This window comes from Solanum lycopersicum, chromosome 11, assembly GCF_036512215.1.
Source record: "Solanum lycopersicum chromosome 11, SLM_r2.1".
Taxonomy (NCBI): domain Eukaryota; kingdom Viridiplantae; phylum Streptophyta; class Magnoliopsida; order Solanales; family Solanaceae; genus Solanum; species Solanum lycopersicum.
This window is the reverse complement of record NC_090810.1, coordinates 1,911,586-2,027,879: the sequence shown is the minus strand read 5'-3', so window position 1 is coordinate 2,027,879 and position 116,294 is coordinate 1,911,586. Positions and strand designations below refer to the sequence as shown.

The following is a 116,294-nucleotide window of genomic DNA, read 5'->3' as shown; positions in this document are numbered from 1 at the left end:
AACAAAAATCATTAAGTAAATATTCGTATAGTGAAAAGGTCTTGGTACAAATCATGATAATGAAAATACAACTAATATAAATTCGGGAAAAAAAAGAGAAGAAAACAAAAGGAAATAAATATTGCAATCACTGAAGAACCTATGCTTTCTCATCTGAAAGAGTTCAACCTATTCTTTAATATAATCTTCCCACATTTTATGAACAATCTCTTCTCGATGAGCTTGCATTTCCGAATCAGATGATCGGGAAGATGAAGCGATGTTGTTACCCTGAGCCAATAGTTCGTCACTTTCATCAACAACCATATCATCATTTTCATATTCATTGAATATTCCATCACTACTTTGGTGTTCACGTAAAAAATTATTGATTGGTGTCAATAAATATATTATTTTTGTAAAATAAAAAGTTAAGGGTAAAAATTGAATTTCTAAAACTTTCCAAATAATGAAAGTTGGCCCAAATACTAGTTTTTTCTTGTATTTGGGAAGTTGGAAAATTTGCCAAATAATAAAAAAATGTATAGACAAACAAAATTTGCCAAGTTTCTTTTTAATAGTTACTTTTTATTAAACATGCATACATGTTACTCTATGAGGTAAAAGAATACAATATTTATTTAAAATGTGTTTTTAATAGAATATTCCACACAATTTTTATATTAAATTTGAGATATATTTGTCCACTTATAATAACTAACACATAAAATTAGGTCTAGGATTATAAGTTAATTTATAATAAATAAATATTTATTAAAACTGCAGAGTTAAAATGGAAAATCAAATTTTGGGCAAAACTCTTCCCACTTATAATTATATATGTAATATGATGAACTAACAGAAGTGTGAGTTCGATTTTCATTGTTCTACTTTCACCTTTCCATGGCAAAGAAAATCTTATTCTTTACAACAGCTGATGTACATAAGATTTGGGCAAAAAAGAGAAAAAATAACAAAACCTTCTATTTCTGACTGTTAACATCGTTGATTTGTTACTACAGATCGACTATATAATATATACTCACACTTCTAAGTGTATATATAACGACTAACGTACATAATATGAGTATATAATAAGCTATCAGCTAGATTTGCCGCGCAACTTAGCAGCTTCAGAGCTAGTTGTTGTCATGAAAGATTCTCCACAACCACATTGTCCAGTTGCATTTGGATTGACAAATATGAACTCAGATCTGTTCATGAAATCAAGTATTTCAGTTTTGATGCTTATGAGACAAATATAACGATAAACCAGGTTAATGAATAGATTGCTATTTGAGTGCAAATGGGTGATGCAAGTTAGTGCTACTATAATTCACGCAGTAAGTATGGTGGATCAGTTTCACAACGACAAAGATGACAAAACTATATAGTTTTTTGACTCAATCTCGCTAATCAGTATATGAAGTTCATATTCCTCTCATTTTAAAAAGGAGAGACATGAATAATGGGTGAAGATTTGAAAGAATATATTCTTATACTCACCCATAGGAACCACAGACAATGAGACGAGAGAAAGTAAAGAGAGTCGAAAGACTGCACTATAGCTAGACATGACAAGCAAACGAGAATCAGTAATGTAATTGCTTTTCTCTTACACCTTATTTTTCCTTAAGGTGGAGTCCTGAAAGTACATGATAGGCTAATCTAGAGAAAATTACAACACAAGTCGCAAAGGTTATCTGGGCAAAATCCTACTTCTCAAGTTAATTTAAAAGCAACTGAAAGATTCAGCCTACTAAATATCAAAGTTATGTCATATTCATACTGAGAAACTAAAGAATTAACTTGCTTTGCAATTAGTTCATAGAGATACTTGATGTCACGACATGAGACGGTACTGGAAAAACTAGAAAGTTAAACTTGGTTTAATCTTAGCTTATACTTATAGTGGTACTGACACCTGTGATTTGGAAGCTCTAAGAATAAGATTATAAGAGTGACCATAAGAAAAAGATTACAAATGCAACAGTAGCACCATGAATAAATGACATATGGACTATAAGACTATAATTATACTAGTACAGTATAAAGCAGAAATACCATCTCATACCTGAGTTTATCATCAACAAAATCCATCTCGGTACCTATAACATGCATAAGTGCCTTTGGATCGATCAATATCTTCACTCCCTTGTCCTCAATCAACTCGTCAAATTTTCCTTTATCGTCTGTACAAGCAAGGTAAATCAATGGCAAGTGACAGAAGAAATTTCATGTATGATTTACTTTTCTTTGATAAATCTCACATATGGTTTACTTTTACTTTTAAGAAATTTCAAGATGGTTAACTTTTCTTTAAGACATTTCACAGAGGGTAGACCAGTTATAAAGCTAAATATAGGCAAGTTCTCAAAAGGTAATTAATTATGATAAATCGGCAGAATAATCTGTAGGGACATGCTTGTACAAATCAGTTGAACTAGCTCTATGCAGATGTTGATAGTAAGGTCTAGAACTTAGAGCACGAAGTAAATGTAGACTATTATTATGAACTCCATCATTACACCTTTGACGGGCCTGAACGCACACATTTGATGAGCGGTGTGAATAAAGATTAAATCATCAGTAGACCAATTATACAGTAAGTGCAGCTCAAATTATGCCAGAAACAGATGAAAGATATTTCTTTTTTGATAACCGAGGAATCCCCTAGGGCCAACGGCTCAAGGTTCGAAATTCAATGGCTAGTGTTCCCACTCCTCCCTTCTCTGCTCAAGTACCTAGCCTTTGTCTACAATATGGTTCACATCCGTAACATGCACCTAACTCACACATTATGAGGTAAACCCTTATCACTAGACCATAGCCCTGGGCTGCGGATACAAGTCATTTCTTATTTAGCAGATGCAGATAATTAACCGTTTGCACAGTCAAAAAGAAAATCTGGAAGAATGGCAAAAGAGTGGAATATGGTATTCATTTTCCAAACCATTCTTTTTGGATCAATCTTCAATTTTCAAAGTCATCAGTCCATTATGTTAGGCAAAATTGGTGGCAGAGGTCTTAGATTAGGCAAATGAGCAAGCTGAGAGAAAGTATATTTCATCATTTTTGTTGACTCTGTATTGTTTAATCTGTCAAGGAAAATACTCCCTCCTTCCCATTTGTTTTTGACATTAATAACCAGACGGCATTTACAACGTTAGTGTGTATTTATATATAGTAGGTATGGTTGATTTTAATGTGGAAAATATCACATCAAAGTTAGAAAAAAATAAATACATGGTAATATGAACTTTCTTGAAAATTAGTGAACGTTGTGTAAATAATATGTATATTATTTATATGGTTCAAGCATTTGGACCTCGCAAATGGAGAGAGCCCTATATAACTTGCGGCAGAGGGGTAGATTTTATGCAATCTATTTGCTACCGACGTATTAATTTCTGATAGATGTTAAAGAAATCATGATTACGGCTGTTGTAAAGCAATATATATTTGTGCTAAAATGACTATCGTTTTTTGTATTTGCAAGCAACTTCATAAATCACCTTAAAACCAAAATATAAGAAAAGTACTTCAAACTCTCTCGTAACACCACTTCTCCCCCCCCTCCATCTAGCATTCAACGGGGTACATGTCACCTCCCACTAGCAACAAGTTTTAAAGTAAATGTATCACTATGTCATGCTATCTATAACCAACTTTCCTTTTCTCAAAAAGAAATTTCCCAAAGAGGGTACGAAATACCAACAACACAAAGAGCAAAACCATACACCCAAAATTGGTAACAGTATAGCAAAAAAATTTCATCATACAAAACATTCTATAAATCATTCCTAAACAAATTCATCATTGCCAACCTTCTTCTACAGTCCCTACCCTACCTACCATGGCGCCGCAAGGGCGGAGCTACAATCTTATCTACAAGTTCAGCAGAACCCAATAACTTTGCCCATATGAGTATTTCCATTTAAAAATCTACTTAACATGTATCAATCCAGTAAACTATCATTTCCAAAAGTTCACAATCCATAAACTCAAAATCCTAACTCCATCTCAGCATATACCAATCATGAATCATTAAATTAAACCTATATTTACAAATTACAATTCGCGTTTAGGATCAATTTTAGAATCTCAAATAAACACAAAAATAATGAAAAATTCATAAAAACATAATGTAAAAAAAAGGAAAACCTGCATAATTGAGTGTATAAGACAACCCGTTACAGCCGCGAGATTTGACACCAAGCTTAAGGAAAGAACGCTGACGCTGTTCCAACAGCTGCCGTACTCTGGAAGCCGCAGCTTCCGTCAACGTTAATACTTGCTTTCTCATTTCTGAAAATTTCTCAATTTACAGTAATCTGATGAAGAAGAAGAAGAAGGTGACCTAATTGGCTGTATACTGTAAATGGATTTTGGGCTTGACCCGATTGGGAGTTTATGGGTTTGTTATGAAATGGATAGATGGGCCTTCATTTATGGATAATATTAACAAAATAGCCACTTTCAAGATAGTTACTTTTTTGGGGGGCGGACAAACAAACATGTATTAGTTAATTAGTTAACATGACTATAGTTTTAGGTTTCAATTGTATAAACATGTCGGTCGACTTTTAGCTGCTTAAGCGTGTAAATTTCGAAATTTGCATATACGTATACAAGTTTAAGTTTATATCCTTGTGTGTTTAAAATTAAAGAGTCGAGTTAAATAATATGTTTATGTGTAAATGTCATTATAATATGAGATAGAATTAGTTTTTGAATATGTAATTTGGTATTATAATTTGATATGAAGAGATTGTTATAGGCATTAAACATAAATGTGTCCTCTTCTATATATAAGATATGATACATTAACGTGCCCTTCAACTTGACTGCAGCTAACATCTATGTCCTTCGGTTTTGGATGTTCACAAACATATACATATATATATATATATATACATACATATACATACATATATATATATATATAAGAGACATAATACATGTGTCATTTAACTTAGCTTCAGTTGATATTTATGCCCTTCAATTTTGGATATATATTTTTTTTGTATCATTTTACTTCTATTAGTCATAAAGTTGATGAAAGTTAATTTTTTCTAGAAATTCTATCTTTTTTCAAAGTAAAATTAATTGAAGGTATAATATGTAAAAAAAGTTTATCTTTTTTTTTAATTTATTAAAATAAATAAATAATTAGATATACAACTTAAGAAAATAACAAGTAATTAGAAATATGAAATATAAAAGACACAACTCAACAGTTATCTTCGTATTGAAATTAAATTTATTTCATACTTGATCAAAAATATTAATTTAAAAAGATATTATTTGTAAATCAAAACTTTTGTATAATTTATCTCATCTAAAATAAAGAGCAACTATCAAATTTTAATAATAATAATTCAGGATAATAATTTTAGATACTCCTATTTTGAAAATTAAATTTATTCTACATTTTATGTACAATAGAATAAACTATGAATTTAAAAGTCCATAAACTAATGTATCTTTCCACAACATTTCATTTCTTTGTCTCCATTCAATGAATTTACTTACCAACTTGGCTGATTCCACCTCTTATAATTATTTTATTATATAAAAATAGTATATTATATTCCCACAATTTTATATAGTATATAGTTTTACGTCCCATCTGCACCAAATAATTTCTGCCTCATTATGTCTACTAATGGTATATATGTCATTCCCCATCACAACAGAATTAATTATTTTTTTAATAAAACTTACTTTCAAGTGCTTGTAAAAGTTAATATACACTACAAATTTAAAAGGATGAATTAGTAGTATCGTTTAGTTAGTAAAAGCTGTCAATATGAGCTAGGTCTATTAGGTTGATCTGTCCTAATATGGAATTTAATAGGGTTGGATTACGATTTTTGAAGTTCATTTTTAAAAAAAAATTTTTAGTCCGGCCTGAATAAATCTGCTGATTTGTGGGGCTTGATAAATATCGATAGGGCCCGCATGTGAGCCAATAAAAATTAATTAAAAAATATAATATAATATTAAAGGTTAAAATTAAATAGAGTCCAAACTCAAAACAATTACATTAATATTTCTATTTAGATATTTATGTTTTTACTTGAAAAAAACTTTAATAAATATTATAAAGATAATTTTATTTGTGAATTTCATTAAAAATAGTAACATTAATAATATTATTTTGTCGATATTTATGATAATATTTATAAATTATAATTTATAATTTAATTTAATAATTCTAAAAATAATATATTTTTTTAAAAAAGTGAGCTGGCCCGGCAAGCCTGTAGCCCACGTACTTGTGGGTTGGGCCGGTCGTTCTCTGGCCCACTCAAAAAATGGGCTAGCCCAGCCTGACCCGTGAAATGTCGAAGTCTGTATGAGTTAGCCCGAATGCGATGAGCTAGCCCATATTGACAACTCTAGTAAAAAGTCACTTATTCATATATAAATTTAAGAAAAAATAGTTTGAAAATATTTTAATTTTGAGGATCATTTACTCTGCACTATTTAATTGTATATTTTAAAAGAATATATATGCTTACGTGGATGTATTACCATTTATAATTGTGCAATAACTTTTACGTTCACATGGGCACATATATACCTTTAGAATATACTATTAAATAGTATGGGGTAAACAATTATTTTCAAAGTTCGATATTGTTACAATATTTCGATCAAAAATTCAAATATATTTCAAAAAAATTGTACATCATGCGATCATTTGAAGTATAATTTTTTAAAATTTGCAAAAATAAATAAATACTTAGTACTAATTTATATTAATGATGATGTTCTATTATCACATTATAAAAAAAAACAATTGTCAAAAACTTAATTTGTCCTAATAGAGAACCTAAATATGTCCTTATAGAGGGTTGAAAGGACAAGAAAATAGAGTCAAGTGCATGTATCCTAATTGTTTTTCTCCTCTGCTTAATTTATTTTTTCTATATAAAGCACCACATTATGACAAATATATTTTGTGAGCACACTGTGTAGCACTATTTATTTGGTCTTTTATTAATTAAAATTCTGCAATTTTTTTCAAGTTCAAAATTCAGATCTTCTAATTCAGTAAGTTAATTATATCCTTCTTTCTCAATATACATAGAGTACTGTTTTCTTTTGATTAATTACTTGGAGTTATTTGTTTCTCAAAAAATAAATTATTAGTTTGTTGAATGTTTAGATTAATCAAATTAGGATTATTCTTGGTAAAAGAAAACTCAATTTGAAAACTGGATCATTTATTTTTATTTGGTGTGATGATAACTTGAGTAGCTTAAAGGGAACGAGGAGTATTCATTTAGTCGATTTCAACTTGTTTCGAACTTAGACGTAGTTAACATTTTTGATTTTCTATTTGGTGTTCGAAATACATATTGAAGTTCCGATTAAATTTAAATCGCGCTGTAAGATCCATTCAGGGTGGTGCTCCTAAAACGATTAATTTTTTTCGTATTTGGAATTGAATTCAAGACTTCTGATTAAGCTTGAAACACGTTTAGCGATGTGTAGTTACTGTTATTGTTAATTGAAAGTAGAATAGTTAGAGTTGAAATTCGAGTTAAGATTTTTTTTTATCGTGTATATCACTGCAACTAATTGAATTTAGTCGTGGCTCCATGTCACTACATAAGGCCAAATCATGATTTCGTTTTGCTTTTCCTGATCACCACGTAAAATATAGTTTAAAGGATTGTGTTGTCTTTTTTTCCCTTCTTTGAACTTGCGTTACCTTATTCTTTCTTTGTTGTCCTTTGCTTGTTGATTGTCAATACACAAGTGTTTGTAGTGAATTGTGGCATAAGTAGTATGATTTTTCGAATGCAAAGAACATTCATTCTTGAATCGAAACTTATGTTGCTCGTACTCTTAGAAATATCTATCATATCCTCCAAAAAGTAGTATTACTTTTTCGAAAAATTGTTATAATGTAACAATATTTTTGAAGAATCTGAACTCCTTTTGAATTCGAGGTCGAAGAAACAAAAATTTGAAATATCAATCTTATGACTCTGTTTGTTAGGATGTATCCAACATATGTCATGTGTTTTTAGCGCGAATTAGCTTAATTTTGATCTCGTTACGATATCTCGCAGGTATAACATGTCGAGTATAGCCCTTCCTTCGTCTTCCTTGCTCAAGGTTACACCATCAATGATCTTTACCAAACCACTCTGTTCTTCTATTTCCAAAACATTTGGATTGAAATCTCCGCCTTCGTTCAAATTCATTACAATGGCAACACACAGAGTCAAAATCATAAGTCCTGATGGCAATGAAAAGGAAATTGAAGTCTCGGATGATGAGTACATCCTCGATGCAGCAGAGGAAGCTGGTTTAGAGCTGCCTTACTCGTGCAGGGCCGGCTCGTGCTGCACTTGTGCAGCACAGTTAGCTTCGGGTTCAGTTGATCAATCCGAAGGTGCATTCCTCGACGATGAACAGATTGAGAAAGGTTATTTACTGACCTGCATTTCGTATCCGAAATCAGACTGTGTGATTCACACGCACAAAGAAGAAGAAGTTCATTGAGTGCTTGTTTGATCAGTGAACTCTCATTTCGTGTCTTTTATGGTATTTTAGAAAGAAGAAAATACTTGCTTCAGGAATAGGCAAAAATAAGAAACAGAGTGTATTGGCTTTCTTCAAAATGCATTTAAATTCATTGAAATAATATATTGGTTTAAATTGATATTAACTGTAATTGAGTTAATTATTTAAGTCCAGTAAATCCAGATTTACAAAATAATTCAATTTTATTATATATATATATTTGATACTAGATATAAAAAAAAAAATTGATTTTGTGAAATACAATACAAAGAAATAGATGGACGAGGGAGGAAGAGAAGTGAGCGCAAAAAGGAAAAATTAATATTATCGGTTTATTGTAATTGAGTTAATTATTTAAGTCCAGTAAATACAGATTTGACAAAATAATTCAATTTCATTATATATATATATTTGATACTAGATATACAAAAATATGATTTCGTGAAATACAAATACAAAGAAAAGACGGACGAGGAAGGAAGAGAAGTGAGTGTAACAAGAAAAGAAGATGTATTTGCTAGATATATTGTATTTTAAGACAAATACACTACCTTTAGAGGGAAATATTAATATACATTGGATATATTAATGTCCTTTTAGAATCAATAGTGAATACAATGTATAGATATACCAGATATATCAATATACTTTTATATTTGGATACATGAATTTAACATTGATACATTGAAATTTTTTTACATATATAGACACATTAGTATATATTTGATACTAGGTACACAAACATATGGTTTTGTGATACACAAATACAAAGAAAAAGACGGACGAGGGAGGAAGAGAAATGAGCGCAAAAAGATGACAAAATATATTCGTTAGATATATTATATTTTAAGGCAAGTACACTATTATTAAAGCCAAATATAATATATCTAAAATTAACTCAAATAAAATATATAATTATTAAAATTATCGATGCATTAAGTGATTAGCACCTAGTGTGCTATATGAAAGTTGCTCTTTTTTCATTATGAGTTCAAAATCAAAGAAATTTTAGGCTCTATGTGGCCCACCATTTTTTTCCATATCAAAAGCAAGCTGGAAAAAAAATTTGATGAGTTACGTAGAAATTTAATTTTTCAATGATAATTTATAGAATAGCTACATAAATTTTTGATTTTTTCCTTCTTCGAAAAAAATTATAATGATATTTAAATATATTTATAAATCTCAATTATCTTATCTGAATCAATAAAAATTATAATTAAATGAATTTAAAAAAATTCACTCTTCAAATACGAAAATGGTTAATGAGTTAGAAGCACTACTTTTATTCTTATAGAATCATTTCTATTTTCTGAAGCTTTTCACGTTTATTTTTACAATCATTTCTATATCCACGTTTAGTTTTACGATCATAATAATTTAATTATAGTCAAATCTAAAGTCATTATTATTTCTCATAATTCAACATTGGCTACTTTTGCACTAACAACCTATACATATATAATGTTATTTTTTAATATTAAATGGGCAGAAAGTGGAAAGCCATTATCAAACAATTCGTATAAACAAGTGGATTATTACCCTATATCTTAAATCAATCGGTATTAAATTCTAAATTCAAAATTCAAAACAAAAGTTGAATATATAATTCACAAATTGTGAAAATGAAATAAAAAGAAGGTTTAAAATATATGTTTTTGTTTACCTATCGTATCATAAGAGGCTTTTTTATCATCTTTCATCTAAAATATTTTCCAGCTAAGATGTGGATGACAAAAATAATAATAATATTATACTTAGTGAATTTTATAAGCAAAAATTGAATCGATGAAAAGATAGATATGTTATTTCGAACCTCAGCTAAATAATGACATATATCAAAAAAACAATTTGAAAAGGACATACAATAATAAAATTTAAAGTCATGTAATAGCAAATAATATGATAAAATAAATAAATAAAACAACATGTAACAAAACATAAATAAATAAGATAGACCCATGCCACCAACAATTGTCCACTATTATCAAATATTTGAAAATGGATAAATATACCTTTGAATTATCGTAAATGATACGCAAATACCTTTTGTCATACTTTTAGAACATTGATGCCCCTGTCATTCAAAAACTAGATCATATATGTCCTTCATTTTAACGGAAGACTAAATAAGGCACATGACACAGTCTTATCCGTTGATCCGATATTTAATAAGTATCGGATCGGTAAATAAAATTATGACGTGTGTATGTCTATTAATATAAAGGGCATATGTGCTCTAGTTTTTCAACGACAGAGACATCAATATTTCAGAAGTATGATTAAAAATATTTGCATACCATATATGATAGTTCAGAACGTATGTTTGTTCTATTTCCCAAAAATGTACGAGATATATTTGAACCTTTCCGCGAACTCTCTACATACATAATAGAGTACTATTTTTAATATTAAATTTGAAGAAAGTAGAAAAGTCATACATCAAATCATTAGTATAAACAAGTGGATTATCCTTTTTTCTCAAAATAATGAGTACTAATTCAAAATGCAAAGCAACTCGAAATTGAATATATTTTTTATATATATATTTCACAAAATTTAAAGAATTTAGAAAATTTCAAAATGGTGGGACCCATACATCTATTTATAGTCCTTGTAATGGGCCTATTGGGCCTCAAATCACGGCCTAACCAGACAAACAAGTGGGCCCATTAAGCTTACGTGTAAAGCCCAATAAGCTGCCGCTCTATGACTTTGACCGGTCAATTGTCTACGACCGGTTCACGCCAACAGAACCGGCCGGTTCAACATTTACATTAGCCACACTTTTTGCTCTGGACCGGATCTTAAAAATAGTTCTTAACTTTTTCCAAAACCCGGTTCTTACACCTCTGTCTTTCTTTGACCTAACTCTTCCAGTACAAGAAACTTTAGGTGAACCCGGTTCACTTACATTAGTTGAACCCTTCCTACCCGGTTCAGACCGGCTTCGGAATAAACGTCTCGGTTGCTTGCCTTGCCGGAGACTTAAGTCGGTCGAGCTAGTTTTATGAGACTTTGGAAGAGCAAATAGAGATGAAGATTTTGGATTTTGATGATGATGATTCAAAGAACGATGAGAGAATGATTTCGAATGATGATCATTTGACTTTCCGAAAAACCCTAATTTCATCGATGTCTTACGTTGTATCGTTGCATTTTCATCGAACCAATCTTGTTCCGAGTCTTTTGGGATCCAAAAAGACTCCGGAGGTAGATCTAACAAGGTCTCCGGAGATTTTATAACATTTTCATTATCTTGAACTAGGGTTTGATGATCAATATCTGCACAGACCTGATTCTCATCTAGATGAGACTGCAAAGACATAGTTTACTTTAAATTTCAATATGAATTTTTGATGAATATAATGAGAGAAGAAGAAAGAAAAAAATGGGAATATGTTAAAAAGAGAAGAAGATTCAAGGGCATATGGGTCATGTTTTCTCACATGATATATAGTGACAATAATTGAAAAATATTGTTTTGTAAATGACAAACGAATCATGTTACAGGACCAAATTGAATTTTGTCAGCACTTGTAAATATTTTTTTCTCTAATATTTAATCTTTTCATAATAATACTAATATATTAAATGGAAAATGACATATTTGTTATCATGCATTAGTAGTTATACATGTACGTGAATAATATGGCTGCTTAAGGTAGAAATAGACTTTATATTTGTTATATTCATCGAATTTAGTAACTTTAGTCTATATTTTATATATATATATATACATATTACATTTATAACTTATTACTAATATAGAACTCTATATATCTTAAATCAAAATAATCAATATTCTAAAATTAAAAGCTTTCAAATTTTAATATGCGATAGTTTCATCAAATCATATTAATACATTATAGTAGTTTAAATAAAAATAGAGAGGGGTGGGACGGGGTGGGGTTGAGGTTGGGGATGGGGTAGAATTAAATGATAAAAACTTACACGTTAATAGATATTACTTTCTCTATTTCATTTTATGTCTTAATTAACCAGTTAAGAAAATCTTTTAAGCGTATATGTTGTATGTTTTCACTAAGTACTAGAAACAAAATCTTTTTCTACATTGAATCAATAATGACTATATATTATTATTATTATTATTTTATATTTATTTTTTTAAAAAAAATTGACATGTATATATAATATATTTTTTTTTAAAAAAAATCTAATAAATTCCCATCAACAACTCCAACACAAAAAGGAACCATTGATGTGTTCAACTTTTATCGAAAGTGATTAACTTTAGATTACTTAGGTTTGGCTAAAATGAAACAAAGAAACCCAATCTAAAAAGAAAAAGAGGAATTATAGTTAAGATTTGGCCCACATGACCTATATTATATGGATAATTATGGGTCTAAATTATTCGATCATTTAATTTATAAAATAAATTCAGTTATAAAATATGTGTCGGATATAATAAAATATATCCACACACAAAATATATCTGTACATTTCACCTTTTGATAAATTAGTTGGCCGAGTGATATACATACATACTTATAAGTGCTTTAATTATTATATTATACTAATACATGATTAATTAGCTAAATTTATATTAGCCTAACAATTTATATCCATAAACCGATAGTCTTCTATCTCCTTTTTTCAAAAAAGGTTCTTCAATCTTCATCTATGTTATCCTAAAAAAAAATAGTATCGAGTAATTATTATTAACTGAGAGATTATCTGTGAAATTAAATTAATAAGAAGATATACTATTCTTCTGAAATAGACTTAAATATATATAACACATAAATTAAAATAGAAAAAGTACAAAATAAATATATATATGTGCTAAGACGTAAAAAGAATATACAAAATATTTTATATTAGCGAATTTGTATTATATAAATAATCTACCTTACATAATGTCTAAATTAACAGGACGCATATTACTCGATTACGCATTATAGATTTAGGCAATTTAATAATTTTGGAGACAAGAAAGCGTGTCCTAAGATTCGTATCACTTATATTCAGCCCCCACTTATCGATTTATCTTTTTACTATAACTTGATAAGATCACATAAATAAAGAAAATAAATTATTGTCTTTTCTAACTTTAATAAAGTTTTTCTTTCTTTTCTTTTTTAAGTGAAAAAATCAAATCAAGAGCAACAAACAAAGGCTATAAATACTGGGAAATATTTAGAATAAGATCAAATTAAAATTCTTTTCATGGGAGTTTTTGAATTTATTCAACAAAAATGGTAACCAAGAAAATAATATTACTATTATTTTTGGCCTTCTACTTTTCATGTGGATTTTATCAAGCCAATGGTAATTTTTATTTATTTTTTCATTTATACACTTTCTCAATTCCTCTTATGTTTTTCTTTTTTTTAAAAAAAAAAATCTTTCAATTTAAATCAAGGTGTTCATATGTTGCTATTTGTAGTTTGATTTAAAGGAAAACTTTGTATTTTACCTTATTTCAACAAACTGAGATTTTTTTTTTGTTTAACTTTTTACATATGAATCATGGAGTAGGAAAACATGGGAAGATTTATTTTTTTTTAAAAAAAATCCAATTATTTCTTGGTGCATCTATATGCGAACCTAAAGAGAGAGAGTTCAGTTTACGAAAGGTTCGAGTTACTTTTTGTATCATTTAGAAAATTAGCAAGTTTCACATTATTTTAGCGAGAATCTGTTTCCCACCATGTATTTTTCATAGTGAGTTTTGTTTCATGAAAAACGATTAAAAAAATCATGTTCTGTCAGATTTAAACTCTGTATCTGACTCGATTGAAAGTTATATGCTCATCAATATACATAAATCTTGTATTGTAGTATTTGAACAACTTAACAACAATCATAATATTGATGGAGATACAATCATAACAAGTAACAAGAACAAATATGGCCATGGTGCAGAGTCTCATGTTGTTGGTGCTAGAGGAAGTGGAGGCGAAGTAAATGGCGATGGCTATCGATCTCCGGGATCGTCGAATTTCATACCAATTTATGCTGCAAATGCTCATAACAATCACCATCGTGGTGGTGCAAGCAACCACAAGAGCCACAATGTATATCTAGCCTTATTCACTATAATGTTCTTCGTGTACCTTTGTATTTAAACAGTACCAGTGTTTTAAAAGGCAGGGGCGTGAGATGCTATGATGCTCATATTGTGCCTATGTCTTGATCTACTTAGGTTAAAATTGTGTTTTGGTTGTTGTAAATGAAAAAAAGTTGAAAAACATGTTGACATATATATGTGTAGTGTTTGTTGTTGTTTTTGGTTAGATTTTGAATAATTAGGGTAGAGATGCATTATTAGGATGTGTATTATGTCTTTCCTCTTTTTTTCTACTAAACTTTTCTTTGTATAAGATGTTTGATTTGATTTGATATTCATAAGTTTATTATCTCATCTTTTATCTATTATTTTTATTTTTGGCCCCAATCTTTTCACATACATAGACATAAATGACAAAATCATACTAATCAAAAAAGGAAAAATAGAATAACTTAGTATTTTTGGTCATAATTTTCACTAAAGACATTCAAAAAAAAAAAAAATTCGCCTACAATTTTCTCTAAAGAGATACCTTGTTTGGATGGTTGTTACCCGCTGTACTATATTGTATTGTTAATTTAAATATAATGTTTGTTTTTATTGTTGCTTCAGTTCTTTTGTATCATATAAATCAATTGTTAGGTAACAAAGAAAAGATTCATTTATGTAAACGGTCGATTTGGTGTAATCGTATTGTTACCTTAGTAAGAAAAGTATTGTTCTTTTTTACCTATTTTGATAGTTGAAGAATATTTTTAAGCCAAAAACATAGTGGCAAAGATACTTTTAAACAAAAATGTAATGAAATATAAAATTACTTATTTTGAATAATTCACGACTATATTTGGCTTATTTTCATATGTTGTAATTGACGAAACTTAAACAGATACTTGCATTAAGGTGCGATTCTTTTTCAAATCCTATATACATGATACATAAAATACATTTTACGTCAAATAATTTTTTATATACCATATATTTTTTATAAATAAATAAACTCTTTGCCCCCCTAGCTCTCCACCTCTTAACATCAGCCAAGGGACTCTACAATGCCCCCCCACAAAGTAAAAAAAAGAAACAAAATCTATGGGATATCATGAATTTTACAAAGATATTCCAAGTACTTTATATCCTAGGAATCTTTAAATTTAAAGTCAAGTGGACAATCTCATCAAGCAATTGCTAAATTTTAGAATATAATGACAACACATACCATATATTAAAATCATGAAACCTTAGTTGTATCCCTTTTCACCAAACTATTACATAAATTTTATTCTTTTAAGACTTCAACATATATAGTACACTGCTTTCATAAATTGTTTATAAGAAAATACACATCATATTATACCTTTTACCAAACTTTCTTTTATCCTGTAATTGTATTCTATGGGCATTATCTATGTAAACTAACCTTTCCCTTTAAAGTATTAAACCTAACTCATAGTTAAGTGAATGTATTTTCCTACATAGAATAGTATATATATGTGTGTCAACCTCTACAAAAAAAGTTATTGAATTCTTGATTAATTATTCCTTTTCCTTTAAAGTATTAAAATCTAACTCATATTCAATTATTCCTTTTCCCTCTAAAGTATTAAAACCTAACTCATAGTTAAGTGCTTGTATTTTCCTACTTAGATTAGTATATATATATATATATATATAGAAGTGCCACCTGACCACCTCAAAAAAATAAGTTATTGAATTCGAGATTAATTATTTATATTTATTATGAACTAAAATTTTAATATAAATATGGGGATTTGTGCTAAATCTATTGGATTTTGCCGAACTAGATGTGATCAATATACTAGCTTCGCCCTCAAATGTATGCTACAATAGGTTGAGCTAGGGTACCACAAAGAGTTATGATTTTAATAAAAAATTACATTGTATATACATAATATTAGATTTAAATTATTTTTTTACGTGTATATAATAAAAATTGAATTTCTTTGATCTTTTATATTTTAAATCTCCTTAGTGAAAACATTAATTTCGTAGATGTTAGTTTTTGTTTTAAAAGCAACTATCACATCCCTTTTTCCTTTTATTATAAGTAATGATCTTTTAATTTGATGGATTATTATAATAAGGGGGGAAAGGAATAACTAATAAATGGTATCTGAGTTTCCAAGCCACAGATTTGTGTGTGAAATAATGAGAAGCTTAAAGATGTTTACTTAATTATTCTAATTCATCAAGAAAATGCAATGTAAATATTCTTTTCTTCTAGTGTTTGGATATGTCTTTTCTAGCTAAGTAGTCAAAGGTAATGTCCTTTTTTTTTTTAATAAAATTAATTAAAGCTAATGGTTAATAATTGAAGTACAATTAATTATAGATAATGATAGATAGCAAAAGTAAAAATTATGATAATATGATTGGTATAACGATAAAAACATACCACAAGCTTAAACCCTTAAAAACAAAATAATCCCCCACTAACTAATAACCGTCTACTCTAGCTAGTACGTGTCCTTCACATCGTGTGTTGACATTCAATTTTGACCTAACAATTTTAAAAATTTGTAATTTTGAGCCACAATAATAAGTCCGTCATTTGAGCCATTTAGAGTTTTTATTTAATTTACTAACTAGGTCAAAATTTGGGGATTAATTTTCAGAAAAAAAAAAGGGAAACCCTTCCCCTCCCTCTCTCCACAGCGCCGCCCCACTCTCACTCTTCTCCGTTTTTGCTCCAGAAAGAGGAGCTACCAGACTGCTGCTCCGTCTCCTTCACCTCCCCTACCTCTATCTTCTCCGTCTCCTTTTTCTCCTCGTTCGGACCAGCAAAGCGTAGCTGGCAGCTGCAATCTCCGGCAACAGCTACAAACAGCTCCATCCGGCAAACAGCCGCCTCTCATCTTCTTCCCTTCTCCCTCTCCCGTCGCCTCCTTCTCTCCTTTCTCCCTTCTTCTCCTTGCCCCTTTCGATTTTCATTTTTCTTTGCAGGTACTCCGGCGAGCAACAGCAGCAGCGATGCCAGCGAGAACCAGCCGCAACAGCTTCCAACAACTCCGGACAGCAGCCACTAGCGACAACGGCTCTGGCAAAGGTGACCACTGAAGGCCAACGACAGCAACATCAGCAACCGGCTGAAGCAGCAGCAACAAACGACGGTACATTACACACCACCGCCTCAATCCCATAACTCCCAGCGTTGTCCAAAGAAGCTTACAAACTCCGACAAATCTCCCTTCCAGATCTGGTTGAGAAAAGGTAACACTCAGGTCCCTTTTTAATTTTAAGCTTTTCTCATCTATTGCTTATGAATGTTAGCTTTAATTTTGTTAATTTGTTTATTTATCAACAAATATTGGAATCATGATCAATTAATAGTGGTTTGTTTTCCTTCAATTCCTATAAAATGACACATAGTGTAGCTTTAATAATTAACGAAGGAATATTGGTGTTTTAATTTCTATTACATTGTCATTGATACCTGTCCTCAAATTCCCATTTCATATTGTTACTATCCTTTATTAGACTTTAGGATTAAAGTTAAGTTAATTTGGTTGTGTATCTATTTTAACTTTGTTTGGTTATATTTAACATAATTTAGATAGTTTAATTTCAATTTGTTTCTTATCTTTGTTTTGACTAGTATTAAATAAGTTATTCAATGTTTAATTTTCTCATTAGTTGTTAGGATGTTATCTACTATTTATTATTGTTTTGGATAGTTATTAATTTTATTACTTTTATTTTATGTTTGAAAACTTGTTACTACAGTTTTACAATTTCCTCTACTTTTTATTTATGAATTTTGAAATATATTTAAATGTTATCCTAGTTTGCATTTTATACTTGTCAATTTTATATATAAATTGTTTATTAAAATTGTTGAAAGGGGCCGATGAAAAATCTATCCGTCGGGTTTAGAGGCCTCCCCATTTTAAAAGACAGAATTTTAATTCAAGTTTATATATTTTACATGTTGAAAGGGACCGATGAAAAATCTTTTCGTCGGGTTTAGAGGCCTCCCCATTTTAAGAAGACGGAATTTTAATTCAAGTTTATATATTTTACATGTTGAAAGTGGCCAATGAAAAATCTATTCGTCGGGTTTAGATTGAAAATCGAATAAAGTGTTATCCTCATGAATCAAAATATAAATTTCCCATCTAATAATCTCTCCTACAACCAATATTAGTTGTGCCACACATATAATTAAAAAAACGCATAAAGTATAGGTTCCATAAATCAGAATATAATTATCTCTCATACAACAAATACTAATTGTACCTCGAACATAATTAAAAAAATTCGATTTATGGTTAACATGACATTACCCAATCCGGGCCCACCGATTGAGCCGGGTTGGCTCAATGATAGTTTAACTTGATTTGGTTTGATTTGGGATGGATCAGACCCGTTTAACAGGCTTGGTACCATTGTTCAACAGAGACTTTGCTTGAGGGCTCAACCAAGTCGTCAATTTGAGTGTTGAGAGAAAAGAAACTGCGGAGAAGATGAATCAGAGGTCAGCCGTAAGAGGGAGGCCGTCGGGAACTGATGGCTCTGATTTCTCCTACCGCATGGTCGTTGATTCAAGTACTGTTTCTCCATTTCCATTTCACATATCTCTCATTTCCATTTTCCCTTCGATTGCTTTAATGTTCAATTTTTGTTTTGGCAGGATACACGAAAGTTGCAAAAGCAAAGTCTCGTTTGGCCAAATTGATCATCGTTCAGGTTTGTAGATTGAATTTTTGTTTTATAAAAGTAAAATTGGGGTAGATGAAGCAAAATGGATGGGATTACAAAGTGAAAGTTAATGTAGTCTATTGAATTTGTTTATTGTTACATAATCTCTGGTTAATCAGAATTTTGATCATTTTAGGGCTATTTTCTAGATTTTGAAATAGGATTTAAACAAATTATGAAGTTAATTGTTTCTCGGTCTAACTCATTGCACGAGGTTTGCCTAGTGTGGTAATTAACCTCTGTTGGTTATTACACTGGATTCGGGTTTATAGTGTGCAAGGTAGTGGCTGTGGATTCGCTTGACATAAAAAAGTCATGAAGTTAGTTGTTTTTAATACACCATTACTCATTAGTTAATGTAGGCATCTGAACTTGAATTGTACTGCCATTAACTCGCTCATTGACATTTTTGTTTAGGATCCAATAGGTTAGTATACTCTCGATTCCCTTATTTTAGATTTGTTGGTTAACTGCATCATTTTCTTAAAATTAGAATATTGATAGTCAAAACTAGTGGAAAGAGAGATGAATGGAGGCTTAACTAAACTAGTTATCTCGTTTCCAGTATTTTAAGTGACATGTTTTGGGATTTTGTATTGATAATTTTATATCGTGCGGTTCAGGTTGTCACTCAATTGATGATAGCAGCTAATGTATTTGTTTCATTATCAAAGAACGAGTCTCCCGACAGAGTCTCGGTTGTTTCCCTTGGGATTGGTTTCGTGTCTGTTGTGGCAGGAGAACTAGGTTTGCTACTTTATCTCATTTGTGACCTAATCTACTTAAATTTCATCTTTTAATTGGACATTCTCTCTTGTTTTAATCAGGTCGAAAGAAAAGCCGATCCAACTTTCTGAAGTTTTATGTCTTTGGGTCGTCAATGGCAATCCTGCTGTCAGTGGCATATCTTGCTATGAGCAAGTTCCAATTGGAGGTATGATTATGTGGTTGTTCATTCTAAGGATAAAAATGATGCTTAGCTATTGTATTAGACAGAAATGTATCTACGGCAGAAATATGCTAAATAGTGCTTTATATTTTAGTTCATTGTTGTTACTGCTCTTTTTTGTGTATTATCTACTGCTTTCCAGCTTTGTTTTGTCATTGTTACTGCTTACATTTCTGTGTTCTCTTTTTCAAACTGCTTTGAGATGCTTTACTTGAGCTGAGTGTCTATTGGAAACAACCTCTCTATCTCTACAAGGTAGGGGTAAGGTTGCGTACACTCTACCCTCCCTAGACCCACTTTTGGAGTTGATAGGGGTATGTTGTTGTTGTTGAATAGGGACCTCTTAGTTCTTTTGGCATGATCGTGTTAAGAGAACCTTTATTTACTTGGATGATGTTGAATTCCTTAACTTTACTTAGAATTTCTTTTATAGTTAGTATTTGAGTTTTTGATGAAAAACTTGGGGAAAACAATCTTCAAGTTCAAGATTTTAAATTGTACTTTCAAGGTGTATTTGAAGGGAAGTTTTTCAAATCTTGAACTTGCACTCACAAATTCTCAAGTTCCACTAACTTTTTTCCGATCTTGACTTCAAATAGTTTTTCAGAATCGAAAGAGGCACTACTTAACTTTGTAAGTAATATTCTGATCGATAGAACTATTTCTTCCATTTACAGCATGGATAATTTTGTTGCTCTAGTATGATTTTCTGGTAGTTGTTCATTAGTATGCAGTCCAAAATAGATAAGTTGATATCACAAGTCCTTCCTTGACAACCCTTATCTTATGAAGGTTAAAAAGAGAGTATAACCCAACTCAATGATGCACGGAGAGGCCGAATCTTCCAATGTCCATATATCCTGGTTGTTGACAATTTTTGTTTTTGAAGGAAGGTGGCTTGTTATGGTTAAACTTTTCTCCGTTTATGCCCTTAAAAGGAAAGAAGAAAAGGTTCCACTTGTCTCTTTTTCTCGCATGTATCACTCCATTTGCCCCTTCTTGCTATCAGCCTCACCACCTGGTATTCCCCGCTTTGACAAAGATCCCCTGCTTTGTGTTGACCTGTCTCTTTGATCCTCTTTTAAGCATCAGACTGTGAACATTTGATAGTTCTAACTATTGTCCATGAGGTTGGAAAAATGTCTTTGACAGTTCCAGATAGGGTGCATAAGGCTTGATAGATTGATTAAGATGGAAATAAAAGAACAGAACTAAGCAGTAAGTATGATATACTTAATTGGAGTACACAAAGCACTATCATTACTGTGTATCCACTTTTCCCTTCCTTCAGAACCAGTCAACTTGGGGTATTTCTTCCTCAATTGCAAGAAGTCTGTTGTTATTTTGATTCTATGTGAATTTTCTTCTTCCTTTGAAGTCTTTGATTTCTCGTTATCATTTTGGCTTGACTAAAAATAATCTAATGATGTTATTGCGTAGGCTTTCCAAAATTTCACGAGTTTGGAGACTCTAAAGATTGCAGCTGTCCTACTAGGTAAGCTTCCTGATGCAAAGCCGATTCTCATCATATGTTGTATACAGTTGATGTATTGACAAACGCTTTTTCTGCAGGATTTTTGGTACAATTGTTTGTAATTGGTACAACCATTTCTCTCATTAAAAATATGGCACCTCCTAAGAGGGCTTCTTGATTATAGTCACTCTGGTGCAACTTCAAATGCCTTTTGACTGACTAAAGAGGATACTTATATACATATGGCGTTTTTGATTTAAGATAACGTGAGCTGAGTATCAGATCCTACTGGTGTACTTTGGATATCAGTGTTTCTTCTCTTCACACAATTCCGCGTCGAGACATGATTGTTGGATTTAGAAGGACTCGTACTGGATTGAACTCACTTCCTATCTTTTACATTATGTTTCATCAGATGCTACGGTTGCTGATCGCGTACATTCTCTTGGGACTTAAAATACACATTTTGGCTAAATACTCAAATCAGAATTTTGAGAACATGGATTTTGTTTGATGATCTTTACTTGGCTCTTGTTTGTTGAATTCTTTAACTTCACTTGGAAACAAATTTTTTAAGTCTGTGTTTTGAATTTTTGACTAACAGTTTATAAGACTTGAGTAAACATGTTAAAATGAATTTTTGTGGATAGCTTTAATGAGGGGGTCTATGATTTAAGCCTTGTTAGTCTTGCAAGGTTCAAAAATTGTTCTAATGGGCCTATATTTTTAGTATAAATTTAAGAAATCCCATAGGGTAATAAAATAATTACATTCTGTCCCGACAAATTTAGTATTTACGAATAATCCCTTAAAATTGTTGTGACATGATACATTAGTATGTTGTGATACATGGTAAATGATACACAGTAACTTAAAACTGTTAAGAATAAAAGGGGGAAAAAACTTGACATTTAAATTTGTTATCTAAATTAGCTTAAATTACGGTAACAGTTCATTAATAAGCATTAATTCAGTACGTAATTTGATAATAATTTCAAATTTTGAAAATTCAAGATTATATCATCTAGTTTGAAGACATTTTTATGAACATCCAGTTATTAAACTTATTGACCGATACATGATAACAATTTTTAAAAACTCGTAATACATAGAAAATCATATGATACACATCAAATTCATGTATCAATGCATCGTCTAAACACTATAATACACTGAGTCGATATGTATCAGCAAACACACTTGATGGCGTAGTTATTAAACTTATTGTCTGATACATGATAACAATTTTCAAAAACTCTTGATACATAGAAAATCATATGATAAACATCTAATTCATGTATCAATGCATCAACTAACACACTATAACACACTGAGTACTTATGTATTAAACTTATTGTCTGATACATGATAACAATTTTCAAAAATTCATGATACATATGGGATTCCTTTACTAAAATTTTTATTAATTTCAACAACAATGGTTGCAGCTTCTTTTCTCACCTTGCTCTTTGCTTCTTCCGATTTTGCCCCTCTGAAATTCCTAAATTCCGCCATGACTGCTTCACTTACAACCGTATCCTTCTCATCCTCTCCAAATCTTCTCTTCCAAACCGGCTCTGGAACGCACTGGTATTTGGTGACAGCCAAGGGAATGGTGTTAATGAGCTAACTAGGTGTTTTATTTAAAATTAATTAAATTTAATAATTCAAAATCAAAAAGCTGATTAAAAGGTTGAGTGTTTAAATGGATAAAATTTAAAATTCAAAAACTGATTTAAGAGGTTGAGTGTTTTAATGGAGAAAAAATAGGCATTAAAATGGGTAAATGTGTATTATAGGAGAGAGAATGTAATGTATCTAAAAACTTACACTAAAATAAAAAAAAAAGAATTTATGTAATATTTAAAAAAGGTAGGGAAAATTAGAGAATATAAAAATTATAGTTGTGTATTTAAGTTATTTTTTCATATTTTTATCATGCTAATGATTACTCACTCCGTTTCAAAAAGAATGATCTCTTTTTCTTTTTAGTTTGTTTAAAAAACGATCTCTTTCTTTTTTTGATAAAATTTTAGTTTCAACTTTTCAAGTGGCATGTTTTAAGCCATTAGATCAAAAGACAATTTTGTACATTTGACCTAATTTTAATTCAGTATCACAAGATTCAAAAGTCTTTTTTTATATTCTTAAACTTCGCATTCTTTATGAAAAGGAGGGAATTGTACTTTTTTAAATAAAGCCTCCGTTTCAAAATAATAATAATAATTAATTTTTGTTTATAAGACAACATTTATAATGTTCAAGATTATGAACTTGTTGAATTGATCAGAAATCGTCTTATAACCAAAAGTAAAAACTTAGGTGATATTCAAAAATATTTCCGAATCTTCAATTGATTATAAATTCCGTCTTATAGTTAAAAGTTAAAACTTAGGGGGCAGGCGTTAAAAAGATAAAAATTAAAAATAAGGTTATTTAAAAATAAATAAATTATTACGGACAAATATTCAAGAGCAAATTGACCCCAATTAAAAAAGAGAACCAAAATCACAAATTGAGGGGAAAAAGATGATCGGAGAAGTGGAGAAGATGATAACAGTAGGCCTTGTTTGGGGAGCAACAAATGCCCTAATGCGAAAAGGGGCAATCAAATGGGATGAAACCATCAAATCTTTACCCCAACCAAACACACCCCAACACCCAGTTCTCACCACTATACAAAATTGGCTCAAACTTCTGTTGATTTGGCAATATTCACTGCCATTTCTTCTAAATCTTACAGCATCTGCTACTTTCTTTGCAATTTTAAGTGATACACCAATTTCTTTAGCTGTTCCTGTTACAAATGCCACCACTTTCGCTGCTACTGCTGTATTTGGATTGATTCTTGGTGAAGAAACTCATGTTGCTCTTGCTCTTTTTGGTACTTCTCTTATTGTTCTTGGTGTTTACATTTGTATCATGTAATCTTTTCAAATAAATCTGGATCTGATAGACAGGGAAGGAAGGATCTACAACTTTGGGTACGTGTTTTCGAGAATTCAATAACTTTTGTTTAGATTCAGTAGATGTATGTCGGATATCGTAATAACAAAGCAATAGATGTTGAATCTCTTTTCGATGTAGATATTTAAATGCATAACATAAAACTGAATTCTTCAATCAGGTGAAACTATCTCTTTGCATCCGAGGAGTTATAAATCTAGAGGTAATGTAGGAAGATACATCAGATACTAATGATTATTGATACACATAATTTCAGTGACTACATGATGGATAATCCTTAAAAGATGTTATCATACAAATCGCGTTACGATCACCATCTTGTTCTAGTTAATGGCAGATGAATTTGGTGTTGAAGCAACATTTCACATTCTATCAGTAAATGAGAATTTGTGTACTTCAGAACTGTGAGAGGAGCTCAAGTTTACGAGCTTGGAAGAATTTGCAACGGCCTTTCCCATTTGACTCGATATCTTCACTTTTCCGTTTTACACCTGTGAAACCAATACTAGTTAGCTTCACTTGTCGCTTACTAGCTCTTCCGTTGGGTTCATCTTCGTCATTGGCATCAGATTCCCTATATGGGAATGACATAAAAAAGATCCAGATTAAACATTGATAGCAATACGATTTGATGTTTTGAACTTGCTTCTGTTGCAGTTTGGGAAAACAACGTTTTAAGTTCTCACTCATTTCCATGCTCCAACTCTCTATTAAAACACGCGCCACACAAAAGGATTTGAGGTGAAAGTAAGGTAAAGAGATTTTGAATACAACGATCCCAGCAGAATTTAGTATGGAGGTTAGTAATGGACTCACCATACTACTTCGACATTGTCCGTGGAGTATGCGTTACATGTTCCCCAGCTGAAACGGACCAAGGTTGGGAACCCAAAAACTGCGTGTTTGTGATTATCTAGCCAAGCTTTTGTCTCAGGATCTACAGGCAAAAATGGATGTCAAATTGCCCCTTCCATTTTGAGTATGATGTTAAGAATCTAGCAACATATAATCCCAATTTTAACTGAATGAAAGTTAGACACTACCTCCAGGATATCCAGATCCGAAGTTCCTTTGCATGTTCTCAGCAGTTTCATCAAGCACCCAATCCCGCAAGGCTCGGTCCCTAGTAACCTGAAAGATGGTTATAAACGACATTAAGAATTATGAATATTCAGATTCTAATTTTACAAAGGGAGAGGTAAATAGAGCGAGACAAAGTGACAGATGCCAAGTCACCTTTGCAACAATACTGGCTCCACTTACGACGGGGTAAAGACTGTCAGCTTTTTTTGCAACAACAAATTTGATTGCTGGAAAAATTTCAGATAGCTTCACTCTATACTTTTCAGGATCACCAACAGTATCCACATAAACCTGAAAGGAATTCATTAGTGCATCGCTTCTGACAATGTCTAAAATAACTTGTGGAATAAAATATATAATTGATCTGTACTCCCTTCGTCCCAATTTAAGTGTTTTACTTTCCTATTTGTTTTGTCCAAAAAAGAGTGGCTTCTTTCTATACTTAATACGTTTTCCAATTCCAACAATCTACATGAAAAGTTTAAGACTACAAGATTTAAAGAACTACACACATCTTTAATTTAAGATCACAAGGTTTAAAAGTCTCATTTCATTTCTTAAACTACATGCCAAATCAAACTAAGACGCTTGAATTGGGACAGAGGGAGTGAACATTATCAGTTTCAGTATTAGAGCCATCAAGTCTATTCAATTCCTATTTGTTTTTTAGTGAAGTACACAGCCATCCAGGAAAATGGGCAACTTATACCATATAGTATACTAACAGGACTAAAGGTATGAAATGTGATAACCAAAATCAAAGTAGTGGTCTGTGGCAGAGAACACGACAAGCACATACCTATAGAGGACAATGTTCGGTTCTGAATAGTGTATTCTGATAAGTATACGTGGACAAAAGATATAGGACTCTAGGTTAAGCTTGGTGCTGCTGAGAGGTTCGTAAGCTGCAAAAGCTTTGGTCTGGTCTTAAATTTGACCCAAAAGAGTTCCATTGCAGCGGTATGCTATGTACATCAGAGCCTCATCAATCAGGTACAGCAAACTGACTAAATGTTGAATCCCAGAAGTTGGCATGTTCGTTTGTCAGTTAAGAAAAAGATGGCCAGTAGACATCTGGAGTTGAAGGAGGCAGATTTATGTAATACATAGTCTAGTCAGAATAACTGCACCAATGTGAGCTATGCATAGTATAGTCGGTCTCAAATCCAGATAATGAACAAAACAAAAATAGTCCAATTATGACGAATCCTCAAAATGGGTTATGCAGGATTCCCATAGCTGAACTCAACTAGTTTGGGGTTGTTCATCTAGCTGTTTGATTGATATTTTGTTAAAATAGCAAGGATAATTGAAGTATAGTTCCTGTAGCTGATTTATTTCAGTGATTCTTCTCTTAATAGTCACAGAAAGGGGTCTATCCTGTGAGACAAGAGAGCCCGATATACGCCAGCTAGAGCAAAAGGAACAGGAACCAAAAATCAGATTTACTCATTCTTCTCTTCTTCCTTATTTTGTTCCCCTACTGGGTGGGGTAGGGAGTGGTGTTAGATGCATACACATTTTCGGTAAAACTAGCACATATTCCACGAAAATGGATCTGATATTAACTTTCCCCTTCTGCTAAAAGAAAACATAAGCCAGTGCAACACACCCATCTTGAAGGGTAGCAAGTCTATAGAACTCAAAATAAGATAGTCTTACCTCAGTTAAAAGAACACCAAGCTCCAGTGTCTTCCTCACAAGGCCGATTGCAGAATTATGAGATATTTCATTAAGATTTATTTTATTTCTGTCAAAAAGAAGAAAAGAGTACTCATGTGAGGAATCGATAAACTTGGAGTATGGTAAACCAAAGAGAGTTTTGTACAAACTTCTTTAACATTTTGGCTGAGAGATCTCTAGGATCTATCACATCAACAGCCCATCCGATGGATTCATTTGTCTTTAATTCCTCGAATAGTTCTTCCCTCTTCTCTTCTTTCAAAGTCTTCGAGTCTGTATTATATTTCATCAAAAAAAACTGAGTAAGCATGAACATGAAAAGAAATTTGCAGGTAAAATAGTTATTTGTTATATGTAGAGAAAACAACATGATAGCTTATGCCAGTCATACAATAATTTTTTCTTACATGTTTTAATCAGGATATATAGCTTCTTCTTTTTTTTTTTTGGTTAAATTCACCCAGCTGAGGATTTTATGCAAAAACTAAAATAATAAACTTTACACTTCAAGGAAAGGCAGTCGCATAATTCTTCATGCAACACCTCTATGAGTCAATTTCTCACTTCTCCAAAATCGAGAGAAAGTTAAACAACCCCAGAATCGAGAAAAAGTTAAACAAACCCCAGAAGTCTCAAGAAGCAATGAGAAAGGTTCAGGCGCTTATGTATAACAGGAATAAACTATGGGAATGAAATTTAGCTTGCTGATTAATATTCAGGAATAATTTTCATTCGTCATCCAAATAAAACAATGAATCTAGTTGGCTGACTACTATGCACTTTCATTCTTTAACATTTCTACTTTATTTCTGAAAAAGCGAATCCCCAAGAAGATCATAAGCTTACTACTTTCTATATACTCCATAGAAAAGATCAGAAAATCAGACCCTCCATCACCAAGAACGATAATAATTAGCAGGCAACTCCAACACGCCAAAAAACAAATATAAACAACCAAAACATTGATGCATCCTTAGAGAAGATACTCGAATCAAAATCCTACAAAAATCAAAGAGTGAAAGCGGAATAAACCCAACAAGAACAACAATTACACCTCAATCCAAAAGTAATTGACGTAGACTATATGAAAATCTTAAATATCCATTCTGCTCTATTTGGACTTGAACCCTTTCCTATCTAACATCAAATCCCGGCACTAATGATAGAGCATGCCTAGGAGAGTGCATCTTATTTTGACTGATAAGTTTACCTAGGAGAGTACATCTTGACACAACATATTCAATATGTGGGGATTCATCATACATAGACTAATTTTACCCTGCTTCCAATCTAGCACAATTATCTATCCTCCTTTAGTTGGGTATTCAGACAGATAGTATGAGCTAAGATAACAAAATAAAACTAAAATAATTCAAAAGAAGTACACGTCTTTAATAAGTTACCTGCAAACTGTAAAGTGGAAAGAGTCTTCTGGTATGAGCGTGCACAATACAGGCATCCATACACCATTGGCCCTATAAATCATATGAAAACATGCACACAGAGTTAAAACAGATACAAAGTGAATGCAGATGAACTACTTATCTTTTGTTTTGATAATCAAGGTGTCCGAATAGTTCAGGCACACCTGAACTAATAAAGCAGGATATCCATTACCCTCACTAGCAACAAATATCAAGTAACTCCATCCAACAACACCGAGACATTTGAAAGAAATCACCTTGTTTTTGTCTTAGCTGGGATTTGAACATGTACCCACTACTTCCCATGCGGAACACTCCCTCCGCCTTACTTTACATTTTGGTTTGTCCCATAAAGACGATATCTTTCTATATTTAGTACGTTTTCCAATTACAACATCCAACAAGACAAGCTTAATACCACAAGATTTAAAGGACTACACAAATTTTCAATTTTAAATCACAACAATCAAAAGTCTCCTTTTATTTCTTAAATTTCGCATACACTCGGTTGAGGAACTGAATAATTTTACAGCAATCCCTGAAGTTCCATGTTACACTTCAGCCCACACAATTTGCATTAGTTAAGCAGTTAGTTGATTAGAATGAGCTTACTCTAAGCTCATTACCTCTATATAATCAGTACCTTGCACAGTTTTAAGAAAAACTTTCACAAATATCTTCTCTACTTTGTAGCTTTCTTCTCCAATTAATCACATTTTAACACAATCAAACTTAAATTGGGACGGAAAGAGTATACAACAATGTGTAAAAATCCACAAAAATTACAACAAATAGTAGATATGAACTCGTAAAAATAAGGGGGAAAAGTACCTAAAACAGGACCGCGACCAGCTTCGTCAATACCCATGATACAAGGCTTCGATGCCCAAATTGGAAGCTGCCCCAAACTACCCATCTCCGATCTCCGATGTAGCCGGCCGCCGCTTCTGTCTACCGACGATTTGCTCCCTTCCCGCCACAAAGTGCTAAATACTGAACACTACACTAATCAAAATAGTATTTTTATTCCCCTTTACAACATATGATTAAGAAAACGTTCAAAATAGTCCTTATTTTTGGATTAAAATTCAAAGTCGTACTTGAGCTTTTATATTAAACAATAATAATCCCTTGTATTTATAATATTAATAATTTTTGGTCCTTCCTTAATTTTTTTGTCTGTTTTAAAAAGTTGGTTTTATTCATAATTTTATGTATGGAATATTTAATCGTTTTATATATATATATATATATATTTAATAGAAATAATAATTCTACTAAAGAAGATAGAATAAGAATTATTTTGTTCGATAGAAATATTATTGCAGCTAAACTAAAGATACATTAACGTATGACGTTGTAAGAAAAGAAAATCTTGTGTTATTGCACATGAAATTGAGGTGATTTAACCTCTCGATTTTAGCTGTAACTAAATAAATCTTAACGGACGTCCACGAAAAGTTTTAGCAAAAAAGAAGTCGCAATTCTAGATCACCAACAAAGATGGTGAACTACAACACATGAAAATTGACAAAATGAGGAATTTGCTTGTTCCGGGTCTCGTTTGACCTTGAAAATGGATCGTTTTGATCGTCAGGGCCAATTGACTCTATAGTAAAGTCTTAACGGGTGTTCACAAAATTTTTCATAAAAATAACGTTGAAATTCTGGATCACTAAAAATTCTTGAACTATAACACACGAAAATCGACAAAAATGAATAGTTTGCCTGCTTCAAGACTTATTTGAACTTAAGAAGGAACCGTATTGCGTCAGGACAACTGGCTCTATAATTTAGGTATTAAATGATACTTAGAATTGATCCCGAGGGCCAGAAAGAAGCGACAAAAATAAAGATACAAAATAAATTTTCTTGAAATTACTTTATACATCATTTTTATTTTCTTGAAATTACTTTATACATCAATTATATGTAAGGTGGTTGTATTGTTCTTTGAAATTACTTTCTATATGTTAATAAAAAAAAAATATGCAAATAAAATTAAGGGAAGAAACACAACAATTAAGATACAAAATAAATTTGATCTCAAAATTCTGAGTAGAGAAAAAAAAAGTATTTTTTTTTATATTTGTCCAAATTTTGTTTAATAAAGTAACTCAATATCTAGCTAAGTTGGATGTTATAGGTACTACTAATAATATATATAGATATTAATTATCCAAAAAATAAAAAACATAAATACTTATGTTATATGTACAAACTCAATTATATTTCATACCAACAATCATTATGTTGGTCTCCATATGAATTCCTACCTTGAATTTCAAATTTAATTTATCAAAATATATAAAATAATTGGGATAATGCACAAGTACCCCCTCAACCTATGTCCGAAATCTCAGAAACACACTTATACCATACTATGGTCCTATTACCCTCCTGAACTTATTTTACAAGTAATTTCCTACCCCTTTTTAGCCTACGTGGCACTAGTTTGAAAAAAAAAGTCAACCATCGTTGGACCCACAAGATAGTGCCACATAGGTCAAAAAGGGGTAGGAAATTACTTGTAAAATAAGTTCAGGAGGGTAATAGGACCTTAGTATAGTATAAGTGTGTCTCTGAAATTTTAGGCATAAGTTGAGGGGGTACTTGGGCATTATCCCAAAATAATACATTAAGTATGTACATATTTTGTTTATTAAATATGTTTTCATTATATATTTTGCCCATAATTATTTGTTAAATTAAAAATATATTGATTTCTCGTGTATATCTTTTCTTTCTCATTCCTCTAGTACCAAATTTTTTAAAGAAAAATAATACTATGATTTATTTTATAATCTGACTCATTCCATTATCGAAATTTCAAAGTTGAATTCTCACATTCTTGTTGGTGAAATTTATATGATAATTTATGTCAAATTAATATACGTATATCATGTATTTGAACACGCACAACAATTATCACTTAGCCATGACTAATTAATATAATCACAAATCACTTTATCACTAAATAGAATTCATCATGATGTATGATTAACTAATTAATCATGATGTTATTACTTATAAAAGGAAATAATTGAAAACCTTCCTTTTAGTACAAAAAAAAAGTTAAAAATTCAGGGCTGTATATATATATATATATATATATATATATATTTTTTTTTTTTTTGCTTTAAGTTTTACTTAGAAGTTCCTATATACTATCAATATTATTTTATCTATAATAGAAGATATATTTATTTTTTGACCTACAATAGAAGATTTATTTCCATTTTTCTAATGTTTAATTTGCGCAATACATTAGCTACAGCAGGATATTTTGATCTACTATAGAAGATTCTTAATTTTTAGTAATATTTATTATTTATATTAGTATGTATATTTTTTGATCTATATATGTTTTCCACTTTTAAAAAAAGTAATCCATTAATGATTGCAAGATTAATTAATTGCATTTACCTTTTAAGTGACACAATAAGAAATTATAAATTCTAAATCTCTTTTTTTTTATTATTATTTGCAATTTCACTTTGAGAAATATAATAATTCCCAAATAAGAATTGAGAATGAAGAATACAAGTCCTAATCAAAGCCTTTTCATGGTTTATATGATTTTCTTGCTTGTTTCATTCTATGGTAAAGTATATAATATCCCTTTTCTCATATTTCTTATTTTGCATTTATTATTTTAGAATATTTTTAGAATTTTGATATTTCAATTAAAATATTATCATGTGTATACATGAGCGGAGTTTCATGTACCTACTTTTTTATATTTCGGATGTTCTTAGTAAAAATCTTGATTTCGCTATTAATAAAGGAGTAAGGAGAATTTTTTGTCAGCATTATTATTTTAAAACGAAAAAATAAAAAAAATCTAACACTGTTAAAAAAAAAAAGTAAATGTACAAATAAAACATGTAAGTTCATTTACCCTACTATACCTTTTCTAAAATAAAATAATGTATTTTTTTCCATGATTTTTTTTTTGTTTGAAATATATTTAAAAATAACTTTATTAAAAAATAATACTAATACAAAGTATTATTTAGGAGACTTGGTGACATCCACTAATAATACAAAAAAAATAAAATTCATAGGAATATTGATTCAAATTACTTATTAACCAGTTTTTGGTGTAGTTTCTTTAACTTTCATGAAGGTTGATCAAAAAATAATTTATGGGTTAATAAACCTACTTTAATTTCTTCTTTCTTGTTTATTTTTTTTTATATTTTGAACTTTCTAAATATCATCTTACGAATCGACTTCAATTGCTTTATAACAAGTGTTTCTTTTTTTTTTAAAGTACTTTACCTATTTTGAATATACTACATGCAGCGATACGAACTAATCATGCATCGAGGTAAAGGAAGATGATAATATTCAAGAATTTCAAGATGATCGTAAGACGAACCGCGTTAAACCTGGCTTAATGTGTAAAGAAGGCAGTATACATATAAATCAAGGTCCAGGAGGTACACTTCCTAGTGGCATTCCATTGTATGTTGTTATAATACAAAATATGTGTGTGGCAAAAAGTTGTGGTAATATTCACATGACATGTGGTTGGTTTAGCTCAGCAAGATTGATAAACCCTAAGATTTTTAGGAGACTTAGTGAGAATGATTGTCTTGTCAATGATGGGAAGCCTCTAGGACCTGGATCATCAATCACTTTTGCATATGCTAATACCTTCCCATATCATATTGCTGTTAAGTCTGTTACATGTAATTAAAATAAACTTATGTATCGATTTGCGATTCGATTATAGTCTTTCTTAATAAGAGGAGATGGAGAGAAGTTTGATTTATATAGTCGAATTGACGTGTCTGATGATTGATTTATTGTACTAGGTATGGTTTTATATGATTAAATGAAGGTTTTTCTTGTGTACTTATGTTGATGGCTTTTTTTTTTTGGGTATTTTTGGGGTATGGTATTAAAGTATATTTTATTCGCTTTTACTTGATATGTTTCGCTTTTAAAGCTACCTTTCTTTGAGAGACAGAATTATGACTCACGGAAGCGGTATATAAGTGCCTTATGCGGGAAATCCAGCCAAATGACTACAGGATCATCGATCTACTCTACTTCAATTATTAATTTAATATTAAATAGTCATAAAAAAATTATACGAAAAGTATTACAAAATGTGATTAAAAATATGATTAGTCCAATATTATTTTTAAAATGTTGATTAAAATTTAAATAATTTTGCTCTCGAGAAAACAAAATATGACAATAAGCTATATAGAAAGAAGTTTGTCAAAGAGGCAACCTAAATGTTTACTATTGTCGCATGTTAAAGATTGTTATTGGTTTAGGGCGTTTAAATTGACTCATTTCAAAGTGTTTTAAGTTTTTAAAATAATTTTTAAATACTTTTGAAGTGCTTGAATAAATCAAATATAAATTCTAAGTTTTAAGTTGAAGTAATAAAAAATATGACTTATACGTTAAGAACTACCATTCAATTCAAATAGTCTCTTATTATTTTCTTATGTTGTATAATATCAGACCGAAAAGAAAAACTTTCAATAAAATTATATCTTTATCATTTTTAGACATGATTATAATAATTTGGACTCTTCTTTATGCGCTATAAAGTTTACCATTATTTATTTATCAAAAGTAACAAATCCACTTACCTCGTGAAATTTAATAACAAAATTATATTTTTACCATTTTTAAACATATGATTATAATGACTCCTTTTTGTGCTATAATGTTTATCATTATTTATTCATATAAAAAAAAATCTCACTTGCCTCATGAAATTTAGTAACAAAATTATACTTTTACTATTTCTAAATATATGATTAAAATTTGGACTCCATTTTGAGCTATAATTAATACTTACCATTATTTATTTCAAAAAAAAATAAAAAGGAATCTCACTTACCTCATGAAATTTAATTAAAAAATTATACTTTTACTATTTCTAAACAATATGATTAATAATAATATGGACTCTTTTTTTATATGGTATAATGTTTGCCATTGTTTATTTACCAAAAAAAACTGGCTTACCTTAAGAAATTTGGTAACAAAATTTATTATTTTTTTCCATTTTGTAACATATGATTATAATAATGTTGACTTCTACATTTGGTAAGAACCAAGTTTACCACTATTTAAAGGGGGGTTTTCATCTTGTAAATAAAATCAAGTGATATAGCAAACTAAAATAAATCAAATTTCTTTTATTCTTATTTTACTGCAAATTTTCATATGATGGCTTCACCTGATCGTGACATTGAAAAGTGAGTTTCTTTTTTTGTTTTTTCCTCCAATTATAAAGTAATAGAAATTACTAACAAAATGCATCGATCTATTTTTAAAAAATTTGTACTTAGCTATTTTTTTTTATTTTTTTTACAATCAATTTATTATTAAATAGAATTATCAAACTTGTGTGTAATATATTATTAGATATAATCTTATGAATCTTTTATGCATGATGCTCAGATCTTATATGAAGGCCACGGAAGAGTTCTTTAAACTTAAGCTTGAAAGTGAAAAATTGGAAAATCATAAATTGAAGAAAGAAATTTGCTCTTCTTGCTTTAACAAGAAGATGCGTGAGCTTGATGTTCAGTTGGAAATAATGGTCAGTATTATAATATCGATATATATTATTTAAATTTTTTAAAATATTAATTTTTTTTATTTTTTTTTTGTAGAAAGAGAAGTTGTCTCACCTTTCTCTTCAAATTTGGTGGAGTGCACTACAAAAGAGGGACTTGGGAAAATAAAGTATTTGAAGATGTCTCTATAAGAACAATTTTACTTTGATAATTAAGTTGAATAAATTCTAGTGGTACTTTGGTTATCATTTTCTGATTATATAATGTATTGTCATTTTATCTTATCTCAATGAAATCTATTTAATGTTTTCTTGAAATTATTGTGTATCTTTAATTAAAAAATATAAAAATGAAAATGATATAAAATGCATTATATAATAGAATGTTAGAACAAAACAATAGATGCTTGTTTGAGCACATATAACTATCAAAATAAATAAATAAATATAAAATTAGTAAACACAATTTTTTAATAGTTTCTTTTTGATATAAATATTTATGTCAAAACAATTTTTTTAACAGTTTCTTTTTTATTTATAATATTCTAATATATTCGCAAAAAAATAATCGACTAACGTAATACACGAGTAGTAATAAACAAGTTAAAATTCAAGCCTCTATATATTTTGGGACAAGTATACGTTAAATTGGTTTTCTTTCTATTTATTAATAATAACAAAAGTCACATTGATATGTTCATTATATTATTTCTATGTTCTTCTTTTTTATTTAGTTTTTATGTTTCACTTGATGCCTTCTAAATTTAATTAAATTTATATTATTAAATAAAATTCTCGAATTACATTGTTAGATGATTGATTTATTGCATTAGGTATGTTTTATAGGATTAATTAAAGGTTTTGATTAATCAGGCTTCTTTTTTACTACTCTTTGTGTATGATATTTAGTATTCCCTCATAATTTTTTACTTGACATATTTAGTTTTTTTATTAAGAGTTGATTTAAATAAGATAAATTTTAACATTTTAAAATTAATGTTTAGACACTCAAAAAATTGTACGGAAAATTGTACGAAATGTGATTAAAAAATATAATTATTCTCATATTATTTTCAAAATATTGATTAAAATTTATAATTTAACTCTCGAAAAATAAAATATGACAAATTAAAATAACGATGGAAATGCTATATAGAAAGAAGTTTGTCAAAGAGGCAACCTAAATGTTAACTATTGTTGTTTAGGATCGGTTTTGAATTGAGTTATTTCAAGTGTTTTTAGTTAAAATAATTTTTAAATACATTTAAAGTGTTTAAAATATTAAAAATATATGTATTTATTAGCACTTAATTTTAAATTAAAGTGTTAAAAGTTAATCAAAATTATAATTTGTACGTCAAAAACTAAAATTTTAAAATTTATATTTATTAGCACTTAATTTTAAATTAAAGTGTTAAAAATTAATCAAAATTATAATTTGTACGTCAAAAATAAAATTTAACCCAAATAGTTTCTTATCCTTTTCTATGTGCTTAATATTTACCACTGTTTATTTACCAATAAAAAAATTACTTTACCTCATGAAATTCAACAACAAAATTATATTTTTACCATTTATAGACATGTGATTATTGATAATATGGGCTCCTTTTTTATGTGATATAATATTTATCATTGTTTATTTACCAAAATTAAAAATCTCATCTACCACTATAGTAACAAAATTATATCTTTACCATTTATAACATATGATTATAAAATGGACTTCTTCTTTCTCTATAATGTTTACCATTATTTTTTTATTTAAAAAAAAAAAACAAAATCTCACTTACTTCATGAAATTTAGTAACAAAATTATATATTTACCATTTTTAAATATATGATTATAATATGGACTTTTTTTTTTCTATAATGTTTACCATTAATTTTTTTATCAAAAAATAATAATAAAATCTCATTTATTCATGAAATTTAGTAACAAAATTATACTTATACTATTTCTGAACAATATATTGTAATAATATGGACTTAATTTTTTATGTGCTATAATATTTATCAAAAATAATCTAGCTTACCTCATGAAATTTAGTAACAAAATTATTTTTTTACCATTTTATAACATATGATTATAATAATATATTGACTTCTACACTTGGTAAGTTGGTAAGAACCAAGTTCACCACTATTTAAAGGGCTTTTTCCATCTTGTGAATAGCATAATTACAATAAAATAAACTTTTTAAATCTTATTTTAATTCAAATTTCTACCCAATGGCTTCAACTGATCATGATTTTGAAAAGTGAGTTTGGTATTTTTGTTATTCTTATTTATATGTCGTTAAATATTATTTTGTATGTTAATATATTGGATAACTATTTATTCTATAATCTTATGAGATTTTTATGGTGCTTAAATCTCGTAGGGAGATTCAAGAGGAATTTCAAAAGATTACGCTTAAAATTGATATACTGAATAATAATATGATGAATGGAATACTTTGCTCTTCTTGCTATGTCAAGTATATGCGCAAGGAATGCCAAGTTGAGAATACTGGTTAGTATTATATTATCGATGTATATAATTTAAATTCTTTAAACTATTGACTTTATGTCTTTCTTTTTTTTTGCAGCATGAAAAATGGAGTGTAATTTTGATCGAAAAAGCGATAAATACATGAAGAGTATTTGGGCCTTAAAAAAAAAAAACTTTGAAGATCTCTCAATAAGGACAATTTTAGTTTTGATAATTAAGATTAAGAAATTTTAGTTGTACTTTAGTGCTCATTTTCTGATTTATGATGTGTTATCATTTTATCTTTATCAATGAAATTTATTACTTTAAAATCGTTATTTTATTCTTAATAAAATGATTTGTAGTCCGACAATTGATCAAGAGGTTTTAGACCACTAATTTCAATAAAAAAGAAAAGAATTTCTTAAAATTTATGTCAATAGTTAAATGGTATCACATAAATTAAGAAAGAGAGTAATTCTTTTTCCAGTCCCCTAAGATTATACGATCTATGAACATGTCTGAACTTAAACTTATAGCTTATACGCCAAAAATCATAAACTAAGATATCTAACTTACGTTTTTAACTTCTTTTGCTATATTTTGACTTTAAAATGAGAGTTTAAAACTCTTTTTTAATTGTATTCAAACACTACCAAATCGTTTAAAAGTTATTTTGCGTTAAAAGCACTTAAAACAAGCGAATCCAAACAAGCTCTAAATGGAAAAGATGCAACTTAACTTTGAAGTGAAGAATAACAAAGGAAAAAGAAGGCAAAAAAGTACAATACAAAAGAAGAAGCAATATGCTTATCCACAATACAATATTCTCTTTTTCTCTCCCAAAGCTAAAGACATTAAAGTTATGATATACAAGTAACTTTTGATGAACATGGACAAAAGCATACATGACATCAAAATCTTTCTTTTTTTTAAACATAAAAGCAACAACATTCCACATGGATTACCTCCAAATTATTTACATTAACAAAGTAGTAAATTCAAAGTAACATCCATCAAAGCTTGTCTCTTTGATGTTTTCACTATGTACATATCATATTGTATTATAACTAGCTAAAGTGTACTAAAGTAAAAGAAAGAAAAATATAGCAAAAACTAAAAGTGGAAAGAACATAAGGCAACCAATCCTCCCTTTTGCTTTGAGTATCTGCCTTGTGAAAGAAACAACAAAAAGGTAACAATGGTTCTTAAAGAACATAAAAGAAGAGCAAAGCAATTACAAGTGATGATAGCATCAAGTGCTCTACTTTAAGCGCGAAGCTGGACTAGACTCAACGATTAGTTTCTTGATCATTTGAGTGATTGTTGTATGGATTATACAGCCTTATCAGTGATTAATCGGAGCATTGTAGACACTCGGTTTTGGTCACTGCACCTAGAAAGCATGTCTAAGTAATGCATGGCATCTGGAGGGAGGAGGCCTTCCATAAAGAAACGGAACAGATGCGAGTGTGTCCCGTGCATGACATCCAAACACTGGTCTAGGACTTTATCCTGTTGTGCTTTACTCAATTCAGCTGCCTCCATCAGTGGCAGTAGATTCTTCTCCTCTTCTTCAAAGTGTTTCTTGCTATGCTCCTGGATTAGATAGCCACATTTCAGAAGGATTTGGTGGACTAACATCTATCGGAATCCTCACAAGTGATGTTATAATGAATGCAGAATGTACGTTACCTTTAAGGTTTTGAGTCGAGTAGAAAGGTTACAGAGGGCATCTTGGTAGGCAGGATGCCCTGAATCAAGAACTCCTATAGATTTGATATCTTCTTTAATACCATTCATCATAGGAAGGTCCCTTGCATGCTCCTCATTTGCAGCTTTAGACAGTCCTGAATTATAGCCCACTAAAGGTCAATATATCGCGGCAAAACAACAGATTACCAGATCAGCATGCATTCGGAGAATCAACTAACGTCAGACACACTAAGTACTAAAGCAAGAACATAGCCCCCTATAAGTAAATTAATAAGCTAAACGTTCTTGTTGATCAGTCGCTGACTATCCTCGAAAATCTGATTTTGTTCAAACATACATTAGAGCAACAGTTCCACCATGAAGATAAATCAATCTAATAAAATGATTTTGTTCTGCATTTCACCTTTCTGAATCCATTGAGGATCAATCGATCTTGTAAGTTAGTACCAACTAAATTTATTGCAAAAGCTGCTATATTTGACTCTGTCGTTGTAACCCCGTTTCCATTTCCATATATCTTTCATAAAACAGGCACATCATATATAGAATTAATCATAATTCATAACAAAGAGACATTTTTCAAGCATAAGGTCACTAGCTCGAATAACGGAGAAGACTTGTGGTTGCTTTATGAGCTAAAACTAGTCTACTTAAAATAGCTAATCCTCTTAGTATTGAGCCAAAAATTCAATAAGTCCCAAACAAGCCCCAGACACAGGAAGAAACACCAATACAATCCAACAACCAGCAGTACATAACTCAATATTTCTGCGCGTCCAACTACACAACAACATACACAATGAAATCGCACAAGTAGGATCTGGGGAGGGTAGAGTAGAGTTTACACAGACCTCACTCCTACCTTGGTAGGTAGCTTCATTGTTTCCAATAGATCCTCGACTCAAGAAAAAGCATATCAAAGCAGATTAGAAAAAGAAATAACCGAAAGGAAGAAGTCATGGCAAAGCATTCTAAGGTAGGCAGTTGCTGTAATCGAACAACAAAAACTACAACAGAATTAACACTAGCACTACTAATATGGAAGGATAGGAAACGCAACGCACTGCTACGTACAGGCATAGTTAGTTGATTGATAAAAAGCTTTACTTGATTCACAGTTAATCAATGGAGCTAAGCTAACAAACAAATTATCTTCACTATATGCTCAGCAATCTGATAAAACAAAATTTACCTCTATCAGCTTTTTCCAAGATTTGAAAGACAACTCTTTCTTCCATTTGAGCATGTTCAAGCATTAGCTCCAGCAACTGTGAATAGCCTCTAGCAAACTTCCTCACCTCCATTCGTGGAGTCCCCATTGCCGGATCACCTCGTGCTTTACCTCCACGAGCCGCCAAGTCCTCCGCCCACCTCCCCATTCTCTCCAAATGCCACATTATACTCCTATGCTGCAAAATAACCAACCACACAACAAACGGTGTCGTTTCATCATACCACCCACCAATACTCCCCGTCAACAGCTTCGGCTCCGGAAACTTCATATCCAAGTAACGCAGCACGGAATCAACAGACCCAGTAACGGAATCCGATTTATACTCCACCGCCGGCGATTGGTGGGTATCAGAGGGGACGAAATTGACTGTCACCGGCTTGTAAAGCAGAGCACATCGAATGTAATAAGTCGTAACACTATTCGGATTTCCATACAGCTTCACTGCCGGATATTTCTTCAGCACATCGGCCGGCGCAATCTCCGATGCCGACTTCCTCGATACCCCCAAACAATTCCCCATTTACCCAAATCGTATAAAAATCAAAATACAACTATCTTAATACAAAAAAACAACAACTGGGTTTTCGATTCTTCTCTTGAAATGATGAAAAAAGAACATGGGTTTTTCTGGGTTTTTGAAATTAAGCAATATTATATTCCCCGTTTACACAAAACGAAGAAATACAGAGATTCCTTATCCACTTGAGAACGAAAAAGAAAAAGAAGAAGAGTTAAATGGAAGAAATTCACAAGGGACACAATGAAAACAGAGGAAGTTTACGACTATACGGTACACCCATTAACCCCCCCAAAAAAAAACAAGTGAAAGGGAAAAATCTAGATCAAGCTTAAATGTGCATAGTAATGGAGGAAATACAGAGTATTATGTATTGATTATTGAATTTTCTTTGAGTTTTTAGGGTATGGGGATGTGTGCAGAGTGAGAAAAATTGAGTATTATTATACTGTGTGATTCAACAATGGCAGTTTGATGAAGAAGATAAAGAGTTATCGAACGAGAAATTAGGTGCCAATTGGAGAGACGCTCCTTTGGGACCGGACGGCTCTGTTTTGTTTGGTGATTCAGCTTAACGTCTTTTATTTTGACTTAAACCGAATTTCCTTCGATTAGTAATGGGTTCGGTTAAAATGGAATTTCGGTTGAGTTGGATAGGATTTAGAGGATAACGAGCGGGGATTCAATTGAATATTCGTTTTATTAGGTGACGTGTTATGGGTTTACGCCTCAAGAGAGGAAAAAATTTAATTTCGTTTAATTAGTAAGGGGGTTGATTAAAAAGGGATTTCAGTTGAGTTGAGTTGGATTAATATGATTCTCGGCGAATTTAGAAGGTAGCCATCGAGTAGTTCGTCCGAACCTTCTTGAGGAAAAAATTATATGATATATACGTAAAGTATTTTTAAATATTTATTTATATATATTTTGGATTTTATTAGTATAAAATTAGAGAATGGGTTATAAATTAACTAGCATGGGGGTTTAATTTGATGGCACAATAGACTAATATTAGTTATTTTATCACTAGAGATTTCTTTGGAATTTTATAAATTTATTTACACTTTTTTTTAATAACTAATTATTTAATTACTTATTTTTGTAAATTGACAATAATATGAAATAGCTATTTTTAATAATATAGACGTGTAATACGAAATCACGTAATATAAAAAAGAGGAATAACATACTATTGAGTTTTCCCTCACGTAAAATCATATCAAATGAAACAATAAAAATTGTGATTGAGTGGTATAAGTATCCATTTATCATTAATCAAGAGGTGTCAAATTTGAGTCCCCTTGATACAGAGTCAGAGAACGCTCTACCCTTAACGTAAAAGTTTTCAACACTATCCAAAGTTAGTCGAGCTCCTATATAATTACCGAATATCAAAGAAAAAATGTATTCAAACAAATAGGTTGGTAAACATAAATAAATGAAGACCTAAAAAGTAAATGAGCATATTAAATGCATAATTATGGAGAGTAGGAGACAGCAGCAAAATTTTACTCAACAAGCTTCTTCTTCAAAGTTTTTTTGGTAGCAATAATATCTATGCATTTATGACAATAAATTTGTAGATGTCTTTTTATTAATTAATAAAGATAAATATAAACTTAGCAAATTAAGTATTTTAGGTTATTGGTGTAAAAAATTATTATAACTAGAATTATACGAGTCCAAATAGGACATAAAATATATATATGTTTGGTAACATACTAACATTTAGTTTATACATTTTGTGATATAAACTATATTTGGATTAAGGTGGAATTAATTGTTGTTTTTGTTGTTGTTTTCTCTAGTTTTTTATGTATTAATCCAAGTTATAATATATAGTAATATATGATTTATTATTGTCTTTGAGTTTGTAATATATGATGGGACATGTGGTTAGTGACTAAACATGATGTAACGTTTGAGATCTATATTCACAAGATAGACTAATAAAATTTAGCGGGTAATTAGTTTACAAATTTTAAAATTAAATCATGTTAAAAAGGGTTGAAAATGATATACTACAATATATTTATTATTATTATATAATAAGTACTTAAATGGTTTGAAATCATTGATGGGACATTGTACTTTGTCTTCATGGTTTGAATTATTTAGATACTTAAATATATGATACGTATATAATTTATGTTTATGTTAATATACAATCGAGTGTAAGAATTAGATATACATAACGTAAAAGAATATCTTAAACGAGACATTATTACTAGGACATGAAGTTAATACATGTATTATTTTATTACTCTCTATCAAACGATTATATATATATATATATACACGTCCGTCATGACAAAAATAATAAGAAAAGAAAAATGATTATTACATAGTTTTCAAATGAATAATGCATGAGAGTGACGATTCCAATACTTTATTTTGGTGGGTTTGTTAAGAAATGATTATTATGTGTGATGAAAGTATGTTGATTACGCATTCCAAATAATCATGGCAATGTGGCTTATGGCTTATATAAAAATTGATGGAATATATATCAAATAAAAATTCAAACCCCACTCGTTTTTTACATCAAATCATATTAGGTAATTATGAAAATTAAAATATAGTCACCAATAGGATTATGAATTAAGATATGCTATGCATCAGTTTAATATAAATATCAAATTTAGAGTAAATATTTATTATCGGTATCGTACATTTCATATCTTATTTTATTTGAAGTATATATGAATTCATGAATGTCTGAACTTCAATAAATATTCTTACAATTTGAGTCGATAAATATTTAAACACCATGAATCATAATTCATGGAGTTTCCACTGAAGTTTTAAATACCTACACAAAGTTTCAAACTCGATCTATACTGTGTGTTAATTATCTTATTTTATTTGTCCACAAATTATGTTCGTGTTACATAATATATATCTATTTCTTTATCATATTTTAATCGATGACTAAATATTAACGAGCGATTTGAAAATAGTCGATCCGAAATAATTTTTACAACTAACCGTTTGAAGGAGCGCCCTCTAATGCAATAATGGAACGACAATAATATGGTGCAAATTATCAAGATGATGGGTGGAAGAAAAATGTCGGATTTAGTAATAACTAGAATTTTTATTTTGAATCAATAATAAAGAACAACTTTTAAAGATTTGAAAGATAAAAAAATTGGTGGATAATACAGACAAGATATAAATTAATATACTATCAATAAAGAAATTATTTTTATTAATTTAATTGTGGATTGTCAAAGCGTATGCAACACTTATAATGAAATTTGAACATGCAACTAGATCTTATAAATGGATCTTAGACTTACCTAAATGATTTATATCGAGACAGAGTTAGAATTTGAATTTGCTGAAATCAAATACTCATCTTAATTAATTATCTTACGCAAATTAAAAGAGATAAGAATTTTGACTAAAATAGTAAATAAGGACCAAGTAATGTATGACAAAATCAATCAGTTCAAAAGAATAATAAGTCGAGCTTTACTACGTGTATCAAACATTGGATGAAAACAATTAATATATGAATCGAGATGTCGATCAATCGAGAAATGGTTCCATTTCATGAACCTTCGCCAATTAAATCCAGCAAGTGAAGGCCCATTAAAAGCCCATTTCCAGTCTCGGTCCAGTAAGGAATGTTGGGTAAGTTTTAAAATGTAACCTATGATAATTTTGAAAAATAGCCACTTTAGGCCTTAAGGGGGTAATGGAATATCAGTCCCTATTTTATAATAAATTGATACTTGCCACATTTTAAATAGTAAAAGATATTTCGATAATAATATCTCAACTTTATACGGTTATTTTTTTTGATAAATGACAGAAATCTCACATTGAAATTCTCTTATTACCATTATACCCTATTTGTTTTATAAATTCCCTAAATCCCTCATTTCCACACTTTATATTAACGTATCATCGCATCAGATTAATGTATTTCGCGCATCAGATTAATATATCTCGACCATCAGATTAGTGTATCATGTATAAAATGTAATGTATCTTACTTAACGATTAATGTATCTCGCGCATCAGATTATGTATCAGTGCTTATATTATTGTATCAGTTTGCGAGACTTTTGTAACTTAAAATTTATAAGGGACAAATGGTAATTTTACATCAAAAGTATGTGATTTCTATCTTTTGCCCCCTTTTTTTTACAAATAAAAGTTTCTTTTTCTTCTCAAATTCCATGACACTTAAAAGAAATTTCTCTCATAAAAATTGAATATCAAGAAAAACAACTTAAAAATGCATAGCAAATATGTCAATATTATAACAAAATGACATCAATATTGACCAATAACCTTTTTTTTTTAGTTTCTAACTCGATATTTATATTGAAAATTTAACTGAATTTGAATTCGAGCTGAAAAATTCCATCTTAGAAAATATAAAATATCCTAAAAAAGCAACTCGATATCCTAGGCAGCTCGAACCCGAGACTTTTCGATAAATTTAAAATTACCAACCTAACCCTCAGTTGGTTTTGGCCACAAATAAAAAGCGGACTGAAGTTAAAACATTTTGAGTCCCGACTGCGCAGCAAAGGTACAAAACTTCTTCCATTTTTCATCTTCATCTTCATCTTCTCCGGCAAGTGAGCAAAAGGTAAAACTCTCAAGGATGAGCAGGACGGGTCAACCTCCGGATCTCAAAAAGTATGTTGTACCTCTAATCGAGCTTAGCTTCTGAGTTTCATATTTTTTTTTTCCTTTTTTTTCGATGTGTATATGCAGATTTCTCATTCGTTTTCGATTTTTGGTTTTGTTTTGTATAGGTATATGGACAAGCAGCTTCAAAGTAAGTTAACGATGCTTTATGTTTCTATGTTTTTTTTAATTGCTTTCTGTGGTTGGTTAATTTGTTTTTGCTGCAATTTTCTTAGGGTTTAAGGCTTATTAGTTAGTAAAACTGTATGCTTGTATGTTTTTGTGCTTTATGTGGAGGGTTGATTTGGTTTTGCTGCAATTTGTTTAGGGTTTAAGTGTTTTTTGTAAGGAATTTAGGGTTTCTCAGTTAGTAATGCTTTACACCTCAGGGTGTGAGGTGTGGCCTAGTGATTAATGATGTGGTTGAGAGTCATGAGGTCTATTGTTTAAATTCCAGCAGAGACAAAAAACACTAGTTAATCTCAGTCATCTGTTTGAGCTTTGATGGATAGAGTTGCCGATTACTTGTTGCAGATGGGAGGTGGTAGGTGTGCCGTGGAATTAGTCGAGGTGCACGACCCGTACACTACCGTCATAAAAAATAAATAAATCAGCTAGTGCTTAGTTTGTTTTTGCTGCAATAATTTAGGGTTTAAGAATTTATTTTTGTGTGCTTTCTGTATTCTTCCACTGCTTACATTTCTCCGTGCAAAATTGCTAGTTATCAGAGTCTGTTAGTGATTTTTATCTAGGTTCAAAGGTAAAGGAAGTTGTGTTTGCTGGCAAGTGATATATTCTCGTCCACTTCCTCATTATCAACAGAGAAAATTAAGTTCGCTAAGTAATGCATAACCAGCCACAATCAAAAGTCATTATTGTTAGACTATTAAGAGCTGAATATTTTTTGACCTTATACTCTTGCTCTGACGTTATCGTATCATTTACCACGCTCTCTGTATTTCCCATCTGTCAATCACATCCCTGTTTTATATTTCCTTTTAATGCAAGGCTCAAGTCTGAGCGGCTTAAACTGCAATTTACAGTACCTCGTGGTCATCATGCAACTCAAAACCTTTTCATGAATGTTTCCTTTGTCGTTGCATGCTTTTGCTGCAGCAATTTCTTTTGCAATGTGTGGGGTTAAAAAAAAATCGTGTGTGTGTGTGTGCAACTTTTTTCCAAGCATAGACGCCCCTAGACTTGAACAACTCCTTTTTGTTTTTTTTGGTAAATAAGCAGTTTTACTACAAAAGTGAACATTGGATATCAAAAAAATCCAGAGCTAGGCATCCCCAGCCTGGTAAAGCATCTAATACTATGGAAACATCCTACTATCCTTCAAAATCGAGGAATGTTCAGTATAGCAGCCTAAGGATAATAATATTTCAACTGAGCCAGTATTCTAGATAGCCTTGCTTTCGTTACTCCTCTACTGTAAATATCCTGGACTATCATTCTAGAGAGGGCTTCAGGACTTCTGCCTTTTGATTGGATGATTCACAGGTTTCCTTTCTTGCCATATGTAATATACTCCTGCTGCTAGTGTCATCAGCATAAACTTCAGCTTGTGCACCCTTACCTTTGCAGTTAGTACTTGCCCATCTTGCCATCCCTTGCCAGCCAACTTCCTCAAAGTCTTAATAAGCTTTAATGATTTTATGGACCACCTAAAAAGCTTTCTTTGGTTGCACACCCCATTATGTACCTTGCTTCCCATAATAAATATGTACCCACTGTATCCATAATCTGTCTTGTTTATGGCATAAGTTCCAGAACATTTTGCTAATGTCAGCCATGTTACATGCTAGCAGATCAAGTATATTCAGCCTTTCAGCTGATTTTAGACAGCATAATTTGTCCCAGGAAATCAGCGCTTTCCTTGATGTCTCTATCCCTCCTATCCATAAGAGAACCTCCTACAACACCTTCAGTACATAACTAAAACAAAGGGGGAAGACATTTTATGAAGCTGTAAGTGCATCTCTTGCATTAACCTTCCGTGCTGGACTGCATAGAATTTCTTTTTAGTGCAGTCTGAATGAAGGGTGTTTTCTTTTAAAAAAATGCCTATAGATAGTGTTTTATAATTTTACATTCCTCTGTTAATTGCCGTTTGATGTTGCTACCAAACTTTGAGTAATAATGCTGTTTATTTTTCGCAGTCAAGTTGAATGCAAACCGCTTAGTCACTGGAACTCTTCGTGGGTTTGATCAGTTCATGAATTTGGTCATTGACAACACAGTGGAAGTTAATGGCAATGATAAGAATGAAATTGGCATGGTGGTGAGTTTCTTATTCTCTCCTCCTCTCTCCCTTTACCTTGTTCCTTCACTCTGGTTCTTTGGATCTTACAGCTCTGAATATGATAGCTAATATCGCGGCAAAATTTCTCTTTCAGGTGATTCGCGGGAACAGCGTGGTGACAATTGAAGCATTGGAGCCTGTCGCTAGACCACAGCAGTAGCTCTTAACGAATCGTTGTTTATGCCCCAGATGCTGCTGCCGCTTGTTTAAAGGAACCTTAGGGAACATAAGTTTGTACCGTCAGGATTCAGTATTCGACTAGATAACAGTTAAACTTGTCAATGGATTTCTGTTTTAAGTTTGATCATCAATTCTCTCTATTCAATTAGTGCACTATGTACTAAATGCAGTTTGAACGTGTTCCTGTTTCATTTTCCTATTAAAAGGTGCACGATGTGATGTTTACTTTATATACTCTTTAGGTAAAAACACATCCTCATTCCGTCATTTGAGATTGTCACACTACGCTTACTTTACATCTCCTTGCGAGTTATTGCATATGAGCAAGTTTGCTCAGTACACACACTAACCAAATGGTAACGTCTGCGAGTTTCTGGGTTCAAATAAATATCATCTCTATGGAATGATGCTACTAGAGAGATCATTGGGTAGAAGTTCATCTTTTTATGTTATCATTAACACCTAATTAGATTAGGATTAAACAACATAAAGATAGGGTCTTGGGATGTTTTGTACCTGGAAATTTGATATAATTACAATTTTTTTAATAATTATCTTGTTAAAATAAATTTCAGATAAATAGAAACTATTTTAAAAACAATGTATATTATAAGAGTGAGTAGTGTTAGTGACAGTGGAGTGGTGGAAAGATAGAAAAGAGGAACAAATTAAACAAATAATTAAAACTCATCATTAGGGGTAAGGGTTAAATTTGCCATTGAATTATGCAAAAGGTTCAAGTATTCTAAAGTTTAAAATAATTATTTTTTAATTATTTCACTTTTAACATTATAAGATATTACGCTTCTATTGTTCATTCTGAAATAAGGATAAATTTATTTTATTTCACATAGTTTAAGAATAAATTTAACACTTACTAGTAACATTGACGGCATATTTGACCCTAACCGTTACCAACAAACGAAAAGATATATTCCCTTCCATATAATTAAGGAGCAAATTTAATTCTTTTTCCTAATTTCTATAATATTCAAACAATGCATGATTATTAAATTAGTTAATCTTAGTCAACACCACTAGATTGTGTAATGGTGACTTAATTAGTCAAAGGTCAATGTTAAGAAAATTACTGATTAGGTCATATGTTCTTTTTATGAAAATTATACACTTAACAAAAATGGAATTATTTTTTTTTCCTTTTCAATATTATATTTATAAATTCTCCTTGTAACCCACACACTATAAATTGTATAACATTGTCACTAAAAAAATTGATTTATTGTCCCCACAAGTGAGTCAAAATTAAAGCATGAATGATCCAAAAGAGTTTACTTTTAGAGTTTCCATAGAAGAGTTGAATGCTCAAGAACAAGAGTTCCTTAAGAAACAAAGGTTTATGCAACTTGTTAATGACATTGATCCCTCTTTGCAAAATCCTCCTCCTAGTGTTAATCGCAGGGTGAAAATGATAATCGACGAGACACCTGATAGGTAATCACTCAATTTTATTTCGAGTTTATACATTTTTATTGACATGTTTTTAGTCATTAAAATATAATTGTATATATACGCTTAAGACCATACGTTGCATGAATCTTTTTATATGTTTTTTTTTTGTATTTGTTACACGTCGTCATATAAAATGAAATAGAGAGTGGATTAGTTTATTTCTTCTATAATTTATCTATTGTTTCCAAATGTTGTTTTTTCTATTGATGCAGGAAAAGGAAGGACAATCACTTTGGTATGGAAGGTTCATCAAAATCTCCAAAAATAGGAAGTTGAGGCATTGATAGGATTATATTTCAAAGTATTTAGGTTTCAAAATTTTTATGACAATTTTTATTAATCTTTGTATTAATAGGATTTGTCCATGAACTACTATGTATGCATTTACAGTTTCATTTTAAATATTTATAAATATTTAGTCTCTTATCACCTTTGTTCTTTTTATAATTATTTATGCATCTCTCTGATCAAATTCGCCTACATTAAATTTACTCGTTAATAGTTGAACAAATTTGATAAATTCATCGTCGAAAATAGCTTACTATGATTTTGAGTTTGATCTTCAAAAAGATGCATGTCACTACAAAAAAAAAGGGCATGTATATATTTGCTTCATTTTTAATGGTTGGTTAGTCGATAATTTGATAGTAAATTAAATAATTATATTTATATCATTTGAGATATAAAATTCTTGACTTAAAGTTCAGTTTCATACTTTCTTTTCTGGTTGTCTCAACCTCTCGGTTATTCTACGTGACAGTTGTTTGCTTTTGAGCAAAAAAATGTCAACTCATTTGCATAGTTCATTTGATTTGTCACTTTGTTTCTAAATATTTTTTAATATTTCTTTTCTTAATCAAATCTTAACGATTAAACCGATAACCAAACTAATAACAATTATTCTCTTAATGATTCTATAACAATTTAGCATATTTACACACCAATAACCGATAAGTCAATCAATAATCAGACAGCCCAAGGATTATATCTCATGGGCAACCTAAGTATTATTTTTTTCGCTATGAACAGGCAGCCATAGGATTATAGAACTTCAAGTCAAACATATATTATTTCTTAATGTTTTTTAAATTCAAGTACAACAAACATTTTTGAATTAAAAAATAAGTATTAGAAAATAAATGTGTTCTAAAAGACAAAAATAATATATTTATCTAGAACATGGTATATTTGTGCTATTAGGTAACAATAACGATATATTTGAATCAAATTATTAAAGACAAAGACGTTTTACGATTTAGAATCAAACTATTAATTAAGGATATTTTATTCATTTCGCATAATTTTTAAGGACATTTTAAAATACTTTTTACGTAACACGTGGTACGAAGATCTTAACTATTAATGAAGGGTAGAAATATTCCATTTGTCATAGTTTATAAAAACACATATGACTAATTTCTATAATTTTTAAACAACATAGGAATATTAGGATTTTTAAAATTCGTTAAAATAGTCAATCTAGTCAATTTTTTTTATAATTTTAAACAACACATAATGAATATTATTTATTAAAATTCCTTTAAATAGTGAATCTAGTCAATACCACTAGATTATGGTGATTCTATTAGTCAAAGTCAATTAAGGAAAATTACTAATTGGTGTGTAATACTTTTTTTTTCTTTCTTTTGATATTAAATAATTAAGAAAACGAAAATCATACTATAGAGCAAGTTATATTATATTATATGATATGTTCCATCTAGTTTTCAAATGATTTTTCTAGTCCCTAAGTAGTCAATACTTAACCAAATTATAATTTTGCTAATTACATTTAATTTAATTTGCTTCAAAAACCACTTTTTACACTCTACAAATACAAACAAAAAACCAAAAAATTCAAAAGCAAATTCCCCTTGACCCCCACCCCCCCTCATTCCCCCCTATATATACAACACACTACAATTTGTAAAATCATCATCAAATTACTTTATTTTCACAATTTAGGGTCAAAATTAAGCCATGGATGAACCAAAAACATTTACTTTTAGAGAGTTCATTGCTAAGTTGAATGCTCAAGAACAAGATTTCTTTAGCAAATTAAGGGCTAAGCAATCTCTTAATGAAAATCCTCCTAATGATGATCCTAAGGTGAAAAGGGTGATTGATGAGAAACCTAACAGGTAATCACTAATCTTTGTTTTCGTTTTTTTGATATACGTAACAAATAGAATAACGCTTTTCTATGTTTGAAAATTCTGTAACATGTTTAAGATCGCAAGATATAAGGATATTCTTGAGTATGATCTGTCAAACATCGTCATATATAATCAAATTACAAATGTTGATTTTCTGTTGATGTAGGAAAAAGGAAGGTCATTAAACTTGAGGTGGAAGATTCATCAAAGGTACTTGGCAATGATAAGTGAAGTGGAAGCATTGATGTGATTGAATTTGGCAAAGTGTTTAGGTTTCAAATTAAAATTTTAGTTTGTGATAATTTTTATTAATCTTGTATTAATAGGATTTGTCCATGAACTAAATGTATGTTTTTGTAATTTCCTATAATAAAGATATATAAATGGTTCAGTTTCTTATGTATCACCTTTGTTCCTTTATTGAATTATTTTTGTATTTTACTGATTAAATCGGTCTACATTAGATTTACTGGTTAATATTTGATTGAATTCGATAGATTCGTCCTCAAAAATAATTTATAATGATTTTGAGTGAATTATTGAGATGATGTATATTGCTGCATTTAAAAAGTAACATATATTGAAATTATTTATCCCTAAAATTTTAAATTTGGGAAAATGGGAATTAAGTTGTATGTTATTGTTTAATTATAATGAATTACTTTGTTTGATATTTTCTTTTTCTATTCAAATTTAAATTAAACCATTAATACCGATCATATAATAGAAAGTCAATTATATTTATGAAACAAGTTTAATTTGATCTTTACTTAAAGAATATTAGTTATCCGTTTAATTACCTTTTACTAATCAAATATTATTTTCGGAGAAAAACAAAAACAAAAACAAAATACATGTATTCTAACTAAAGGTAGAATATTTGATTCATTAGGTATAAGAGTTAAGGGGTGTCGTGGTACGATTTGATCGATTATTTCAAAAATATTATATTCATTCACTTATTTTATTAAACATATTCAAACTTAACTTTTATCTTGAGTGTCCTTGTATAATTTTTTTTCATAAATTTCTTTAGCTCCATCTTAGAGGCACATTTTTATTCAAAAGTTCGATTTGTAAAAAAAAAAATGAAGTGCTCGATTTGTAATATAAAGTAATTTTTTTAATGTTTAATTACTATTTTTGAATTTAACCTATAAAATAATACAGAATTTGATACACTAATTAGGTTATAAATATATATATATATATTGAAACCTATAGTTTATTTAGAAAAAACCTAATAATAGACTTTGATTATTTAAGAGAAGTTTTGATACACCTAGAAAAGTTTGGCCAAGACCTAGTTATATTGGAAAAGTAAGTAGGTCTCTGAGTATACGATTTTATCTCATGATTTTAAATTACGAGATGAAATTTTAAAATTTTTTAAAAACTTAATTTGATACTATCATATCACGATTTTACATTTTTTCAATATAAAATTGACCCACAAATATATTTATATTATATTTTAGAGACTGTATAAAGAATTGGGATAACTTTAATAGTTTTCACGACTTACGGAGATTTTTATGCTTACAATAAAAATACAACTCAAAAATTCAAATGTTAAAAGTTATTTATATATTTTCATATCATAATTACTTTTTATTTAATTCAAAAAGAAGTTTGGACTATGTTAGTCAATACCACAATATTATGGTGATTTAATTAGTCAAAGGGTATGTTTAGTAAGTTATTATTTGGTGTGTAACATTACATGCAATTCATTTGGACACTTTTTCTTAAAAAAAAATAATTTATTTATTTTCTACAAAAAAATTTAGACGTAAAAATATGGAAGAATTCGCTCTTTTTTATTTTTTTATTTCTATATTATATTTATAAATTGTAAATATAAAAAAATGAGATACATATTATAAAAACAATTTAAAGAAAGAAAACATAAAATCACCTGTTATGGACACCACTATGTAGGTTTGTGAATTTTTATTTTACAAAAAACACTTAATCCATTAAATTGAATCTAATAGTATCGAATCAATTTTAGATTTTTTTTTCTTCTAAGTAAAAGTTTTTATGTAGATTTATAATCATATATAAATCTATATATCTTTGCGTAGCGAGAATATTTAGAAGCTTTTGTATATGGTGAGAGTTAGATTTTTTAGTTTTGGTTATTTACGTATTAATGTGTGGGATCCATAAATTTGATATTGAAATATATTTATTATTTATGTAAAGGATCTAGAAATATTTATTTTCATATATATATTTTTTATTAAATGGTAAATATTCATGTATCTAATTTAAAAATAGAATAGGTACATGCACGATCCCGTAATTTTAGTGACAATCACAATATTCACAGCCTTAGCAAATTAAAATTTTGTCAACTTAATTCATTAGTATACATCTCTTCAATAATTAACTCACCTTATAGTAAATCCTCCAAATACATACCAAAAAAAATTAATTTATTAGTACTCATCCCACTAAACCCCCCCCCCTATATATATACTCTACAAATTGTAATATCATCATCATCAAAATTGATTTATTGAGAGCCAAAATTGAAGTATGGCTGATGAAAAAGTGTGCACTTTTGAACAATTTGTGTCAGAGTTGAATCCCGAAGAAAAAATTGTCCTTGTTACACAATGGTATTTACAAACTCTTACTGATGAAGGTGATTCATATTTCCAAACTCCTCCTCCTAGCATTGATCCTAAGGGAAATGATGAGGTGAAAAAGGTGAATGATGAGAAAACTGATAGGTAATCACTTTCACTTTAGGTTAAATTTATGTTTAAATTATCACGTTTTCATAGTCATAAAAATGTTCTGATATATGTGTTTTCGTTTGAGATTACAAGTTCTAAGGATACTTTCGATAAGTACTAAAAATATTCTCGTTTTCTGATTTTATGTTTATCGTCAAACATTATCATATAAAATGAAACAGAAAGATACGTAACTTCATTTATATTGATGCAGGAAAGGGAAGGGCATTGCATTTGAAAAGTGAAGTGGGATGCATTGATGCTGGGATTGAATTTCAAAAGTGTTTTTAGGTTTCATTGTTTAGTTTATGACAACTTTTATTAATTCTTGTATTAATAGGATTTGTCCATGAACTAAATGTATGCTTTTATTGTTTTATTTTAAAGTTTTATGAGACATTTAGTCTCTTATCATGTTCCTTTTTAATAAAAAAACATTTCTCTTATGATCAAATCCACTTATATTAGGTTTATTATTTAATGAGATCAAATTAGATAGATTTACCTTTGGAAACAATTTACAATTATTTTTGAGTTAATGTTTAGAAGATGTATCACCACATTTAGAAAAAAAATTATATATTGAAACTATATATCTAAGTTTTAAGAAATTCATTAAGTATCTTTACTCAATTATGAACTTTTCTTTTAGAACATCACTTAATTTTAATTTTTAACTTAATACTTATTCAATTATGAGCTTTTCTCTTAAAAAATCACTCAACTATAAAAAATATATATATAAAGTCACTCTATTTATTTGATTGATTTTATCATTAAAATTTGTTGATAGTCAATTTTTATTTGAAACTAGATTTTAAAAATTAAAAAATATCTATTTAAGTATCATTTGGCCTTAGATTTGTGGATGATTAAGCAGCAGCAGTGTATCTTTTGAAATTTAGATACTGATTCTTAACACCCCCCACCCCCCCCACCCCCCACCCCAAAAAAAAACACATTACATTAATTGAAATTGTGGGTGTTTATGCATTTTAATATTGAAATTAAAATATTAAGTGAATATGTTAGTGGGTACAAGTTGACGAAAATGTGATGATTTATCACGAATTTCACCCGTTATTCTATCTCATTATATATGATAACCCATGTAATCTATATGTTTTCACTTATCTAATTTACTATCCCATTATCTTACTATTCATTGCGAGGAAAAATTTCTCACTTATAAATAGTGATATTTCTTTGTGTTATAAAAAATAAGAGATATACAAGAAAGTATGAGGTGAAAATGATGAGTAGTATTGTATTCTATTTATATTGAGATTAATGTAGTGAAAGAGAGAGTTGAGACATAAAAAAATATTCTAAATCTACAACTATATTCACTATACAAACAAGTATATTTATATATTGAAGGAAGGTGTTCTTTTTTGGAACTTTGCACTCTTAAACTAATCCAGAGTTTGAGTCGTATGACGTTGTTGGGCCGTTATATCCTGGAGGGGACAAACCAAGAGTAATACTACTGAATCGTGTAGATTATGCCATAGCGAGCTTGAGTCTCCTTAAAGAGAGTGAGATATCCGCGCCTAAAAATTTGTTTATTATTTTTGTCATTTTATTTTTAACTGTAATATTTTGTATTTGTGATATGTTATACCAACATGAATTGATTTGAAATGATAGGAAAAAAAGGGTATGCAGAGAGATTTAATTTCATTAAACATATTTTTATTTTCTTACAATTTTTTGATTGTAAATAAAAATTACATATCAACAAATTTTACAGAAAAATAATTAAATAGAAGAGTGATTTTGTAAGTAAAATTTTTATAGATTTGAGCGACTTTATGCGAAAAAAGTCCCCTAGTTGAGTGAGTTTTGGATTAAGTACCAAAGTTAAGTGATTTTGTTTAAAAACAAAAGTTGAGTGACTTTTAAAATAAAAATTAAAGTTAAGTGACCATTTGTAATATTATTTCCTATATTATATGTTCCTTAGCTTCTAATTTCCAAATGATTACTTGTCCCTAAGTATTAATTAACCACTTTACCAAATTATATTTTTGCTAATTTAATTTAATGTAATTTGCTTCATCAATTTATTAGTACTGATCCCTTAAAAAAACACTTTCAATACTCTCCAAATACAAACCAAAAACCAAAAATTCAAATGCAAATTCCCTTTGACCCCCCACCCCACCCTCCTCATTCTCCCCTATATATACATAACACTACAAATGGTAACATCATCATCAAATTGCTTTATTTTCACAAGTTAGGGTTAAAATTAAGGCATGGATGAACCAAGAAAGATTAAAGAGTTCTTGGCTGAGTTGGAGGCTCATGAACAAGATTTCTTTAGGAATTTAAGTGCTAACCATGCTACTAATGAAACCCCTCCCACCCTATATGTTTATCCTAAGGGGAATAGGGTGATTGATGTGAAACGGGCTAATAGGTAATCGCTAATCTTTGTTTTACACGTTACTCTTTTTATTTGTTCTACGTAACAAATAAAATAACGCTTTTCTATGTTTGAAAAAATTCTGTAACATGTTCAAATTATATATAGTTATAAAATGTCCTGGTACAATACATATTTAAAATCGCAAGATCTAGGTTGTTTTCTCTCTTTTTAATATTGTATCTTTCAAACATAGTCATATCTAATGAACTAGAGGGTATGTGATTTTATTTCTAAAATGATTTATATTTATTATTTACAAATATTAAATTTTCTATTGATGTAGGAAAAGGAAGTTTAGTGAATTAGATTGAGGTGGAAGATTCATCTAAGGTATTTGGCAATGGAAAGTGAAAGTGGAGGCATAGATGTGATTGAATCTCCCAAAGTGTTTAGTTTTCAAAGTTTAGTTTATGATAATTTTTATTAATCTTGTATTAATAGGATTTGTCCATGAACTAAATGTATGCTTTTATAGTTTCATTATAAAGATATAAAAATTATTCAGTTTTTCATAATTATTTTTGTATTTTTTTTTAGTTCCACCTACATTCGATTTGCTTGTTAGTCGTTGATCAGATTTGATATATTCGTCCTCTCAAATAGTTTATAATGATTTTGAGTGAATTCTTGAGATGATATATTTCCATATTTATAAAAACATATATTGAAATTGTTTATACCTAAATTTCAAAATTGGGAAAAGGAATGAAGTTGTATATTATTGTTTAATTATAATTAATTGCTTCTTAAAAGGAAATTACTAAAATCCCTAGATAAAGTAGTCATTTGACTCATCTTAAATCTCTCAATTGTGTATTTTGTTTTATATTTTCTTTTTCTATTCAAAATTAAACCGTCAGGTAGATTATTTGACCTATAGGCTATAAGATAGAAGAATTTTAGGAGTGTCGATGATACAATTTGGTCGATTATTTAGAAAGTACTATATGTTTTTCCACTTTTTTATTAAATATAATTAAATTTAAATTTTTTCAAACCGTCCTAATCATCTCGAGTTTTCTTCAGAATAAAATTTTCATAAATTTTCCGTAATTTGGGTGATATTCAAGATATTCACGACTATAGCAAATTATAATTTTATTAGCATATTTAGTCAAATTAATTCGTATATATACATCCATTCAATAATTAATTCACCTTATAGTAAATTCTCCAAATACAAACAAAAAATTAATTAATACCCCCCCCCCCCCCCCACAACCAACCAAATACACTCTACAAATTGTAATATCATCATCAAAAAGGGTCAAAATTGAAATATGGCTGATAAAGAAGTGTATATTTTTGAACAATTTGTATCAAAATTAAATTTTGAAGAAAAAAAAAAAATCTTGTCACACTATGGTATTCACAAACTCTTATTGATGAACGTTATTCATCTCCTCCTAGTTTTGAACCTAAGGATAATAGTGAGGTGTAAAACGTGAATGATAAGAAACTTGATAGGTAATCGTTCGAATTTTATGTTAAATTTATTTTTAATATTAACACGTTCTTATAGTCATAAAAATGTCATGATATATATATGTTATATTTAATATCATAAGTTTTGAGAGTGGTATTTACTAAAAATATTCTCTCTTCTTTTTTTTTTTTAATTTTATATTCGCTGTTAAAAAATTGTCATATAAAATGAAATAGAGCGTTTTTGCATTTTTATCCTGATGAAATCCACTTATATTAGGTTTATTCGTTAATGATTGATCGAATTAGATGGATAGCCTTTGGAAACAATTTACAATGATTTTGAGTTAATGTTCAAGAGGATGTATCACTCCATTTACAAAGAAATATACATTGGATTGTTTACCTAAATTTTAAAGTTGAAAAGAAAAATGAAACAAGAAAGAAAATTATAGGTCTAACCTTTCAATACTATAATGAACTGATTCTCAAAAAGGAAATTACTGACATCTATAAATTTCAAAGTAAATCGATGAATCTTTTTTATATCTAGATACACGTTTTTTGCTATTTAGATACATATTTTTTGCTATCGGACATATTAAAATAGGGAGAGAGGCAAGTACGATGCTTTGAAATTTATCAATGTATTTCAGATTTATGTAAATCACACTAGATACATGTATATGTATGTATCCGATGTGATTCATAGGAGAGTGGCTAGCGAGAGGGAGGGAGGTGAAGGTGATTTGTTTATGTATCCCAAATACATGCGAATCCACTTGGATATGGTGTCTCTAAAACACATTCCACCTAATTTTAACCTTATGTATTCCAAGATACATACATCTGGACGTAACTAGACACACTAAAATTTGATCTGATACATAATATTATCAACCTATGTGTATCTAAGTAATTAGCTTCTAAACTCTAGTGAAATTTCGATAAGTTACCCTTCTTTGATTACTACTTAGTTAATATATAATTAGAGCCGTCTTATCTAAATACTTTAAAATTATGAATAAAGAGTAAAGCGTAAAAAATGAAAATACGATGTAATTGATTTACTTTTTATCATTCAATTTTAACTTACATATGTGAGGTGAAATTTATTTCTTGAGATCGTTTTTGTGTTTGGTGAAATGAATATTTATGTATTAGAAATAGAATCAAAATTTAAAATTTATAAATTCTTAATTTGTTATCAAATCAAAGCTCACTTTAACCTAAAAGGGACACCCAACCTATCCTCTTCAACATCCATAATTGAGTTATATTGGGATCAAATACTGAATTTTCTAGGGTAATTATATAATTTATTAAGTAAAAGTTATTGAATTTATTTGAATTTCTACCTAGTTTTATCATTTAACCTCTAAATGTTATTTTTTTAAATTTTTAATCAGAATTTTGAAATTTAAGTGTTGAAATAGTAAATCTTTTAATAGTAGGCACTTTTTGTATAATACGAAATCAATTTAGTTAAATCTCAATAAAGATTGAGTTATTTATGCATAAAAAACACATGTTTTTTTTCTTAGTCTACGTTGATATGATATCATGATAACTGGTGAAATTAGCTATTTATTCTTGAGTCATATATACATTGAAAAATTATGAAACTTAACAAATTGAGCTTAATTTTAAAAAGAATTTTTAAAAGTTATTTTAAATCTCTACCCTAAATTTTAATTAAGATTAAGCTCGATATTGAAGTACTAGTCACTATAACATATAAGTTTTCTTTTGAACCAATTCAATATCATGGTAAGATTATACCATTTTTATAATAACATTTTGTTATAATACTAAAACAAAAGGACTTAAATAATTAATGCTGTTATAAATAAATTTGACTATACGACTCACCCAATTTACACGTACTTTGAACCAAAATAATAATACAAACTTTATCTTATGTCTTGTTAACATCAAAGTTGCTCATTAGCGTGTCACCGTTAAACTCTATAGGAGGTACATTTTGTATTTTTATGTTTATTTCTCTTAAGGATAAAAATAATAATAATAATATTAAAAAAAAGAGTTAAAGCTCATTTGTCTTTTTACACAATAATTGCTTTCGGTTACAAAAATATTAAAAAGTAATTATTGACTATCAAGGTCGTATTTGGCATTTAGCAACAAATTCTTATGTTCACACTTAATATTTTTGTGAATTTTAAAAATACATTTTATGTATTTTTTTTTATTTTTTATTTTATCTATTTTAATTTAATTAGTATATAACTTTTTTGAAATAATAGGATCTAGAACATTTTGAATGTTAGTAAAACATTAAAAATTGATGAGGTGAATAATATTTTAATTATGAACATATAAAATAAGTTTAGGAGGGTAATAGGACCTTAGTATAGTATAAATGTGTCTCTGGGATTTCGGGCATAGATTGAGGGGGTACTTGGGTATTTTCCCTAAAATTTATAATCATTTCATCAACATCACTTAAAATTTATAAATATTAATAATTATTAATAATCAAGTATTTATTTTATTAATGAGATGATTTCATATTTTTTAATTGACATCATTTAAAAATAGATTTGTGAACATATATTGAGTGCACATGAGCTTTTGTAATTAGTGTATATATGAGATACGCAGAAAAATTATCAAATTCATGTGAATTTATATGTTACATCGTTAATTCGCCTCTATTTAGTAGTAAAAAAGGTTTAATTATTCCGAGTCTCTCTTAAACTAAAATGGAAATTTATAATGGAGTTTAAGAAATAGATTTAACTTATATAAAATGGATTAAGTTAAAGAATCTTTATATCAATAAATGTATTTTAACATATTAGGACAAATTATGTGTCTCAATTATCCTCAAGCTAGGATATATGCTAATTCTGATTAGACATTTACTTGTAAATATCTTCTAGGTAGCTTAATTGTCTAAACATTCTTGGACAATCAATTTATAAAAGTTAAATAACTCTTGTGGGGTAGACATTCAAATTATGATCGATAAATCTTCAGCTTTTTCAAACAAATTTAAAAGAAATGCAAGAAAAGAAAATCTTTATTGAAAATATTGAAAAAATAAAAATATCGACAATGAAAATAGTAAAGATAATCAAAGTAGAAGAAACAACGGTTATACTAACGAAATTGAAGAATATAACAATTACTTTTTTGGTTTTTCATGGGTGTCCTTGGAGTGGCGCTTCCAACGAATTTTCTCCATATCTGAGGCTCAAATTCAAGACCTCTAATTAAAGATAAAACAATTCCACTGCTGCACCACATCTCATATTATACTGTTATTATTAAAAAATTCAGATCATTCAACACAAAGTACAATTATGTTGCCAAAATTATTGGATGAAAATTACCAAAAATGACATAAACACCACTTTTCAAATTATGAGGATATAATTATGATGTTCTAAATTGATATATATGTAAATAATAGAGGGTGCAGGCACCACATGCATAATGCTTCATATTTCTATTTTGTATTTTATATAATAAAGTTTTTGCCAGCTGAGGCCAACTTTAAGTCATAGTTCGTACACATTTGATTCCTCTCTTAATTTACCTTCACAAATTAACATGCATGTTGACATGAAAAAATAATAATCACATTTTAAAGTTGAAATAAAAAAAAAAAAACAGTACAAATATTACAGCAAATTATAAACATTCACACACAAAAAAAGAAAAAAAAATCAGCTACACGAAATTGATGTGGATCTTATCGCTAAATAGCTCGTAATTAATATAATTATTTAACGTCGTTAAGCTGTAATTACTAAATTAAACTAGCTACAAAATTTTGTTGTTTATATACTGACATAAGTTGTTCATCGCCAATTCATGATTCTTTTCATGTAATAAACACAATACAAGCTTTTTTTAAGTTATGAATTGAATCATTAAAATTTAGGGATAAGACCTCCCTTCAGGTTTCGTTCTATAATACTGATCTCCCCTGTGATTTATGATATTACGACTACTTTCCTTATTTCCATTTACTTGTAACCATTCTTTAATAACATAAACGATCCCAACCTTATTTCTTTATTCATTTATAATGTTAGATTTATAATCTTAAAAATAAACTAAGTTACTTAATTAGTGGGAGAATTAGGGTTTTTATCATAAAGTTGAATAAAAACGTGAAGAAATAGTAACCATATTTTAAAGTGCCATTCAAAAGCACAGTACAATTATTACAGCAAATAATAAACAACCCCCCACACACACAAAAAAAAATTATATTGAATTTTTCTTATGGCTAAAATAGCTCGTAGTTAACATGATTATTTAACGTTGTTACACTATTGTTTAATAAGACAAGCAACAATTTTTTCTTAATTTATACATTGGAATTGTTTTCTTTGACCATCAGTTACTTTTATCCTTATGTACTCGTTTAAAATGTGAGGTTTAAAAATCTTGAAAATAAAATACGTTATTTATTCAGTAACGGAACTAAAACTTTCATTGAAGTAAAATATGACTAAGTAAATATATGAAGAAATCAATAAGATTCAATAACTAAACCCCCTTTTGTTATACCCTAGCTCCGCCTCTGTACTTGCAACAACGTGGCGTAAATATGATCTGATGATATAGATATAAAAATTTCATACTGACGACGTGTATAACTTAAACCGTTACCTAACTAGGGATGATATCATCCATGATCACTTGGAACTCTTTTTCTCCTCAACTAAAAAAGTAAATGAGATAATTCCATACTCCATTTATTTATCCTATATATAGCACTATAAAATCAACTCATTTTTCTCCACAACTATACACCTCTCACATTTCCTTTTTTTTTTTTTTTGGTTACAAAAAAAAATGAAAAATCAATTTCAAGAATTAAACTTTAGGGAATTTATGGATGTGTTAACAAAGCAAGAACAATATTTTTTTCAGAAAAAAGCAGCTGAGAATAAAAATGAGAAATCATATGTTAATGAAATTTTTGGTGAGCTTTATTTTGAAGAAAATAATGGTGAGTCATCCATAGAACACATTTTTCCTCCAATGCCAAAAAAAAATTCTAGTGAAAATAATGCTAATAAAGGTATTATTTCCTCTCTTTTTTATTTCTTGTATGTTTGATACGATTAAAGTCATTTTTTAAGAAAAATCTTTTTTAGGAATTTTTTTGAATTTTCAAACTTTTTGAAAAACTCTTTTTGATGGAAACGATCTAGCTCTACTGTATCCCGAAAAGATAGAAGTAATATATGTGTATATTTTCTCTAGAATATCAGATCTCATGATATCTCACTTATAGGATTACATCAAATATATTGATGTTTTTTTTTGTTGTTGTTTTTTCGATAGAAAGTAAGATATGATGTTTTTCTATTTTTGTTGTTTTTTTGATGGGAAGTAAGATATGCATATATCCTACTCTCTCCAGATCTCATTCGTAAGATTACATTGAATATGTTATTGTTGTTAGTATCGTCTTTTCAATAGAAAGTATTAATTTTCCTGGAAAATATATTTGCTAATTGGACCACTACTAAAAACACATGATATTTCTGATGGAAAGCTCATCAAAAACATTATTTCTTACAATTTTTTTCTAAACATGTCTTTAAACAAAAATATGTACATAATGTCAACAAGTTCTATAGAAAAAAAATAGCAGAAAATGACTTTTTCATGTTTTCTTGTAAAAAGGATTTATATGTCATATCAAATATACTGTTAATTAATTACATATGTCTACAATAAAATAATGTATTTTTTTTAATCTTATTTTTATTTGCCTTTTTTTATTTCCCCTCTTATAAATTGTGATGCAGGTAAAGGAGGAAAAAAATCAAATGATGCTAAGAAGGAAGATGTTAGCTAATGTTATTAGTGTGATGCATGTTTGTATCTTGTCTTCATTATTAAGTTAAATAAACATCATCGATATATCTTGTTGACAAGTCGTTTAATTATTTTTGTCTAATTTAAAGATCTATATTTAGTTATTTTTGTCTGATTTAAAGTGGGATAAGATACATTTCGAATTACTTTCTATATCTAATTAAGTTACAATTTTGCTTGCATATATAGATCATTTAAAGTTTATGAGTTCTTATAACAAATTTAAGTTATACAAAAGTAATAAAAATTTACAATCAAACATAAATAGATATTAATTTTGAGATTATAAATGAGTATATGATTCATTTATTTTCTACAAGTATGTATATAAGATCTAAATAAAAATTATACTGATAATTATCGTAACTAACTATATATATTTTGATCTAGATCTATTCGCCTATGCAATTTATCTCAAATTCATGATTTTTTTAATATATTAAATTAATCAAACTCTAAAACAAATGTTAAATACGAAGTTACTAACCCCAAAGAAGATTTTGCAGTTGAGAAACATTATAAAAGCTGACTATGATTAGTTTGACTGACTGAGATCCAATGTGTAAAGTTTCGAAATAAGACAAAGTTTGTTACTTTTTTGTCAAGTAGGTAAATTATACGTATCAAAATTAGGGTGGGGTGGAGGTGGGGTAGAGGTGGATCGAATTATCATATATATTATTATTATTATCTCAATTATTATATAATCATTATTATCTACATTTGTAAATATCATGCATTTTACTATTAATTAAGAGTTTGCTATTATATATTGAAAAATATATACTTAGATACATATATTTTTGCTATTAGATACACAAAAATAGAAAAAGAGACTAGCGAAATGGTGAGGAAAGTGAACGAAGTTTGTTATGTATCTCATGTATATGTAAATTACATTAGATACATGTATATATATGTATTTACTCGGATTAGAATATATATGAAATGTCAGATACATAGGAGAGCGATGAGCGAAATGTGTGAGAGGCGCAAATACGGCCTAAAAATTGATGTCTCATCCAATTGGCCCAATTATCTATGAACTGGACATAAAAATAATCAGAGACTTGACCGTAACCTAATATTCCGACTCAATAATTTTTGTCTAAAGTTCAAGTAACATTAATAAACAGAGTCGAAGAAAATGACTAATTCAGTGAAAAAAATTAAATAAAAATTATATAAACTTCAGTCATATGTACTTGAACTCCTGTTAAGCTAGTAATCCAACTATGAGTTAGACCAAACCCATAAGTGTTTCCCTGAATAATTTATATTAATAAATTCATTCAAAAATCTAAATGAGGATATTATATTTTCTAGCGTAACTTGTTTTTGTTCATCCTCTTATATAATTTGAAAATAGTATTGAAATGTCAATTTTAATGAGAATGACTAATTACTCCTTGCATAAAGTAATCTTCTTATTTGGTCAAAGAAACAATTAACGATCTAATTATTATTAAATATAAATCTAGTCCAACTCATTATACTAATCTGTATGTAGTTTGCAATTAATTACAATCACTCAATGCACATTTCTCATTTCAAAAATATTATTTATAGGATAATTAATATGCTTTAAGTTATAGATACAGTCCTAGTAATTTAAAATTACATACTTACCTCTTTATACAATAGAAACTTTAAATAAATATAGCTTGAATTATAATAATTGTGTATTACAAGAGCATTAAGTGTTTAATTTTTTTTAAAAAAACATGAATTATACCACCAAACTAAACCATCATTAAATTGGTCACAATTAATTAACGTTAAATTTCCATTAAAGAAGCTATTAAGAAGGACAAAGATAGTAAAAATATAGCAAACGTCTAAATATTTTAGAATATAAGAGAACTACAATATAATGTTTTTTTTTATATAAAATGATTAAACTCTAAATTGAAGTTTAGGAATAATTATGGAATAAAATATGGTGCATCATGTGTATCTAATTTGGCTTCACATGTTACTTAATAAACATTCTTTATGATAATTTATTTTGTTGATTTTCTTGAATACATGTTGGAAGAAAACTCGTAGGTCATCGACGATATGAATCTAAATAAGAAGATATCAGAATTTAAAATTAGAGTAGAAAGTTAATTATTAGTAGGTAGTTTTGCATTGTCTAATTTTCTTTATTAGTAACATTATTATTCTCCTAATATCTTATTCTTTTATATTAACATGTTGTCTCCTATGTTTGTTCCAATTTTCGTATTATTTATTGTTGATATTATTCTTTACTTCATTATTTTGGATACAACGAAATTCGTTATTGCATTTTCTTTATTTTTATATTTTCTTTTCAAATCTACTTTAATATGTTTTACCTGATGGTCATATATGTCCAAGTAAAAAAAAATAAAACAATTGATATTTAGTTTAATCACATTCAATGTGTATTATAATATATAAAATGACAATAATTTAGATAGGAAAAACACAAGAAATAATTGATGGGTAAAATTCACCAGAAAAGTGAAAATTTTAATGTGTTTTTGACCATTAATTAAGCATATATAATATGTCTTTAAAATATCTTTAATTCTTAGGACAGACTTATTTTGAATATACTTTGATTTAACATTTAATTAATCTTTAACATACTTACCATTAATACATTAATATCACATGGATAGTAAAAGCAGTCACACAATCTTTTTTCATAATTCAATCATATTACAAAAATCTATTTAAATTTTATTTTGGCTATATATATCATCCTTAAATCATTTTTTTAATAAACAAACATATCATTTTTCATTTTTTTTTCTTTCTCCAAAGAAAATCATGAGTAGAGAATATAAGTATGTTAGCCTTAGTGACCTTTTGAAAACAAATCCAGTCCAATTAACAAAATTCACAAATGCAGCACCAACTTTTTGTATGCCTTCCCCAGAGCATAAAATTGAAGAAACTAGTGGTGATTACTCACTTTCTATTTGAATTTATGAACAAACAAGTTTAAGTTTCATTATACATTGTTTTTACTATTCAGGGTACAGTCAAATGGTTAAGATTTTGTCACTCTTAATCAGATGTCTCGAAATATGAACCCTAAGATGAAGTGCTCTTTTATGATGAGTGTTCTAAGCCCCCCTCTCGCCCCCCCCCCCCTCCCCCACCCTTAACCAAATGGTTAAGATTTTGTCAGTCTTAATCAAATGTCTCGAAATTTAAACCCTAAAATAAAGTACTCTTTTTTTTATGAGTGTTCGAAACTCCCCCCACCCACAATCTCCTTAATTTTCCTTAAATATTATTTTTACCACTTTAAGGGTATGATCAAATGGTTAAGATTTTGTCACTCTTAATCATATGTCTTGAAATTTGAACCCTGAAATGAAGTGCTATTTCATTATTAGTGTTTGAACCTCCCCCTCCCCCCTTAATTTTCATTAAATATATATTATTTTACCACCCCAAGGATATGGTCAAATGGTTAAGATTTTATCATTCTTAATCAGATGTCTCGAAATTCGAATCCTGAAATGAAGTGTTCTTTTATGATGAGCATTCGAAACTCCCCCATCCTCCCAAGCAATTTTCATCACATATTGTTTATACCACTCTAGGGTATGGTCAAATGATTAAGATTTTGTTACTCTTAATGGTCTCGAAATCTGAACCTTGAAATGAAGTATTCTTTTATATAGACAACTAGAACCCCCTCCTCCCCTTCGTTTATTTTTATGCAAATCTAAATTAGTCAAACTGGTGGAATTCAGATTGTTTTGCTTTTCTTCTTTCTTAATATTAAATTCATTTTTTTTCTTTTTGTGATTTTCTCTCTCTAGAGGATGTGAAACTGGACGAAGAAGAGGTGGAGACAGAAAATGAAGCGGAAGAGAAACCAAATAACAAGGGGAAAAGAATTATCAAAGGGAGAAGAGGAAAACTCAAGATTATGTACCTGATGAAGAAGGAAAAGAGGCAGCTCATGAAGTAGAAAAATCATGAATTAAGAATCTATGTTTTTGTCATTTTCATCAAATTATTGATGTTGTTTAATTATGTCATGTTTTTTTTTAAAATTTTCAAGTTAGTTTTGTTGCAAGGGGTATTAGAAATAGCCAAGACTCAAGAGTGGCACTTGATATATTGCTTTTTTATATCTATGAAATTGTTATCATTTTGGTTTTGTGTTTGCTTGAATTTACTTGTTAATTTCATTCCCAACACTATAATATAAGGATTATATTCTACTAGTATATGAATGTAAATAATACCAAGAAAATAAAATAAAATGAACTATTAATTAGGTATCAGATCTAGAAAATAAGAAAAATTTAAACTGATGACTTTGATATTTTTTATGTTGTTTCTTGATAGAGAAGGACTTGCGGCGCTTATTTATTTATTTTCATGTTTTGATCCCTCTTTAAAGTAAATGTTTCACTATGCTTATTAAAATTGTCTAATAATGAGTGAAATCTCATATGATTAATGAGAATCATGTATACATTATGTACCTAATAAGATCAATGTTGTCAAACTAAAGAACACAAAAATTACCAATGGCTAGATTTTCAACGCAAAGTGTAATTAAAAAAGTGGATTTAATATAAAAAAAAAACGAAAAGTAAAAAATAAGAAATATAAATGTAGACGTGAAAGAAGAACAATTATATATAACAACCAAGAATTTTGTTGATAAAGGAATTGAAAATCAAAACACAACAAAATTCATTTAAATTAAAATCCATTCGAATTTATAATTCTTATTTCAAAGAGGTTATTTTTTAAGTTTCTGATTTAATGAATATTTTTTAAAATAAATTTCTCAAATGCCTCTTAAGATTGATAATAATATTTGAATTAATTAATAAGAAGAATAACCTTGAGATCCAGTTGGAGCAATTATGCTTTAATTTGGTCAAAATTCAGGAAATATGATTTATTAATTAATTAATTAATTAATTAGTTTTTTTCCCATTTTGCATCATGTATCTTTTTTTTTTTTTTTTTGGGTAATTTGCATTTTTGTCTGTTTACTTCCTTTCAAACTAGTTCATTCGTTCATTTTTATTTGACGTACTAAAAATAAATAATTAGTTTTACTTGTTTATTTTATACCTATTTTACCTTTATATTATTAAGAGAATTTCATTGAGAGACTAATCATATTGATGGGTTCGCTTAGAGAATTCCTTAATGTTGTCTTATTTCGAAGTTTTACATAAAAAATTATTATTAGCAATAATGAAAAATTAATTTCCGCTAAATATTTAATTTTAACGGCAATTAGAACTTTTTGTATGTCTCCAAACCTTTAGCGATATTGGTTCTAATGACACTTAACTAAAAATTTATCACTCTTTATTAACAAACATAAGATGATTTCTGAATTTGGTTAACAAATCACAACAGTTGATTTTATCGATAATAGGTTATTCATTTAATATTATCAATTATTAACGGTTTGATGTTTTTTTAATGAGTTAATCGAGTACTCAATAGTAAATTGATAAATTATGTTTATACCATTGGACATATAAAGTTCTTGACTTAAAATTTGATTTCATACTTTTATTTCTAGTTTTCTTGAACTCTCGATTATTCTACAATGTTTCTATATTTACTTTTGAGAAAGATACAATTTGTCAACTCATTTGCCACCTTTTTAAAAATGATTTTTAATAATTTTTTTTGCATCAAATCTTATCAGTTAAGCCGATAACCAGAATTGTTAATAATCAATAACTGGTAAACAAAACACACAATGGTCTATATCTACTACATGTGGAGTGACACACCATATTCCCTATTCTTAAGCATCAAAATCAATACAATCACTCTAATGATGTCTTTACAAATAAACATCAAGTTTTCATCTATGCTTTGTCTAATGTCACACTAGTTTTATAAATAATGAAACATCATGCACAAATAATATTAGCACTATCAATTTGTCAGGTATGAAACATAGTCACAGTTTCTTGAACAGCATTAAGCAATAAAAAAGCTGAAAAACAGATATTACACAAATCTTCACACATACTTTCAGATTTTAAGTAGTTGTTATTGCTGTTCCTGTACGCGTTGTGGTATGTACGTCTAGCCACTCTTTACAATCGTATGATGAATCATTACGCTAAATTACACACGAAAGCTAACCATACGTATACTAATAGGTACCATACCATAGTATTAAGTCACCAAAACAAAGCATCCGCAGCATTGTCTCACATTTACAAGAAAGGTTTTGTACACTACAGAAATGAGAGATAAAAGTGTACTATTACCAAATGATTACGTTGAAATCTCTTTTCAACAACTGAAACCTCCACAAGCGAAAAGCCAAACGATGATAATGAAAATTACAATAGCACCACCAACCATCAGTTTCATTTGAAGGTTCTGAAACCACATCTTGCGACGAAGCTGCCTTCCTTGCCTCTGGAAGCTGTCAGCCTGAACGCTTTCACAGTTGTAAATCAGCACAATCACTAAGGTTATTTTAAGTGCAAATACTCTGTAAAATAGCACTTACCTGGAACTGAAGGTTCTCGGTTTTATCCACTAGCAGTTCAATCTTCTCACCCCGATCCAAAACCTGCAACACAAAATGTCTTTAATATGTAATTTCAACCAGAAGAAGCAAAGAATATAACTAAGAAACACACTGAAGCAAAAGCAATGATGAGTTTTCTAACAGTCGCTAATTTTCCAGTTTTACCTTTCTCAAAACTTGATTTACATAATCATATCTTGATATATTTTTTCATTATATAAAATGTTAACCAAAAACAAGAAAAACAGCCACTTTGTATGGAGGGTCAGGAAACGAATCAAGCAAAATAGCACTTAACTGAGATCCAGCTTATTAGGATGAACTACTCTCTGTTTCTCAATTATCCCCAAAAGAGGCAACCTCTTATTTTCATGTAAGATTTATTCACTCACCCTCTGTCATGTGACTTTAATGGCATTCCTTAGTCACTAAAAGCCTAAAACCCATGATTATGAGGATATCTATCTATTAATTCCATTATGATAAATGTAGTGAACCTAATAATAGTACCTCTTGATCTGATTTTCTGTTTGAATAAAACTTGTCCAAAAAAATAATTAAGAATTTACGCAGAAAAGACTGCAGTTTGCAGCAACAGTTTTACCGAGGCAGGTCAAACTCATCAAAGCACATCCGACTTGGAAGCGAGATGATTCTAGAAAATCCCCAACCTCACTTAAGCGAGAACAGTCATCGCAGTTTGAGTTCTTGCACATGCATGCAATCCTCAATTCTTAAGTAAATCTCCACACTATCAACTAGATGTAGCATTACACCTTTAGAAATGCAATACAAAAATGCTACTCCCTCTGTCCCTATTTACTTGTCCATTTTAACAAATCCAGAAAGGACAACAATTCTTTTCCTAATATGCCTTTATTTAATTCTAGAAAAATTCTAGTACTACTAAGTTGTGTGCATGCTTTTTGGAACAAGAAAATACATTTATTATACTTGGGGAGTTACATAATCTTTTAAGTTGAGGATAAAATTGTAACTTACCTATGATAATCGCTGGTGCCTTAGTATGTGTGCCACTTCTAAAGTGGACAACTAAATAGGGACAGAGGGAGTAACAAATTCTGTGATGTGAATAAAGTGGTGTCAATAAATTTCAGTTTCAGAACTAAATACTAGTCGTTCTGATAATTTTACAAAATGCGATACCTGTTATATCCTAGAGTTCTAGCAATGAGAAATTTTTCACCCAACTGTTCTATAGCATTATCAGCCAAAGAAGTACCAATATTAAAAATTAAGATTACTCTTGAAAAAACTAAACTCTAATCCAGAAACTTTAATATTCTCTGGTTGCTGCAAGTTTATGCTTTGTATATTTCAATCAACTATGCCTCGGTCCTACACTAGTTGGGTTGGTTGTATAGAGCCCTCATTGCATTCCAAGACTCGATCATTTGTGCTTAAAATGATTACAAGCTCTCTAACACTGGAGGGTTCTCTTATTTTAGTCTATGCATATAAATCTATTTGTAATATGCTACTATAAGTATGACAACAATAACTAACTGAACCCAATAGTGATACAATTTAGGGCCTTAAGTGGTGGTGATGGTGGTTATCTGTATCAGGAGCATTCCGATAATCCCTTTTTTATTTTGGAACAGGAGCATTCCAATAATCTTTTCATCAACCAATCCTTCACCACAATAAACATGATAACCACCATCACTACCACCCACAAACCAAAGACACTGGCGATCAAATGTTTTCAGTACTTGAGTAGTTAGCAGACAGAATACTTGCAAAACATATTCTACAATCCCCAGGACCAAAGTTCGGGAGCATAACTCCAGAAACATGTTTAAAACATCATAAGAAGTTTAACAAAAACAATAGAAGATAATGTGTGGTGTAGCAAGTGTTGGATTACTCTATCAATTCTCTCCTAGTGTCACACCTCAGTAATAGTATCGAAGTCGATAAGCATACCCACTGTGATCTCACAAGTTGGCTCTGGGGAGGGTGGGTGTATGCATTCCTTACCCCTAACTTGTGAGAGGTAGAAATGGTATTTCCAATAGACCCTTGGCTCAAGAAAATCCTTTTCAAAAACAGGTTACACAGATACAAGAAAAAAACTAAGGTGAAAAGTATCAACGAAAAGAAGTACTGACCACAAAAAAGCAACACAATTAATAGCAAAAAAAAGGTATCAATTAAGCCATGAATCTATAAATGATGGAAAGAGGGGGGCAATCACATCTGGCTGAATAGTGGATAACTCAACCATAATCATTTTCTTGGTGACAAGTTAATACATATACAATACAGAACACATGCTAGTTTAAAATCAAAATTTTGAGAAGGCATGGGAAGCATATTATTAAGATGAACTCTGTTGTATTACACTGAGCCTATTGATACTGAGCCTTATTATACTTATATCTACACAGTACTTAATACACCTGTTCCTATGTGGGACACTAAGTCTAATATATACATTAACAATCTAATAAATGTAACATTAAAGTAAAATGATGTACAAAGTGGGCAACATTCTTAATACTTTGTACTCTTTATCAAAATATGTTTAGAGTCTCCAGTTATGGAGAGTTTGCAAAGTCAAAAATCAATACTAGACCTCACTACAATCGTCATCATAGCCATGTCGTCAACTCCTAGTGCGAAACAGACTTGGTGGCTACCTCTTCCATTCTTACTAGCAGAGGCTTTATCAACATTTAAAGCGTCATTGTACAAGTTCACAAGGCTTAAAATTTCCCGCAGTTAGACAACAATAAGCTGACAATATTACTACCCTTATACAAAATGGTCAACTATCAGATGGCGTGTAGCTACTCCTGACAATAACTTGGAGTAATAATACCCAGTCATCTTCCCTATTTGATGCAAGAGCCTGATCATCACCAGCATAATTTTGGTGTTGTATTCGCTAAGCACATATTCATTGCGAGAGACGATAGGTCTTCTTACATAACTTACTCCACAGATGCACCCTTCCCGTAAAAAATAAGAGATAGAACATCAACACTTTACCTTCTCAATGTTGTCCATCATTATTCCTTTGACTTCTGTGATTTGAGCCTTCAATTTAGACAGCTTGCTCATTTCATCAGGATGGTTCATACAGTATTCCATGTGCTCTTTAAGTTTTGGCCTAGTAATTCCAGAATAAATAAATCCAAATTAATTGGCTGATTTTGGACTCTATACTAAGTCTAGCTGCTACAAATATATTATAAATTGTAGGTGAAAAAAATTACATATACACACCCAAATTCTCTGTCAAGATTGTACGCAATGCTAAAACGATCCCCGAATAGATCATCATCTTCTTCATCACCATCAGCAAGAGGATGTGGATCGCCATCATTTTTGATACTTGAACCATAACGTTTCTTGAAATCATCCTTAACCCTTTCAAGAAACACAAACGGTACACTTCTTCCTGTTGGTTCATCAGCAACAACTAGGAAGACTACAAAATTGTGTTGGTAGCAAACTAGTCAGAATCCAGTTAACCAGAAATATATTATATACAACATAGAAAATGTAAGAAGAATGAATACCAAAGCCACTATCTAAAAGGAAGTTGAAGGTGTGACCGTCGCATGAGTATGTATACTTGCTACTATTTGAAGGGAGCTTCTGCAAGCACTGGACAGCAATGGTACTAAAGTTCCCTGAATAAGGTGTATGCTCAGCTAGAACAACAGTCCCCCTCGCAACAAAGCTATAAATCAAACCTTTTGGATTCATTTTCAATCACAACTTCAATTTGACCTGTAATTCAAAAAGAGCATTCTTAAATCCCTACCTAAGATATGCAAATATCTAACACAAAAAAAAAAATCAGTTTTTCCATGAGATTAGAGACTAGACTACCACATTCACCTTCACTGAATTTATAATGCTTCAAAATTGGAAAGGAAACGATTAACTCTATGAGGTGGCTCAAGGGGTTGTTGGGGACGAAGAAAGACACACAAAACGTAGACAACATATGAACCTCATCCGAAAAGAGAGACAAGAAAAGGTGGAGTTTTGGAAAGTCGTATAAGATTCAATCAATACAGGTGAGAATCCAATGAACTTTCTGGTGGTGTGTGCCTGCGGTGGGTACTAATTCACTTAAGTCTTACATTTCTGAGACCAAAAAGGAGCAGAGTAAGCACACAATTGTCATGGCTGCAGCTGTGGTGAGATTGACCAGCCAAACCAGAGTTGCATGCAAATATCCAACAAAAAAATGAACACACACACCAAAAGAAAAACTTTTTTTCAAGAGATTAGGGACTACAACATTCGCCTTTAACTAAATTGATTATGCTTCAAACTTGAACAAAAAAAAGTTCTTCAAGCATAATTTTTTTTGCATCTATCAACAAAAAAAAAAGGAACTCGCTTGTACTTACACCAAAGTCCTCAATTTCTAGAGTCTAAATGTGAGGGAAAATTAGGAAAAACATAATATAATACACAAAAACTCAAATATATAAAACGAACAGAGAGTCAAATCAAAAATATGAAACTACAATTTTCAAATCCGGATAACGAAGATCAAATTATCTACAATTAACTACCGTAGAAACACCAATATCATAGCAATTACCAATACTTCCGATCAGATCTTCGCCGACAAAGTTCAAAATAGAGAATTGCTACAAACAATCTGTGCCCAAAAAAATTACATAAACAAGAGAGAGAACGAGAGTACCTGAGATTGGAGAAATTGCGATTACTTAGTGTACACGACTGAAAATGGAGCTTTAGATTTAGCAGAACAGGGTGGGTGAGTGGGGGTGGGGTGGGGGATTTTGTCTTTAATAGCGATGGAGTCGAGGAGTTGAGGTTAAACTGTATTATGAATTGTGATTAGCAGTGTTAATTATGTGGTTTTGACTTTAATTAAACTGATTGAGCGGTTTACAAACGTAAGGTACGTTTTGGTAATTTCGTTTTTTTGTAAATATTATATTATTAATAATTTATTTCATATTAAATTAGATCGTTATATTTTGAAATTTACGCGTTATCCTCTTCATGCCAACTTGTGAAATTATATTGGATATTATGTTATAATAGTGTTCATACCTACCATGTCAACATCCGCTTAATATAATTTGCCTCTACCTCCTCACAAGACAAAGACATGAGTTAAATATGCATATACCGCACCTTTGTCAAATTTTTCGTGAAATCATATCATATATGTTGATATTGAACATTTATTCATGACGAGTACTAGAGTGTTTTGAGTCAAGTTTTGTACATCTCGAGTACTAGAGTTTGAGCAACATAGCTCAATAGTAATGTAAATAACAAGACACCAGCTCGTGAAATCACATCAGATATGTTGATGTTGCTGAACATTCATTCATGACGAGTACTAGAGTGTTTTGGTGAAATCACATCAGATATGTTGATGTTGCTGAACATTTATTCATGACAAGTACTAGAGTGTTTTGAGTCTAGTTCTGCACTTCTCGAGTACTAGAGTCCGAGCAACACAACTCAATAGTAATGTAAATAACCAGACATCACTAGTGAAATCACATCAGATATGTTGATGTTGTTGAACATTTATTCATGACGAGCACTATAGTGTTTGAACCAAGTTTTGCATAACTCGAATGCTAGAATCCGAGCAACATAGCTCAATAGTAATGTAAATAATTAGACACCAGCAATAACTACAAATTATTCTCACAGCAATTTGAAAATATTCGAGATTTGTATCTCAAATCCTCAAGTAGAGAACTAAAGCACATAGCCAACAGGAATGAGTTTTTAACCACAGAAAGCAGACAGTTATATTATAACAAACATAGCCACAAATGCAGCTTTTTAAAGGAACTGTTGAAGTTCAATTTTTTTTGGGTGCACTCAGCACTGAAAATGAGTTCAGTTTCAGTCTCGAAGAATAGCGTAAAACGTTTATGAAAACAATCACTAGACAGGGTTGGAATCTATAACAACATATTCCAACCATGAATTTTAGAATGGTTTATCTTCCACTTAACCAAAATCATCTACTGGTCTTAAGGTGGAAGATTCCTCCGAACAATCCATACGTTGTTCAAGGTTTCACACCGTTAATAGTTGGATCGAGACCTCGGGTTTCCTTAACATGATCCACATATTCACTGTACTGCATAGTAAATAATGTACTCTGGTATCGAGTTAGATGGATTTGCTTCCTCAATGATTCTGTTATAGGTCCATTATAACCTGCTTTGCGTATCAGTGAGTCAATTGCTTCTACAACAGTCCAACCTGGAGACAAAATTCAATAAGTTCATCTTGCAGCTCAACTAGTTCGACAAGCGCCAGAAAAACTTAAATAGACAATATGCACAACGTTCTGTGTCGGTGATAGGTAAGGGAGAAGAAAATTACCTTCATGAGCGGCCACCTCAGGTAGGTACGTGGCGTTTCTTCTTGTGTTATAGTTAGGGTCAGTAAATTCAATAATTATCCCATGCTTCCCTACCTGAATAAATCCATTACATTCTTGAGAACAAAATACTAATACAGCAAACCAAAAAGAGAGAAACAGTTGTGGCCGAGTGGTCAAAGTTGAGAAAAAGGGATGCAGGTAGATAAAAAATTTCTTATATGATTGTCAACAATGGCGAGGATTTGCACACTGACGAATCATGAGCATAGACCACCTTACGGAAAAGAACATACAGAGGGTGAATCATCTAAAAACCAATAAGAGAGTTGAGAAAATGTAAAATGATGACTGACATTTGATTTAAGAATTCGGATTCTCATGAGGGAGCAAATGAAGAAAAGAAGACTTTGTTCTAAGCTTCACGATACATGTTTAGGGAGTTATACAAGTTCAAAGGCAGATTTGATTGTCATGCTTGTGTAACAAATTTTCAATAGCCATCACCCAAACAAAACTAAACTCTACAATCCCATCCAAGGTCAGTATAACGTCTTAGAAACAAATAATCCAGGCAATGTGTCAACACCATTCTAAGAAGTGAAATCTGACAACCTAAATTATGGCAAAATTTGCTTCTTATTTGAATTCTTTTGGTGCTCATGAGTTTGATCCACAAAGCCATGACGTAATCACAAAAAGATATATGTCAAGCATACAAACATGTAAATTTCATCCATGATTTAAGAATCAGAGATTCAAAGTAAGTTGAAAAGCAGTACCTCCCAATCAAGGTAGTTAGCTGCAGTCTCATAATTAGTGAGAATTGAAACTGTACACTGTAAAGTAGGTAACTCTTTAGCCTGTATCGGAGGAAAACGACGGTCCCTGAGAGCACTGCAGATGAATTCAAATATGTAAATACGTAGATACAGTGTCATCAGATATAACATAAGTTTTTATTTAGGCCGTAACAAAATTTAAGAAAATAAAAGCAGCAAGCAATCACTTTCTTAAGAACCCAAGAGTGTGACAAACTTAAGGTTTCAAAGCAAGTCAGCACAAGGAAAAGGAAGTGTAACACGTCATTTATAATCAAACAGTGAAACCGAAGAGATTAAAGTGCAAAAGATCTCAAGATTCATTTATCTGCAAACTAACATACTTACTCATGAATATGGTACACTAACAGTATGAAATAGAATGCTTTCACACGCCCAATAATGTCCAATAAATTGTATATAGAAAATGTATCAAACATACACAAGCCAAACAACTAATGAAATCCTTCAAACAGTTTTGCCAACAATAATTGGCTTTGATTCAACAAATTCTTTGCCACATAATGAAGCTCAATTATCTTAATATCATTCCTATTTATTGGCTAACAAACATGAAATAGAATTGCAAAGAGTTATTAAGAAACGGTACTTCAAATATAAGAACTTCACTTGCAATTTACCTTGTCAGTGCATAATCCTTAAAACCATTAACAATGCAGCGAGCTTCCAGAGTGCCGATGCATCCGCGCAAACGAGGCTCCCCACCATTCACCACTTTCTTCCAAGTCACAAACAGCGGGCTGAAATGTAGATTGAGCATGAGAGCAACATCCAAACTATTTTCGTATTATTTTGCCATGTCATGAGTTACAAATCAAAGACTAAGAATGATATTAGCTTACAAAAAGGGACACCAAAAAATCCTTACACCGTCCAAAGCAGATGCTTTTTCCAACTTATTAAGACTATACTAAGAAAATTTTGTCATGAGCCAAAATACATAGACAGAACAAGCTTCGTGGAACAGACCTTCACTTGATGAAAGAAAAAGATGTTACAAGGAAGACTAACGATTAGAAATTTGGTGGTGGTGGTGGTGGTGGTGGGGTGGGGTGGGGTGGGGGAATACAAAGAAAGGGAAGCTTCCAATAGAAAAGGAATGCCCTACATAAAAATCTTATTTGAAAAAATGTTCTGATATAAAGGAAATGACAATTTTGAAAAGGCCATGACAAATCAACACTTACAAAGGGTAACAAGTGGCAATTGGAATGAAAGAAGCTAAAAATCACATCTTTTTTATCAGTAAAAGTTAGAATCACATCTTGTGAGCACATCATTGACAGATGGCACTAAACAACAAAATAAACAGGTAATTTTCCAGATTCAAGAACACAAAAGGATTGAATCAGCATTGACTCTTCCTATTCCCAGGCCTCAGCACCATCCAACCAAGAAAATAAATTGTTGAGTAACTTGTACAAAAGAATGAACTCATTCCAATCTAAAGATAGAGAAATTGCACATATCTTCTGAAGGGAATTTACACATTCCCCACAAACTATGCCACACAAGGGTAACAAAGATATGTTCACACATAGCAATAACAATTAGGAGTTCAGTCCCAACCAAGTCAGGGTCAGCTATATTAATCATTACTTCTTCGTTTAAACTCGACTCACATACATGCATAGCTATACATATCTCACAAACATATCACATTCACAAAAGGGTAATAAAGATATGCACACACATTGCAACAAAAACAACAATCAGGACTCAATCCCAACTCCCAATCAAGTTAGGGTCGGCTATATAAATCATCACTTCTTCGTCTAAGCTCAACATATATGGGTTTGCTCTAATGGTAAGCACACTCCACATCCAACTCTAAAAAGAAGCTCAACTCAAATACATGCATACAAAAATTCAAGACACCCCATCTACAAGAAAACAAAAAAAGACACAAACTTTATCAATATGGTTGTCTGTAATTTTAAGCTAAAACAAAGAGGAGCATAGAGAAAAATTAGCTTACTGTTCACCCTCATCAAAAGCAGGAGGAGGAGGTTGTTCCTTGTTGTAGTGAGACACCAATGTATCAAAACAATAAACAGCCATCTCCCTGTTTGCAGACACCATCTTTTTCCTCCCTGTTAAATTCAATCAAATTTCACACAAAACAAAGAATCGATCTTTCAATTATCAGTTAAACAAATCAATAGATCAAATTCCAGTCAAATTAAAGATTCTGAAAAAAGGGGGTTTTCCCTTTTTTCTATGTCCCTAACAAATCCTAAGCAGAATTGGATACAGATTACAGAATAAGAACAAAGCAAAGAGTCTTGTGAGTATTCTCTCCTCTTCCTTTTCCACTTTGGGCTCTTTTTTGAGTTTTCTTTTTTTTTTTTTTTTTTTGGCTGGTTCCCAAGAATTATTATTATATTATTATTTAGAGTAGTGGAAAAGCCAGTATTTTTTTGTTTTTTATTTTTTGCTTGGATAGAATAACTTAATATTTTAAAATTATTTTTTTGCTTTGTTAATTTCGTCATGGACCAACCTTCTAGAGAATAGCCAAAAAAGTACCCTCGATTGCTGGAAACAATCATATTTACGCAAAAGACTCGAAAGCAACGTGACAAACTTTTATTTCGTTTCGTACGTGAAATAAGAATAATTATTTTGTAGTTGAGGGTTCATTCAATCCCCCTCGATTGTTTGTATCAAGTATGTCCACATACTTTCGAAAATATTAATCCTAAGATCAGTTATTTTTAACGACGGACCAATAAATAAAAGCATATCTGACCATTTTCCATCTAAATACAACAGAACAAACTGAATTCAACACAAATATTCAGAATGAAATTGTTAAGGTAAATGATAGCAAGCACACAATAACTAAAAGGATTTATTGAAGTTTAATCTGAATCAGAATCATGTCTTCTTCTCTTCTCCTTGTCTTTCTTGTGTTTCTTCCTGTCATCTGAATCGCGGGTGTGCTTCCTCTTATCGTCAGAATCACGGGAACGTTTCCTCCTGTCATCTGAATCGCGGGAATGCTTCCTTCTATCATTTGTATCATGCAAATGTCGCTTATCTCTCCTCTCATCCTTTTCCCGTCTCTTCTCTTCTCGTCTCTTCTTCTTTTGGCTCCTTTCGTCCTCAGACTCTTCTTCATTCTGTAGGGGTGCAACAGGGAGACTTGCATTAATCTTTTCTACAGGCTCATCGATCGGATTAGATGGAAAAGCTGATGGTGAACTTGGTTCTTCCCAAGGCTTGGGCAATCTGCAGAATAAAGAAGAAACAAAGTCCTTTATTATTTTCTCTGACTCATAATTTTAGTTTAACTCTACAACCTTTCCATCTTCAAAGTCAAGCCCCTATTCCCCAACTAGCAATGAAATTCAGAGACGAGAGCGAGGAGAAAAGGTGAAACAAAATGACCCATAAGAACCACAAAAATCTAAAGAGAACATTCAATGCTAGTGAAATCAGTACTTACTTTGAGAAACCAAGACCATCCACCCGAGCAGCTTCAGAATGCCCTGCTCCCAAGTCTTCTGCAGTTGAACCTCTCTTCACAAGTTCAGACAACTCATGTTTGTCTAGCCGAGTACCTTGAGGACGTGTGGCACGCTTAGGAGCTAAGCCCAGAGCCTCCCTCATTGACTGCTCCTCCTCTTCTTTAATCCTACGTATTTCTTCTTTTGCTGCCTCCATATCCTTATCCTGGGATTTCTTATCACGGGTGTACCAATGAAGATCTTTCCCTGTACAAGGGGGAGAAAACACCACAGTAAGATGTAAAATATGCCACTAGTTAAGACTATGTAATGAAGAAATAAAATGTCCAGTACAACATACCCACATCTTGCCCCAGTAAAAAGCACCCGGGATCCCAGATAAAACATAGATTTAGTACCTCAGGATTCCAACATGTTATTAATGATTTAAAACCAATATTGGCTAGCTAGTTTTGTACAAATATGCATCTCCTCACACTCAGCAATATAATTACAGTCAGTCTACAAAGCAAGGCTGCAAAATCTGCTCCGAGAATACAAGATTAGCCAAAGGTGCAAATAGCACACATTAAGGACAAATAAGTAGAGTTCACTTGAGATTGTTTTATATTTTTTGCATCAACCTCCAGATGAAACGGTTCTTAAGCATGAAGCTAATGGTGAGTGAGGGTTTAAAAAGGAGACGAGGTAGACTTCAAATAACTTGGAGATGGGTAGCAATATGCAAAAGATTGTATGTATCATTAGAAGTTCTCTCTTGGTTTTTTCCAGTATTACCCAAGTACTGAGGTATTGCTGATTTTATAAACAAAATGCTACCTTTTTTAAAAAAAAAAAAAACTCACTACCTAAGGGCTTGGCCTCTTTGTGCTTCTTCGGCAGAAGAAGTCGTTTCTTCAAGCTCCCCTCACCTAAGTCACTTTAATCGACGAAGCGCTTGCTTTTCACAACGATGACCTAGACTTTGAATTGTTTGCATTTAGATACCATAATCTCGACCTAATATCACTTTAACTTCATTCTTATAAGAGCTAAACTTCCTGTGCGTGTATTCTCTCTAATTTCTACTCGTCTGGAAACCCTCAATCACTTGAGTGCCTCTTCACAGCTTCAATTTTTCGTCTTGCTAGTCTCATCAATTGACACAATATCATCAGCAGGTACATGTGACTTCAAACATCATCCTATAAGCTATTGTTTATCTCATCCAACATTAACATGATTAAATTCAAGCTCACAGAAGATCCTTGGTTTAAACCTACAATTGTACTAAACTCCTTACTTACCTGTTTAAAAAAAATAGTGAACTCCTTTATATTTCCTCCTACTGTTCTCACACATCTGGTGGCTCCTTTCTACATGCTTTTCATGACATTAACATACTCGATGTGAATCGTTCATCCTGAAGTATACTTACTTTAGCATTCTATCACATACTTGACTGAACAACTATACTTGATCAAAAAAAATACAACATACAACCACAACTTCCGGCAAAATCTATAACGTATGGCGAATGGTAATAGATAACATAATTTTAGCTCTGAACTTGGGCCAGCAAATAAAAAAACACCATGAAGTACTTCATGTTGCAGCTTATTGGGACACTTCGTGGATATACTACTTTTTCATATCTCTTCAGAAAAAGAAAAAAGAAAGAGAAGCTCTTATACATTGGGATCAACATACATACCATTCTTTAATTTACAATGCACACAAACTACTAATGCAGAATTAGCATGTGCCTTGCGGAAAACAGAAGAAGCAATATGTTTCTCATCGACTATTGACCAAAGAAAGATTGATATGTTTCTTATCGAGTAATTTCCAGCAATTGCAATTGTGATACATAATTTGAGAACAAGAATATATACCTTTCTGCCATCTCCCAACTGCTGCTTTGATACTATGGCCAATATAATTTTCTCGATGTTTATCAACCTTCACATCATCCCAACTAAATTCTGTTGCAGCAAAAAAATTATACATTAGGAACACCACAAAATAGGACAAATGTATAGCAGCTAGATTCTTCAGAAAAGATAACAAGGAAGAACCTCCTATCCCATTTACAAAAAAACTTCATTAAGCGTGTCTGATCTAGAAAGCATCATAATTCAATATTCTTTTCTGAGAAAAGTAAGTATAATCATTGACTCTAGGAACAGCAAGAATGCAGACCAGATCTAGTTGCATTAATTAATATGAACTAATTTGTAGGAGCACATGCAGGATTCACCCTATACAAGCAGCAAGACCGGAAACCTCTCGAATCTAACAAAATGGAAATATGACCTTCTTTATCAAACAAATATAAACATGGACTTGCAAAATACAAACATCAAATTATCAGAAAACAAGCATGCGTTGAACATTGTCCCTAGAACCCAACCTTACTCTCCTCCTTCACATATCCTCTAACTTCACCCAAAACTTAAACATAAGATAATGGTTGCAGCAGCTCTCTTCTTTGTCATTTTTATAACAGGTAAAAACAGGACCAATATTTTCCCACTTTTCCTTTTTGGAGCAGCAAACTCTCTGCCTGTATCATTTCTTCTTCTTTTATCATTTAAAAAATCTGGTCATGTAACCCTTAACATAATGTTCCTACACCACAAAACTACTACAATATCCTTCATAATATTAAAACCTCAACCTGATGTATGACCCACCGAGCTAGACAAGCTGAATTTACAAACTCATACCTCCTCCAACTTTTTCCCCAACTTCCTCGGATCGAAAGCATAGTAACAGTAATTGTTGTTATTTATAACTCCTAATAAAACTTTCCCATTCCAATCCTACTAAATAACAACAACATACCCAATATAATCCATTACACTACAAGTGAGGTCTGAGGAGGATGGTCTGTACGCAGCCTTACCCCTGAGAGATCATTTCCGATAGACCTTCGGCTCGAGAAAGCATATAAAAAATCAAGAGCAACTACAATAATGAAAAAGTCATGTAGCAACAACAAATCATACAAGTATAACTAAAGCAAAGGAAACAACAGAGAAATTGATAAGATAAGAGAAACTAGCAATACTCGACTACCTACTAATTCTCTACCTTAATTCCTCGACCTCCATATAGAAAATCATATCTAATCCTCAACGAGTGCTAGGTTAACAACAACAACTTGAATAATCTCAACTTCAATTCAATACTTAATAAGAAAAACCTCGATCTATGTTCGAGTATTAGCAATTCTCTCAAATTTTAACCATATGTAACCAAATTACACTAACAATTGATAAAACGTAATACTACAAGAAGAACAAAAACAACGAAACCCTAGATTAACAGATACGAGCAAAGAAAGCTTACGATCTCGGCCGCCACGAACGCCGCCTCTAGTAGGATGATACATCGTTTGCCCCTTCTTCTCCTCTCTAAACTCAGATTTTGAATTTCACAAATGAACTCAAAATTGAGGTGTTGAAAACGGAGAACACAGAATGACAGATATGGTCCTTATTACTCTTTAGGCTTAAGGCTCCGGAAAAATATAGTATAAAATTAATATTTAATATTTGTAATAATGTATATATTTTAATTTATAAATTGAAAATATATTATTTATAGAAACATAGTTCATTAATACGATGAAAAAAGACGTGTAAATTGTGAGATTGTAATATCTTCAATTATACTAATTCATGATTGAAAATCTTTTACGTTATTATAAATAAAGTATATAGCAAAAAGTGTATTTAACACAAACAAATTACTCCTAATAATTAGTACTAGTATACAAAATTAATGCATACCTATTATATTGTTTTAATAATTCTAACAAATAATTCATTTAATAGAATGTATCAGGGAAAAAATAATATATTCATTAATATTAATTGACTTCATGTATTATATATCATATAATTAATATATAAGAAAAATCATGTTAGTAATATTATAAGAAAAAAGACATAAAATGAACACTTGAAGTTATCTCGAATTTTGAAAAAATACTTTAATTATACAAGTGTTTTATTACCCTACAAAACTTTTAAGTAACTTTGTAAATAGACTATTCTGATCCCTTTTTCCTTGTGTTTGTTTACACACAAATAAAACTCGTGAATAGAAACTTTTACTTTCAAAAACGAATTAAAAAATGTCAAACGTCAATTTTTTTTATTATTTAGTTACGTGTACTTTAAATACATCATCTTCCCCAATTTTACGTCTTTTTGTTCTTGTTATGGCTTAACACTCCCTTGTGCAGGTCAGGGGAATCAGAAAACAACAATTCCAATGAGCCCCTAAAAACTGATACTAAAGTTTTAATACTATTATATGGAGATGGGTTGTTTTCCGCTCATTCACACATTTTATCGATAGATGAGTAGCCTTTAGCTCTTAAGGATGATGAAATTTATTCGATGCGAAGTTTTTTAATTTTGTACCAAAAGGTTGTCAAATAAAACAAGTTTCTCACGTCCTAACATACCTAATAGTAAAAACTTATTCAAATGGATGAAAGAATCATAATACCGGCAATGGAGCTCCGGCGAAATTTTCAGGCAACGAGCAATGCTAAAATGAGCACCATAATAAACTTAACATAACAAAAAACCCAATCTGTAAGCTTCCTAACAATTCGAATTTCCAATTTAGGGCTAATAATAAGCAAATTGGGGAAGTCTTAGGTGATGAAATTTAGATTCAAATTTTGGACGATTCTCAAAAATTGTCTAACAAAAATTTAAATCAAGTTTATACTTGAAGTTGCAAGATTTTGGACGATTCTCAAAAATTGTCTAACAAAAATTTAAATCAAGTTTATACTTGAAGTTGCAAGCTCAATATTTGGGTCCGGTTAAATCCGTATTTTATTAATATTAAATTAAAAAAATTAACTAAAAAGAGAGTGCATCACACACATTTAAAATCCGAAATTGATGAGAAAATCGGGCAAAATGATCTATTTATAAAGGTATTTAAAAATTTTGTGAGATAATTAAACACTCACATAGTCAAAATATCTTTCTAAAAATTCGAAACAAATTCAAATATATCTTTTCTCATATTTCAAATTACAGAAATTTTTATATATGGTTAAAGACACAAGGTACAATATACACTATGCATTGGAGAACGTTCGCATCCTTTCCACCAAATTCTTGGAGAATATTTTTTAAAAACAAATATACAATTTCATAGTTATTTTTAAAATACCAAATTAAACACTATAGATAACTAATAAAAATATAGAAAAATTAATCAATAAAGTAAATTTGTACTATTTTAATTATTTATCATAGCTATAGTTGCTATAATTATAATTCGCGGCTAACATTACACATTAAATATATAGGCTGATTTCGAATTTTTATAATTAATCATGTTTGTATATGTATAATTTGTCATAATACATACATATATATAATATGCAATTATTTAACCTATATACATATAAAATTCATCTCTCTCTTACTCTATGTCATACCTCCCAATTTCGCTTGTCTCTCTCCACTCTCTGCCATCTCTCGCTTGTCTCTCTCCTCCCTCTTCCAATCTCGCTCGCCATATATACAAATACATATGTATAATATACAATTATCTAACCGATTAACATATACAATTCACCTTTCTTCAATTTTTTTCTCTTCTCTCTCCTCCATATAAATTGTAATTATCAAACTATAATTATTAAAAATAAGCTATTTTTAAGTGATTATATATAAAAGTTATCAATATTAAAACTATTTCCGATAACTATATAATTTTCCCTTTCAATTTATCTAAAAGTTCATTAATTAGGGCCCGTTTGGATGGGCTTAATAAAAACAGCTTTAAAAAAGTATTTTTGAAAGTGCTGAAACTTATTTTTAAAATAAGCAGTTATGCGTTTGGATAAAAGTGCTGAAGTTGCTATGCCAAACGTGAAAAGAGAAAAATAGAAGAAAGAGATATTAGGGTTATGTGGATAATTTGGAGATTGTATAAAAATATTAACGATAGAAAAATAAAAATATGGTCAACTTAAAACAGCTTATAAGCTAAAAAAAAAGCACTCTTACCCCAACTTTTAACTTTTGACTTAAAATAAGTTTTTTTAACTTAAAATAAGTTATTTTAAATATTGTTAAACAGTTAAATAAATTAAAAATCAGCTTTTAATTCAGTTTGACCAGCTTTTAAGCTGAGCCAAATAGACTCTTAGATGTGAGCCCTGTAGCCTCAGTACGTGGCAACAAAATCCGTGAGAGCGCAGAATCAGCTGGAACCTTCAAAGTGATTTCTTTTTATATATAAATTACAGTCACCTCTCTGTTAAAAAAATATAATCCGCAGAATATGGCAATGAGATCTGTCGTTTCAAGCAGTGGAGTCCGTCGTTTAATGGAAGGTGGTGGAAGATCATCGGCTTCCGGTCTTCGTTACTTTTCCGATAGCAAAGGTCGAATTCTCAGCGAAGAAGAACGTGCTAAAGAGACTGTTTACATTCAGGTCGTATATATTTTTTCATTCGATTTCATTTTTATGTGTTACGTTAGCATCGAGTGTTTACGAGATATGGATAAATAGAAATTGAATTGAGATGTTTTAGATGTGTGATTTTGAAGTTTTGAGTACTTATTTATTGAATTGTTGTTTTTTGGGGGAAATAGAAAATGGAAAGAGAGAGAATGGAGAAGGCGAGGAAGAAAGCTGAAAAGGAGAGAGCTGAGAGAGAGAAAGCTGATAAGGTATGTATTGTTTCAGATGGAATGTTATAATGTTTTCGATTTGATCAATTTTCGCGCATTTCGACTAATTTCACAGATTTGTAGACATAATTTTGGAACTTTTATTCTCAACTATCATTGTTTTTGTTTTTTTGCTTTAACAGAAGGGTGAAGAAGAGGCTCATAAGAACTGATTTTGCTACCAGGTATTGCTGATAGAAATAATGTTTGTGCGTCGTTCCTCGACGGACTTGTCTTTATACAGGTTTAATTAGAACAATATCCTTATAATAGTCTTTCCATGTTGTGTTTGATGCTTGTAAACTTGCTATTTTCGAGATCGTTTTCTTTGGTCTTAGTAATTTGTTGCTTATTAAGATGATTTGTGGTTGTTAAACAAGGTTCTTAGCAAGATATATATCGTCAAATATTCAATATAATTTCATGAGATCTGGTTTCATTCAAATGTATATAACACAAAGAATGCATCCTTCCTTTTTTCCTGACTCAACAACATAGCACAACCTTGGCAAGATATTGGGAGTCCATTGTTTCTTAGGATTAACTTCTGAGGTAAGTCACTCAATTGAAGGTAAATTATCACTCTTAGTTATCTGAGGTTTTAACCAAACTAAGTCATTATATAAAGTCATTCACCAAAATAATATATTTTTTAAAAATTTTACAAAACTAGTATAAACGTATTTCACGGTAACGTTTTAGAATATATTTTATTTTTTAAAAGTTGATGGCGTCAGATTTATATATGTTACTCACAGTAACGTTTTACTTCTAAAACGTTACTGAAAATAACGTTTTAGGAGTAAAACGTTACTTACAATAACATATATCAATCTAATGCTGTTAGTTTTTAAAAAATAAAATATACCCTAAAACGTTACCGTGAAATACGTTTATACTAGTTTTGTAAAATTTTAGAAAAATGTACTACTTTGGTAAATTGTTTTGTATAATGGCTTAGTTTGATTAAAAATTCTAGTTATCTTGTAAGTAAAATCCGAAAAGGATAACTTATACGTAATTTAGCCCTTACCTTATGGTGGTAGAAATGTATAGAAAATTATTTTCAATAGACCCTCGTGAAACATATAGGACGGAGAAGAGCTTAGAAGAATGCAATGGATGGGGAAAACATGTAGGCGCGCTAACACCATGTATCATAATATTCAAAATGTATCATAATATTCGAAACTTGTGCTACTTCATTCCAGCAAAGAAACAGGTTTTCAAAGAAGAAAAAAGGCCTCGAAAAGGCAAAACTTAAACTAGTTGCCTAAAGGACTGAATAACAACAGTAAAATCGCTAAGCAATTGTTGGCATTGTTGGCCTGATCTCAAATCCTTCAACAATAAGCCCTCCTTTTGCATGAAAATCAGGTATCACATCTTCAATTGTAAACTCTATGCAATCATCTTCATTTTCAGTCGAAAAATTACCCAATTCTAACTCGAACCAGCCACCATCTCTAAGTTTCGGAACTGGTTTATGATCAAGCTCCATGTTACTAGGATGATCCGGATTCAAAGAAGCGAACCGCACGTTTGCAGATTTGTCACCAATAAATTCAACTGAAATCTCCACTTTTCTATCATCAAACCCATAAGAATAATAATCTTCTAACTTGTAAACAAGGTAAGCTGTGTAGGATGTCAATGGTGATAGAACCCCAGCTCTTATTGTTCCCAAAATTTGAAACCACCATAGAAGCTCCAGCTTAGCTACCTCCGGAAATCTGCTTTCACAATCAATAAGGAGAAAACATAGATAGCTCTAATTCTCGACTTCAAAATCTTCATTTTAAATTCAACAGCAATAACAACATATTCGGGTTAATCTATCAAGTGGGATTGAGAGAGGGTAGTATTGTCTTACTTTTAGGGTAGACAGATTGTTTCAAACCAACCCTTATGTCACGTCACAAATTTTACATTCGGATAGGGGCCTAGCGTTGTAGACAGGTTTCTACAATACTCTAGAAGCGTTTAGACATTTCAAGAAGGCTATGAAATTTCTTAGAATTCTCTAGAATGTCACAGAAAATATCTTGGAAGAACTTGAAATATCCTAGAACATGTAGAGAGTTCCATTGAGAAGCAAAGTGTAACTATCGAGGAGACTTGTAAAGTAAATTTTATTTGCATTAACTGCTATGTTTTAGTATATATAAATAGGTAGAGTATTCATTTGTAGATCATTCAACTTGGCTCTCTTGTTTTTTTCAAGTCTTTCTTTGCATTCTCTTAGTGATTTTAGTATTAAAAGCTTACTTGAGCTTACAAGATCTTGAAAGATTAGTGACTAAGTTGTCAGGTGCCGCACGAGTCTTTAGTAAGACTCTAAGTACGTGACACTTAGCTCAAAAAAAAGTAATAAACATTCACATTACTAAAACTCTAAATCCTTGACACCTAGCTTAAAAAAGAAGCAATCGCATCAACATATATGCAGGGTAATAGTGAACCTGGACTCTGGTACAGAAATCCATTTCCAATGTTCTAGCGGATCACCCCATGATATGATAAGATCTCTTGCACCTAAGAAGTAGCATTTCTTTCCCGTCCATTTATCTAATGAGAAACTCTGTTGTACAACATACAGTAAGTAGAAAGATTATAGATGAAAGATAGTAAGGTAACAATATAAAAACTAGACATGTTGCTCATAACAATGAAATAATAATAAAGATATGCGCAACAAAGCAACAGTTGATTTTGAGGTTTCAACAAAGCAATAGTTGATTTTGAGGTTTCAACAAAGCAACAGTTGATTTGAGGATTAAATAACTATTAATATCAAATTTAATTATAGTTTTCTTCCCAAGGAAAACTCGAAGATGGTAAAGAATTATGACTAATGTGCATGATTTTGTGGTTGCGAGTCAACAATTAAGCAAAAAATGACGAGCATATATAATGTTTTTGGATTCAGTATTTCAGATTAGCAAATGACAACAATTTTTCACTCTCAATGGGAAATGAAACTTAGATCACAATGTGAATCTACTTATGAGTGGAATTTCTTTGACAAGCAAATTCCCAAAAAAAACAACAAACTAGTCAAAGGTTGAATTCCCCATGAATGAACACAGACATTTGCAAGGAAAAGAATACAAATGTTGCTATTCAGATCTACTATCTTAGATTACCAGAGACTCGATGATTTCCATTTTGTTACCTTGCGACCTTCATCAATTAAGAGTGGATGATCGACGAGATAAACATAGACATCTTTGAGTGATTGGAAATTGGGGATTGGAGTCTCTGATTTAGCGATGATGGACAGATAATCGGACGGCAGGAACTTTGCCCAAACAGAATCAGAATCGGCGGTTAAATGGAGAAACTTAGAGATTAAGGAAAAGCGACAAACGTCCGACGGGCTTGTAAAGGTGAAGATCGTGACGATACATTCCTCCGGTAGCATGGATAGACGATCATTACTTTCATTTTCGATTTTCTTTTTCTCCATTGAGTGTGTTTTGCTGTCACATATCATGCTATTTATAGTAAATATTTGTTTTTCCTTACCGATTAAGTTTTGTAAATGGATAAGAAATAAGTTATTTATATATTAAATATTTTTTTTTCTTACCGATTAAGTTTTGTAGTTGGATAAGAAATAAGTTATTTGTATATTATTTTTTTATAATTTTTTTTCCTTGGTGGTTAAGTTTAACAACGAGATAAAAGTTTGTTAACGGGATAAGAAATAAGATGTGCATATACTAATTTTTCTAGGGATAATGCCCAATTACCCCCTCAACTTGTGCCCGAAATTTCAGAGACACACTTCTACTATACTAAGGTCCTATTACCCCCTTGAACTTATTTTATTAATAATTTTTTATCCCTTTTTAGCTTACGCGGCACTATCTTGTGGGCCCAACGACGGATGACTTTTTTTTGAACTAGTGCCACGTAGGCTAAAAAGGGGTAGAAAATTACATATAAAATAAGTTCAGGGGTAATAGAACCTTAATATAGTATAAGTGTGTCTATGGGATTTCGGACATAGGTTGAGGGGGTACTTGGGTATTTTCCCATTTTTCTATAATTATTTTCCTTCCTGGTTTAGTTTCTTAATGCGGATAAGAAATAAGTTATGCGTATATTAACTTCTCAATAATATATATTTCCTCGCTTTAGAAATAGTTGTTTATTATACTTTAAAAATATTTGTTTTATAATACTTGTTCAATTTGAAAAATTAAAAAGTAATTTACTCTGTGTTATTTTATTCTTATTATTAAAAATTAGTTGTCATATAACATTTTTCATATCATTAAATTTAATGTGGTCAAATGGTAATACACTAATAATGTTACTTTTATTATTTATGTATCAAGTCAATAATGGACAATAATCATTCAATAAAGGGAGTATTATGTTTGCTTTGCTTCGTGGTTAATGCAGACATTGGAATTTGTGGACTCCGACATTAGCAGACCTTGAAAATTTGTGGAATTTTGTAAGTTATAAGCCGGTGTCCAATTTTAATTAGGATTCTACAAGGTATTTCTAGTTAAAATTTTTGAAGACTATTCAATTCTATACTTTAGTTCATGCCGATTGAAAAGGTACTGTATTACTCAAAGAGGCATTTTAATATTCAATTAATTCTTAAAATATTCCTAAAGATATAAAAGTTAGTCATCCTTGTTCAAGAAACAATCCCTTAATGACCCAGACTCTTGAATCATGAATCTTATGAGAAAGTTATCAAGGGCTGGGCCCTCGAATCATGAATCTTATGAGAAAGTTATCAAGGGACGGTAGAAATCTCACATCTAAGATTTGAAAAATAAAGAATTGTATTGATAGTATTGATAATATTAATCAATATTGATATACTGATAGTATTGATATGTTGATCAATGTTGGTAGTATTGATGAATAGTATATTAACATACTCCGTATATAAGAGAGAATTGTAGAGTCCTATTATAATACCATACTATAATACTAATATTGCAATCATTAATAATATAAAATCCTAACAATACAGTAATTTTAATAGTAATTCTAGTCGTAATATAATCCTAATCATACTATAATTAAAGACGAAATATAATCTTAATGAATATAATTAGTTTAATCCTAATGTAACTATAAGTCTACATTAGTGATGTAACCTCATCGGTCAGTTTCGTTGGACATGTTCCTTTGACATGTTTCAATCATCAGCACTTAGATAGGTCAGTTATAGCTGTTGCTTTGACATGTTCCAATCGTTAGTTTTCTTCTTCTTCAACAGGGATTAACTTGTATGTACTCACAATCCTGATGAATAAAATATGTTTCTCCATATTCTATTTGTGATTGTAATTAATTTTTCTGTCACATACAAATCTTGTTGCAACAACTAACTTTTAGAAGTAGATAAAAGATAAGTTATGCATATATTAATTATAATTTATAGGATGTTCGATAAGTGTAGATAGAAATAAGTTGTATAAGAGAGGTTTATTCTTTCTTAGCGGCCGTTTAGAGAGTTTTGTTTATTGAAAGATATTCTCTTTACAATTTATGTGCTTTTAATTAGTTTTTACTTAACTCAATCCAGCCATCGTCTCTAAGTTTAGGAACTGGATTATCAGGGTCAAGTGAATCAACATCTTCGAGAGCATCACAATCAATTCCAGAATAATTACAATACTCCCAAATAAACCATTCATAAGGAGAAAACATAGATAGCATCGTTTCAACTACAAATTTTTCATTTTAAATTCTTCAACAACTCTCAAACGGGGTCTAGAGAGGAGGGTGGTATTTATACAGACCTAACTCTTACTTTAGTGGGGTAGAGAGATTGTTTTAAGAAGACTCTCATCTCTAAAAGGACAAAGCAGGGTTGCAAGAAAATATGATACTAAAATAGTTAAATATTGACACAAGCTTTAATTATATATAATAAGGTAATGGCGAACCTGGACTCTGGTACAGAAATCTATTGCCAAACGTCAGGTGTATCACTCTGTACTATATTAAGATCTCTTGCACCTAAGAAGTAAGAAAGTCTGTTGTACAACAACATATATACAGTAAGCAGACGTATATGAAAAACAACAAGGTTTAACAAGATGAAAACTAGACATGTTTGCCCATACGAACATTTTACAAAATAAAGATATGAGCAACAAAGCAGCAGTTGCTTTAGAGATACGAGCATAAATTATGACGTGCTTAATTGCTCTTAATTATAGCCTTCTGGTAACGAATTATGACTAGTTTTGTGGTTGCAAGTCGACAATTGACGCAAAAAATGACAAGCGTATACAATTCTCCATGAATGAATATGACATTTGCAAGGAAGATGATAGAATTGTTGATATTCAGATCTACTATCAACTTAGATAACAAGTAACTAGATAAATAGCAGTAAAAGTTAGAATGATTTTCATTTTTTTTTTTACCTTGCGACCTTCATCATCAATTATCGGCGAGATAAACATAGGCATCCTTGAGTGATCGAAAATCGGGGATTGGAGTCTGTGATTTGGCGATGATGGATAGATAATCGGACTGCAGGAACTTTGCCCAGACGGAATCAGAATTGGTGGCGGAATGGAGATATGTGGAGACTAAGGAAAAGCGGCAAACGTCCGGTGGGCTCGTAAAGGCAAAGATCTCGGCGATACATCCCTCCGACAGCATGGACAGACAAGTATTACTACTCTCATTTTTCTTGCTCTGTTCTTTCTCCATTGATTGTGTTTTGCCGTTACACTTCCTGCTACTGATATTCATAATTGATATTTGTTTTTTTCTTAATAGTTAAGTTTTGTAGCAAAGATAAGAAATAAGTTATTCCTATATTTATTTTTTTCGTAATTTTTTCCCTTCGTGGTAAGTTTAGTAATGAGACAAGAAATAAGTTGTGCATTTATTAATTTTTCTATTTTCTTTTCTTTCGTGGTTAAGTTTAATAACAAGATAAAGAAATAAGTTATGTATATACTATTTTTCAACAATGTATATTCCCTTCTCATGAAAATAGTTAGTCTAATTTAGAAAATCGAGAAATAATAAAGTCAAAGGATAACATAGTAATATTAATTACTCTTATTATTTATTATTTTGCAAAGGATGTGTCAAGTCAATAGTGGACAACTATTATTTGATAGATGGGAGTATTATGTCTGCTCTTTCTTCGTGGTTTATGTAGACATTGAAAATCTCTGACTCTAACAATAGTAGAGTTCGAAAATTTGTGGAAGTTTGTAAGTTGCGAGACGTGCTCAACAAGGTACATACTTCACCATTCGACTCAAGTTTGTATTGAGAGAAGGTTAATGCCAGGAATGTTTTTGTTAAACGGAAGGGCAAGTGTAGTTCAATAGTTAGATCGTAGAGCATTTTTGAATCAAAATATAATTTAAGGGTATATTTAAACTATTTTGAATAGCCTAAGGGTAGTTTTGACCCTTTTCCGTAGTCATCTATGTGGAGGTGAGGTATGCTTGGTGTTTACAACTGGCATCCATGCGGCGTCTATGTGACATTTAACACACACATGGATACTTATGTTAACTAGAAGGGTAGGTGTGGACCTATATTTGAGGGGAAGGGTATTTTGAGGTGAAAGATATTTTGAAGCTATTTCGGATATTGTTACATTTTTTTTATGTATTGGTCATATATTACATAATATCAAACTCCTTAACTTTCATGTTCAATATATTGTCTTACAAATGGAATCTAGACCATAAGGGTTCCTTCACAAGATTCATTCACATAAATTAATCTGGAAAAAAACATTTTCGATGAACAACATGTGAATATTCCTATACTACCTCTTGTTGGTTCCGAGCAACAAACCAAGTATTTGTTTCTTAGCAATGTATATAATATACTGTTAAATAGTTTCATTCAAGTAACATATTTTAGCTACCTTTCCAGCAGTGTTATCATATTTGGGGCTCAAACCCGAAATGCAAAGGTACTTTAGCATGGTCCTAACCATTGAGCTTTCAATCTTTATTGTGTCACGGTTATTTAACAGTTGGTATAACAAGTGTGACTAAGAATTTTGTCAAAACAATAGAAGACTCTTTCTTTTTCATCATGGCAGCTTTTTGAATAATTCTTGAAACAACCAAGAAATAAAAAACTAAGGTTAGGTAAAGTAGAAAGTATCAAAGAAAGCTATGTTATTAAATTTGCAATAAATAAAATTCATACATTTGATTGAATTTCTCAATACAAATATAGAGTTTATTGTATTTAATATCCTAAATTCACCCGTATTATTTAATAATACATGATAATGAGCAACTATATTTATCGATTAGACATGTATAATCACAATTTTGCTTCACTTAGAGTCAATATTCTTTGGAAATAGTTTCTCTATCTCTATCTAGCTAGTAGCGGAAAGTCTATTAACAATTTACTTTTCCTAGACAGCACTCGTAAGATTTCACTATTGTTGTAGTTGTTGCTATATGGTCACAAATTTGATGGATTTCTAAAAAACTAATCCACTAATATTTTACCATGCCATTAATAAAAACAGATTATATGGCTTCTAGTGATGATATATTACTAATATTATGCATGAGTATTTCCTTTACTACTTCATGTCCCTAGCAATTCTTTTAAATAAAATCATTTGATATAATAAATTCATTCCAAAGCTCATTTCCAGCCTTTTCGTATAAAAATATAACGATCTCATCCATCCCACCACATTTACTAAGCACGGCGCCTCTCAACTTTCTATCAAATTTTGTTTCTGGTAAACTTACACATTCAATTTAATTCAAAATTGAATAATTCTTGAAACTTTATTGAAATCAGTTGATAATATATACCCTACAATATTAAAAATTGCTCAATTGAATGAATCATTTGACTTTGTCAGCCACTAACTCATTCAATTTTAAGTCCATATAATACAATAATTTTGGTATGCTACTTATAAACACACTATAAATTGAACATGTTAACCATCAAAAGAAATTAACAACTTAGAAAGAAAAAAGTTCATCAAAACAAAAGAATCAAACATGGCCTGGATTTTCACTAAATCTTCCTTATTGCTTCTAATTTCAATTTTTACAATTGTCATATCCACAACAACACTAGCAAGTGATCCAGACATCCTTTTAGATTTCACATCCCCTGAAAATCAAACCTCTGTTGATGGCAATTACTTCACATACACCGCGATGCGCGGTATATTTCAAAAGTCAGTAGATAAATGTACTACAACAAAGGCTACAAAGGCAGAGTTTCCAGTTCTTAATGGTCAAGGTGTGTCACTAGCTGTGCTTCAGTTCCCTCCAGGTTCTGTGAACCCGCCTCACTACCATTCTCGCGCTACTGGACTCTTTCTCCTCCTGGAAGGCGTATTAGAGGTTGGTTTTGTCGATACAAAGGGTGTTCTGTATACTCAGAGGCTAAAAACAGGGGATATTTTTCTGTTTCCTAAAGGATTACAACATTATCAGTATAATTTTGATCATAAGAGAAAAGCAGTTGGTGTAGCTGCTCTTGGTAGTGCTAGTCCTGGCACTGTTACATTGCCAACATCAATTTTCAATAGTGGAATCAGTGAATTGGTACTTGCTAAGTCTTTTAAGACAGATGTTAAAACGATTAAAAAGATCAAAGAAGCAACCACAACACCTTGATATCACTCTCCAGGTTGTCAAATGCTGATTCAGGATTTAAAATTTGGTATGTTTATTGTGATGTAAACTTATGGGCTCAAATCTAGTATTTCTTGATACATTTCTATACACCATGTCAAAAGTTTACAAGTTCAGATTAATCTGTAGTCAAAAAGGCAACATTTGTTCCCACACATTGTACTACTATCATTTTTTAAGAGTGTATTTGCTGTTTTAGTATAGTCAAGTATCGAACATATTAGATCAAGAAAATTGCTTTCTTTTATTTTTTTTGTAGTGTTTTTGTAAGTGTTGAAACTTTTGTTTTGGAGAGAATTATTTGGTAGTTTGTTATGGTTTTACATCAACAAAACCTACTTTAAAGCTAAGAGTCTTCCGAAAACAAGCTCTCTGGAGGTAAAAGTAAGATTCGAACGCTCTATACTCCCACGATTTTATCTGTGAAATTACACTGGATATGTTATTGTAAAACCTACTTTGGTTCCAAAGTGTTAAATGTGTTATGGCTTACGGTCTACATATATTTATCAGCAAGTTGTTGACAAAGTCATATGTTGACTTCCATAGCAAAGAGATAAGAGGGGGGAAGAGGGATCAAGAGAAGAAAAGTACACAATTGATGGGTTGACTTCCATAGGAGTCAGAATGCATATACAGACCTCACTTATAGGATTACACCGAGTTCAATTACTAGTAACTACCAATCACTATAACAATTGACGTGACCGAGTTCAATTACTCGTAACTACCAATCACTATAACAATTGACGTGTTGGTCTTTCTACCATTCTTCGCTTAAACACCAAGCTTTTATTTGTGACAAGTGTTAACCAGTGGTATGCCTCTACCCACACATCACGTGTTGCACTTTTATCGATAGATTTTTTTTAAAAAGTCAATACTAGCATGCAAACAGTGACATCAGAGTTGCTAGCTTTCAATTTACTGGGCAATACCAAGATAAATTAATGAATACATACTCCATCTCAAGCAATATACTGACAGATACATACACTACACTCAACTATTTTACATAGATGTGTGTCTAAAAGATCCATTGTGCCAGTCAAAGTCAATCCATTTATTAGCAGTGTTTCAGGTTTGAAAAAGTAATTTTAACAAAAAGAAAGAATAGCAGTCTTGACTTTCACTAGCAGCAGCAGCAATTGCTGACCATCTATTATCACTAAAACGTGGCATGAATCCAGATTAATCGAGACTAATCAAACACCGGCTGATAAATCGGAAAAAAATACTATTGGTGTGTGGTAGTTCTTGAGCAAAGCATACAAAAGCAATATAGTGTTCAAAGGAGAATTGATCTTTTAGGCCACTTATAATTTTATTTTTAGTTTTCTTGATCTGAGAGTCCTCGAAAACAACTCTCTATCCGCTAAAGGCAGGATAAGGTCTACGTACACGCAATATGGGTATGTCGTTCAAATCATTAGTTGTTCCTTCTTTCTCCAAATAACCCAATGGTGTCTTTTGTACCTCAAACAGACAGGTTAACTATCAGTAATTCTTTCTTCTGGTGACTTAAACAGTGAAAACATAAAATCAAAGTAAGGATCTCTAGAACGACGCAGGATTCCATAAGTAGAAACACATAAATTTCAGATCTTTGCGTCCAAATCATTAGCCTACGAAGGCACTATTATCAACTTGATGAAATGAAAGAACAATCACCAACCACTACAAAGATACCGGTTCAGTATACTGATGATCAAACGAGAATATGTTCTGTATGTTCAAAACGCCAAACATAGAACAGGTATGGTACTTCGAAATGATTACTAAGTTACATCAATCTACAAAGCAAATACAGGACTACCTATTGACAGTGTCAGTAGAATGGTGCAAGGTAACTTACTCTTCTGTCTGGAGGCGATGATAGCAACCTTTTGATCATCCAGTCCAACGCTTGGCTGGTAGCGTCCTCCAGAACAACAAGGGCACACCATACACAAGTGAAAAAAGAGTAAACTCAAATGTCGAAAACAAAGATTAGAAGAAAATAGAACTAAAGCATCAAATCAAGATTAGATCCCATCCGTAGCAAAACGGGGATGAAAGACACCAATACTTAAACTTCCAGGAATAAAGCACAAACTTAACATAAACTAGTTCTGGAACCAAAACGCCAATGATTTCCCTTAAAACTCTGTTTAATTACATGTAAACCTTCACGTGTTGTGCGACTTATGCCATCCATAAGTACAACGATTCAACACGAGCAGTAACTGAGACTATCAACTAAGCTTCTATTCACTAGGTAATCGTCTAAATCAACTGTAAGCTAGAAACAATAAACTATACAAGTTGGAACACATTGAATTACATATGACCATAATATTTACAGATATTCCTAGTCTTCATGTTTCTCTACATGGGAAAGTTGAAATTCTGATACCCTCCTTGATTCTGAAGACTGTTTTGAGGTGGCACCATCTTTGTATCCACTGCAGTGGTAATGTCATGTATGCTTGACCTTTTACGTTCTTTCTTCATCGACTGCTGTCTAAGGTAGTATTTTTGAGCATGACTGGCCACCTGTGTCGGTGTCCTCGTCACCACTACATTTCTTGAAATGCTTCTCCAATCACCCTTCCCATATTTATCCAGCCCAATAAGGAATAACCTATGACCAAAAAACCATTGTTTTCTAAGTCAGCATCAAATCCAAACAAATAATAATTCCAACTATCTTATGAAGTCAACTATATCTCGAGACTCGAATAATATAATTAGATCTATTAGTACTATATATTTTTTATGTGTGACAAATACCACCTAACACAATGAAGAAGAATTCAACAAAGTTTTTCATAGAACTTCATTTTCTACAACTATATTAGCCGTACCACGGGTAGTCAAAAACCTTTTAACTTCATTCAAAGAAGTTAGTAATAAACAATAAGAACTTGTCAATGCTTATCACAAACATTCAATCAACTTTATTATGATGCTAAATGTCTCCATCTGTAAAAGAAAATGTCCACGCCCCGACCAAACTCACCTATATTTGCCACTTAAACAGAAATGTCTTTTATCTCTATGAGATAGGGATAAGGCCTGTTGCATACACTCTATCCTCTCCCGACCCCACTCATGGAATTTCACTAGATATGTTATTGTCGTCCTAAATTGTTCGCACAACAATCATTAACTACGCCTTAATTTCAAGCAAGTCGGATCGAAATACAATCCATTTCATTCTATTTGGATCAGTTCAACAAAGATAGATTACACAACTACTACTACTTATACTTATACAGTACTCACTATCCACTCTATCATTTGAACAATTTGCTAAGTGTTAGATAACTTAAAAAGATTACCTTTCTGAGCAACTGCTTAATCTCACTTTTCGTTTGGCATATTTAAGACTATAGAATTAAAGAACATTTTCGAAAATTTGACATATTGCAAAGTGTTACAAAACTAAAAAAGATTACCTTTTCGAGCAACTGTTAATCTCATTTTTCGCCTATTTAAGATTATAAGATTAACAACATTTTCAAAATTTGACATATGTTAATTTATCACCACAAAGATTCAAAAGTGTATCTTTTTCTTAAATTCCGTGCAAAGTCAAAATAATCCAAATAATTTTTACAACAGAGAAAAAATTCCCAAAAATTCAAATCCCTAGAACCCCTGTTTCCAAAATTCACATCAAAACCTATAAACAGAACTTCAAAAAAAAACAAACCTGTGTTCTTCTTCAGTCCATGGAGTTCCCTTTTTCCTCTCAACTTCATGTTTTTTGTTCGTCCCAAACGAGATCTGGTTAGTCTTACAATCCGATTCCCAATCAAACAAATCATCAGGATAACTTGGCGGCTCTACTCTCCCTGAATCAATCTCAAAAACATCATGAACAAGTGCATCATAGTGAGCCATAACATCTTCCGGCGTCCTTCCCGGAACATGATTAGCAATTTTCTGCCACCGTTCAATATCGTTTTCAGAGTACATAACTAGAGCTTGTTCAAATAACTTGTCTTCAAATCTCGTCCATGTTGAATTTGGATGAATCATCGCCGGTGATTCGCCGATTAGCCACCGCTTGTTCGCCGGATACATCATCCTTCTTATTAGGAATTCAATTTAAAAATAAGTTTGAAAAAAGAAAGGGTTTTTGGTGAGGAATTTAAAGAGGCTTTTTTATTTGGTTAAATTGACCCAATCCATCCTAGTATATATATAGGAAAAAAATATTTTTTAAATAAAAAAATTATATTTTTTCGTCATTTACTTGTTCATTATATTAAAAAAAAAATTATTACAAATGTATTTGTATTTCGGTGAATATCAATTACGTAGATTCATTTGAAGAAAAGTTAGGAATTAGAACTAAGAAGTTCCCCCTCTTCTTTGTACTACTATTTTTTTTTTCATCTTTTATATAGTTTCGTAACATATTTTATTTTTTCGTCCTTGTTAACGTATGAAAGAAAAAAGATTATTATTTTTTACCTCTTAATCAATAAAAACATAGTAAAATATTCTCTCATTACATCTTTCTTGAACAATACTATTATTTCTCACTTATATTAAACGTAGATATTTTAGTTTAAATATTTTTAACATGATATATTTATTTTTATTTGATCAATTAAAATATATAGATATAATATATCACTTAACTTTGATTTTTGACTTCTATGATCAACTATAGTTATCTAAAGTATTGAGAAAAATTGATATACTCCTAGTTAAATTGTCATTTTATAATCTTTTAAGAAGAATATATCAAATCAAAAATAATTAAATAAAAGTAGATTGAGAATTTGTTTCATTTTTTTTATTTGTATTTGGTTATAATTTTGAATTACGATAATTATTAAGAGTAGGATTAAAAGAAATTAAATTTAAGTTGTAAAAATAATAAATAAATTTATATAATTATCATTAAAAATTACGATAGATAATTTAAAATCGACAGAAAAAAATTTAGAATTTTACAAGTGTTTGGCAAATAGGAGTTGGTTAACTATTGGTGGAGGCAAATAAATTTTATAACTTTATTTGGTGGGGTAGGGGGCAAATTAAATTTATTAAGATTTGAGTGTACAATTTTATCACGTTTTTTACTATATTTAGGGTGGCCACGAATAAAAGTGACATCAAATATTCTATTTGGGAAATTCCAAAAAAATAATGAATTTTATTAATACTATATTTGGGGAGGTTAAAAATATCTTTAATATGTTGAGAATGATGTTTTCTAAATTTTTGTTTAATTAGTCGAATATATTGATAAATAGTTTTTAAACAAGTTTATTCAAGTGATTAGACAATAATTAAATTATTTAAGTGAAAAAAATGTGTTATTTTACTTATTTAGTGAGTCCATCATTTCAAACAAAAATGTTTAACTCTAGAAGTTAGGGTTTTTCAAAAATAAATTATCTAAAAGTCACCATGATTTTACTTTTCTTTTAAAATTATAAATAAAAACTAATTATCCATTTCGAATAGATTTATACTCTTAGTTTGGAATTCATTAAACATTCAACAAATGTGATTTACTCTTTCTAAATCGTATTCATTTAATGTTTTTCTGTAGGGTAAAATGTGTTTTACAGAAGTTTAATATTTATATTTCAACTCAAGTGTGAATTGTGCCAAGTTCATTTTAAGAATAACATTCTTAACCTATTTCTTTTTATGCTCAAAAAGTTTAAACATAAAATCTTTGATTAAATTTAAAAGAATTCTTAATCATTCATCACAATCCACTTGATATTTATCTGGGGCCTGACTATTTCGAATTTATATTTGGCCCTAAGGAGTAAAGATTACAATAAAACTTATTACATAGAAAACTCGCACTGAGATCACCAGATTATAAGTTATAGTTGCCAAGTTTTTTATCAAGGCATAACGTATAAACATATTTAAACTTGCCTATGATTAAATATTTCATATTTGATTTTAATTAATCTACTATCTGATATTTCGTTAATATCCAATAATCATATAACATATAATTTAATCAAAGTTTTGAGATAATAACTAGTAATACATATTAAAGACAAACTTGGACATCCTAAACCAAATATTAAAATAGAAGTTAATTAGATACATTTAATTTATACCAATAATATATGTTGACCAATAACTCATTACTAATTATTGTTGTTGCAGTACTTGACTTCTATTGGTTTATCATTACACTTGTAGTTGTTAATTTTAAAGTGAACAAGAAATTGGGAATCTTGTCAAGGATTTGATGTGACAAAAATGTAAAATTTTTTATGATCTTGACCTGGCGGTTAAATTAATATATGAATCGAAAATCACGAAACATTTAATTTTTAAACAAAAATTAAAGGAATGATAAAATGGTTTGAATTTAAATTTTAATAAAATAAAAATAATATAGTTATTTCAGTTTACTTGGACACCAAAATTATTTCAAAGAAAATTTAATAATAGTGCATCATATTTTGGTATTGATAGAACTTTATTTCTAATTTGTGTATAGTGGAGAATTTTTAGGATTATTTTCTACTTAATACATGGAGGGGCTCTTTGGAAAATAAATAAAATGCATTCGATTAAATATAGGGTAAATTTTGTCTACATATAATAAGTTAGCTTATTTGACAATATATTTGTAATCATTAACATTAACAGTGAAAATTTAATATTAAACATTTAATTATATATATAATACGTCCTTTCTAACAAAAAGAACTCTTCTATAAATCTAATGAATAAAGATTCAATTAAAAAACTCGATCCAATTCAAAACTCAAACTTATACGAAGAAAGTAAAATATTGAAAGAAAAAAAAAAACTCCAAATAATATTCCAAAACCTAGGCAAAAATTATGTGATTAAATTAGAATAGACATTAGGTAGATTCGTAAAAGAAAGTTGTGAATTGATGGAAAATCTATTTTATTCCTTTGTTCTTCGTATATTTATTATGGTATATCTATCTTAATATACTTTATGAGATATATCAAATATTGCCTTTATCCCAAATCTAGCACTTTTTTGGGTTTTTAAAATTATATATGATGTTTAATTCTTTTCCAAAAAAAAGGAAAATTCAAAATTATTTATTTTTGTTATTTCCATATTTTAGTCGTCCCCTTTATTTATCGTTGATAATTGATTTTATGAATTATTAAGTATTTTTTTAAAATGAATAATTGTATTAATATAAGATATGCATAATGAATGTGAATAATTCACTTTTTCCAAAACACATTTCGTTAATAAATTATTTATTACCAATTGTGTTGGCTTTTCAAAAAAGCAAATGGATAAAACTTTTTTATAGGATTCTTCAGAATTAATAATACCAAAGTCGGCAGAAGAAATAAAAAATTAAAAAATAAAAAGTGAAATTTTTTTCCACCAAACTCTTATCCAACTTTACATATATATAATAATTAATATAGGAAAACTTTAAGAAGTCTTTTTCCTATTAGAACCCACATATATAATGTTCTATCCAAATATATAGTACATTAAGTTTTAACTATGGAATTTTTGTTATTTTGTTTCGAATTTAAATTTTGAATATAAAAATAAAAGTTTAAAATTAAATTTTGAATATATAAAGAAATGGTTAGGAGAATTGCTCTTATAATGAGCCTCCAATATATGATTTGGATGTTAATTTTAAAGATTGAGTAAAAAGATTTTTAAAAAAATAATTTTCATTGAAATATTTTTTAGTTGACAGAAAATTATGATAGAATGATAAATGTTTTTTTATTATTAATTGAATATATGCCAATTTCAATCTTTTGAAATGAAGTCTTGTATCGATAGGAAAAATTTTATTTTATGAAATTTTGTGCTCGATTTAAATTAATTAAATTTCTAAATAGATACTAACATCAGCATTTGGTGAGGTAGAATCAAATTAAAACTTATAGGTACGTGTATAATTAGTTCAACTTCAAAATAATTATGTATCGAATATTTGACGCAGGACTTTTTTAAGATATTCTTGCATGAATATTTCTGTTCATTTTATTTATAATAAGGTTGACTAGATAATAAATATCTTTTTTATATTTTGATTTTTTAAAAGTGTTAAATTTAAATTCATAAAATAAAATTACTTTTATAAAAAATAATTTTTATCTTAAATCAAAGTTATACTACATAAATTTAAATTAATCGATTCGAAAATGAGTATATGAGTGACTACTATTGAGCAAACGTTAAAAAAAACAGTACATTGGATTTGGATATCTATGAAATGAACTTTAACTATTTTTGTTGATAGAGAACGCACATAAACAAAATATAATTATATTTATTTTGCAATTCTAAGAGTTAAAAAATAATATTATAATCTTATGATGATATCACTCAAATATCTTGTCAAAACGATTAAATATATTACACAACTCAAATAGTTAAAAATAATAAAAATAACAATAAAAGATAAATCTAATCTTAAGATGATATCACTCAAATCTCTAGTCACTTCCATTTTATGACACATTATTATTTCACTAAAATCCAAATACATATATGATCTCAAATGAAGGGTCAATATGAGAAAAAGTTGCATAATTTAGGTGGTCGATTATTTAAATTTTTATTATTGTGTTTTATGATTTTATTTTTATTTTATTTTATTTTTCTTTTAAAGAAAAAGGATGGTAACAGAGAAATTCGTGAATGATGAGACTAAGATAACTTAAAATCAAGGCCTAATATATAAGCAGATCTCTAAATTTGTTAGATTTTTCCCCTCAAGTACTTTAACTACGTTATTTTTCTATTGAATCATTAAATTCCCATAATTTTTTCCGTTTAAACAAACACCATTGTCTGATGTGGAACCAGATTTTTGAGGGGTATTGATAGAGGATACATATGTTGTTCCATAACTCATTAGTCCAATTAATAGTAAAAATGTTCGAGAATAATTGTGTTTTACTTAAGTTATTTTAACATATTAGAAAACAAATGAGGCTAACATGGTTTGTCTTCATTCATTTAATCAAAATTATTACAATTCGAACACAATTGAAGGTATTTACAATAGAAAAGCCGATCAAAATCAACCAACAGTGTTTTAAAGGAACAAATTATGTGTGGTTCAATGATCAATAGAAAAATGACGTAATTAAGGTACCTGATGGAAAAAATCCAACAAGTTTAGGTACTTATTTATGTATTTGGCCAAAAATCAAGGTTCATCCCTCTCGAGAAGGAATAGAAAAAATATCTCGAGTCAATATTTAAATAATTTAAAAATATCTAAATTGAAATTGTAAAATATATAAAGTTCACATTCAAATAAACATTCTTTTACAAAAAAAAGAAAAATAAACTATGGAAAGTCGAATTTACAAACTCAACACTCCAAACACCACCTTTAATATTATAAATATTGTACTATTAATCAATTGTTAGATGAAGAACTATTTGCTAATTTTGAGATAATTTGTTCCTAATCAAATAATTCAAAATATAAATTTTAATTATATATATTAATCAATTTTTAAAAAATAAAAATTGTACTACATTGTACATCAATTATTTCCAAAGTACTTTCATTAATTAATATAATATACTTATTTGTCTTTTTCTTAAAAAAATTTCAAGTTGTTACCTACATTTTATTAGTAACATTTGTCCACATTGAGTTTGAGGATGTTGACTAGGTACCATGAATGCCGTGTGACGGTTGAACACACGCTTTAATTCGATTTTCGATCGCGATAAATATTTTTTCATTCTTAATTATAACATAAGGAAGTATTTTATCAAATATTATTGATAAATGTTGTCTAACAAATAAATACTGAATACATATTTGAAATAGTCGATAGTTATTTCGTTTTATTACGGAGTTTAATCAATTCATATTGTTCTCAAATTTAATTGAGAATTTTTATTTGTAATAGTGAATTATAAGCATGTTAAGCGTTAAACGAGAGAATTTCTTTTTAACTCTATTTTTAATTTTTCGAATGAGAAATTAAAAAAAAAATCCATTGTCATTTTAATATATAATTGCCACAACTAATCTCCTCCATTTTTTAGAGAAAAAACTGGAAAAATTCTCTGTTTTTATTTTTTTTAATATTTTAAACCAAAAAAAAAAAAATTGTATACGTGGATGTGCCAATTATTGACACGTGTTAGCCACATGGCTGCAGCAGCCTCAAACAAGAGATTTGGATAAGAAGATCTTGCCACGTCATTTATTTATTAAATTTTTTTTGAAAAAAATTGTGGTGGTGGTTATTTTAGGTGGTAATAAAAAGGAACATGCTTAATCCGTGTGGACCATAAAACTAAATTATAATTTTTTAATAAGTGGAATAATATTTAAGTATTTAATGTGGATAAGGCTTTGACTAAGTTCACATATTTTATTTATTTAAAAGGGTTGTACTAATTGGAATTATAAAATAATTGATAAAAGTGAGGTTTTCTTGTAAGTTGTAGTAAAGTAAATACGGAACTGTAACGATCTGTTTAGTCGTTTTGAGCAGCAGATTTTAATTCTGGAAAAGCTGTCTTGGTCGACGGACCCCACGACAGACCGTCATAGGCACGACGGACCGTCGAGGGTGTCTCGTTCCAAAATACTTAGAATTTTGAAAATTGGGTACTGAAATCGACTCTCTGAACTTCGTGACGAAGTGGCAGGACGGACCGTCACAGGCATGACGGGCCGTCACAGACTCTTCAGTAAATTTCAGTCTCTGAACTCTGTGACGGAAGCAACAGGACGGACCGTCGCAGGCACGACGGCCCGTCACAGACTACGTAATCCCAGGCTGAGTCAGATTTCTTTAAATGTTTTTAAGGGGCGTTTTGGACTAGTCCTGCTTATAATTATAAAGTTGGTGTTTGAATATTAATAATCCAATTTCTTGAAGGTTAAAGGAGATAGCCTTAAATTAATTAGTGGGTTATTTTGTCATCTTTTATACTTAATTATATGTTAATTAGGGTAAAAGAAAGAGGGTTTGAATAAGAAAAATAGAAAGAACAAGGAGAGGGAAAGAGAATCGATCGATCGAGAGAGGAACGAAGGGGAAAACGAAAAGGCATGGAAAATTGCTTGCTTGATTACGAATCTTCGGTGGAGGTAGGTTATGGTTTTTATACTATTCGTAGTTAACTCTTAATAGCGAATGATATGTGTTGGGTTGTATTGTAAGGTCTTCTATATGCTTAATTGTATGCTTTCATGAATGTGATTATATAATTGTGATGAAATAAGCATGATGAAGTTATTGAAATCCCAAATCTTGAAAACCCCTTGTTAATGATGATGCCTTGGTATAAAAGAAGACTTGATGAACTAAAGTAATGAGATTGATGATGCCTTGGTATAAAAGAAGGCTTGATGAACTAAAGTAATGAGATTGATGATGCCTTGGTATAAAATAAGGCTTGATGAATTAATAGAATGAGATTAGTGGAGCGGGTGTCACGAACCGACACGTAGAATTAGGGGATCGGGTGTCACGAACCGACACGTAGAATTAGGGGATCGGGTGTCACGAACCGACACGTAGAATTAGGGGATCGGGTGTCACGAACCGACACGTAGAATTAGGGGATCGGGTGTCACGAACCGACACGTAGTATTAGGGGATCGGGTGTCACGAACCGACACGTAGAATTAGGGGATCGAGTGTCACGAACCGACACGTAGAACTAGGGGATCGGAGTGTCACGTCCCGACACATAGTAGTAGGGGAGCGGAGTGTCACGTACCGACACAAGAATAAAGGTGATGAATCTTGAAAGATGTTAATATACTCAATCTAATGAACCTAATTCTCAAATGAGTATGGTATTGAGGCTTGAGTCCTCATGTGTGAACTTGGCGGTAGTTATTAACGATCATAGTACTTGTTGTTGCTACATGTTGAGTAATGTAGTTGATTTTATATTATTACTTGATATATATTATTTTCTATTTTGAGTTGGCCGATGATATCTACTCAGTACCCGTGTTTTGTACTGACCCCTACTTGTATGTTTCTTTTTGTTAAATTGTGGAGTGCAGCAAACGTGCCGTCGTCTTCAACTCAACCGCAACTCTAGCCAGTCTTCATTACTCCGGATTTCAGGGTGAGCTAATGCTTCTAGCTTGGACTGGATCTTCCTCTTCATGTCTTGATGCCTTGAAGTTCCGGGATGGACTAGCTTTTTATGTATTTTAGCTTCTTAGAAACTCTTAGATTAGTAATTTGAGGATAGATGTTCTTGTGATGATGACTTCCAGATTTTCGGGATAATAATAAGTGTTTGAGTTTTTAGAAGTTATTTGATTTATTTTGTTAATGAGTTTTAAGTCTTCCGCAATGTATTTAGTTCATTATGTTTGAAATGATGGGGTTTAGACTGGTTGGTTCGCTCACATAGGAGGATAAATGTGGGTGCCACTCGCGACCCGTTTTGGGTCGTGACAGGAACGATTATATGAATATCTGTCGGATAATTGTATATATATAACTGGTATACTTATGTTTTTGAATATCTGACAGCGTGATCGGGAGAGAGGTCAAAGAGTAGAAAGAGGCGAATTGTATTTATATATTATTCTAATAATTGTATATTTATATGCATAATTTGTATTTGTGTCAAAAAGAAAGCGATGTAATTATATCAAAAATCAAGCTGTGAATCGTAATTTATTCAAACTATAGTTACGTTAAAGACAATGTCAGTGAGTAAGAAATAATAAAAATAAAAATTAACCAGTATATATTTACTTATACGCGTAATTTTCCTATAATCTTTTAAGTTTCAATAACATTTTGAATGAGAAGTTAAAATACTGGGAAAATTATCACTTCGCAATCCATGCCATTTTTTTTGAGGATTTTGACTGAAAACTTATCTTAAAATTCGATGACATATTTTTTTAATTTTCCGAATATGTAAGAAAATCTTCGACGTGAAAATTAGGATGAATTGAATCCTGAGTAACAAAGCAGCCCATTAAGTAACTGGACTATATAAAGCCCAATAAGATCCATAGTTTTGAAACTTGGGCTCAGTATTAAAGTGGGCCTCTCAAATATCAATCAAAATTGTAGTGTTTTCATTTAAATTTGTTATTGAATTATGTAAAACAAAATCGATTTGTTTTTCGTTAATAATCGAGATCAAATATAATCGTTAATAATCGAGATCAAACATACTCTAACTTTTAATCGATAAATCTCCAAGGATACATGCCTCATGATTCGTAATTCAAATGATAATGATCATCTTTTTACCTTTCTCTGTTAAAATATCAATTTTTTTTATTTGTAATAGGGGTTGAATATATATCTAACGCGCACACATCACACGTTCAGAAAATTGAAATTTCATTTCTTGCATGATCATTACTCTATTTTTATTTTTTTTAAATTATCGGTGGAATGCATTTACAAAATTCCTATCTTTTTCCAAGTTGCAAAAATTATAGTATATATATGATTCACTTTATATTTGATTATAACATAAAATCTTCAATTATTATTATTAATTTAATAGTTTCCACAATCTTTTTTTAAAAAGAAACAATTGACAAGAATGTTTTACTTTAAATATCTTAAATTTAAATCGTATAATTAGTTTTTTTTTTAAGATTATGATAAATTTATATCAAATTAAAATAAATTAAAAAATTAAAATGGAATAATATATATTTCAGATTTTCTAGACAACTTTCCGCCTTTGAGCTGGAAGTTGACAAAAAAACAACCATTAAATTTTTAATGGATTATTTTGTATTATAAAAAGCTGTAAAATGCTTTTTCTTCACTTTTTGAAAAGTCTATTACCTTTTCGTATGGTTGATAAATGATAAGTACAATTTTATTTAGGTCGAATTTTACGATTTTTTTTTTTCTTTTTAGAAAAATTATTATTCGAAATCGAGAGAATGTAATATGATTTTTTTAAAAAAATATTTAACTTTAGATTATGTATCTTATAAGTTTTTAATGTGTACACATTTATATACTTTGATAAGCAGACATCATCGAAGATTACGAGGTCTTAGGAATGTGTAGGATAATTCTACGCATTAATCCAAGATCATATCCTATATTCGAGTTTTAATAATACAAAAAAAATCATGATAAAGAAGTGTGTTTAGCTTTCTTGAATAAGATTTACGACTTCTATTAAATCTGAATTAATGAAGCGCACACAGACCAATATTTATTGAGAGTCAAGATCACGTTATGGTTAACGCTAAGAGGCAATAGTCAAGCACAATTTTCTAAACAAAGTACACTTGATATAATTTTAATTAATTAAGTTAATATTAATTAATCACACTTATAGCTCCCCTTCAATTTTTGTTGTGTAGTTTGACTAGGTGACATATGTCTGTATAAACACATAATTAAATTGTTTTTAAGGCCTAATTCTATGTGATTAATTAACAACTGTCAAATCCAGGGAGAAAAAAAAACTAAATTAATTGGTTTGGCAAATGCATAATAATCTTCTCTTGGTAAATTAAATATCTTTTAAATTAATTCTTAATGATATATAAAGCCCCCATGTGACATCCATTATAAATTATTTGAATTTATTGGCAGACAATGTTACCTTCCAATCTTTTTCTTTAGATGTTATTTAATTAAAATTGGGATCCAGTTAACTTGGATTAAGTTTGAGTAAATAAAGAAAAAATGAAACAAGACACATCTCTTAATTAATTACTCATCAATATCTATATTGATGGTGGAAAACTAATTAGGTTTTAATGACATTTGAATAACTTTATTGTAAAGGTTAGATTGAGTTGACATATTTGTCAATCATTATAGAAAAGTAGAGATTTATTTAAAAAAAATCGCTAGTGATGTTGTTAAAGAGAATATATTTATCAGAGCATATAAATTTTAAAGTTATTTGAATTAAAATAGAACGAACACTTATAATTAACAGAAATGAAATATTGATATAAGGTGCGAACTAATGACTAATTAAATTATTAAATTTAATTATTTTAATCAACATAACTACCTACAAGTGGACAAATTTGTAATGTCGTGAACAAATTTATTCATTAATTACCCTTTATAATATCTAGTTAGAAATTTAAATTTTCTTAAATTCGAACTAATTTGGTAATTCTCACTTTCCTAAACTATCTTTTATACCTAACTAATATACTGCTCAAAGATATTTTAAAAGATTAATACGAAAAAAATCTTCAAAATAAATAACTACGCAGAACATAACTCAACTATAGTTCATCAATAATATGACCCTTGATAAAAGATGTGAAGGTCGAGAATCATAATAGAATAGGTTATTGAGCGTATAATACGGGATATATTTCATTAGTTTATTTTGTAAACTAATATTAGTATTTTTTTTTTTTTGGAAAAAGGCTTAAAATACTCTTGATATATTGAAAATGGTACAAAATTACCCTTCATCCAGCTATTGGCTCCAAAATGCCTTTATCATCCACCTAGTGCCTCCAAAATGCCCTTTTCATCCACGTATTAGCTTCAAAATATCCTTGACATCCTCCTTTGGGTTCAAAATTGACCACTTTTTTAATTGTTTTAAAATTAAACGCTTTAAATATTTTTTAAAATCCTTGGCGTTCAACTATTGATTAGAATTTTAATTTATTAATATAATTTATAAACCAACCCACTACCCACTCATTACTAACTAAACCTCACCCAATTAATAATACAATTATAATATCAAAATCATCATAAACACAACTAAAACACGATGAAATTATAGATTTCTGAAAATGACATCCAAAATTATTCGAGTCCGAATCAAAACCCCTATTAAATTTAGGTTGAGCCGCTTATTTATGAGGAAACTTTCTTTCAACATTTATTAGAAATTTATGATTAAAGGTAAAGAAGTAATACGTCCCGAATTAATTTATGCATTTTTTTAAAATATAATTTTATAAATATTTATAATTTGTTTTAAAACCTTTAATATATTATTTTGAAAAAAAGTTACCTATGAAGTAACATTACATAATTGAGACATAAGAATAATTAAGATGAACATAGTCAGAATTTTATGTTTATCGGTGATTTTTACTTAGACACTTGAATGTATGATAATTTACTTCTATAAATATTTTCGCCTCAAATTTTTAAAAACACTCAATTAGCAGTAGCTTGCATTAATAGTGTGACGGGTTTATTAATTTAGAGGGGTTTAATTAGTAATGAGTGGGTAGTGGATTGATTTATAAATTATACTAATAAGTTAAAATATAACAAATAGTAGAGCGTCACGTATTTTAAAAAAATATTTAAACAGTTTAAATATAAAACCGTTAAATAAGTGGTCAATTTTGAACCAAAAGGTGGATGACAAGGGTATTTTGGACCCAATAGGTGGGTGGGAAGGATATTTTGGAGTCAAAAGGTGGATGGATGGTAGTTTTATACCATTTCTAATACTTTAAGGATATTTTAGACCATTTTCCGTTTTTTTTTTCCATATATACATGTGTTAAGTCAACTAGAATCGTATACTAATTGGCTTTTCCTGCTACATCCATTATTATATTACATTATATGGTCCATTATCAAAATAAGTCAAATAGTCAAAGTAGATCATATCAAAATCAAATCAACAATTCAAAAATAATTAATCGAACATAACATTGCATTAGTAAAAATATACTAAGCAAACGTGATAAGTATAGGAATATAATTATTTGTCGAGTTAATTAGTCAATGCTACCCAAACATTATACCAAAATTATAATGTTTGATATTTGTATCGAAGCGAATCAACTTCACATTATATTTAGACATCAGTATCTTCGAGATGGAGATGTTGTTTTTGAAAAACTATCAATTTAAGCCAAAGCAATTAGCAATCTCTAAAAAGATAGTTTTTCATAGATCAAAACATATATATTTGACAATTATTAACAACGTTATGAGGAAGCAAAAATGATCATGGATACAAGTTACGAAACAAAATATCAAGCAATTTTCGTAACCCCTAAATTACTATACTAAATCTTCAACTTGTATCAAGAAGTGTCAACACTTATATATATAAAATTAAATTTTGACCAATATATTCAATATTATTTTTTGGTAGAGGAATATCGCTTGACGTCCCGTGCCCTAGTGCAATCACAAATGATATATGAGAAAGGTAGGATGATGCAAACCTTGGTCATTTCTATCTTGGTAGATAGAGATGGTTTTTTTTTGGATAAAGCATTGAATAGTATATATTAATTGTGTAACTATAAATCATGTTATTAAGTTTAGATTTAGATTATTACGAAATATAAAAATATGTCAATTTTTTTTTGATTCATCATATACTCATTTTACATTCGGTAAAATAATTTATAGCTATATAACTATCAATCACTTATTTTAAATCATAAATTTCAAAAATCTCAATTTTTTTTTCTTAAATATGTAACGAATCAAGTTAACTCATATAACATGACACAGAAAAAAGCTACTTCCTTCGTCTCAATTTATGTGACACCATTTTCTTTTTTGTCAATCCCACAGAGAACGTCACATTTTCTTATGTGGTAAATATTTATAAATACAATTCCTTTTTTACTCTTATTTGTCTCGCTTAATTTTAAACACAGTACTTTAATACATTTATGACGAGAGAGTTTATATTTTTGAAGACTAATCTGATAAACATTTCAGAATCTTCATTATTTCTTAAATTATGTGCTCGATTAAATATTGCAATATAAAATACGATGAAAAGAGTAATACTTAAATTTTTCAATTTTTTATACTAATGAAAGATAATATATGAATAATAACAGATAGCATTCTCCTAGAGAACTCACACAAGTGGAACAAACATAAAGCAATAGAAAGTTGGCCATTGGGAGCCTTAAAAGTCCAATGAACACCACCTCTTTTTTTGATTTTTTTCTCTAGTTATACAACAACAAGATCATATAGCTATTCAAAGTCCAACTCAAACAGTAGAAAAGTAAAAGAAATTGAATGCAAAAAATAAATAAAAAAATTGATTGGTTATGGAACTTCAAAAAAAATAAAATAAATGATGATTTCACTACCCCATACTGCTACTACTTGCCAACCAACCAACCATTAGGTAGCTAAATACTTTCTCTTAGCCTTCATTTGGTGCAGTAGTAGCTGTAGAGCACAGTGAGTACAGA

The 116,294-nt window shown here is 30.1% G+C and overlaps 15 protein-coding genes and 4 long non-coding RNA genes across 21 annotated transcripts; 10 read left to right on the top strand and 9 right to left on the bottom strand.

The window, feature by feature from the left end:
- Nucleotides 1–785: 785 nt before the first annotated feature.
- Nucleotides 786–4,413, bottom strand: LOC101267077 (iron-sulfur assembly protein IscA-like 1, mitochondrial). Its single transcript, XM_004249915.5, has 3 exons — nt 4,144–4,413; nt 2,054–2,171; nt 786–1,193 (listed from the first exon to the last, which is right to left on the bottom strand). Exons 1-3 carry the CDS (start codon nt 4,283–4,285, stop codon nt 1,082–1,084), a joined length of 372 nt encoding a protein of 123 aa, XP_004249963.1. The 5' UTR covers nt 4,286–4,413; the 3' UTR covers nt 786–1,081.
- Nucleotides 4,414–8,076: 3,663 nt separating this feature from the next.
- On the top strand, nt 8,077–8,505 carry LOC101266472 (ferredoxin, root R-B2). The gene has a single exon (XM_004249913.5). It carries the CDS (start codon nt 8,077–8,079, stop codon nt 8,503–8,505), a length of 429 nt encoding a protein of 142 aa, XP_004249961.1.
- Nucleotides 8,506–11,047: 2,542 nt separating this feature from the next.
- LOC101266780 (uncharacterized) lies at nt 11,048–12,025 on the bottom strand. The gene has a single exon (XM_004249914.5). It carries the CDS (start codon nt 11,852–11,854, stop codon nt 11,258–11,260), a length of 597 nt encoding a protein of 198 aa, XP_004249962.1. The 5' UTR covers nt 11,855–12,025; the 3' UTR covers nt 11,048–11,257.
- Nucleotides 12,026–13,582: 1,557 nt separating this feature from the next.
- Nucleotides 13,583–14,917, top strand: LOC101265983 (uncharacterized). The gene is made up of 2 exons (XR_738324.4): nt 13,583–13,821; nt 14,335–14,917. It is a non-coding gene; the product is annotated as an uncharacterized lncRNA (long non-coding RNA).
- Nucleotides 14,918–16,971: 2,054 nt separating this feature from the next.
- On the top strand, nt 16,972–22,275 carry LOC101265695 (uncharacterized). 2 transcript variants are annotated; one of them, XM_004249910.5, is made up of 7 exons: nt 16,972–17,788; nt 18,975–19,123; nt 19,209–19,264; nt 19,900–20,023; nt 20,104–20,210; nt 21,666–21,720; nt 21,798–22,275. In XM_004249910.5, the coding sequence occupies exons 2-7, from the start codon at nt 19,042–19,044 to the stop codon at nt 21,875–21,877; spliced, it is 504 nt and encodes a 167-aa protein (XP_004249958.1). In that variant the 5' UTR covers nt 16,972–17,788; nt 18,975–19,041; the 3' UTR covers nt 21,878–22,275. The 2 variants fall into 2 exon arrangements, with proteins under 2 accessions (XP_004249958.1, XP_010312522.1); XM_010314220.4 differs by having other exon boundaries at nt 17,144–17,788; nt 18,940–19,123.
- A 1,890-nt stretch (nt 22,276–24,165) lies between these two features.
- Nucleotides 24,166–29,939, bottom strand: LOC101265389 (ribonuclease H2 subunit A). Its single transcript, XM_004249909.5, has 8 exons — nt 29,688–29,939; nt 28,836–28,907; nt 27,582–27,705; nt 27,412–27,499; nt 25,903–26,040; nt 25,710–25,797; nt 25,483–25,603; nt 24,166–25,240 (listed from the first exon to the last, which is right to left on the bottom strand). The coding sequence occupies exons 1-8, from the start codon at nt 29,770–29,772 to the stop codon at nt 25,063–25,065; spliced, it is 894 nt and encodes a 297-aa protein (XP_004249957.1). The 5' UTR covers nt 29,773–29,939; the 3' UTR covers nt 24,166–25,062.
- Nucleotides 24,229–24,785, top strand: LOC104644277 (uncharacterized). Its single transcript, XM_010314219.4, has one exon. It carries the CDS (start codon nt 24,229–24,231, stop codon nt 24,625–24,627), a length of 399 nt encoding a protein of 132 aa, XP_010312521.1. The 3' UTR covers nt 24,628–24,785.
- Nucleotides 29,940–34,987: 5,048 nt separating the features above from the next.
- LOC138339574 (uncharacterized) lies at nt 34,988–35,730 on the top strand. The gene is made up of 3 exons (XR_011212418.1): nt 34,988–35,089; nt 35,295–35,436; nt 35,510–35,730. It is a non-coding gene; the product is annotated as an uncharacterized lncRNA (long non-coding RNA).
- Nucleotides 35,731–38,849: 3,119 nt separating this feature from the next.
- LOC101245816 (uncharacterized) lies at nt 38,850–42,134 on the bottom strand. The gene is made up of 3 exons (XM_004250425.5): nt 40,794–42,134; nt 39,581–39,735; nt 38,850–39,484 (listed from the first exon to the last, which is right to left on the bottom strand). Exons 1-3 carry the CDS (start codon nt 41,353–41,355, stop codon nt 39,221–39,223), a joined length of 981 nt encoding a protein of 326 aa, XP_004250473.1. The 5' UTR covers nt 41,356–42,134; the 3' UTR covers nt 38,850–39,220.
- Nucleotides 42,135–45,716: 3,582 nt separating this feature from the next.
- On the top strand, nt 45,717–48,717 carry LOC101264989 (probable small nuclear ribonucleoprotein G). The gene is made up of 4 exons (XM_004249908.5): nt 45,717–46,011; nt 46,131–46,153; nt 48,165–48,286; nt 48,402–48,717. The coding sequence occupies exons 1-4, from the start codon at nt 45,977–45,979 to the stop codon at nt 48,465–48,467; spliced, it is 246 nt and encodes an 81-aa protein (XP_004249956.2). The 5' UTR covers nt 45,717–45,976; the 3' UTR covers nt 48,468–48,717.
- An 8,288-nt stretch (nt 48,718–57,005) lies between these two features.
- LOC138339568 (uncharacterized) lies at nt 57,006–57,809 on the top strand. The gene is made up of 2 exons (XR_011212413.1): nt 57,006–57,285; nt 57,578–57,809. It is a non-coding gene; the product is annotated as an uncharacterized lncRNA (long non-coding RNA).
- Nucleotides 57,810–63,350: 5,541 nt separating this feature from the next.
- LOC101264688 (uncharacterized) lies at nt 63,351–64,694 on the top strand. The gene is made up of 2 exons (XR_183224.5): nt 63,351–63,784; nt 64,521–64,694. It is a non-coding gene; the product is annotated as an uncharacterized lncRNA (long non-coding RNA).
- A 6,031-nt stretch (nt 64,695–70,725) lies between these two features.
- Nucleotides 70,726–75,980, bottom strand: LOC101264388 (vesicle-associated membrane protein 727). 2 transcript variants are annotated; one of them, XM_004249907.5, is made up of 6 exons: nt 75,816–75,980; nt 74,668–74,881; nt 74,372–74,576; nt 74,135–74,255; nt 71,096–71,158; nt 70,726–71,016 (listed from the first exon to the last, which is right to left on the bottom strand). In XM_004249907.5, exons 2-6 carry the CDS (start codon nt 74,855–74,857, stop codon nt 70,873–70,875), a joined length of 723 nt encoding a protein of 240 aa, XP_004249955.1. In that variant the 5' UTR covers nt 74,858–74,881; nt 75,816–75,980; the 3' UTR covers nt 70,726–70,872. The 2 variants fall into 2 exon arrangements, with proteins under 2 accessions (XP_004249955.1, XP_069147268.1); XM_069291167.1 differs by having other exon boundaries at nt 75,711–75,834.
- Nucleotides 75,981–76,885: 905 nt separating this feature from the next.
- LOC101264080 (uncharacterized protein At2g38710) lies at nt 76,886–80,791 on the bottom strand. The gene is made up of 5 exons (XM_069291168.1): nt 80,316–80,791; nt 78,958–79,077; nt 78,278–78,392; nt 77,498–77,591; nt 76,886–77,374 (listed from the first exon to the last, which is right to left on the bottom strand). Exons 1-5 carry the CDS (start codon nt 80,417–80,419, stop codon nt 77,178–77,180), a joined length of 630 nt encoding a protein of 209 aa, XP_069147269.1. The 5' UTR covers nt 80,420–80,791; the 3' UTR covers nt 76,886–77,177.
- A 289-nt stretch (nt 80,792–81,080) lies between these two features.
- LOC101263776 (uncharacterized) lies at nt 81,081–85,370 on the bottom strand. Its single transcript, XM_004249905.5, has 4 exons — nt 85,144–85,370; nt 83,685–83,774; nt 81,789–82,056; nt 81,081–81,571 (listed from the first exon to the last, which is right to left on the bottom strand). The coding sequence occupies exons 1-4, from the start codon at nt 85,184–85,186 to the stop codon at nt 81,202–81,204; spliced, it is 771 nt and encodes a 256-aa protein (XP_004249953.1). The 5' UTR covers nt 85,187–85,370; the 3' UTR covers nt 81,081–81,201.
- A 2,596-nt stretch (nt 85,371–87,966) lies between these two features.
- On the top strand, nt 87,967–88,930 carry LOC104644452 (uncharacterized protein At2g27730, mitochondrial). Its single transcript, XM_010314218.4, has 3 exons — nt 87,967–88,272; nt 88,434–88,511; nt 88,655–88,930. Exons 1-3 carry the CDS (start codon nt 88,120–88,122, stop codon nt 88,682–88,684), a joined length of 261 nt encoding a protein of 86 aa, XP_010312520.1. The 5' UTR covers nt 87,967–88,119; the 3' UTR covers nt 88,685–88,930.
- A 736-nt stretch (nt 88,931–89,666) lies between these two features.
- Nucleotides 89,667–92,093, bottom strand: LOC101262976 (putative F-box protein PP2-B12). The gene is made up of 3 exons (XM_004249904.5): nt 91,687–92,093; nt 90,974–91,092; nt 89,667–90,244 (listed from the first exon to the last, which is right to left on the bottom strand). Exons 1-3 carry the CDS (start codon nt 92,005–92,007, stop codon nt 89,815–89,817), a joined length of 870 nt encoding a protein of 289 aa, XP_004249952.2. The 5' UTR covers nt 92,008–92,093; the 3' UTR covers nt 89,667–89,814.
- A 2,824-nt stretch (nt 92,094–94,917) lies between these two features.
- LOC101262677 (putative germin-like protein 9-2) lies at nt 94,918–98,498 on the top strand. Its single transcript, XM_010314216.4, has one exon. The coding sequence runs from the start codon at nt 97,520–97,522 to the stop codon at nt 98,144–98,146; it is 627 nt and encodes a 208-aa protein (XP_010312518.2). The 5' UTR covers nt 94,918–97,519; the 3' UTR covers nt 98,147–98,498.
- Nucleotides 98,499–100,273: 1,775 nt separating this feature from the next.
- LOC101262372 (transcription factor SRM1) lies at nt 100,274–102,530 on the bottom strand. The gene is made up of 2 exons (XM_004249902.5): nt 101,862–102,530; nt 100,274–100,787 (listed from the first exon to the last, which is right to left on the bottom strand). The coding sequence occupies exons 1-2, from the start codon at nt 102,236–102,238 to the stop codon at nt 100,532–100,534; spliced, it is 633 nt and encodes a 210-aa protein (XP_004249950.2). The 5' UTR covers nt 102,239–102,530; the 3' UTR covers nt 100,274–100,531.
- Nucleotides 102,531–116,294: the final 13,764 nt, after the last annotated feature.

Excerpts from the sequence above, each read along its gene's own strand:
- LOC101267077 (XM_004249915.5), bottom strand. The coding sequence starts at position 4,285 with ATGAGAAAGCAAGTATTAACGTTGACGGAAGCTGCGGCTTCCAGAGTA. Across the intron at positions 2,172-4,143 it reads TTATACACTCAATTATGCAG|ACGATAAAGGAAAATTTGAC; the intron begins GTTTTCCTTTTT and ends TTGCTTGTACAG. Across the intron at positions 1,194-2,053 it reads TTTGTTGATGATAAACTCAG|ATCTGAGTTCATATTTGTCA; the intron begins GTATGAGATGGT and ends TTTCATGAACAG.
- LOC101266472 (XM_004249913.5), top strand. The coding sequence starts at position 8,077 with ATGTCGAGTATAGCCCTTCCTTCGTCTTCCTTGCTCAAGGTTACACCA.
- LOC101266780 (XM_004249914.5), bottom strand. The coding sequence starts at position 11,854 with ATGTCTTTGCAGTCTCATCTAGATGAGAATCAGGTCTGTGCAGATATT.
- LOC101265695 (XM_004249910.5), top strand. The coding sequence starts at position 19,042 with ATGAATCAGAGGTCAGCCGTAAGAGGGAGGCCGTCGGGAACTGATGGC. Across the intron at positions 19,124-19,208 it reads CCGCATGGTCGTTGATTCAA|GATACACGAAAGTTGCAAAA; the intron begins GTACTGTTTCTC and ends TTGTTTTGGCAG. Across the intron at positions 19,265-19,899 it reads CCAAATTGATCATCGTTCAG|GTTGTCACTCAATTGATGAT; the intron begins GTTTGTAGATTG and ends CGTGCGGTTCAG.
- LOC104644277 (XM_010314219.4), top strand. The coding sequence starts at position 24,229 with ATGATCGGAGAAGTGGAGAAGATGATAACAGTAGGCCTTGTTTGGGGA.
- LOC101265389 (XM_004249909.5), bottom strand. The coding sequence starts at position 29,772 with ATGGGTAGTTTGGGGCAGCTTCCAATTTGGGCATCGAAGCCTTGTATC. Across the intron at positions 26,041-27,411 it reads TTGGTGTTCTTTTAACTGAG|GTTTATGTGGATACTGTTGG; the intron begins GTAAGACTATCT and ends AATTCCTTTCAG. Across the intron at positions 25,241-25,482 it reads GACAATGTCGAAGTAGTATG|GGAATCTGATGCCAATGACG; the intron begins GTGAGTCCATTA and ends ATTCCCATATAG.
- LOC101245816 (XM_004250425.5), bottom strand. The coding sequence starts at position 41,355 with ATGGGGAATTGTTTGGGGGTATCGAGGAAGTCGGCATCGGAGATTGCG. Across the intron at positions 39,736-40,793 it reads CTTGGAAAAAGCTGATAGAG|GACTGTCTAAAGCTGCAAAT; the intron begins GTAAATTTTGTT and ends GCTATAATTCAG. Across the intron at positions 39,485-39,580 it reads CTCGACTCAAAACCTTAAAG|GAGCATAGCAAGAAACACTT; the intron begins GTAACGTACATT and ends TATCTAATCCAG.
- LOC101264989 (XM_004249908.5), top strand. The coding sequence starts at position 45,977 with ATGAGCAGGACGGGTCAACCTCCGGATCTCAAAAA. Across the intron at positions 46,154-48,164 it reads TATGGACAAGCAGCTTCAAA|TCAAGTTGAATGCAAACCGC; the intron begins GTAAGTTAACGA and ends TATTTTTCGCAG. Across the intron at positions 48,287-48,401 it reads AGAATGAAATTGGCATGGTG|GTGATTCGCGGGAACAGCGT; the intron begins GTGAGTTTCTTA and ends TTTCTCTTTCAG.
- LOC101264388 (XM_004249907.5), bottom strand. The coding sequence starts at position 74,857 with ATGAATCCAAAAGGTTTGATTTATAGCTTTGTTGCGAGGGGGACTGTT. Across the intron at positions 74,577-74,667 it reads CCTTTTAGATAGTGGCTTTG|TCTTCCTAGTTGTTGCTGAT; the intron begins GTATTCATTCTT and ends ACAATTTTGTAG. Across the intron at positions 71,159-74,134 it reads TGATGGACAACATTGAGAAG|GTTTTGGATCGGGGTGAGAA; the intron begins GTAAAGTGTTGA and ends TTTGTGTTGCAG.
- LOC101264080 (XM_069291168.1), bottom strand. The coding sequence starts at position 80,419 with ATGGTGTCTGCAAACAGGGAGATGGCTGTTTATTGTTTTGATACATTG. Across the intron at positions 79,078-80,315 it reads GCTTTTGATGAGGGTGAACA|CCCGCTGTTTGTGACTTGGA; the intron begins GTAAGCTAATTT and ends TCTACATTTCAG. Across the intron at positions 78,393-78,957 it reads AAGGATTATGCACTGACAAG|TGCTCTCAGGGACCGTCGTT; the intron begins GTAAATTGCAAG and ends ATTCATCTGCAG.
- LOC101263776 (XM_004249905.5), bottom strand. The coding sequence starts at position 85,186 with ATGTATCATCCTACTAGAGGCGGCGTTCGTGGCGGCCGAGATC. Across the intron at positions 83,775-85,143 it reads CGTTCGTGGCGGCCGAGATC|AATTTAGTTGGGATGATGTG; the intron begins GTAAGCTTTCTT and ends TTGCTGCAACAG. Across the intron at positions 82,057-83,684 it reads AGTTGGGAGATGGCAGAAAG|GGAAAGATCTTCATTGGTAC; the intron begins GTATATATTCTT and ends CCCCTTGTACAG.
- LOC104644452 (XM_010314218.4), top strand. The coding sequence starts at position 88,120 with ATGGCAATGAGATCTGTCGTTTCAAGCAGTGGAGTCCGTCGTTTAATG. Across the intron at positions 88,273-88,433 it reads AAGAGACTGTTTACATTCAG|AAAATGGAAAGAGAGAGAAT; the intron begins GTCGTATATATT and ends TGGGGGAAATAG. Across the intron at positions 88,512-88,654 it reads AGAGAGAGAAAGCTGATAAG|AAGGGTGAAGAAGAGGCTCA; the intron begins GTATGTATTGTT and ends TTGCTTTAACAG.
- LOC101262976 (XM_004249904.5), bottom strand. The coding sequence starts at position 92,007 with ATGATATGTGACAGCAAAACACACTCAATGGAGAAAAAGAAAATCGAA. Across the intron at positions 91,093-91,686 it reads TAATTGATGAAGGTCGCAAG|AGTTTCTCATTAGATAAATG; the intron begins GTAACAAAATGG and ends GTTGTACAACAG. Across the intron at positions 90,245-90,973 it reads ATTTCTGTACCAGAGTCCAG|ATTTCCGGAGGTAGCTAAGC; the intron begins GTTCACTATTAC and ends TTGTGAAAGCAG.
- LOC101262677 (XM_010314216.4), top strand. The coding sequence starts at position 97,520 with ATGGCCTGGATTTTCACTAAATCTTCCTTATTGCTTCTAATTTCAATT.
- LOC101262372 (XM_004249902.5), bottom strand. The coding sequence starts at position 102,238 with ATGATGTATCCGGCGAACAAGCGGTGGCTAATCGGCGAATCACCGGCG. Across the intron at positions 100,788-101,861 it reads TGGACTGAAGAAGAACACAG|GTTATTCCTTATTGGGCTGG; the intron begins GTTTGTTTTTTT and ends TTTTGGTCATAG.